The sequence below is a fragment of the Archocentrus centrarchus genome, chromosome 3 (assembly GCF_007364275.1).
Source record: "Archocentrus centrarchus isolate MPI-CPG fArcCen1 chromosome 3, fArcCen1, whole genome shotgun sequence".
NCBI lineage: Eukaryota > Metazoa > Chordata > Actinopteri > Cichliformes > Cichlidae > Archocentrus > Archocentrus centrarchus.
The window spans coordinates 15209334-15353512 of NC_044348.1; the positions used below are offsets into that span (position 1 = coordinate 15209334).

The window sequence follows — 144179 nt, forward strand, 5'->3', positions numbered from 1 at the left end:
AACACTTCCAGAAATGACTGTCTGTGAACAAAGCTCACCCTGCCATCCACAAATACAGGTTAAAGCTCTATGATGCAAAGAAGAAGCCATATGTGAACACGATCTGTTCTGCGGTCAGATGAATCAAAATTTGAAATTCTTTTTGGAAAACATGGACGCCGCATCCTCCAGACTAAAGAGGAGTGAGAGCAGCCAGTTTATTATCAGGGCTCAGTTCAAAAGCCTGCATATCTGATGGCATGGGGGTGCATTTGTGCTGATGGAACTGGCAGCTTGCACATCTGGAAAGACACCATCAATGCTGAAAGGTATATACAGGTTTTTCAGAGAAAGTCTTGCATATTTCAGCAAGGCAGTGTTAAACCACATACTGCTTCTATTACAACAGCGTAGCTTCACTGTCGAAGAGTCCGGTGCTGAACTGGCCTGCCTGCAGCCCACTCCTTTCCCTAACTTAAAACATCTAGAGCATCACGAAATTAAAAATATAACAAAGAAGACCCAGGACTGTTGAGCAGCAACATTCCTCTCCCAAAAGTCTAGCAATTGGCCTCCTTAGTTGCCAAAAGAGACCAACTGAGTAGTAGTGTTGTTAAAAGAAGAGAGGATGCTATACAATGGCAAATGGCAAAAATCCCAACATTTTTATGACATGTTGCCATCAAATTCAAAATGAGCTAATATTTTTCTTTAAATCTCATAAACCCGTAAAATATGGGTTTATGAGATGTGCAAATCACTGCATCCCTTTTTTTAAAATTTCAGCTTTATGCAGCGTTACAGCATCACAAACCATTCTTTGGAATTGGGGATGTAGTTTGCACTCCCAGCCTGTAGTTGTCTTTGATAAAAGCAGCAGACTGAGTAGCAGAGAATAAGAGCAAACAAAAGCTTATAAGTGTTTTACAGGTTCGCCACACTTGGTGATTGATATTGATCTGGTAAATTCATGTCACGGTGTTACACTGTGGCAAATGACACTGAATCGGTGTGTTTACTGCACTTGGCTGCCCTCTATTTTTCTATAACTGCCTTTTCTCATTAAAAGTAAAGCTTTTAGTAAAAACAAAAAAACCCACAATACAATAAGAGGTTACACCCTTGAAATGCAGAGCGCCAAATGTAATTTATTACAATATTGACTAATTATTTCTTAATGAAAGCTCTGAATGCAAAACCTACTAACATTAGTTTATTTGTTTGTTTGTTTTTTCCCCTGAGATAACGCACATCATTTATCAACATTACATTAAATGTTCCGGATGTTAAATCAGCCATTAAAAACAATAAAACATAAAAGAATAACATTTAAAGCCATTACTGGAGAAACCAAGAGAAACGAGGGCAACAAGCTTAAGAGAACAGAGCAAGTAGCGTGCAAAGTACAGTAAAACACATATATAATACAAACAATAAATATTAGACACTTTTGAACACGCAGTTTAAAATGGGCCTTTCAGGGGTGACCGTGCAGGTAAGCGCGACTGGGCTGCCTTACTTCACAGGCGTCCGCATTTTCCTGTTATTTCTGGCCATTTGATAGAAAAAAAATTGTATTTTTAAGCTTGAGTCAATTAAACCACCCATTCTCTTTAGAGGGAAGCACAAGACCTCTTTGGTGGATGCCAAAATGTTTTATGTGCATGAAAAACTCTGCATACAAAGGACTGGCAAGAGTGACTATATTGTGTATTTAATGGAAAGATGCTCCAGATCTGGGAAGCTGGAAGATATTTTCTTCGTTGAAATACAGATGTCTCACCTTATTCCTGACGTTTTCAATCAACCCCCAACGTTTCTCTGAAATATGAATGTAGTAAATAAAGGAGGTGCTATTAGGTTTATACAATGGAACTTGAATGCAACACTTGACCTATCACCTCATCCACCCTTCAGGCCCTCTGTTGTGTATTTTATACCCAAAAGCAGTAGATGGCAGTGTAGGCTCAGGTACAAAGGTATGACATGGGGGAAGACAGGAGATCAGAATCCCAACTGTCAGGTAGTGTATAGTGTAATTATGTTGTTTAACAGATTTGTCTTGCAATTTTGCAGTGACTAAGGAGGATTTATCAAAAGTGAATTTTCTCCCACGAAGGCCATGTGCAGGTTTACCACATTTGCAGCTCAGTGCAGATGGCTCAGTCAGTTTAGTCTGCTCTAACAAGGCATCACTTCACCATTGGGAAGCCTGTGAGGACCGTGTTATGAGAAACCTTACAATAATTGTATTTTATTATAATTTTGTTGGTTACTTCGTTAATAAATTATTTTATTTTGATCTTAATTCCCCACAGTGTGCAACACAAATGAAAAATAAACAAAGAATCATGAGCTGGTTACAGTCTGAACATTAATGACTCACATGACCGTAAACAAAGTGCAAGGAGGCACACAGGCAGTATTCTGCTATACTCCAATAGTGGTGGTGGGGATATTTTTGTCTCAGTGTTTTAGGTTAGAAAGATTATGAATGTAATAAAAACAAAGCTGATCATTAGCAAACAATCAGCTGAATTGAGTTATGAATATTTTACAACAATTTATGGGTTTAAGTTTACAGTGTACTGCTATATTACTGGTTTAGCTCTTTGGGTCACTATAGTAATAAATATTGGGACAGTTTTGATTTGTAGGTTCTGTACTTAAGCACATTTAGTTTACAATAAAGGCTTTAATTAGTATGTTCACAATGATATTTGTGTAAAACACAATGCCTTTTTAATACATGTTGCCCAAAGTAGGGCTTAAAAAGGGCTTTAAAAGTAGCTTCTATGAAGTAACTTCTAGCTCATTTTGTCAAAGGACCGATGAGCTTAAGTCTTGCTGAGGCGTCCTTCTGTCCATCTGTCTGTCTGCAATTCACAGGAACTGCTGCTCGTCCAACAGTATTGGTCAGATTTTATTCAAACACGCACAGTGATCACTCAGTGGGTCATCACCCAATTTGTGCAAAAGGCAAAGATCAAAGTCACGGTCACAGTTGTTGTTTTTAACGGGCACTTTTCCATTTTCACAAGAATCAGTACTCCTTCTGTATCAGATTTTAGTGAAACATGCACACAGTGGTCACCTAATGGGTCTTCACCCATATTATGCTCAAGGTTACATTTGTCATTTTACGGTCAATAACCTGTGAATTGTGATGGATCATGTGCTGGATAAGAGCATAAACTACTGGCCATTAGGGAGCACCTGAACTCTGTGTCCCACAGACATGATCCAACACCGGCATTCACCGAAGCCACCTTCAACTCTATCACGTCATGGAGTCCCTCTGTCTTGTGTCAGATCTTCAACAAGTTGGACCAAGTGGGGATGCCTTGCTGAATTTGGCTCAGTCTGATTCCACAGAATACTCCTGCATACCTCCATCCATATTGTTGCTTCCATAATTAGTTAAAATCATCCATAAACACTTTATCTGCCAGCTCCCACACATGTTCAAGTTATAACAATAACAGCACCGTGCTTGACAAATAACGTGGCATACTTTGGATCATGAGCTGTTCCATATTTTCTCCGGCACCCTTTCTCTTCTACTGCTCAAGTAAAAATAGTGGGACTGGTAAAAAAGGACAAAGCATCAGGGACTCACTGATTGCAAAGGTTTTGCCTAAACAAGATGATTTTGTTTGACTTCCTGTGTGTCTGTACACTTATGTTTCGACCCCTAAACTATGGACTGTGTCCATCACACACACATGAGTCTTGGCACAAATCAAATTAAATTTGCAGAAGACAAGAAAGTGTCTGAAGAAGAACATGCAGCTATCTAAATACTGTGGTGTGAGCTTTATGTTTAGTTGTGAAATTAGTTGATTCAGATTTTTTTTTATTCTTAACATGTTTATTCAGTTTCAATAACCTTTTGTTTTAGAAGATGGAATAACATACAGCTGAAAAACAAGGACAGCAAAGCTGAATGGTGATGGATAAATACAAAACACTATTGTTGTATGCACTGTGTACATACAAGAAAAGGTCTACTTTGTAAAACAGCTAACCTTGTTAATAAGGGTTAAATAGAGAAAGTGCAGTAAAGACACCCCCCTGTAAGATCCATATATAAGTCATACTGTTTATCTTAAGAATCAAATAGCACAAGGCTGCAGAGTGCAAAGAGTGCTGGAATAAATACTGAATGGATGTGCACAAAGGTCAAGTAGTGTAGGTGCGACCTATGGGACTTATTAGCAAAGACCATTGCAGAGATGATCCCACTTCCCATCTTTCAAAGAATACTTAATCAAAAGTTTAAAGTTTTTTTTTTTTTTGAACATTGATCAATGTGTTAAACCCTCCAGAGGTCAGATACATTATTTATGGTATACACTACTGCCCAAAAGTTTGACTCACACAGAAAACTTCACTTTTTTTCATGAAGTCTCAAACTTTTATTCATCAAAGGAGCTGCAAAGTAAATGGGAAATTTAGTCAAAATAATAATTGTATCTGTCAAATGTGTCTGTCCATTTGCATCAATCACAGCCTTGCAGACCTGTAGCCCTCCTGCCATCTGTTGTTTGAGACAATCAGGAGAAATTTCACTCCATTCTTTCTGAAGTACCTCACACAAGTTGGAATGGCTTGATGGGCACTTCTTACATACCATATGGCTCGGCTCTACCTACAACAGCTCAGTAGAATTGAGATCTGGTGAATGCATTGGCCACGCAATCATAGAATACCAGCTGACTGCATCTTCTCTAATTAGCTCTAGTGCATACTTTTGAGATGTGCTTTGGGTCCTGTTGTAGGAGGAATTTGGCTTCCATCAAACACTGTCCACATGGCATAGCATGGCGCTGCAAAACAGAGCAATAGCTGTTCCTTGCTGAAGATCCCTTTTATCCTGTACTAATCTTTATCTTCCACTTCAGCAACACCAAAGCACCCTGAAACCATCACATTTTTCCTCCGTCCTTGAAAGATGGTGTCATGCCCTCCTCCTGCATCTTTTCATTTGTTTTAAGTCTCACCAGTGTTCTTCTTTCTGACCCAAACACCTCAGACTTAGATTAGTCTAGCAATAGCAATAACACTGTTTTTTTTTTTTTTTAGCTTGTCCAGGCGAAGAGCTGATGAGCTTACGCCATGGGGCGTCTGTACACATTTCACAAGAATCACTTCTCCTCCTAGAATATCAGTCAGATTTTAGTGAAACTTGCACAAAATGATCACCTAATGGGTCTTCGCCCAAATTGTGCTCAGTGTCACATTTGTTGTTTTATTGGCAATAACCTGTGAATGATGATGGATCATGACCTGGATGAGCTAGCAGTCTGCCAGTGCCCATTGTTTGTGTTCTTTTGCTTGTCTTAATCTTTTCTCTGATTTATCCTTTGCATCCTGTGGGGTATACTATGAAGCAAATTCAGCATATTTATTCATGATAGTTGGGTTGAGTAAACATAAAATTCTCATCAGAGATGATAGGTATCACATCAGTAGTTATCAGCTTCCTTTGTTAACCCAGATTTTCTGCTTCAGCATCTATGTGCACTCACATAAAGTGAGATGTTTGCCGTGTCATTTGACTTTTCTTCTGCACAAAATGGACCAACACAGTGCTGGAAGAAAAAGTGACAAAACGAGCTAAAGGTAATCGCAAATAAGGCAAGAAAGCAATGCTGCAAAAAATACTTAATTTTGTATATTCATATATTTATTTTACCACTCACTGCACTCTTAATGCTGCTGTTTCCTTCTGAGGTAACAGGTGCACATCAGAGTTTGAAATTTTATACATTTATACGTGATACTCAAGAACTGCATTCAGGTTTGATGCTGAAATCAAGTGTAATTTTTGGCCAAATCAAAGTGAAATTAATTTTCTTGATTGAATATACCAATAAACATTAGTCAGTTTTCTAATCTGTGTTCATTTGCTAAAATGCCAGCAGTGTAAAGCCAGGATCATGCATCAAAACATTTATACATATTCTACATTAATTAAATGAATGTTAATGCCAGGATCAATGTGACCCAGACTGCTTTAACTTTTCTGCATATAAGATTTTAAATAAAAACCCGAGCATAACCTCCCCTGGAGAAACAAAAGTTACCGTCGTGATCTCGACATGACACTGAAAGCTCTGGCTGTAGGTCTGGATATGGTGCTAATCCATTAATGTTGTTATAACCCTCAGGAATCACCTCTTGACTGTTGATGTTGAGACTGTTTTGTTTTTTTTAAATGATAACATTTAATAAAGCCACCAACTGAGGCTCTCCAAGCAACTTTTTCTTAAACTAGAGACTCTCATATACTCTTGCTTAGTTGTGCACCAGAGCTCCCCATGTCCCTTTTGAATTGTCCAGTTTCTGCTGTTTGGTGCAGAAAGCAGTGAACACTACTGTATAAAATTTTTAGTTTTTATGTCAATTTCTAGCATGGAAAAAGGCTTAATTTCTTAGAATTCTGATGAGTTTCAATTTCCTGTCATACTTCATTTATTGCAGATCACTTATTGCAAAATGAAAATAATCTTTTTAGTAAATTTATTCAGAATTTAGTCTTTGCTAAATGGAGAAAAGCAACATGCTGAAAGTAATTTGATTCCGACACAGTTTTTGATCAGATTTGTTGACCTCAGTAATGTATTCTGCACTGTTAATCATGCAATCTTTTTCACTACTGGGGGGACACGTCACTTATTCTGAAACATTTAGGGTCAGGGTGTTGAGGGCATAGGAAGCTTTTCTGTGCCAATTTCAGCTCTCTATCCCAACTTTAGGCCATTGCATAGACTTATTTTCAGTATTTTTATTATGCAGATGATATGCAGCTCCACCTATTATGCAATTCTCAAAATCCACAGGGGTTTGACTGTCATCATAACCATCTCAGAGACATTCAGGAGTGGATGGCTCAATATGGTACTGAAGCAGGGTAAAAATTGCACTGAAACAGAGTATTTGTCATTTATAATAAAAATGGAAATGTGTTACTTACATGTTGATTTACTCCCACACAGTGTGATCATATATTGAGGAAAACATGGCATATTTTTACAAGAAAAGACAAGCCTTTTAAAAAAAACAAAACAAAAAAAAACAATGCCATGTTCAAGATTTAAGCAATATCTTTTCTTAACTGTTGATGCTGCTGTCTCCATTGCATTTTTAATTGTTGAGGTAAACACATAGAAAGCCAACCCTCAAATTCTTGAATCCCTTTACTCAGGATGCAATTGATTAGAATTACAATGAGAATTGATTTTTGTGTGTTATAGATCCATATAGCCAGCACATCTCTTGGGGAGGCTGTGTGAAAGATTGCTACCTCACGTTTGACGAATATGTGGTGGCAATTGTGGCTGGCAAGGAGCCAATTGCTAATTAAAAAGCTATTAAGAGGTGTTTAAAAATGGGTGTCCTGTCTGTTTCTTGGTAACCCAGTGGAATCTGCGCCTCTGAACCTTCAGCTACACTTTTGTGCTGCCATGGCTATTAAGTATGGCCTACAGATTTATTATTTTTCTAGTTGTAAGTGCCGTAGAGATTGAAGCACTGTTTGACCTGTAGGTGGCTCGTGATGCAAGGTTGTCTGTTTTATCTTTGAGATGATGCTCTTCATGTTTAACAAGTTTAATACAGCTCTTAAATATGGCAAGCCACCATCTGATTAGGTAGAAAGAGTGAGCGATTTCATTATTTCATTGTCCTGAAACTGTGATCCAGAACTATGGGTTTCTTATGCAGTCCTGTTCAAAGAAAAATTAACAGTTGTGGACCAGATAACCTCTGTGTACAATATTTCTTTCAGACTGTGCCAGATAAGATTGACATGAGTAGATGATGATAAAATACTGCACCAGCTGTTATTTTCAGCTGTGTAAACATGCTTTGCAATAGTTGCAGTGATGCAATCATTCTTTGCTTCTGCCTGGATGCTGCCTGGTAAACATTTCATTTTTTTTTTCCCTTTAAAATGATAGACTGAGGGAACTTGAGGACTTGTGAAAACATTTTAGTCATGAATATTTTGTTGTATCAAGAGTGGAAATGATTATTTTTGGAAGATTTTTGGCCTAATATAAGTTAGGTTTGACCTAACTGACCCAACGTAACCTAAGAGCACTGACACTTCTTGATAGTGACATTCTGAAAATGTGATGGTACATGCTGCCCATGAGCATAGGAAAAAATGGGTGATTTCAACCATAGACAGTATCAAATTTGGACGTAGCTTCCAGGTTGGACAAATGAGAAAGTGTTTAAGATAGCTGTGGTTGCAAAAAGACTTCCAGTCCTATAAATGTTTATGGGAAAACGACTTCCTGTCTTGACCTCTATTGATACTTCCTGCGGAGTTTATGGGCTAACTACTGAATAAAAAATGAAGTGTATTTTGAAAATCTCTGTCATACCATGAACGGAGGATTATTTCTGGTATGAAACTGAATCCTTATTGGATAGTCATTAACCGATGACTAGCCAATTACAGTCATACCCGCCCATCCTTATCACATTTGTTTTTTTTGAAACCAAGATGGTGACGGCGGAAATGCTCATCTCAAGGCTTCAAAACACCACTTCAGAAACCAATGGCTGACATTATGGCAGCTACATCCATCTTTTATACCATCAATGATGACAAGCAATGCAGCTACTGCAATAGCGCCACCCCAACTCAGTGATAAGAAAAGCAGTAAGAGTCAGGTATGGAAGTATCAAGAATTATGCAGTTCTACTGGGATTGGTAAAGACTACTAAATTTCTGGCATTGCAACATCCCCTATATATTAGATTAATGACTAGCATCACATACTGTATGGAAATATAAACTATTTAACATTGCAGGAAAGGATTTGACGTGAAATTCCTAATAAAAGCCACGAGGAAAAGGTGCCTTTACCATGTGTTAAGGACCACTCAATAAGAGCATCGAGGCCTTCATAGTAGTCTGTAGTACATCACATGGGTAAAGTCCCATTTGAGCCATTGAATTTATTTCAGTGTCAGAGCTGAAACTATAGTTAGTGTTCTCGGTTGGTGAAAAAATGTCTTCTGTGTTCCTGCCAGCATCTTATTTGTTCAGCAGTGAAGTGCGGCTTCATTTCAGTCAAATAATGATCATAGACCTTTTCAATCTTGGACTAAGGCCTGGTGACCTTCATATAGCAGCTTAAATTGGCAGTGACTATTTTTAAAATTCTCAACACGTTTGTCATTAAAAGCAATATTTTCATGACAGAATATTTTACTTTGATGGAAATGCTACATTGTGCATTCTGGTCTCTGTTTAGTGTTCATATATTTCAGATACTACTTGTGACTTAAAAAAAGAACCGCATTATCCACAGTAAAGCTGAAAATTCTGACATAGCTGGCATGGATGAACATTATTGGCCATGCCATACACCCTCCATAAGCTTTTAATCCTAGGAAACAAATATGCATTTGTGTACCCTCTCTGGATGAATGGATTATAGATTATCACTGCCAACCAGCATATGATGCCAACAGAGATTATGGCTGCTGTATATTGAATAAAGCAGATACCACTGTTTGGGAAATTGTGGCACCATAAACTACTTCAAGGTAATATGGCCATGCTTCAGCATTTGACACATTGAGGGTATTAGGGATTCTAGCTGTAAGGATTCTTTCTCATAAACCGGCTGGTATTTTAAAGACAGTTGAGTTTTGATTTGCCATTTTCACCCTTGTTCCCTGTTTCTGTTTTCTATTCCTATTATTCCAGGCAACTCAGCTGTGAACTGACTCAAAATGTATTTCCATATTTCCCCATAATTGCAGCATTGTTGAAATAAGACTTTCATCGTTCTCATGGAAACCCCTGAGTACACATCAAGCTGTGCAATTACTCAAAAAATAAAACCCGCTAATGTCAGAGTGGTGAAAATATCAGAGGGCACTCCCATTCCCAAAATCCAGCTGGGAAGTATTAAATTTTAACTTTGACCATGTGCATATTCACAGCCACAAGCTCTTTAAAGAAATGACATACAGCCTGTTGGCCTATTTTGGGTGGTGCCTTTGATGCTTTGTCTTCTTTTGGTGAAGCTATACTGGAGGTATGTCCGATTCACTTTCCAGTGTACCAGCACTGTTAATACTAGCACTTGTCTTTTATCTGTTTACTGTGCCACTCTCTTATCAAACCTTTAATTACTTAATTATTCTTCATTGGGTTCAATTAAAGCACAATGGACTCTGCTGCTTTAAAAGCCAACTACTTCTGGTCTTGCACAGCAAGATATACAAAGAATGGGAGAGATAGGCTGTTGCAGTTGGCCTTCTATTATGCACTTGGAATAAATGAGATTCTGTTATTCTTTGGATGAAAGTCTGGCCTTTCTGATTATTATGCTAACAGCAAATATAACATTGACTTTTATAAAATGTTCAGGCTCCTCGAGTCGAGTGAGGAATAGATTCACATACATGGCAATCAACACACCTTTCCCAAACAAAATTACTTTTTAGAAATAGAAATCGTTTTCTTTCTCTATTCATGCAAGTGATTTGTTGCGCAATGTCACCTCACTCAATAGTAGCGAGCCAGGTTTACATCAGTTTTTTTTTTCCACTCCTCCCTGGGCCTCTATCTAAATCAGTCAATTTATTTCCAAATTGCATGTCGAGTGTAGGAGCAAGGGCTTATGGCAGTATATTAAATCACAGCACTCCTACAGTATATATTTTGAGAAGGTTTAATTTTTTTCCTCTTTTTTCTGATATTGATGGGGATGCACCTGGCTTTTGAGTGTCATGAAGGACACACTGTTACAAATTTGAATCCTGTATATTCATAGAAGAAAGACAGTTGTGAAAAGTGAATGAAGTGAATTAATGGAGTCGAACCGTGTTTTACAATATGGGCCAGACCTTGACTGTCTTTTAGTTGTGTGGTTGCCAGTCGGCACACCTTAATTTATTAGTATGAGAAGGACAGACAATATCACTAAGGGATGCAATTTAAATTTGTGTTGCTTTTATGGACTGGCATGAAGAAAGCATGCACACTTCTTTCTGTGGAGAATTTGAATATTAGTCCTTCTTAATGAATGCATGCCAGATGAATACGCATGAGTTTGCAGTAATTAATTATTTTGTGTATGTTTACAGTTATATCTACATCATTTAGTTTTTGAGCCTGTAGTGTCATCTGATGTTGCTTTAGATATAATGATGTTGGCATATACAGTATGTTGTCTCATATTACATGGAGACTGATATTTATTCTATAGATAATAGTATAATAATACAGAAGAAGATGCTTCTGGGTCATTTAGAAAATGTTTGTTCAGCAAAGCAGCGCTGAAGCTGTTTGCAATACTTCCATCAGTGTCTGCAGCACATGTAGCAGAGAAGCATTGCAGCTGAGCGGATTCAAGCAGTGTCCTCAGTCATGCCTGTTATATACTTCTTCTGTGGGCTACTCTTGCTGGTGCTGTTGTTGGTCCATCAGCTGGCCACAGAAAAGAATGTAGTTCTAACAAAGTGTCCACTGCAGCCACTGTCTCTACTTTTCATGCTGTATTTTTTTTTTATCTTGGATTTTTTGGTCCTTATCCCATTTCTGGTGAGCTCTGCTCTTGCTCCCTTCTCTATTCTTGCCCATTTGTGAACCAACGAGCATTCGACCGATGCGTAGGTTATTCACGTCCAGCGACATGCAGCTGAGATTTTGGAGGACTGCATGGGAGCATATTTGCAGTGGGTGAAAACCCCCCTCCATTCTCCATCCAAATGGAAATTTATATGCAGGTGGACACATTTGCGGGACCATAAATTACGGTTAAATTATTAACTAGTTTGTGGAATGCATTGCTGAAAGTTAATAAACAACTAATTCATCATTTACTAGTGTATTTATGTCCAAAATTTCAATATCAGAAGTATTTTTACTCATTTTACTGGTGCTCATGCTCTATTCAGTCAGCTTCGTTGCTACTAGAGAAGCACTGATCTGATATTTTGATCGAATAAGGGTCTGATCCTGACCCAAAAAGGTGGATCGGCAGCAGAGCTAACGTAGCACGGAGGAAGCTAACAGCAATGGGCCAGCAGTTTGGAGGTGTTTCGTGCGACTACACCAACAGTTTCTATTTGTATGTTTGCAAAAGTTTTTTAACTAACTGCAAGCTGTGGTCAAAGAGCCAGTGTTTATGAGAGTTTCTCTCCTCTCTCAGTCCCTTGCTCATTTACATTCACTCTCATCATGTTCAGTCAGAGACCTTATTTAAGACGCTAGACGGATGTTGGTTTAGTGTAATTTGTTGGTGAGATTTTATGATACTTATGATAACATAAAGTGTTGTTGTCAGCACGCTTAATTATTATTTCCCTTCAGCTGTCTCCTGTCAGCTCCGCCTATGTGTGAGGGGGAAAAAGGAGAAACTACTGTGACTGTAAACGACGGCTTTTTGCACCCTAATGACTCTCACTTTGATCCAAAAGCAAGACCACTGCAAGTAAGTTAGATGAATAACACCAGTGCATTATTTATTATTTCACTGTATTTAGCCTGGGCCTGTTTTTCCGTATTTTACTAATACATACCAAAAATCAGTAAATGTACGTTACTGGATGTATTTTATAAGTTAGGAATTTCTTTAAGTTGAGTTTGTTGTTTCCTTACACATAAAAGAATAATTCCCAGTCTCATAGTGAGGAATACTGATTATTAATTTAACACTGGTATCGGATCGATACTCAGTATCAGCAGATACATACAGGGTAAGGTATCGTATCAGATTGGAACTGGAAAATGCTGAATCTAACAGTATTCTGTCATTTTTCATGTCAGTTGAAGTACACAATATGTTGAACTGCTGTTTTGCAATGTTTTTTTCCCCCTAAAATTTTTAGCCTTAATTAACAGCTTCTGTACCCAGCAACATGCACAGGAACTTTTAGGTGCCGTTTACACGAGACCGTTTTCATTTTGAAACGGTGTCGTTTTGATGCGTTTCGGCCTTGCGTTTACACGACAACGGTGTCGTTTTGATGCGTTTCGCCCTTCTGTTTACACGACAACAGAGTGAAAACGATGTGTTTCAGAAACGGGGTCCAGAGTGGAGCGTTTCAGAAACGCACCGGCTTGCGTTTTCGTGTAAACACTTGAAACCGGGGTGATTTGAAAACGCTCGACTCGCACATGCGCACTATGGTTGCGACGGCCAGTTTTTCGCGCACGCGCAAATTGATAAACAGTACTCGCGGATTCACGAGTGCTTCTTATGCTTTTCCTGTGTTTTGACCGTTTTGTAATTCAGCGTTGTGTGCAGCAGCGATCCAACCTCATCATCGGTCCACACAAAACCTCTCACATTGGCCGTTTTGTAAGTAATGAACAATTTGCCGCACTACCTACTGTGTCACTCCACGCATGCGCGTCTTGCATAAACAAACTTTGCAAAGAGAAAACCAACGCCAACTTGTGGCCTGGCATGGGAACTACATCGTTTTCATCGTTTCACATGTCCTCGTGTAAACGCGGATCGTTTCTGAAACGCCATCGTGTAAACGAAAGGCTGAAACGCATCAAAACGACACCGTTTCCAGTGAAAACGGCTTCGTGTAAACGGCACCTTAAACAACAGCATCTACATGTAGGGCTGTCCTCGTTAATACATGGTAGGGGTGGGTGAAATAGCCTCACAATGTCACAGTATTTCAAGAAAATTTGTGATAATGAATCTATTGAAACAAAGTGCCAGCAGCAATAGAGCAATAGGAGTGACACAACTTTATATACAGTGACACATAATAACTTTTTTTTTTTTTTTGCATATTTTGCAAAGTACTGTGCTTTGTTTGGAGGACGTTAAAGTCGCTCCCTTTTTAGGTACTAAATTGTCACCAGAAGACTGACCCGCTGCTCTTGCTCTCAGACATGCCCGGCCTTGTCTCCCTGTTGCACGCACTTGAGAACATAAACACATGATGTTGTTATAGCAATGATATCGTGAAAAGACATTTTTATAAAACTTATATAAAACTTTATGCCAACATTATCACAGATGATATGATATGGTACAGCCCTAATGAGTGAATAGCCCTTTCTCAGGGCTATTCACATTTTACTCATCATAACAGGAAAAGCACAAGTGATCATTAGCAATGGTTTAGTTCCTGTCTGAGTAAGCCGTGCCAGTAAGTCATACTTCACAATACAGGACCCCGGAACTGCTCATACAAATGGAATTGTGGTCATTTTTTAATGTTACATCTGCACTTTCCTTCTAAAATGTCTGCTGTGAAAAAGGGCTATTGCTTGGTCTATATAATGGTAAAAAGAAATGGCAAAATGTTCATTAAAAATTTCTAAAGACCAAGGTGCCATCATCAGATGTTTTGTCAAAGCAGCGGGGCAACATCCAAAGAGTAATTAGTTAAAATAAATAGCACGTTTGAAAAGAAAAAACTTAAATAATTAATCAGCTTTCAAAACATTTGCCTGTTAAACATATCACATTTGAGTAATTAGGTAATTGTCTGTTTTTCAGAAGTGTATGATATATTAAATGGACTTGTTATCTTCACATGTCCAGTCTCCAGACTTCAAGACGGGGGTTGAGAGACTTCAGGCACTTTTGATCACATAACACATTGTACAGACTAGCTTTTTCAAAGCTGCTTAGTCTCTAGTTCCTCAGGTTGTGTTTCTGAATTTGGGTGTGGTTATGCATTTATTTATATGATGAGTTATTTCTCTGCCTTTGGCTGTTGTGTGGCGTGGATCAAACAAATGGAGCAAGACAAGGTTTCAGTTTGCTTCCAAGGGGACTTTTGGTTTGTTCGAGGTCAGAAAGCTTGCAGACCATTTAAGCATGATAATAGCAAAACTACAAATGAAATGTGAATAAATTGATTGTAAACTCTTCTGGGACAAAGAAAGGGGGTGATGGGTGGGGCCTGTTCTCTTGACCCCAACAGTGAAGGCATCCTGCGGTTTGGGTTCATTTGTCCCCTTAGAGGAAAGGGTCAGTGCACATCCATACAGTTTATCACCTTTATCCTGTGATGAAGCAACTCTTTATTTTCCATGGTAACAGTGCCCACATCTAGATGGCATGAGGGGTAACTGGTTGTTTTTCTGAGAATACAAAATTATGTGAATTATATTTTATGGCCTTTACAGTCACAGCATCTCAACCCTAGGGAGACTTTGGACCTTTGTGTTAGACGGGGTTTTTCACCACCTTCAACAAAACACCAAATGTGTGAATATCCTATTGTACAGTCATGTTCCATCCAACCAGCAGAGTTCAAGAGACTCTTTTAAAGATGCTCTGGTAGCACAAAGTAGCCCAACACCTTACTAAGACATCTTTACATTATTTTTGTTTTTTTGTCATTCGTCTGTATGTGGGTCAGTAATTAAGTGCCGTGGTTTTACCCTCATCTGGGACCTTTATGATGTTTTGTATACTCTGTATCTCTCTGTAAAACTCACCATTTTCATTTTTTTTTCAAACCATAGAGTTGATCTGCAGACTACTACAATAATGAAGATTGCAATTAATGGGTTAGTCCTTTGTGACTTCGTGTTTACTCCCCTTGCTTAGTGTGAACAAAAAAGTATCACAACTAAAATACAGCAGGCAAGTTTCAACATGTTGCCAAAGGTTATAAATTTCAAGTTACTCCAGTGGTTTAATTTTACTGCTGAAATTTACAAAGTTCATTGTGTCGCATATATATGCACTTCATTTTAAGTATTAAATAGCAGCATGCCTCCCCTGTGTGTTTTAGGCACCTTGAATGCCCTTAACCAGCACTAATAGGAGATAATGATTGGTGCTCAACAAAAAGAGAGATTCATTTTGAATTATTAACAAGTTAACTTTGTAGTGGAGGCGCTTTATCCCTGAGGACAAACAGCCCAAATGTTTGCAAAATATAATTAAGCCGAGGCATCTTTAAATGTCATTGCTGCCTGTGCCATGTTTCAAATTGTTCTGCATCAACAGAATTTAACGAGATGGCTAAGGAATCCATTTCCTGCAAGCATGTGATAAGCCACACATACAGTGGAGCACTTTCATTGATTGCCAAAATAAAGCATTTTGTATGCAAATGGGGGAATGGAGTGGCTAAGCTGATTCAGCCTCATGGACACCAAATAATGGTCTTTACAATTAATACTTTTACATGCTATCCATTGAAAATTTCATCTTCCATTTAATGGCTCTAAAACATTTACACATGCCCAGAAAAGAGGGGAAACTGCACTGTGTTCCAATGGATTAATATGAAAGCCAACAAACAAATAAAGCCATGCATCCACCCCCCCACCCACCCCCAGAGTACTGGTCCCTTTCCTGTCGTCTCATGCTCCTGCACATTTTGGATTAACAGATAATCTTTGAACATGAAAGAAGGTCTGCTAACCCCGAGGGGGTGAGATGTAGTGAGTGAAAGAGAGCACAGGATTGGAGGCAGCGCTGCATTGTTTGAATGTAATGTGCTTGTCTTGTTCTTGTAAACATGAGGCTGTTTTTGTAGTGGCGATAGGGCCTTAAATGCTCCTCCTTTCACTCTTGCAGGTTGTGTTACATTTCGACCCACAGGTCTAAATACAAAAAAGGGCCATACGTGGCTCAGGAGGTAGACCACCATTTGGAAGGTTGGTGGTTCGATCCCTGGCTCCATTCTGCATTTCGCAGTCTCCTTGGGCAAGACACTGTTGACTCACAATCTGATGGATTACCCCCCCCCCCCCCCCCCCCCCAGTGGACACATCTATCAGAGTGTGAGTGTATGTGACAGTTAGAAAGCACTTAAAGACATAGAATAAAGCACTGAATGAATGTGTATGGAGGAAAGCAAATTTAGCTAAAATTTTCTTTGTCTCAGCCAGAAGATGGTTAAACATCCACCCATCCATCCTAATTTAGTCCCTTATCCTTTATAATGAAGATATTGTAGTTTTGTTGCTTCTCTTGAGCTCTCACTTTTATGTCGTGCCCTGGTCAATGTTATTTAACCTGTAGGCCACAGTCCAAAATTTATTGTTAGTTAGCAGTGCAACATTTTGATCCATTCATCTAAACTTCTTCCAGCTGCTCCCTTATTCACAAGGGGTCGCCACAGGGGATGGATCCACATATTTGATCTGGCAGATTTTTACACTGGATGTCCTTCCTGATGCCCTTCTCCTCCTGGTCTCAAACTGGGGATCTTTCATGTGTTATCTGAATGTGTAAACCATTTTGATCTATTCATCTATAAAAGTAATTTTACACAGAGGCAGAGTGCAATGCATTAAACCCTGAAAACCACACCCACTGGAGGGGAAAGCAGTCAGTCCTACATTATGCAGCTGAGAGCACATTATCTTTAGCTGACTAAAAATATTGCACTTCACTAGGTCAGTGCACTTGAGCACCCTATGTTAGAGCTGTTAGAAAACGAATGCTAGCTATGTGTTAGCAAGCTCTTGCAGTTAGCATTAGCATTATTTATACATTTCACAAACAATGTAAACAAAAGAAAAGATGCCATAGCTGCTTTTATTGTGGTGATTACACTGTGTGAAAACTAGGTTGGACCGCTTTTGCCTTCAGAGCTGTCTGAACTCTTCATGGCACAGATTCATCAAGGTGCTGGAAACATTCCTCAGAGATTCTGGTCCATGTTGACACGATAGCAAAACTCAGTTGCTGCAGATTTGGCAGCTGCACATCCATAGTGAGAGTCTCCCATTCCACCAAAGCTGCGCTGTTGCTAGCTATTTATGTTGAGATCTGGTGACTGTATAGGCCAGTTGAGTACAATGATTCATTGTCATGTTCAAGAAACAAGTTCAAGATGGTTTGAGATGATTCGAGCTTTGTGACATGGCATGTTATCCTGGTGGAAGCAGCCACCAGAAGATGGGTACACTGTTATCACAAAGGGAAAGACGTGATCAGCAACAATCCTCAGGTAAGCTGTGGCATTTAAACTATGCTCAGTTGGTACTACAGGGCCCAAAATGTGCCAAGAAAATATCTCCCACACCATTACACCACCAGTAGCAGCCTGAACTGTTGATACAAGGCAGGATGAATCCATGCTTTCATGTATTTTGCACTACCTTCTGACCCTACCATCAGAATGTTGCAGCAGAAATTGAGACTCATCAGCCTACTCACCTGCTACTGTCCAGATTTGGTAAGCTCATGCAAATTATAGCCTTAGTTTCCAGTTCTTAGCAGACAGGAGTGGTCTTCTGCTGCCATAGCTCATCTGCTTCAAGGATTGACATGTGCATTTAGAGATGCTCTTCTGCATACCTTGATTGAGTTACTGCTGCCTTCCTATCAGCTCAAAGCAGTGTGGCCATTCTTCTCTGAAGCGTAGCATCAACAAAGCATGCCTACATGCATTGAGTTGCTACCATGTGATTGGTTGATTAGATATTTATGTTAATGAGCAGTTGAACAGAGATACTAATGAAGTGGCCGGGGAGTATATATTGCTTTCACATTACAAAAATACAGAGATGCAACTATTTCTTTTGTCAGTGTGAGGAGTTGCTGTTCTGCTTGTTAATAATGTATATAAAAGAGAAATAACTTCCATGTTCATTATCCATCCATAATTAATTCCTTTGTATGTATGTGTGCGTATATATGTGTGTGTGTGTGTGTGTGTGTGTGTGTGTGTGTGTGTGTGTGTGTGTGTGTGTGTGTGTGTGTGTGTGTGTGTGTGTGTGTGTGTGTATATTTGCCAGGTTTCTTGAAATTCAATCTTGATTTTTTTTTTCCACCCTTTGAGATTTTTGTGACTAATTTTACTTTTTGTATTTATGGTTAAGTGTTACCTATCAAGGTATATTCCATATTTAACTGTAAGACCTCATCTGCTGTCCCTCTTTATCCTCCCTTTGCTCCCGAAGCATGTCATTCTCAAAATATGAACCCTGTGTCGTTTTAGAGCCAAGGACAGCAGCAAAAACTGTTGACAGCAGTGTTTGAAGTAAATGAGAAAGCTGAGCCCTTCGAGAGTTTCTGAAAGGCGACGAGAGTGCAAGATGGGCAAGAAGGACGATGATGATGGGGCTGACCTTCTGATCAGGTAAGTGTGAGGAGGCCTGCGGACAGAATCCCCTCTCTGCTGCCCAGGCTGGAATTTTGTGCTTGAGAAGTGTTTAACTTTCTCAAATCCCAATTGCACTCAGTGGGGAGTGCTCTCTTTCCCTTTGCCCACAGGTTTAGTGACTGCCCTTATGTGTGGGCCTGAGGAGGAGGGGTTGGGCATTTTGGAGGCTGGGGATCAATAGCAAGGCAGCTTGTCTGTTTAACAGAAGTAAAGTAAAGCTAGAAGAGGAGGAGTGGGGTGAGATAGAGAAGGCTATAGATATCTGAGTGGGAATTATCCATGACACCTGGGCTCTCAAGCTGTAACCTTTAAGCACATGATTTAGGATCACCTCCATTTGTGGGATAGCCCTAGCACACTCAGCACATTCAATCGGAGCCATTGTGCTCAGTTAGCTCTCACAGCTGAAAGCCATTGTCAGTTATTTGTTTAGAAATGCTTTTACTGTGAAACCCTCCTACCTCCATTGTTTTTGTCAGGGAAATTTAACATTATTGCTGCCTTCTTTAGTTTCACTCAGTTGTCAAGAAGATGTGGAAAATCTCTTTTAAGTCATACCAGTCCATCCCATCCTCACTTTTCAGCGCCACTGAATTGATACAAGTTTTTCAAGCAATATATATCTTTTCTAATAACCTCCCTTCACTGTGAAAAAGGTGTCAATAAACTGACATGTTAAAAACAAATGCAATAGCCTTTATCTCTGTAAAATTTCACAACCTTTGCTTCAAACAGAGACAAAAACAAACACTCAGCTTTCATGTTTTGCCTTATTTTTTTTAAAAGGGGACAACCCTGGATGAGACTGAAAATGTTGGCTTTCAAAAGGTTGACATTCAACTACTGTAGATATTATGATGGATACATGAGATGGAGCACGTTAATGGAAAATGACAATGTCACGGTTCATCTTCCAAATTCAGGCACATTAATCCAACAGTGTTATGGAAAACGCTGATAAAAAAAAAATAAATGCACTGAATCTTTGTAACAAGTTGCATCAATTTCCCTTTTGACTGTCAGTGAATGAAGATTTCTTAGCAGATTGCATTATTTACTTTGCTCAGAAAATCACAGAGCTGTAAAATCCTTGCTAGCATATTTCTTGGTATTTTTGATTTCTGGAAGAGATCCCAACAAAGGCATTGTAAATGTCATTGGGCTGAAATGCCCTATAGTGACAACTTAGCTTTCATCATACCTACCTTAATTAAACTTGGCTGTAGCATAGACTTTGACACAGTCATTTGTGTATGCATGAGTGCTTCTGTCTTGGCCTGCTTTCTGATGATAGGTTGATGCCATATGTTGGCGAAAATAGCTTAAAGTAATCTGAATCTTTGACACACTTTATATGTATATATATATATATAATAGAGAGGCAGGGAGAGCAGAGGCAGAGACATAGCAAGTATACTGATCCCCTGTGCCACCAGACAAGATGTCTTGATGAGCAGTATTAGATCGACTGGCTTGATAAAATCAATCATAGAGGCTGTTAGAAAGGATGAAATGCTTTCATGTGTTTAAATTAAGGTCCAACTGATATAGGATTTTTAAGACCGATACCATTATTTGGGGATTTAAAAATCCAATATATTGGTTGATATTTTTTTTCTTTCAGACATGAACAGATTTCCCTAACATTTGTTACGTGTAGCTATTTATGAGTCCTTACTAAGATAATGTGACAGTTTAAAAATAATATTATTTTATTGTCACGTTAGGTTGTGGATTACTCTGCTTATATCAGCCAGTTGTTTTTGTGTATGGCGCTCCAGACGTGTTGCCAAACATGTTCGGGTTGTTACTCAAAAAAAGTAATGCCTTACACATTACTTGTTATTTTTCTTAAAAGTAATGCAGTAAAATACTGAATTACTTGCTGGAGAAAGTAAGTCATTACACTACTTGTTACACCTGGAATGCATTGTCACGTAATTACCAATTAACAATATAACCCTTAGACTACAGTTCCACACACCAACACAAATCTCTATCCTAATGAGGACACACACGCCATCTTTCTTTTAGTGTTTACACACAAAGTTGAAAACCAGACCCAATAGACTTTGAAGCGATCGCCACGGTGATTCTACTCTAGAAACATGCACATGCTTATCATGTGATTTCGTAACCGCAATACACTACAGGAAGATATGGGGCAGTATTGCCTCCACTGTCTGCTAATAACAACAATAATAATGAAGAACAACGTAACGCGAACAACATAACGATGGTGGAACAGAGACGAGGGTGGAGAAAATGAAAGAAAACTGAGACAGACTGTCAAAGGTGTGGGAGCATTTCACAGAAAACAAAACTAAAGCTGAATGCAGACTGTGCAAAGCAGAGCTTTCCTTCCACGGCAGCGTCATTGCAATGCGTTTAAAAGGCCGTGACGTCAGCTCTGGATGGGTACGTTTTAGAGAGTTTTAGTGCTTCGTTGATACCCTGTTAATGTTTATACAGTAATGTTTCTGTTAGTTTATCTGTGGGAAACAAGCTCTCATGGACGATGTTTGCTAAGTGGCACCATTTCAGTTATGTTAGCTAACTAGTGAAAGACAATAGGAGCGACGACATTGTCTCCTATTTTTTTTTCTCGCATTAATATTAGTGTTCATTCTGAATAGTAAACCTCTTCATGAACTGAATCGTCTGTAAACTTTTCAGTTGTTTTTGAACGGAAAAATCTTTTTGATTTAATTTGAAACCTTATTTGAACTTTTGGACAGAGGCCATTTTTATTTACTTATTTGCAAATTATTTTTCATTTAAAAATAAAAATTACATTCATTTTAAAATGCATTGTTTATTAGATATTTATTGCGATGTCACATTAATGTTAAAAATACATTTGATTAGTTTCAAACTCGTATTTTTATGGGTCATTATTTTAATTGTGAGAAGAGACGACAAGGTGATGTTAACAGGTGGGGAGGCTTGAACAGGTGAAATAATCATTGACTAATCGACTAATCGACTAATTGATAAAATAAGTGTCAGATTAGTTGACTACCAAAATAATCTTTAGTTGCAGCCCTACTCTCAGGGCTGCAACTAATTGCTAATTGCTGTGTTGTGGCGTTGCCAACAGGGAAGTTGCAGATTGCCCTCTGGTGGACAAACTATGCAATGTCAACAATTGTAACATGGTTAAAGGGTGTTTTGCCCATTTTTTGGCCACTATAAATGCCAATACAGATATATCAGCTAATAGCAATGTGTGTGTGTGTGTGTGTGTGTGTGTGCACGCGCGCGCATGTGTAGATATAGACATATTGATTGAAGTAAATAGTATCAAGCAGTACAAAAGGATTTGCATATATATTTAAGCTGACAATGAGTACATGAATTTAAAAATGTAATCCAGATTAAAATAATTATTTTTGATGTTGATAGCAACGGTAATATTTCAAAGTACATAAGCTGATATTTACTGTTTTATATGTTTAGATATGGCAAAGATTCCTTGAGATAGCTTTTGAAATTGGAACCAAGATAATGATCTGGCATTTTACAGTTGTAAGACAAAACATATTTTTCAGTACAGCAAATTACATTTGTTTGTGTATGCTAAACAGAAAAGGAACTGGAATGGGAACCTTACAGAGCAGATATACAAAAAGGCTTACTCGGACATCTCTCGATTGCATGTACTTGTTGAATAAAACATCTGTCTCACGCACAAGGTAACGGCAGTGAGATGGCTTGTGTTTGCAGAGATGAAACTCCCCATCCTCTGCTATGCCCAAGAGAGTTTAGCCTTGATGCATTTTACACCAGCCTAAAAACCTGCGTTGACAAGTTATCTGTGACCTGTGGTGAGAGCGGGAGTGGCTGCGGTGAAAATCAATCTTCGCCTCTTCTCTCGCCTTGAATACCAGCAGAGCAAACAAACAGGCCTAAACAATACGATATATACCACATATCAATTACACTAAATGCCTCAGTATCTATACTTCACTGTCCCAGGCACACACCGGTTACAAGGCACACACGCTGCTGTAAGACGATAATGGTGTTGCATTGTTCCTCACCATCTGGGGGACTGATAAGGCCTGCCTGTGCATAGTTGATAATGAGAGCAGGCAGAGGAAAAACTGAGTGTTAAACATTTCCTTGGCCCATGAAAAAGGTTCCATTAAGTCCACTGACCCCAATTGAATATTAATGAGCTAATTAACGGATTTATTGTTATGCGCAATTTCTGGAGGGGCAATTTTTTTCAAGTGCTATTATTTTTTCTAATTATTTTCTGTACTTTTTATAATTGAATCTTTGTAGCTGCCAGCATCCTGTTTGTGCCTTGGCAACAAGGAAAAAAAAAAAAAAAAAAGCAGCTGGCATCTGTCTTGCCTTCTTTTAGCTTGCTGTAACCACGACAAAAACAAAACAATGTCCGAATGTTTTGATGCAAGCGTGTGTTCATCATCATGGCTACTCCCTGAGCTGTCATTAATGCGACACAATTCCCAAAATATTAGTCTTTAAGTGCAGTCTTGCTTCTGTGTTTTAGAAATGCACAGCGTAAGAGTTCAGGTGTTGGATTACAAAAGTGCAATTACTTGGTTTGGTGCAGGCTGCACTGCATGCATGCACTTGACAAAGGTTTAAATAGGGCAGTGACAGCTGTGCTTGATAGATAGCATAATCAGCTGATGTAGAGGATGCACTGAAGCAGTCCTCTGTGGACAGCTAGAGACTATAGCCAGCTACTGAGAGAAATGGTAACCTTGGGAGGAAAGAGTGCTTATAATTTATTTAACAGATGCATGGACTGCAAAAGTAAATTGTTATCTTAATTGTGTGATTGTTATTACATCTGTACATTGATGCTGCATTATTTATTACACTGTAATGATTCTATCCAGCTTGTTTTCACTTTATTTCCTAAAGCTCACCATTCACAAATTCACCTCAACTGTTTAGGATTAAAAATCAATCTTGAGGTTAACAAGCGTCTATAAGATCTCCCTTTGGAGATACCCGAGGACAGACCCATGACACCTGAGAACAGACCTACGATGCACCACGGCTGGCAGCCCGGTGTCATGAAGTAGAACATCATCACCCTCTTAAGATTATGGCCTAAGTCATTTTTTAATGAAAGTTTTATTTTTGCCTAAATCATCATATTTTTAATGTTTGGTTCATTTTTTTTTCTTTACTTAGGCCATTATATTAAGAGGGTGACGATATGAATAACACAGCAGTTTACTTAAATCATTTTGCCTATTATCACAGCTGAATCGGAGCGCTGTGTGTGTGCAGTTCCATATGTCCCGGTGAAGCACAGGGAAGCTGTTGGGAAAAGAAATGAGAGCTATCATGCAGTTAAAAACAGCACCTGTGTTTGAAAGCCGTGAATAAGAAACAGGAGCTATTCTGATAACCTTTTGGATAAGAGTAATGTAATTATTATTATATTTTGCAGTCTGCATGTTTGCCTAATTCTGTTTATGACTTAAACTCAATTCTAGCTTAATAAAACCATCAATTTCTTTTGGTTACTTCACCAATATAACTTAGAGTAATGAACTCATTTTGCTGTTGTATGGAAATTTTGTCTCATTACAATAATTTTGCCTGATCCACTCGGCGGCCAATATTAAGAGTAAGGCCCTACAGTCATAGACTGGGTTATTATGCTATACATCACAAAGTGCATTAGGCTCATAAAACCTGTCAACAATGAGGTTGGAAAGTTTGTATGCAGCCCAGCAGGTTAATATATTTCCTCCAAAGACTGACTAGAAGTGTCCAATCTGTTGCCACTTTACTCTAGATTCATTACCCATCCCCCCCCCTTTTCTCACCATACTTACCCTTCATCGTTTCCCGTCAAGTCAGCTTTTTAGACTTAGCCTTAATTTCTGGGGATTTGATATATATATTTAAAGATTTTTAAAATGTGTTTGGTAAATAGAGAATACTGACACCCTCAATAACTGAAGATTTATTTAAGAATTCCTTTTTTTTTTTTTTTTTTTAATTTTCAGCGATGTTTGGTTCATTCAGCCTCAAAGGGTCCCTGAAAAAAGCCTTGATATCCTGCAGCTGGGTGCTATACTGATGATTAAGCAATCTTTCTGTGAAAGCTTTTCTACATCAAACCTAATGTACATTTTGGAACACTTGTAATCTCTTTATATTTAATGCTCTAAAATGGTGGAGACACACTGTGAGATTTAAATGACTGCACGAACACAAGCGTCCAGAACTTTCACACAGCAATTCATTATCATTTTAACTACATCATTTTCAGTGGTGAAAGCAACTCCTTATTGCATATTTCGAACTTGTGTAGGAAATATGCATTCCATTTTCCTATAACTGACATCCCTTGATGGAAGTCGTGATTGCCCGCATGGTTGGCAAGTGAGTTGTAGTCACACTTATAAAGAACCAAAGTGGGGACAAAGATCAAACAACAGCGCATGGTAATTGTTTTGCAAACTGCATGTCAGCATGAATGTGTTGCACTGAAAGAGCCTTGTTTGCACAGCACTTTGAGGCATCAAATGCAGTTCTGAAAAGCTCGATGTTTTTCTTGAAGAGGGTAATCTTTTGTAACAATCAATTATGATACATTTCCCCCCTTTGTCTAGGCACTAATAGCTCCTGTCTGAGCGCATGGTGAGGCATGTCTAGTAAATATACACTGTTTTCCTTTTAAATGTCTTATAATATGCATGGGGAACACAGAAACACACTATGACAGAGGGATTGAGCATTAAAGCTGTAGAAGCAATTCAGCTGAGTTTCTCAGTCTAAGAAATGAGAATGGAGCAGTTTGTGGCTTTCCTCCCATTAGCCAGATTGAATTACTGTGTTTTACTTTTAAGGGCCATCTGTTCTGGTTTAATTCATATTTCTAAATCTGTCATATGTGTATTTCTGTGTAAGTGTGTGTGTGTTTTAGAGAGAGAGATGGGTGGTAACCATTTTTTTTTTTTTTTTGCTGAAAATCAGATGATGTCTAAAGACTATTGTGGTAATGTTGCAGTTTGCAGGCGTCTCAAGACAGCTTTATTCTAGAGTCGTTGCCATAAGCAGCTGCATGGTAATGTGGCTGTACTGTCAACTACGATATCTGTAGTCAACAAATTACCCTTCTAACAGACGTTAATTAAAAGACAGCCATCACGTTCGCAGTTTAGCTCAGTGCACAAGAAGGTTTGTCCCATTTTCTCTCAAATACCAAAGGATGTAGATACATAGATACTCAAAGATAGCTGGATCAGGATGTCGCTATATAGTCAATAACTTAGAACCCTTCACACTGACTTTTTTTGTGAGCTTTAACTCCAAACCTCCAAAGCAAAAATCCACAAGGAGGGGCAAAAAAATAACAGGAAACATCCACCATCATTTACTTTACATTCAAAGGAAATGTGAGGATTGTTTAAATACTTACAGTCACAGTGTCTTTCTCAAAGTCCCAGGAAAAAATAAGTAAAGTACATGAAAATTGACTTTTTCAATCTTTGAAACAGTGCCTTAAAGGTGATATACTCAAACAAATTGTACATAAAAGTGACTACTAAATTGACATCTTTAGCAATTTAAATAAATATAGTACATCCTTACATAAAATTTGAATCAGGGGTTCTGGATCAAATGCCAAAGACAGCCTTAAAGACTGACAGGCAGAACCTGTCTAAATTTATAACTGAAGTCTAAGGTCTTGTCTTCTCTTTGCTGTTGGAAGTGTGTGGCATCATCAATATATATAAAGCGCGCTCTAAGATAGAGTAGTGTAGTGTAGTGCAACATTACCGTCTTTGGAACAAGAGGTGGGGGGTTTGAATTCCGGCCAGGGCGTGCATCCAGTAAGGCTAGACCCCCCCATGCTCCTCAAGCCTACCTCGGAATATGAGTGAGAGATACATGACTGAAGCCATACTGACTCAGATGTTGCCCGGATTAGCAAGGTCCGCATCAGGTGTTGAGGAACCAGGGTGTACAGTCCAAGATAGTGGCACATGAACGATGCGAGGCTCAGCGTCCCTCCATTTTTTGTAAATTAGTGGTGTTTTACCTGCTCCTTGCTAGACTGTTCATTCAGAACAGCACTGCTTTAACATCCTACAGCATACAGGAGCTCTTTGTCATCAAACACCCAACTTTAACAGTTTTATGGCTGATCTTTGACTCATTCCAGAGATCTCCAGAACACCAGAGGATACCCACTCTTCCTGGCTAGGTGGAAGTGCTCGTAGATGGCATTGAGACCGTAAACAAAGGCGGCGGGTTATGCGTGGAGGAATACGAGCTATGCTAAATCTAACACCACGTCAGCTCCTCTTACCCAGCATTTTGCTCGCTAATGTCCGATCTCTAATGAACAAAATGGACAAATCATGACTCAGCATCACCAACAACAAACGGATTATGGATTCTAACGTCACAATCCTTACAGAGACATGGTTAAACAATAGTCATCCAGACAGTGCTATTGAGTTAGCAGGTCACCACACACATTGTGCAGACAGGACTGCAGCTGAGTCCAGTAAGACCAGAGGCAGAGGTTTGTGCATTTATGTAAACAAAGCTTGGTGCACTAACTCTGTTATCACGAGACACTGCTTGCCTAATGTGGAGTTTAATGTAGACCTTATTATCTTATTATTAGAACTCACATCAGTCATAGTCACTGCTGTATACACACCACCAGATGCTGATGCTAAGCTCGCAATGAAAGAACTACATGCAACCATTAGCAAACAGCAAACAAGACACCCTGCTTTTATTGTTGCTGGGGACTTTAACCACTCCAACTTGAAGACAGTCCTTCCCAGATTTCATCAACATGTTTCCTGCCACACTAAAGGAAACAAAACATTGGATCAGGTCTATTCTAATATAGCTGGAGCTTACAAAGCTACGCCCCTCCCCCACATAGGAAAATCAAACCACCTCTCTCTTTTCCTCACCCCTAAGTATTCACCACTCATCCAACGTGTGAAACCCACAGTGAAGACAATAAATGTTTGGCCTGAGGGGACAGACTCTGAGCTGCAGGACAGGTTCAAACACACAAATTGGGAATTGTTTGCTACTCAGGCAACATGTCACTCTCAAACGGACATTGAGAACTATGCTTTAACAGTACTGGACCATATCTCCACTACCATAAACAATGTCACCACCCAGAAACAAATTGCCATGTACCCAAATCAGAAACCCTGGATTAACAGGGATGTCCATCTCCTGCTGAGGGCCCACAACAATGCCTTCAAATCAGCTGACGCACAAGCCTACAGCACAGCAAGGGCTAACCTGAAGTGGGGCGTCAAGAATGCCAAATACTACTATAAGCTGAAGGTTGAGGAGCACTTCTCCAACTCCAGCCCCCAACGTATGTGGCAAGGCATTCAGGTCCTCAGCGACTATGAGCCCATCAGCCCCTCCCTCCCTTCCTCTGATATCTCCTTCCACAATGACCTTAACAACTTCTACGCTCGCTTGAGAAGGACAACCAAGAACCTCTGATCAAGGGAGAACTGACTGCTGACCACCAACCCCTAACATTCTCCCCCACCAATGTCAAAGCAGTGTTGAGCAGGATCAATGCACACAAAGCTGCAGGACCTGATGGCTGGACTGACAGACAGCACAGAGGCACTAATCATGGCAGCACAGGAACGAGCTCTGAACATAAGATCGATAGAGGCTGGGGTCTACCACACTAGGCAAGACCCCAGGTGCAGGCTGTGCAAAGATGCCCCTGAGACAAACAAGCACATAACACCAGGGTCCAAGATGCTAGCAGGCAGGGCACACATGGACTGCCATAACCAAGTGACTGGCAAAGTATACAGGAACATATGTGCCAAGTATCACCTGGAAGTTCCAAGGTTAAAATGGGAAACGCCCCCAAGAGTGGTTGAGAACGACAGAGCCGAGATCGTGTGGGACTTCCAGATACAGAAGGACATACTTATGATGGCTAACCAACCGGATATAGTAGTGGTGGACAAACAAAGGAAGAAAGTCGTAGTGATAACAGTAACAAGTAATGGCAACATCAAGAAGAAAGAACAGGAGACGCTTGATAAACACCAAGGACTCAAAGAAGAGCTAGAAAGGATGTGGAAGGTGAAGGTAATAATGACCCCTGTGGTAATCGGAACACTGAGGGCAGTGACCCCCAAAACTGGGAGAGTGCCTCCAGCAGATTCCAGGAAAAAACATCCAAATTCTCTGCCCAGAAGAGTCCTGGGAACAGCTAAGATGAAGCACAGTGCAGGACCCTCGAGCTCCCAGGCCTCTGGTAGAGGACCTGAGCTCGGAGGACAAAGACCGCCCGCAGGGTGAGCTGAGATTTAAAAAAAAAAAAAAAGAAAAAAAAAAAAAAAAAAAAAAAAAAAAAAATATATATATATATATATATATATATATATATATATATATATATATATATATATATATTAGGGGTGGGTCTTGATTAAAAAAATTAATCGAAATAATTACAAGCTTTGTAATTAATTAATCGAAATTAATCGCATTTTAATCGCATTTCAATATTTGACATGATAAATATTAATTTAAGTTTAGTTGATGAATGAATCAATATACATAAGCTTAAACTTCAAAATGTTGTTTATTTTCCCACCAGTCTGCTACACAGACCAACGAAAGGTGGAAGTGCTCCTGTGATAAGCAAACTCCTGAAACTAAAGTTAAGCATCATAACTGGATAGTTTTATTCAACATTAATGTCTCACTTAATATAGTTGGAAATTAATCATTCGCTCAGCTGTATTCCTTGATGTTGAAATGTGTTATGCTTGTTTTAACAGCTTATTTTGAATTAAAGACTTAAAATTAAACCACAAAAAGGAGAAAAAGTTCGTTCTCCGTTTAACCAGCTGTTTTTACACAGCTGTGCTTCGCACTCACGGTTGCTAGGCGACATGAGCTACGCAGAGGTGACGGCAGCTGATATGAAGGCTAGCCGCTCACTTCCGGCCTTTGTGGTGTTCGTGGGCTACGAAAGACGTGGGCCGGGTCCTTCGCAGGATGCGGCCCCTAATTTGGACATTGTGCGTCGATATAATCTGTATGTCGGAAACTCGTGCACTGAGAAACGTTCCACGGTGCAAAGTGCGATTAAAATGCGTTAAAATTTTTAACGCGTTAATTTCCCCGTAATTAATTAATCGAAATTAATGCGTTAAAGTCCCACCCCTAATATATATATATATATATACATACTCTAAGAATTACTTTTTTTTTAGTTATATTGCTGAAGATATAAGCAGCAAGCTATCTCTCTATATCTATAAAGCCATTAAATGCCATGTGTATGATCGTGTATGCAACAGAAGCCTAATGTAAATGTAGTCTGAATAAATATTGTTGCTAAGCATTAATATTGAGTTTCAATATTTTATAATGCATTTTGTGATCCATTATTGAATAAATTGATAGAGTTAATGTATATGTTTTTCACGTCAGCTTTGCCAGTCCTGCAACATCTGTTATCTGCATGATAACAGATGTAGTACATGTTCATGTGCACTGTTGTGTATGAACCAGGATCACTGTCTATCCCATCCTTGCTGGCAGATTTGAGTAGGATATTAAGTGCCTTTCTAATTCTTTGTTGACAACTTGTAGACATAACCATAATCCAAAATTCTTGATGTCGCTTTTATGTTCTACATTGCAGTTAAATACTAGACCATGTCCAGAATATTCTGGACCTAATTTGCCACTTCTTACATCATTGACTGGCAAGGAAGCAAACTTTCAAAAAAAATTATGAAGAATTTCCTGTGGCAAATCATTGCCACAGGGATTAAAGGTTTGTTCAACAGCAATTGGCAAAAGGTCAGTTATGAAGGCTTATGCCATGTATAAGCATTAGTAAACATAAAATTATTAGACTGAATATTAGACAAACATATTCAGACCCTGCAATTTATTCCCAGTATGATTCACTTTATAAAAGTTTAATTTGTTTTTATTTAATGTGGTTTACAAAGCAGCAAACACTGAGACTTTTAAAAAGTAAATCCAGTATTAACCATCCATACCTGCAATCCTTGAAATAGCCACTTGCAGCTGGCCAAAAAAGTAAGACTGTACTGTCAATGATTTTTTCTTTTCTTTTTATAAATTCCCACTTTAAGACTTAAAGTTTTGCATTATAAGAGGCATGATTTAGTAGCAGGTGGGTCCTGACTGCTAGGTTGCTAGCTGTTGGTTGGGTGTTAACATCAGCAAAGTCACTGAACTAGACCTTTATCTGGTGTGGTCAGGTGTGGTTTGTGCCTTTTGGAGCATTTATACTAGTTATCTGACAAATAATATTGTTTTTCTGTGTGTTTAACTGTACCAAAAGTTTGTCTGAGAAGTCTACTATTGCATGTTAACAGTAATTAGGAGGAATCTGTGTCTGTGCTATGTACGCATACATTGTATGCACTAAGGTTCTTATCATTAGCACATTTTCATACCCTCTTGTTCAAACAGGGTCAATACTGGCTTCAAAAGCAAGATAGCAATTGCCATAATGCTAAAATTGATGCTTCAAACCAGTGGTTGAAAGTCTCTTTTCATTTATGTACAATGCACAAGTTAGACTGCACCAGCTAACACTCAGGATCTATACAATATTTCTACTGCACAAGAGAAATTTCCCCTCCTCTATGTGCACTTCACTACTGTATGCAGGGGATGCATGTTAATTTAGATTAACACTTAAGAGATCTCTTTTAATTTCATTATTGCTCTCAGGCATTTTCTGCCATGTCATATTCTTCCCTCTTTTTTCCTGAAATGCTGACATGAATTTGGGCCCGGAAGAGCCTCTAAAATGTTAGTGATCCACTGTTCTGTCGCAAAGATGGAGGTGCATGGCTTGAGGGGACAAACCATTTCCCTGCCAGCAGAAAGACTCTCCAGAACAACCTCTTCACAGCCCAGCAGGCCTTGGACTGTCACTGAGTCCTACGATTGAATTGAATGGTCCACAGATTACTCAATTATTTCTATATACCAGCCTTCCATGGCAGACTAAAGGCCTATTATTGGAGGGACTGAGACCATAGGAACTTATTACATGTGTGACCTTTTAAAGCCTTTCACCATGATGGATCTCAGGTGAGAATTTACTGGAATCAATTTTTATCTGAAAGCTCGACGCTTGCTCACCACCCCAGCCTGTGTGAAACATTCACTTTATAAAAAAACAAAAAGAGGCAAAGGGAGAGACGGGCCCTCGACTGCTGGAAATGGGCAACATTTTAAAGCACCCCAAATGCTTGTGTGTCCTTTCCTCCCAAATTAAAGAGACTTTGAAATAGGGGGGCTGGAGGAAGTGCTGAAGTATTGTGCTTAATCAAGGTAGAAATACAAAGACAGAGCCAGTTCCCCAAAGGTTCACATCAAAAGGTGCATCCCACTTTGTGAGCTATTTAATCAGTTAAAACACAGATGGCAGGCTGCCGCAATTAATTAATCATATATGAGGCATCCTGTACCTGCTAGCAGAAAGTATGTCAGTGCTACAGAGATCTCATTTGGATTTCATTGTAACTATGTGCCACCAGAATAATTGCTCTTCATGAATAGGGCTAGTTTTGAAATTTATTCTGGATATAATGTACAAGATTTGAACTTTTTACTTCTGTCATTGTAGCAGAATAAAAGGCAGTTGTTCTTAATGACAGAAATTTTAGGGAACCAAGTCTTTGCTTGTGAAGCTGTTTTTAAATACTATTTAAATAGTAGGTAAATAGCTATTTATTCTAGCTAAATTCATGAAAATGACAACAAGCGTGGGTGAGATTGATGCAAATTTCCTGCAGGTGTGAACTTGATCTTTCTTGTTTCTCTCACTTTCTCAAAAATCTGAGCAAAAAAAGCAAGGAGGGACAGGAAGCCTACACATGCACACTACTGCAGGGTTCCAGGGAGGGAGATGCAACAGATCAGAGTATGTAGAGGCTGGTGGTCTTTGTTTTACAGTGACAGTGCAGAGGAGAGAGAAAGAAAGTTAGAGAACCCTCACTTTATTGAAATCATCAGTGTGTTGTATATTTTCCCTACACCATGTTCAGCACATAAAAAATGTATTAGACCACCACCCAATGAGTAAGGTTTATGCCACATCTGCCATAAATTAACACACACACACACACACACACACACACACACACACACACACACACACACACACACACACACACACACACACGCGTGTGTGTGTAATCAGTAATCTTCAATTGAAATATTTTTTTAATGCTAAAATATAACTATTGTTGTTATCCATGAATATTCAAATTTGCAGTTTTACAAAAAAAAACAAAAAACAGAAAAAATAGTAAAGCATATTATTACTTTTTGATTAAGATGCCAGATGCACAGTTATTTACTTGCGTTCCTGGTTGAATGCTTTATTAATTTCTGTCTTCTAAAAGAAGTCCAGTGTGCCAACTCAAGTTTGTGTAAAAAAACATGAATTCAGTTTGTTATTTGCCTTATGAATAAAAATGTAAATTTTTAGTTTTAAATAAATTATGACAAATTTCTTAAATATTGGCATTTTCTTGTTTTTGTGACAGTGTTAAGCACTATAACTGTAAAAACATACAAAAAAATTATGTTTACTTCTGAAGAATTTCTAAACAAATGGACCTCAATCACAAAAAGGAACAGTCTCAACCTCCTGTGAAACCACTGCTTTTATAGCGATTGCTGCATAAGAAAAACACTGGTATAGTTACTTGTAGGCAATATAGTGTATATCTTCACAATCCAATTTGCTGTCATCCAGTTATTTTGTAGCCTGTCCAGACTGTCATTAAAAACTACAAACCTCTGTTTGCTGATGGGTTAAACATTAATGAAAGTATAGCAAATATTAGTTATTAAAAGCACCATGTATGATGAATCAAAAATGCAGCTTGTAGAACAGAATATTATACTCACTTGTACTAAATGTAAGATCCAAACCAATAAAACCTTTGCAATAAAAGCTTTAATTTGACTGAAATGTTCAAGGCCTTGTATGTATCCCTACAAAGTTTTTGATTATAATGGAATCTGTCAAATTGTAAAGTTGCCTAACGTCACTACTCATTTAATTCAGAATGTGTTTAATAGGCAAGATCTTGGAAACAGAAATACATTTAATGCATTAAGGTCATGGCTTAGCTGCCTGATACATTACAGAGGATATATACTGTGGACTGGTTAAAGGAATAAAATTGATAGCCCTGAAGTAAGCTCATAAAGTTTAGAAAGTGTAGTATTTTTGTTTTCTGTATATTTCTGGCAATCTCAAATACTGGCTCTGTGGGCTTAACAAAATTAGGGATTTTTGGATTGTGAGCATTCCCCAGATTATCTCCCAATGGTCCGTACGTGACACGTCCTCAGATTGTGACACATAAGCGTCCCTCATCTGTGTCTACATAGGACCTTTTCAGGCACAGTATTGATTGTAGGCAGGGGTTAAAGTGGGATTTGGCAGGTGGGGGAACTCAAAGATCAGATGTAGTATTGCAGCTTAGGAAAAGAATTACTTAGAAATAAGTCACATAATAATTAGTTTTGTGAACTCCAGTAGATTTTTCTATGTACAGACTGGTTATCAGCTGACCTGTGCTACTACTCTGATATTCACTGCTCATTGTGGATGTAACCAACTGAATTCGAGGTGATATAAGCAGTGAGCTATATGGTTGAGTTCCAATCCCTATAAGCACTATAAAGCTAGTGTAAAAGGTATAATTCAGTGAGTGAATATAATCAGCATCATCACCTTAAATAAAATTGATGTCTGCTACCTTTGATTTCACAGTACCTAGAGTGCCTATACAGTGCATCATTGCAAACTTGATCACAAGCCTGCTTTGAATAACACAAAATTTGTATACTTCAATTTATTTTGCGAGACATTTCACAAAAACAACTAATCAAAAAAAATCATGTATAGCTCCCATAAATAATTTTAAAAACTTTAAAGTGAATTAGGACATTACACATAACATTTAAATTCCCAAACTATAAAATGTAACTCACAGTGCTTACCTTTGAAAACAACCTCTTAGCTTCTTCTCATTTCTTCCCTTTCCTACATCTTTCTCCATCTATCAGTGTCACATAAATGTTTTTTCTCTCCTTGGTTAATACGGCAGCTGCGCCTTTAGCTAGCGAGCCCATTTTGTGAAAAACTGTGACGAAACAGTTTGTGTGTTTGGTGATATTTGTTAAACTGATTGTAAAATTGCATTTGAAACCGCCTGCTACTTAAAAAAAAAAGGTTACCCAGGTTATGCCTGCTCCTCTTCTGTAGCTAGCTAGCTGTAAAGTAGCACAAGAGCAGCTTTACACATGAACGCATGACAGGGATGAGAAGGAAAAACAAGATGTGTTAAAGCTGTAAGCCGTGGGATGTCATTATTTTCTTATTACTGAGCAAGTATCTCCATGCCGTCACTGGAAGCAACACCAGTTTGCAGCACATGAAAAATTAGCTCATTTCATTGTAACTTGCCTATCAGATTTAATTACTCATTAACTGAAGGTGCCAGAACACCATTCCGGATCATTCCGGCCCACTTTAGCCCCTGATTGCAGGTTGCCCACATTTTGGATGCACTTGGGGCCCAGCAGGCAGTCATTTTGTGTTTAAAGCAGGAGAAAATAGAAGAAAACATATGACTGAAAAATGCATCTGAGATGTTTTCTGCTTAGAGACACTGGGAGAGACTTTGAATGAGCTGCTAAGAAGTTACTTTGTTGTAGTTGTTCTGATTTAGTATTTTATGATTAAAATGGTGCTGTTGGGGGAAACATGCAATAATCCAATGAAGCTGAACATTATTTTGTACCATTACAGCAAGGACTGAAAAATATTGCAAGTATTATAGATTTGTGTTAGGAGCTGGCTGAATTTCTGAGTGTTTTCCATCGTAGCATGCAGTTAAATAAATTCAGAAAGCCAAATATGATGAAGTGAAAACTGAAGCGACTCTGAGGACTGACAGCAAAGATTGAGAAAAAAAAAAAGGGCAGCCGTATACAAGCCTGTGTTAGTATTAAGTTAACTTTGGATGTGTCAGTATTTTGTACTGCATTGTACATAATAATGAAACCATGACAAGGACCACTGAGCGTGTGGTTTGTGAATCTGTGAAGTAGTGTTACACCATAGAACTGATACATTCAGAGCTTAAACACAGTGCAAACTATTCCCCATGATTTTATTTGCTCTCTTTGTCACTCACTATGTAAATACACACCGCAATGTAGCGAGCTTTCAGCTTTTTTGGAGATTTTATACATGAAGTATTTCCATCCAATCCTAAGTGTCTATCCTTGGGGGTGTAAAGAGACAGCATCACATCAGAGATAATAAAAATAATATACTGTATATGCCTTCTCTGGATCATCCATACTCAACAAGGTGATGCACGCTGCCGCTATTCTTTATGAGAGAAGAAAATTGCACATGTAATAAAATCCAATTTTATATTTTATTCGGAGAACTACAATAAACACAAAACAAGCAGTAAATAAGCTTTTCAAAAAGCTGATTACCAAAGCAATTTATTGCCAAGTCCAGGACTGTGTTAAAGCAAAGCAGCACTGGAAAGTGGAGGGGCCCACATTCCAAATCTTCTCTCCCTCAAGCTCTTTGCTTGCCACATTATTAGCTGGGCTGCTTGGTGAGGAGCCAATCTGATCAACTTATTTTACTATACAATGTCCCAGCTCCCGCTGAAAGCAGTTAAAAAATGCTTGTGATTGAGGTCATCCTTGCATCCATCACAGTGGTAAACACTATGTCTTTGACTGAGGCCATTTCCACTCTGAGAGTTGGCTTTTCTACAACAAAGGGACAGAGCTTAGTAGCGAGAACTGTAACAGCATTTCAATGTTTTCAAAGAGCAGATCAATCTATAAAGTGTTCACTCGTGATCAGGACCACATGCTCCTGAGCTGTGGTCTGTTGTCAGGATTTAGATTTTTACTAAACCGCATCAGTGCAGCGCACAGCACAGTTGAAGGTTTGCAGTCTGTCTTCATTTGCAGAGAAATGTGCTGTAAGGATGCAGTGTTCCTGTTGCTAAATACATGTCAGGCATGTTATAAAACTGTCTGCTCAAATTACTGTTTTACCCTTCTGATGTTAGTTATACTTTTTGTTCTGAAACACTGATAAAACATAGTAATAATGTGAAAAATGCTTTAGGATTTTTTTGTCTGCTGCATTGTATTGCAGATATCTGAAATTAGCTCTAAATTTAGGTAGGGATGATTGAGGAATGAGCAAAAAGTAAAAAGTCTGCATAATATTTTTGAATATAAATTGAGGCTGTGATGGCAGGAGAAAAATGCTATGTGGGGATTATTCACAGTTATATAATGTTAGGAAGAAAACCAGGCGCTTCTCATTTTGGTCACTTATCCCTCATTGTAAAGGTCTGTATATTTCATTGCTGGTGCAGCAGCTTAGGGGATACATTTCAAAGCAGCAAATAAAAATTGGCTAAACTTCCAAAATTAGCACTTCAAAGTCAAACATGATTTGCAGCGAGGGAAGGGGTGGAAGCAGTGTGACTGTGAAAGTGTGTTTGTAAAAGCTCACTCAGTGTGTGTGTGTGTGTGTGTGTGTGTGTGTGTGTGCGTGCGTGTGTGTGTGTGTGTGGCAGAGCTGATGTGCAGAGTTCAACATTAGGCCTTAGAACCAATTTCTAGGCAAATTGGTTTCATTTAAGAATGAGATCAGAGTAAGCAAACCTCTTTCAGGGCAAGTTCATGCATCTGTAGCCATTTATTTCAGTTTTTATATGCATTGCTTGGCACAGGCTGTTTGTAGGTAGAATATGCATAATCTTAGCCATGGGCACCATGCTATAGTTAACATGTTCACATTTACCTGTTATTACCATGAATTTAAATAGTTTCTTCCATTTTATTGCATTCTGTCACAAAGAGCTTCAGCAGTAATTTAGCATTCTGTTTTCTATATTCCTTCCAGCACTGTTGTGGAATCAGTGCTAATCAAAGCCACTTGTAACTAATTGCCCTCTTCAGTCTCTTGCATATAGCACAAGCAGGCCCAGTAAGCAGCAATGGAACATATGCTGAAATTTTTGAGTGGCTATGAAAATCTGTTTTATTTGACCACAATTAGCATCTCTATACATATCCTTTTGCGTTAAAGAGTAAGTATACCCCATAGAAATGACACACACACACACACATACACACATTTTATATATATATATATATATATCCATCCATCCATCCATCCATTCTCTCCCGCTTATCCGGGGCCGGGTCGCAGGGGCAGGAGCCTAAGCAAAGAAGCCCAGGTTTCCCTCTCCCCAGCCACCTCCTCCAGCTCAACCGGAGGGACCCCAAGGCGTTCCCAGGCCAGCCGAGAGATATAATCCCTCCAGCGTGTCCTGGGTCTACCACGGGGCCTCCTCCGTGGTAGACCGTATATATATATATATATATATATACACACACACACACACATATATATACATATATGGACAAGAACAGAGTTTAATCCATTTAAAAGTGCTTATACATAAACGTGATCTTCTGAAACATAAAATTTGCACATTTCTGTTATTTCCATAATTTTAATTAATAAAATACATCAGCCACAGGGAAAACTATGCACACCCCTACATTTATCAGCTCTTCACATCAAGAAATTTGATCATGGGGTTCCAAATGAGGTGTCGATAACTAGAGTATGCTTAGGCCTCAGGCACGCAAGCCACACAAGACACCCACTGGGGAAAAATGTGCATTCCTCTGGTTTCCGCCAGTTAGCAGGTGGCTGCTGGCAGTCACTAGCTTGGTCACAAACTGGTCACAAAACTTCCTTGAGATTGCTTTGGTCAGTGGCACATTCACTGCGGTCGCCCGTAGCTTGTATGAAAGACGCCAACTTGTCTGCAAACACTCACAGCTACTCGCCCAGCGGCAGTGAAACTGTAAAAAGTGTGATAGAAAGTGGAAACTGAGACCATAAATTCACTGCAGCACTGGTCACCTTTAATTTTGAAATTAAAGGTGACCAGTGCTACCAAAGCAATCACATGGAAGTTTTTAGTGCAGCACCCTCAACCTACCAGAAACCACGTGCCAACCAGTTGGGAAATACAAATTTTCCCCAGTGGCCGGAGGTTGCCAGGGGGGTCCCTAAACAGTTTCAAGGCTGATGTGAGTGGGGTCTAAGTCAGTGGCAGGTGGAACCCATTTTATTTGAAATGCTGACATCTAGGATATTGTGCTGTCTGTAATATTGAAGTATGTAGTGTCATCAAGCCAAGCCACTATTTGAGCCCTTCCTTCAGGGAATAAAAAAGGCAGTGGATGCCCACGAGTCTGGCAGGGGATTTAAAAAGATCCCCAACTTATTGAAGTAAGTCCCACCTGCCCCCACACTGTCCAGAATAATTAAAAATGATGACATTGTTGTGCATGTTTATTGAATACTCTGTGAGCCATTGTGGGAGATGAATGTGAATACATGTGAAGGATGAACCTTTTCCCTATTCTTATTTGGGGGGGGAGAGAGAGAGAGAAAGAGCAAGAAAGAAAGAAAGAAAGAAGCCCAGTATATCAAGTAATATATGTCCTTAATGGAGAGATTCTAAGGTTGTGATTCAAGTCCAGTGCTGATGTTAAGTACCACTGCAGTAAGTAGTGCATCCTTTACTTTTACTGCTTTTTAAACTATGACATTGATCTTTTCCAGTGTGCTAAGATAGACAAATTTGATCCTGAATGTTACAAAACTTATATTGCTGTATAGTTGTATAGTTAAGTCATAACAATAAAAAAAGCCCTTCTCTAATTAACTATCCTGTTGGAGTCTTTACATGATAGTTATACTGCAGTGCCTTTTGTGTCATGGGTATGATCCTTTGACCTGTAAAGAAGACCTGTTTCAGATGTATGAACTTTCTGTCCCACTAAGAAAGGAGTATTTTGTTAGATGGAAATGAACAGAACTGCTCAGATAATGATTATAATTTCCCATATGGCAGTAATGAGGTTGATTCCTTGCCAAGAGTTGGGCAACACACCAATTTATATAATACACTGGCAAGAGGTTACTTTTAATATACCTGAAATAATCAAAATGCATAGCCTATTATCAGTTCCTTCTTGAAAACTCTCAACCATAAAATTAAATTCAGTGTAATTAGAATTGTTGCTGATGGATCCAAAATAAAACACAGAGTTACTAGTTTCACTTAGATTTTTTGGCAGCTTTTCCACTTATCTGCTCTCCTCGTGGTTTTTCTATTCTATGTGCACCCTTTATGACCACGCTCTGCTGACAGCTGTCCCTATGTCAATATGAATGCCTGTCAAGAGAGATTATACATCACATGAGTCGAGGCAGATAATGAGCAAGAGGGAAGGGCACTTTTTAACACCCCCTCGTGTGCAACATATGACACCAGCCAAGCTAATTAAGCAGATGCCATAATGCAGTAATCAGGAACACAGAGGAGGTTGGAGAATTCACAAAGTTGAGTCATAACAGAGCAACATTTGGTGCTTAAGAACTTCTCCACCAACACAAGCAGATGGGAATGCCAAGCTGCAGTGCATGTGTATTTATGTGTGTGAGTATGCCTGTTTGTGCATCGTGTTTTGCAATTATTGATGTGTATGTTTCTTAATGGTATCTGTGTGCGTGTGTTTTTATTACATGGCTATAGAAATGTGCATAGATGGATAGATAGATTGATAGACAGATACGTGCCTGCATGCATCTGTGTAAGTGTATGCATGACAGCACACATATCTCTATCTGTATGTTCCTGTTACCTTTCAGTTGGGGACAGTGTTACTTGGTGAGGATTTTCTCATTATTTTTCAGGAAAATGAGCAATCAGCCACATTGCAAAGAGCCTGATTGTTTCCCCCTGTAAATCAATCCAAGAATTGCAATTAAAATGTTCTCTTATGTGGTATAATTGATGCCTACCTAATCCTTTATTTGCACACCTGCCGGTGAGTCTGAATTTTTAATGAATTTCTAATTAATGCGCTTTGCACACTTGATTTATGTGTTAGCGAATTATAACGATGTTCTGTGTCCTGCTGGTAGGTGAGTTCTGCACAGACTGTCGAAATCTAAAGTTTGTCGGATACTGCGTTGAATAACAGCTAATACAGACGTGGAGATTAGGTGTATTAACCCTGAGAGCATTCATTCATACGGCATCTGATTCACATTTAGCAAAATATATGTTGTGGCCTGTTTCTTTGGAATTGAATGGCTCTTGATTCAAACTTACGGTACTATAAATGCGGCAACTTGTGTTTTTGTCTAAAACTCAAGCACTCCAGAGTTTATCTTTGTGGTTCGCCTCGCACATGTAAACTGGCGACAGAAATTCTCCCACTAAATCAAAGGCAGCAAAAGCCTTTTAAAAAAAAATTTTCAGGGTCTGCCATGACACAGATGAGGTCTGGTAATGTGAGTGAAATTAAGGCAAACATGCCCTGTCCAGACTGATGTACAACAATACTTCATACTGACCTTGAATGGAAATGAAATGGATGATGCGCCATGAATTTTTAAAAACTGCTTCACACTCTGTAAAAACATGGCTGTGTCAGTTTTGCTAAGAGCAACATGACATGAATGTTGACGTTTTTAAATCATTTGTAATTATCGTGTATAGTATATAGTGTAGTAATTACTGCTAGTAACCGTGTAGTAATAGGAAATTATAATTACAATTTAACTGAACTTTCAGCCTTAATATATTAAAAAAAAGAATCCATGGTAATCAGGGTGCTTGCCTATTAATATAATAGCTTTCTATTATCCTTTGCAGTTAATATATGCCTAACAGTTTTTTTCTTTTTATTTAAAGATTAACGTGTACAACTGCATGTAATAAGCAAAGTCACTGAAGTGGATTATCACTTGATGGAGTGGCTGAAAATTTGACAGCTCTACCAGAGTTGGTATATCAGATATAACCTCATCAGATAAACAGACAGTGTCACACATCTCCATTAACAGTCTTCTGGGAAAAGTACTCTTTAATACAGCTCTGCACTTCTGTAGCTGATGAGTTTGAATGAGCTCAAACTCAATGAGCATTTATTTTCTCTCTAATTTATTTGCTGTTGCATTTCATTTCCAGGCCAATTCACCCTCATAATCAGATGGCAATTAGTGAAGCATGAATCACACAGAGCAGCTCAGCTTATCTCAGCCCCCTTTTCATGACACCTGCACGCTCACAACAACACGGTTTTTGGAGAAGCATTCTTTTATTCCAAATAAAATCTTATTTAGTTCATTTTAAACAGCATTTCTAATTCCATCAGAACTCTGCAAAATGTAATAAAACTTGTTTTGTTGCATCATGTTTTAAAGAGGACTTCAAATATATATTTTTTTTTGCCTGCAGGGCTCTTTTATAGCATTGCAGTTTTTTGATACATGATTACATATCAACATGTGGGCCAACTCCTTCCAACAACTTTGGTTTTGGTAAGAGAAAAAACTCACTATGAACATTTAAGAATCTTTAATTCACACTAGTAATAAAATTGCATTACATTTCATAAAATAAATGTTCCAGTTTATATATACAGAGAAAACAGACTGTACATACCCTCCAGTGAACCTTTTCTTAAAGAAAACAAAAACAAACCTGAAACAAATTTCACAAAAACATACAAGCAATACAGTGCTCAGCTAAGCAGGCACAACTGTACATCAAAATTTGTAACTGCTCAGTGTTGGGGGGTGTGGGAGGGGCAAAAAGTTTAACATTTACAATAGAGTCCTTAGGGACTGATAAAGGGGTTTTTAAAAAGTATTGCAGGCAAGCAGACAGACGCTTGTCTTTTTCCAAGTGCAGCGGAACATCCATCTTGTGTGTAACGTGTGGAGCCGGTTGTTGCCGCCGTCAGGTTCCAACTATTGGACCTGCGTCTCAAAGCTTCCATTCAGCTGACCTTCCTCATAGTCCATTTGACACAAAATCATGTTGTTTTTTAGGAAAAACTTGTCCCCGACACAGAACCTGTTGGCAGACAAAAAAAAACAAAACATTGTTATAAACAAAAAGATAATTAATGCTGGCATCGCGACAAAGTGGTGTGCGTTTGTTGACTGGCGGACTCTGTTCTGCCCTGGCAGTGAAAATGTTGCGTTTAAGATCAGCAGGTACTGATGATTCTGTTTGATCGCACATATTTGGCTTGAGACATTTTACCTCATGCACCGAGACCGCGGCTTGCCAGATTCCAGGTCTGTTTTGATGGCCATCGTAAATGTGTGGCTTCAAATAAAAGTAGATTAAAACCCTAAACAGTTTCGAATCAAACAGACACAGGCACTGGCACCCAATGAAAAGCAGGTCAGCTCTCCTTGGCCTGGCAAAAACGGCGGTGGCGCCTCGAGAGTTTCCAAGGAAACTCTGCCACAGGGTTAGCTTTTCACACACCAGTTTAGTTCCAGTGCTCGAAAACATTTTCCTCTAAAGTCTCACAGTCAGTTGGAGAGGGAAAATAACACATAGTAGCCTGGCCCACTGATGTTCTTCTCTACGCTGCTGTTTGTTTGTGTGACACAGTGGACACAGCTCCATAATGTGACTGAAGGGGAGTGAAGATAAGAATACAGCTGAAAATGGCTTGGCTTTAGTAATGTGCCAGGCTGGTAACACAGTAAATAAAGCTGGTAACGGTCACAGCCATGGCAATACTGTGCCAGATGAGACCTGGCTTTGTGTCTGCCAGCTGAGAAGAGAGGCTGCAGTCATAATTCCCTTACAGCAGGTGTTCACTATGGTAACTGAATCTGGTCTGCAGAAGGTTAATGGGCTTGTGCTGTGTGGAGGAACAGGGTCACAGCACCCCTGACAAGCATGCAAAGGACGTTCTGCTTTCAGAGAGGTGCCATTACTGACAGTATATTAATGGGAAAAAGTAATATTTGGCTATGTCATATTCTGTGTACATCATACCATACAGTAGGCTTTGTGCTTGCTCCAATTCCATAATAGCTCCTATCCCTTAGGAAAACACCATTTCACACCTGTGTCTATTCTCTTTTATGCAACAGCACACTTCTGGACGACGTCATTTTTTGTGGCTCCTTTGCCTCCCTGGACAAATAAGAACAATAGCTAATTTTACATCCCATTGGCTTAAAAGATTTACAGATCTAGCCACAAACAAGGACAAACTGCTGGCAGCGTGACATAATAGAAAATAATTAGCAGGGCATTACAAATGCAATTCAACCTTGATTCTTGCAACACAAGTCAACCACAATTTATTTTTCCCCCTGAATTACAAACTGTGGTCTGCAGTAATGTCATGAAATATAAAATTTGATATCCAACAGAGAGTTCTTTTTTTAAAGAGCCTCTGATATTTAAGCCACTGGCCATTTTTAAACACCCCATTCTTTTTCGTTTTTTTTTAAAGGCAATGTTGTTGTGCAGTTATGACCCCCATTCTTACCTCTGGTTACAAAGCTGACAGGCAAAACAGTCCAAATGGTAAACATTATCTCTGGCTCTCATCACCATTTCAAAGGCTGGGATCAGTTTACTGCAGGCTGCACAGTTCCCCGTTGTACCAAAGAGCCTGAAAGACAGAGTGCATAGACAGAGATTAACCCACCTACTCTTTACCTAGATGCAGCAAAAGAGCAAACATGTAACAAAATGACAGCAAAAATTTAAAAAAGGGAGCTTTAATGGAAAAGGAAACAGGACAAAATTGAATATGCAGAATCTTTCTTGGCATCCAGTTGGTATATTTGTTAATGAGAGTTACAAACATAGATCTTAATTCTTGGCTAATGATCTAATTAAAATGATCACATGGTTTTAATCTCCTTCTTCAAAGAATTTCCCTCTTGCACACTGCAAAAGCAATGAAAACAGGTCTGAGGCAAACCATTTGAACTGCTCAAAGTTTTCTTCTTTCAAAAACAAAACTACCTAATGAGTCTGTCTTCAACCAAATCCAGCTGGATTTTTTACACAAGAGGCTACAATCCATAATGTAGTCATAAGTTCAAAAAGATTTCTGTTACAAGGATTCAGGCTCAAACCCTTCTCTCTTCCTCCGTCTTCCTCTTTCATTCTGAGAAGAACCTGAGACGGTGACGGTGGATGTAACCTTGAGGAGTTAACTAAATGTTTTACAGTGAACAGACTCACTGCTCAAACCTCACTGCGGCTTGTTTGGGCTTATTAGATAGGAGCCAAATGATAAAGGTCACAAACACAGCAAGAAGGCACTGGTGTAGATCTCCTCAAAGCAAAAGGAACCTCAAATGCTTTTCCCAGTCAGATTTACATTTTCATTTTCCAAGCGCCTGCCCCTATGTTTAATTTGGAGATTCGGAAGCACAGATAGATTTATATATTCTGCAGCAGGAAAAGGACCGCTTCACAGCTTTGCAAGAGGGGATAAGGCAACAGCAGATTGTCATTCCAACAGTATGTTAAACACTTTCCCCCAAACTTGTAGAGCTCAGACAGAGGAGTCTCAGTGTTGATATTCTGCCTCGTTTATGCGAATCCCATTCAGTTGCTTTCACCTTGTTAAAGAAAATGTCTATCCAGCAGCTCTGCTTCTAATTAGGGGCCACTGCCCCAGAGGAGCAGGAAAGACAGAAACAGAGGGAGAAAGGTTGTTATGTTCCATGAGAGGGATTCACAGGGTGTTAAACTGAAACATTGTTACAACTGGTTACTGTTTCAGTAAAAAAAAATAAAAATACCGAATGTTCTCATACAGTAGACATCTGCCACCCACGGGGTGCTCTGTAACTCAAAGGATGTTTTTTTTCCCCTCTTCAGAGAGACACAAAGACTTATCCAAACAGCTTAAAAAAAAAACTGCATTCTCACACATTCAGGATCGATCTGGAAACAGACCAAATACCAGTGCTACAGAAACTGACCTTGTTACCATACTATTCCAACATTCATATTACAAGACGCAAGTGAGTTTGTGTGGACAAAGCTCGTGTATTTGCAACAGTCAGTTGTTGAGCTTCTAGCTTATAAATGACCCTTAATTTTATTTTATTTTCACCTGGAAAAAAGAACCCCAGAGCACCCAGAGTCATCATCGCATTCAGAGACTCTTCCATGTTGAGCTCTACTGTAGTGAGCGGGTCACAGTGATGTCCTTTTCTCTCCCTCGGGGAACCCAGGCTATAAAAGAGCCTAGAGAGCCTTGGTCATTTGCAGCAATTGACATGCACACACCTATAACAGCCAGAAGGATTATTCTAACCCATCTCCATTACACCCTGCTGGGCTGCAGACATGGTGCTTAGTTGATACATACAGGTTGTGAAAACGCCTGGTGGGGAAGCCCAGCTTGCCGCTGACACCAAGATCCGCCTTCAGTCAAAGCAGCGCGTCACATCTGTGGCTAGTTTTTACTTTGCAGCTATATCTATATCACAAACCAATAATTCAAATAGTGTGGGTATAAGCTCTTTTCCACTCTATTATGAGGGTTATTTGAGCCCAGTGTTGGAAATGAAACATTTATAACATAAAGCCTGCAGAATCTGGTAAACACCCACGTCTTTCAAACTCCAGAGTGAGAAAGCGAAAGTATTCCTGCTAATAACACAAAAAAAGGTTACAGGCCTTCTATATGGAAAGGGCAGTAAGCCGAATGAAGCTTAAGTACTGTGCCGTGCTCGCTTAACTGGTCTTTTTTTAATCACCTTAATAGTCTTTCATGCCAGCCTGATTTCCTTATCAGCTTTGTGATTTGAAATCACAGACAGAAATTTGGCACAGGGAAGTCGGTGTGCAAAAAAAAAAAAAAAGGGAAAAAAAGTGCTCTCAATAATAGCTGTGTCCCACTCACCGAGTTCTTCAGCCAATAGCTGATGAGTCTGGGTTATAATGCAGCATCAACATATGGCTTAATTGAGCTCCTTGTGCTAAGAGGAGATTACAGGCTGAGAGAACTGTTTAACACACATCATACCCTTTTCTTCCTGCTCCTGTGAAACTACAAGGCAGCCAGAGAGAACCACCACTGCAGTATAGCATAGTAAGTAATGAATTTCACACTAAAAATGTGAGGTTAGCCAACAGAGCCCAACATATTACTGCAAAAAGGAAGACATTAGCAACACAAAATTAGTGAAATTATCGCCTTTACCTTGTACTAAAGTAAAGACAATACTCTTTTACTCCACTGTGATCAAAGATTCTGCAATCATACACAACTTGTATAGTACAATGTATATAGAAACCACAAAAGTGCGTTAATTTTAACTGCCATTTCTCATAAACTTGATATGCTTCACAGCACTCAAACAGTGCATTGCAAGAACATAAGCTGTAAATGGGTTTTGTTCATTAATTCATTTCATTTAAAATAGATTTTCGTTTTGTTTGAATAGACTATTTTCTGAGGAATTTGAATGCATTGTTCTGACAGATGTCGTGTATTGTAGGAGTGCAGCGGCTCATGCACTTCAATTTCCCTGGTCATTTGGATTAAATAAATCAATATTCTCTAAAGAAAAGTGTAAAAAAAAAAAAAGAAAAAAAAAAAAGAAGTCAACATCACAGTTTTTTTTTTCCCAGCATGTATGGCTGGCAAATTTCTCTCTTGTAATGCACCAAATCCTGTGTGCTTTGCTGATCAATCATCAGTATTGTAGCAGGGTTTGCAGCAAGAAAGGCCCTCTTTTAAAATGAGCACTTCGGTGGTTCATATAAATGGATTAAAGGGTTAGAAGTGCTGATTTGGATTGCTCACCACAGCCTGTGAGGCATTCTCATGTGGATTTCTAAATGGCATAATGCAGTGTAAGTAAAAGCAAGCTGGATATGTTTATTAGATGAGTGTTGTGTGTGTTTTTACAAACTTTAAAATGTCATAATGTGTTGGGTGCAGATATTATATGCCCCCCACCCCCCACCCCCACCCCCACACTGGAGGTAACAGTAGAACTCAAATTGAAGTGGTAACCATTATGGCATAAATAGAGGTTCCATTATGATTGAAATGCACTTGCATCCAGCTAAACTTGGCATTGCTGATGTTTTGTGATTGCTGCTGGTAAGTCTTGTGGAAAAGATTAACAATGAACATAACCTATGGAATTCCCCATTAATAAAAATCTCCACATAGTGAGTAGTGGTTTATGTGTGGCACGCTAACACAGTTAGGGTTCAGAGGTCACTGGAGAAGCTGGTGATCAATGCAAATTCGCAGAATAGCCTTACCACCTCGTAATTTTGAAATATGGGACGGTAAGGCAAGAAAATGTTAATGAAATACCGAGTCTCATTGTGTAATTGTTATGTCTTCTGCTACATGTGTTTACACACAACACGCAAACACTATACAATGTGCTGTTTTCAGTGCATTTTTCTGACATGAGAGATTAAAGTAAACAATTTAGAATTAAATGAATCAGATCTCATGAACCGGCTAAGTATATTATAGAGTATGCGCTGTTTTCAAATCCATGCCCAAAGCATTTTGAATAGCACATGCTATAGACAATAGTATACTTAAGCCTGGCTCTAATGAATTAAGATGAGGCACAAGCAGAGAGCAGAGTGAGGGGGAGCACGCTGAGAATCGGGAGATTTATCAGACTGCTCCATATGAGGGTGTGAGAAAGTTGCTATAACAGCCATTTTTGGTTTTTGTAGAGCCGAGTGATTGTCAATTTCATTTACTTCATTTCCACAGAATCTCTCTCTTTATGCCAAACATAAATTTTTACTCTACAGACTGATCGCCGGCCTTGATAAGTGGGTGGGCTTGATAAGTGTTAAGATCAAGACAGCTTAAACCACTCTGCAAGATCTCTCCAGTAAAATAACACAGCAAACTGTGTTATCAATAAAGTCATGTTGTGGTTCATTTAATGACCATAATTTACACCATTCGGATACATGCTGATGGGTGACACCTTAAATCGTACCTGTAGGTGTGTAAAGATGAAAACGTCCCTGTGCGTTTCCCTGTTTAACAATGCTGAAATTCCTCTTATCTCACCATCTCAAGATTACAGGCTTTACTTGGATCTCTTGTCATCATTGCTGTGGCTTAGATCTAATTATGTGCATACTGACTTTGAGTTTTTGAACAGTTAAGTTGCATCTTGAGTTTTTTAACTTTATATAACAAATATACTTGCCTTATCTCCTGTTCTGTAGGTAGTAGAAAGCAGGGAATGACTGAAGCCTCTTCTCTGCTCCTTAAAGAAGCTCTTATTTAGTAGCTAAAAATGTAACTTTGTGTGCTGGTGTGGGATGTTGTGAGCAAAGTTGGACGGCAGGAACATAAAGGAGCTCTCCTTCCTCTGTTATTGAGTTATTACAATGGGTCTTTAGAGAAAAGAGGGCCTTCTTTAGTTCTTTCAACTCGCTGCTTTGCTAACTTCAAACCCTTAAAGCTCCTACAGTGCATCATCTGCCTCTCTGAATTGCTTCTCTCAGATTGGGCTGTGGCTCTTGAAGTTTTCTACCTGTTCTCTGAGCTCTCTGAGACTTCCCTGCCTGCACAGGGTTTGTCAGATTTCATAAAAGGAAAAACTGTTAATGCATGCGTCGCGTGTTCTGACCTTCCCCAACAGTTGTGTCTTTTTGAAAGTGTAAACCTTTCTGTTCAGATCTATGTCGTCTGAAAAAAGAAGAGCAACTGTTAAGGAAGAAGAGCAACTGTTTTGCTTCCTAAAGAAGTAAGTAGAAGAGTGATCTGAAAAACAGTCACATCCACATGGAGCTATCCTCTAGCGTGTGCTATTCCATTGGTTTTAGGATAACTTATAATGTCCATTATCTTGAAAATGCTTTCCTCTTACAGTTAATTACACCACATTTTGATAAGTGGCTGACTATTATGTCCACTCTAATATATGAAACAGAATATTGAATTATTTCTGGCTTCATGTCCTGATGATCATATCATCACTATATTGTCAGCCTTTTGGTGAAATTGTACAACCTTTGACTTTCCATATAAAGAAAACGCCTAATAAATCTGCTATTCTTGTGAAGAGGTAGAGAGGCTGTCTGTTGGGAGACAGACAGCCTCTCTACTTTTAAGATTAGGCTAAAACCATTCCCTTTTGATAAAGCTATAGTTGGGGCTGGATCAGGTGACCCTGAACCCTCCATTAGTTATGCTGCAATAGGCCTAGGCTGCTGGGGGCTTCCCATGATGCACTGCAGTGTTTCTTCTTCACTCTCCTCTATCAACTCTGTGTTTATACACCACTTTGCATTTAATTATTAGTTATTATTAATCTCTGGCTCTCTTCCACGGTGTGGATTTTGTCCTGTCTCCCTCCCCTGACCGCCAACTGGTCATGGTAGATGGCTGCCCCTCCCTGAGCCTGGTTCTCCTGGAGGTTTCTTCCTGTTAAAAGGGAGTTTTTCCTTCCTGCTGTCACCAAGTACTTGCTCATAGGGGGTCGCCTGATTGTTGGGTCTTTATGTTACAATATAAAGCACCTTGAGGTCACTGTTATTGTGATTTGATGCTATACAAATGGAATTGAAGAGAAGTTGCTAAAAAATCAAAATAAAATGAAAAAAAAAATAAATACACACTCCAGATACAGGGATTAAAACTAAACTTTTTGATGGTGCATGGTTTTGAAGGGCATGGGAGGACATTGGCTGAGATGTGCATTTTTAGTGTGTGTGTGTGCGTGCACTGAAGTGTAATAGTCAGTAAAGTGTGGGTGCATTCAATAAGTTGCTAATGCCACTGAAGGACAATCACAGATGGAGCTCCTATAATAATTAATGTGAGCATGGCAGGGTTCCAAACCCTGGGAAATAACCAAAGTGTGTTTGATCCACTGCTCGTATTTAATGAAGTGCGGGAGGCTAATTCAGTGTACAGATTTAACTTCATTACTGCAGGTGAGCAGAGCCTTCGTCTTACTACTGAGAAAAGAAGGAATGAAAAGGAAACTGGTGCTGCATGGAGACTGCATCACCTACTTTCAAATACTCTGGTCTCTAAAACTGCCTCTTCTCTATATATACGCAAGGCAAGGGTTTTAATTTGTTCCATAATAGAATTCATCTCAAGCATCTCAGCCATTAAGTGTTCTGCATTTGTCGCAGGCTGAAGAGCAGGCGAGTGGGATGGATTTCATTAGACAATCTGGGGCAGCAGAGGAGCACAGGAAGCTCTCTACTTCTGTCCTTTTTATTCTTATTTTAGTATTCCTAACTCTTGATTCCATATGTCATTCTCTTCATTTCATCCCTTCCATGACCTCTACATCTTAGTGGTCTAATGTGCAAGAAAGCTTTTCCTTCTCCCTTCACTGTGCCGGTAGGCACTTATGGCTTCAGGGTTGAGGTTGCTGTCCTTTCAGCTGATGTATTTTACCAAGTGAAACTCTGAGCTTCATCATTTTTGTGTTCTCTCGGTCATTTGCCCATTTATTATTACCTCATCTGCACCATCTGCCCCTTTTGGGGGCAACATCAGGTCTTAGTGAACCTCTCACTGCATCTTAAAAGCATTAACTGTGGGTGGGGACTGATGGATGGTAATGGCCTATCTCAACGTAACATCCCTAAGCGCCTCTCAAGTGGGCTGTAGGCTTCTTCCAGGTCGGAGGAAGAGCTGAAATAAAAGTGAAATGTCATTACAAGGCATCTGTGAGGTAGAAAAAAAAACAAGTTGATTAAGGCCCTCTATGCTGGATTTTAGTAGCTATTTAAGTGATGCTGCCCTTTTTAAATTTACCATCTAAAATTGGAATAAACTAGTCAAAACTTAGCTGGGTAGCAGTAAGTCAGAGATAACAGTGACCATGCTGTGAGACAAGGAGGCAGAAGGAAAATGGAAAAAGGGAAAGTGGGAGGATGGTGCAGGACAGGGTCTTTTGGGAGGAGGGGCCTAGGGCACCGGCATCTTTAAGTCGGCCCCAGGGGGATTCCCTCTCAAATAAATGGTAGGGAATGTGACCTAACGCCCAGGAAATGGTCATGTTTAATTTAACAAGCAGATGGCAGGGGTATCTGAAAGAGCTGGGGAGGGGGGGGGGCAGCATTGGGGAAGCAACAAGCCTGCCTGGAGGTTTCTCACAGCCTACAGTGCTGGTACAACCAAGAACACGTCTGCTTCATGACAGCAGCTCTTGTTCATGTAAACACATTAGAAAAATATGAAAACATCACTTTAGATTTTTTTTTATTTATTGCACATAGACATCAAAACGCAAGCGTTTTAATGTGCACATGCTTTTTTGATGATGATGATTTGTATTGTAGATGCTGGGAACTGCATGATTCATGTCTGTGGAGGATTAAAAAGATATGGAAAAAAAAGGTGTTCCAGAAATTGCCTAAGCAAAACACATTAGCCTTCACCTATATGCATGTTGTAAAAGAATAAGGCATCAACCTTATCTGATCCTGAGAAACTACAACAAACCCTATCAGAAGATTTAAAAGAGAAAACAAATTGGAAATAAAACAATCAAACAACAACTTTGGGATCCTTTTGAGTCACAATTTTTGGAATGAGATGGCTTTTGTGCTTGTTGTGAGGGGAGAAAGGTGATTGTGTGTCTTTCTTGCCTCAGGTAGTCCCTGCGACAGAGGATGAGGTTGGCTTTCGTATAGAGGGTGGAGCCCACCTCCCCCAGGCGGCAGTCGCAGCAGGCACATTTGAGACAGTCCTCATGCCAGTATTTGTCCAGGGCCTTGAGCAGGTAGCGGTCTTTAATCTTGCGATTGCAGCCAGCACACCCCTTCTGTTTCCCTTTGGGCTGGACGGAGAGCATCGGCACACCTGTAGTGATAAGGAGACAAACAGCCACGCGTGATTTACGGCCCGGGAACACGAGTGACTTTTCATGTTCTCTTTTTGATAAGCTGGCTGCTTCTCGAGGCGTCTAAGCCTGGCCTCGCACACGGCCACAGCACACTGCCTACCTGCTTCATATGCATTAAAGAAAACATTCTTCCATGTAGATAGGCACACAGGTCACATTGGGCTACAAAGCCTTGACTTGCTTGTTCCACTAAAAACATGCTGTAATACAAAAGTTACATGATCGCTGGCGGAGGAAGGAGCGTGTCTCAGGTGTTTCTCAGAATAAGAGACAGCGTTTATTTTGCTTACTGAGGTATTTACAACAAGCTGTGTAGTATGTTAGTTACCTACCATTTCATCAAAGCCCATTTCACTCAACTGTCCACAGCTGTAAAAGCTCCTCGTGGGCTTTGTTTGGTATAGATTAACATTAACCTTTTAAAAAGCCTCTGACCACAAAAACGCTGCTACCAGACCCCAGTGAGATATGTTATGGCCTAAGTGCCTTTTAGCATACACACACACACACACACACACACACACACACACACACACACACACACACACATGGACTTGCATACACACGTGTGTGCACACAAATCACCAACACACACAGTGCTCCCTTCTCAGAGCATTACAGCCTTTCCTCCTTTTACACTTATCTGTACTCATGTGTCTGCAATGAGCGAGCCTAAGTTACCAAACTCGCAAATTGCCCTGCTGTCACGCAGGTCCCCTTTAAGTGCGCCTTTTAGCCTCCTAAAGGACAAATAAAGTCCATTTAATAACTGCACTAAACACTAATAGTCTATGTGTGGTTGACATTTGTGTTTGGACTAAAAGCCCCCCTCAGGCCACTGCTGGTACAGAGGCAGGGGTGCGCAGCTCCCCTCTGTAGCACTAACAGGTCTGCCACAGCTGAAAGCACAAGACAACAGCTCTTAAGACACTCTCTCACACACTGAGCTATTGATCCATCTAAAAGAACACACAGTGGACGCCACTTGCCACTCTACTTTCAAAAACACATTTCTCTCCCTAAAAAAAAAAAAAAAAAACACTGGACAGTCTGCATCATGGGGGGGGGTGTCAGGCCAACATTTTGTATGTGTGGGTATCTGTAAAGGGCCCCATTTTAAAGACAGGTTATGCAGAGTTTTATATGTCACTGTTGCACTTTAGAGGTGTGCAAGTGACCTGCTACATTTTTTATATATACGCACATTTCTCTAGCATGAAAATGTGGCAGTATATTGTGTAGTGGTGTTATGTTAAGTGTGAATAAGGTCATTCTGTAGTTAGATCCATTTTAGCTTCCGCAGTTTACTGAGTGATACAACTTCAGCTGGTAACAAGGGACTGCTTCACTCGGCGCTGTTTTTCTCAGCTCAATCTGTCAGGTTTGCTCTCCTTCACAGAAATCTTACACCGCTTTTCAGAAGAACTTCTTCGGAACAGAAAATCATTATCATTCTCTCTCCTTTTTTCCCCTCTTTCTTTCACATGCTCTCACACACACAAGTGGACCCACAAAGTACCTTATTGGATCCAGATTTTCTCTGCAATTTATTTTTTTTTTGGCCATCCACACATCAACAATGCTATGACTGTAATACAATTAGCATTTCCAATTTTTTTTTATTTTTTATTTTTTTAAAGAAGGAGGTGAAGGGAATAGGAGGGCTTGTTAGTCAAATTTATGACTTTGGTTTATATGTCAGTAAGTGCTCTGGTGGTGTTGAGCCGTCTTATTTCTTTATCAGAAGTAGAAAGGAGAGGCTAATTGGTCCAGTGCTGGTGATGTGAGCCATCAATTAGTGTTCTGCCTGCCCTCCAGCTCCCTCGCCTCCCTCCTTCCCAAAACAGACCCCTTGAAGCTGCCGCATTAGGATCACAAAACCTGCTATAAATACCAATGTTCAGTGTAAATGAAGCTAAAAAGCTTCAAATTCAAGCCACACTGGATAAGGGCGGACTCTTCTACCTGTATTTCATGGCTTGTTAGGGGAGCTCTCTGCAGGTATGCCAACAGTGCTCGCCTGACAGGCTTCTACAGAACTAAAAACAGTCTTAATGAGGAGAGTGAAAATGCCTGTGTGTGTGTGTGTGTGTGTGTGTTTCAGAGCTTGTGCAAAGAAAAATATAGAAGTTGCTGCACTTCCCTCAGGGATCTCAAAAATCTTTAATTTGCCTTTTATGACACCTAATTAGTTATTCTACTCAAAATCTTTGCTTTAAATAAGAGAACTAATTATACAAAAAGGTCATTCTTCCACCTCCAGAAGACTACTCGTAATTGGTTGAGACCACCACCCACAACACTTGCCTAAAACACATCGTGTGTGTGTTTTACATCACATTTGAAAAAGGCCAAAGCTTAACCTATCATGGAGTTACTGTGTGCTGCTCAACACGTTTTTATAAAACACTGCTCAGCATCATTACACAGTCAGTCTCTTCCCGTGACCACGGTTTCTCTGTTTCTTTATGCATGTGTCCTGGTCCTTTAGGCCTAACTCTAAGAAAGACACCTCAACAGAGGAACACCAAATATCTGCCAAGAAACCAATACGCCTCCAACTATGAGGGGGGAACAAACAAAAAACAAAAAACATGAGTTTGATGTCTTCCACCAAAGCAGCCTCTGGAAAACGGCTTTAATAGTAGTGTAGCAAGCAGTAGGTAAAACCTACAAAACAAAGAACAGTGACAGGAAAAAAAAATGATTGTGTAAAGTAAATGTCTTTTCAATTCCCTTAATGCCATGAGACATTTTCTTGCACCTGTCACCACTCCCGGCGCTCTGTGAAACGGTGGAGTAGAACAGACCCTCCAAAGCTTGCCACCTCCCAGAAAGAAAAGCTGCATTATGAAAGGAAGCAGCAGACTAGGAAGGCAGCCTCCACTTAATCCAATCCATTTAACAGATACAAGTGCCACTGACCTTCCAGTGTCATTTGATGTTACCAAAAGCATGCCTCTCCACATCACGATTCATTCTCCAACAAGGGATGCATTTTACCCCTCAAAGTGGAGAGACAGCACTCGGCCTGCCAAATATCCTTCCTGAGAAGAAATTTAATTTGCCATTAGCACTGTGTGAAAATGCCTGTCATCTCCTCCTTTTTCTTTAAGATTGTATCTTTCAGGAATATGTACAGTTAGTTTTACTCAAGCCAAGCAGTCTGTCAAAGCATGTATTTCCCATTATAGATAGCATCCGATTTCTGTTACCCCATTTACACTTCCATCTGTACAGCTATCAAAAAAATCACATCAGTCCACTAACCTTTCTGATATATTTAAGGTTTTAAAAGAAAATACGCTGGATGGAGCACTCAAGGAAATACAGGGGAAGAAAATAGAAAAATACAATTATCACACAGACATGGCAAGAGCAGTAAAAAACAAAAAAAAAAAAACACTTACAATTTGCCCCAAACCCTTTTGTTTTCCCCCCTTATCAGTACCATTAAAGTGTTGGTTGCTATTTTATAACAAGTAAGCAGGTGTTTGAATGGTATTCTGCATACACTAATTTATACGAATCCCGGGGCCATCATCAGCTAGTGCCATTTCATACAGGCTAAAAGGAAGAAGGTTATTGTCTTGGTATCAGCTGCTGTGGGTGTAAAAGTGTGGGAATGATAATAATAATAATAATAATCACCTAAAATCAGCACTGTTTCTTACATTTCTGCTTCAGTTTACAATGGAAATGCTGAGAAACTTAAAACAGTAAATGTTTACTCAGTAAAAAGGACTAAACTGATTTATTATCAGATGTAGTTGCAAAATAATTTTAATGTTGATCAGCTAATTGGTTCATCTGATAGAGAAATTCACTTACAAATTCATCCTTCACTGGTCTGCTGCTGCTGCACACACACACACACACACACATACATAATCCCAGTGGAACAGCTGCTCTCACAGGCACTCAACCTTAATGGCAGAAAGGACAGTTACATCTGCTTCTCTGTTTGTTAAATGTCTTTTGATCAATTAAAAGCTCTGACGCCATGGTGCGATGCAGACTTTGCTGGTTCATGGGGAGGTAAAGGATCTTGCTCAGCCTTCCTGACACATGGGGAGGGAGGTGGTCTTTCAAGGAAGTGGAAGCTGGCCCTGGGTGGGCCTCTTCTCGGGGGCCCCTATAATTCCAACTCCCAGCTGCACTAAATAAGAAAGCGTTCGCCACCAGCGTGGTGAATACACAGAGCGGGCTGCTCAGGGAAATTAGATACTGTATTACCAAGTGATTGCATTTATCTGGAACAAGTGCATGTGTCATTATCCCCACCACCATCATCCTCTACTTTATTCAAACCACTCCTGCACATCGGCCCAGACATTAATTGAGTCAGTAAACTGCTGCGTGAAGTTGCCAGCGATACATGACTGAGCTTAAATAACTCTTAAGATCAATGTTAAAAGTGAAGAATAGTAGAAAATCAAAACTTACTGTGTCGATTTTGGTCTAGCTCTTTATCCAAGTACTTTGTGTTTCAGCCATGTTGTGGCCATGGCATTCGAAAATAAAATCTGTCCCAGGGCCAAGGTGTCTGCCACTGAGGTTAATAGGGATCTCGTGCAGATGTCTTGCTATTGTGTGCATAAATCAGCCCCTTTTCATTCAGCTTCCATCACTGCTGTAATTGAGTCCGTAGACGTGTTTTTATATCTCCAAGACAAAATACAAGACATCTGGTAATAATAACAGCTGGAATAGACATGTCAGTTGAAAGCAGACTGATGAGCGTATTCTGAACGATAAACAAAATAAAGAACACTGAATCATGTTTCTATCATTAGTTTGGCACGTATGCAAGAAGCAAAGGAAAAGATATGCATGAACACATGCATACGCTCTCTCGAATTAGGTAGTTTTTGACACAGCCCAAGTCAATATTACATTTCATACTGGTTGGTTTTTTTTTTTTCCTTCTTATAATTTGCTCTAAGAGCCTTCTATGTTACTATGCGGCATGCTACTTTTCCAGATGGTTGTGTATGAATGCTAGGGTCTGTGAGGTGATTTCTGGGACTGTATGCATGCTATGATTATGACATAATTAACACCCACAGTAAGTGGGAGAGAGCAGACAGGGCTGGTGCAGTTGAGGAGGGGACTGTTCATTAACAAGATGCACTCTCTCAAACTTTGCAGCTTGCTGTGGCTAATAAGCCCCGCTGAAACGGAGCCCAGCCGTCCCTTGCATTGACCCTGGCACTGCCCAGGATAAGGGAGGGTTTTGTCTCCTGGAATAATTGCTCTTTTCACATGTTACAAGTGTCCTGACCCCCACGGTCGGCAGCCACTTTCCCTACCATAATTACTCCTGATCCGCTCCAAATGAGTCAGGCACATTAGGGCTGCAATAACACTGGCCCAGCTTCAAGCGCGGCATGGGGAGTCTCAGCAGAGCAGCCTGGAACAGGACTGCCTTTTCTCCCAGCCCACGGTCATTTCCATCACGTCAGAGGTGCATTTCTTACACTTGAAGTCAGCACGAAGGCCCTGGGCCCTTTTTCTAAAGGCTTACAGAAGGTATTGTTAGCTCCTGGTGCTCACTACTCACTGTGGTTTGGCTGCAGACTCCATCCCAATTAACGGAAAACTTCATTAGGGTGCTTTTTTTTTTTTTTCCTCCTCACTTTTCAGCCCCCTATTATTTTTAATTTATTCACATGGGGTTAATTAAAAGAAATGTATCACAGAGATATGCAACAGCTTTCTAATTAAATTCATTGCTGCGTTTTTTTTTTTTAAGACATGAAACTGGCAGAGTTTCCAAATTATTACAGAAGGCGACTTGTTCCAACACTTGGTTGCTCAGTAGTAGGTTGAGATTAGAGCTCTGCAAGGTAAGCTGTCAACAGCAGAAACAGAGTGAGGGAAAAGAATAGGGGGAAAAGAAAATGAGAGTGGGGGGATTAGGATGAATGAGGAGGAGGAGAAAAGACACCAAAACATTCATGGTTTGATTGTGCAGTTTTACTCCAAATAAACCCCAAGAGAGGTCTTAAAGAAGGAAGACTGTCAGTGTTGACAGATCAAGGGGAGTATTTGATATTTCATCTAGCCAATCAAATGTGGGCTCACTGTTGAGCTTTGTCTGCTGTTGGTCTAAGGTGTTTAGTTCTTGAAACCTGCCATTTTACAGCTTTTCATTTAAGCGCAAGCTGTCAATAACCGGGAAGGTGAATGCATCTTCATCTCAGTGGAGTACAGTAGGCACAGGATCAACTGACATTTCCCCCAGAGAGTCTGCATTTAAGATCGAATGAAGAAAAAAAAGAAAATCCATATATTGTCAAACTAGATACTTTTAAACCTTTATAGAAGAGGCAATCTTATCTGCCACTTTATGATTCCTGTCAAGAAAAAAAAGAAAGAAATCAAACCATTAGACCCGTCACAGCCACTTTCCGCCATCCGGAACAGAATGCACAAACACTTTTTAGTCCACATTAAAAATGCATTTGGAGAGGAAAAATGTAGCCCTCTAAAGTTTGTGTCACTCACGAGGTTAGGAAGTGATGTACGAAATCCTTCCCACTCCCCAGCAATTACTGCACACTTATTATTTCAAAGGATATGCCAGGAGACAGGTGTGCCATTCAGGGTCCTCGGTGTGTTGAAAATGGAAGGGAAGAAGGAACACCATACTGTGGTGCACTATGTGAGGTTCTTTAATCTTGAATAATGCAAATTCCCCACAGGGGGCAGTTATTTGGCAGCACGGGCCTCTAATGTCATTCAAGCACCTACTCCCACACCTGATGGGGTAAATAATGAGGGAGGTTGGGTGCACAATTAGAGAGAGGTCTTCATGAAGAAGGGATGGTAAGAGAAGCCGTCTCATGAAGTCAGACCCGTCCTAAAAATCTCAAAAGGGAAACGCTATAGATGATACTTGATGTTTCATTATGAAAATGGCCTTAATGAAAACATTTGAACACTATTTCATTACCTCATAATATTAAAAGACGTATGCCATTTCCTCTGGGAGTAATTCCTGTTACTGGCTAAAATCAAATAGCTGGTCAAATGAAATGTAATAAAATGAAATGAAAGGTAATGTGATTGAAATGGGGGCCAGAAGTGTCTGAGGAACAGGTTTAACTTTAAGTTCTTTGGGAATATATACAGATGGCAGCTGTCATTTGCCTCGGATTCTGTAGTTATAAATATTCAGATATTCAATCTGTTAGCTTTAAGGGGTGACGAAAAACCCATCTTAATCACAGGCTTTAATTAGCTATTTAAGATTTTATTAACTAAAAGGTCAGCCAATGAGAGGTTAGCTCTCAGCAAGTTAGCTCTTATTTAAGCACAGGGACCCCAGGCTCTTCTATTTACCAACAAGATAATTGTAAGATCTTAAGAAATTGTGGAGACTCCTCCCTTATTTTCTTTGATTCCTCTATTTCATGCCGTAAATCAGCTGTAAGGCAGGCTTTTATTGTTGATATTTGGGCATAAATAAATATTAAGCTGTATTAGAAATACATACTGCATGTAAATATTCATCAAAACAGAAAAACAGTAAGTTATAGGGCAACAAAATGAAGTTGCCCAGAAAGAATAAAACTAATTTTGTGTTTGTATTATTACACTGAGAGGTGTCTTCATTTGAATCTGAAGGCAGGTCAGGAAGAGACAAAAATACTGATATATGTGGGTCAGAGATTAACAGCAGTAAGTCTCAGTTAAGGTCAAAAGTACTTTTTAAAAACACTCAGTCTGCAGTTCCGAGTGATGTTACTCCCAAAGTTTAAAAGCCTCGCTAGCAGCCCCTAGAGGCTGTGTTGCTCCTTACACTTAAAGGAGCAAAATCTCTTTCACTGACCAGTGAACACTACCACCCTCAGAAACACTCACACAGGGAGGGACAAAGACAAATGAAAATGTTTAGTGACAAAAGTTGTGGCTTGTGCAAATGGGAAATATGACAATGGAAAAAACTCCTATTGGCACTGTGAGATGAGCACTATAGAGAGAGCCTGCAATGTGCGTCAGCACTGGCATCGCCTTGTTGACTGCCAAGCACCTATTGGCCAGTTTTAATGACATTTACTGAGGGCAGGGGCAGAGGTTTATCGCTGCTGTCCTATCTAGGTCCCTACCTGAGACCCAGTTTAATGAATTTGTAAGACTGAATTTGTACTCAAAGACAGTGAAATGAAGGGCTGAAAGCTTTAAAAACAAAACAAAAATAAAAATTACACACACAGTACCAGTCAAACATTTGGACACTGGGTGTGTCCAAACTTCTGACTGGTACTATATATATATTATACATATAGATGCGGTCATAATTTTACACACTGTGCATCCCTTGCAACATAACCATTACTTATTCTCAAGATTTAGTACTCTAAAAAGCAATCACTGTCTACATGTTTTCTAGCAGTTTCCACAAGAATCTCATGAAATATGGCGCTTCCATAAATCCCGGCACAGTTTACCTAAGGCTTCATTTGACAACATTGTGTCAGCACAAGCATACACACTGGAGGAGTAAGCAGTAATCAATATGTTATATCGACATAGTTGATAGAGTCTTTAAAATCTCAGAATAGAGTATTGCCTTTGTAATCCAGTATTAACCAAGATAGAAACACATAGGCTATGTGCACCTTTAAAAATATGCATCAATAATTTTTTTCAGGAGGTTTAAACAAGACGAAGGTTAGCTTGATTTATGACAAGAAAGCGCTGAGACTGATAAGACTTAGGATTCAGTTCAAACATGAGCTCAAAAATGCACTACGCTAATCAAATAAACATAAACATCCATTTTTATTCCAATTTAAAATCATTCCAAATGTCATTTACGGTTTTTCTCCCCATTGTAACAAAGCTTCTGAAGAACAATAGTTGGTGGCTTTGTAGTTTTGACATCTGCTCATCTCAAGAACTTTGCTGCATGTCATTCCTCTTTCCCATGTCTCCTGTCTTCCTTTTCTAAGCCTATGATGACAGAATAAAGGAGAAATGATTTTTTTTTTTCCCCAGCGAGCAAAGAATGAACTTGACAGAGTGCAGAATGACACAAGTCAGAGCAGTGAGCATGCAACTGGTAAACAGGTGAATAAATAACTTCATGTAAAAAAAAAAAAAAAAAAAAAAAAAAGGATGAGATGTTGCAGGAGGTGTGTGTGCATGTATGTTTGCAGAGGCATCAGCGTATATTTCTTTTCCCCCTCCACATAAACATGAGTGTAGTCAATAACTGCTTGAGGGAGTCGGCTTCACAGTGAGACTCTCCTTCAACAGGTTCAAACAGATGAACAGCATAGTATATGCAGCATATATGCATGAATAGTCTTAGTTATTCAATCAGTGTTGACACCAGTAAAGTGACTCATCCAATATTTTTGATGTATGCATTTGCCTCAGAACTTGAATTATGTTTCACTGGTCCTGCTCATTTTATATTGTCTGAATTTCATCAGTCTCACATAGTGGAATATCCTGTTGATGTTAAAAATATCGTTTTGAAGTCAACAACAACAACAAAAAAAAAAGAGGCACAAACAAAAAAGGGGGTCAGACTTGGGACAACACAACAGGGATGGTCTGTTCTCTGTGATGCATGTGGTGGCAGCAGATCTTGTTGTGAGAATTTGTATGATAACATAGCTAGCATGTGGCCTCTGGCAATAATAAAAGGGATGCTCTTACAGCTCAAGAGTGCATAATTGAGTTTGTGTGCTACACTGATGAGTGCAGCAATTTACATCGGAGGCAGGTGGGCGCGCTCGCTAACACGCATCTCTTAAGTCTCAGTTCAGTCTCTTTGAATTCCACTTAGATCATGGAAAGTGATACAAATCTCCCGCACTCGTAAAATATGAAACGATCAGGACTGATAGGGATCTAGAGGTTTTAGTGGTGACAGACGAAATTGTCTCTTGTGAGGCTTCTGCATTTGTAAGATCAGACTCAGATTAGATGGAATTAAACACTCGCAGCTGAAAATTGTATTAATGTGATTTTGTGTTCATTTTCTTTTTTTCTGAGCTCAGCTAAAATGAATAAAGCAAAAAGCTTTGCACGGACAGCCAAAACAGTGAGAGTGTAAGACTGTTGCTTCTCAATGCTGGGTATATTATGTTATTTCCACATGTGTAGTTTTTTTTTTTTTTTTAAAGGAGTGAAATCTTTGCATGTTACACTTGTAACTGTTTCAACCACTCAACTGTCTCCTGACAAACTGTGTGAAAGGGGGGGGGAGAAAAAAAAAGGGAAAAGTTCAATAGAGGAACTGCAGGTGCCCATAATAAAGCTTCATAAAAAAAATGTACTGACTTAAGAAATATCAAACGAAGCAATGTGTTTGTAATATTATTCAAGGCCTAGAGCCCCAAAACCAGATGTAATTTCAATATTGGAAATGGCCAAGTTTAATTTTGAAGTAAGAGCAAACCAATAAGCTGAGAAAATAGCAAATACGAGAGAGCAAATTGCATTCCTTTGTAAAAGTGAAAAGACTTAAGGAACATATAAAAGTAATCTCCAACTGGAAATTAGAAATCAACCCTCAGAAAGCAAATAACAGAAAAGAAATATTACTGTCCACTTTCTAAATCAATATAACATCGCTACAAGACAGTATTACCATGGTAACACTGGTAAAGAATGAAGCAATTCTTATTATTTCAAAATAAAAATCGGAGCCCGAAGCCCAAGTTTTATTACAGCAGCTGACAGAAAGATCGTCAGTCTATATTCATCTGCAGCACCTCTTTTCAATCATAGCTTTATGAATGTACACGTTTTTACTGGACAGGTTGATAACAGGATCTTAAATTAACAAGCACAGGTAACCTGAAATCTAACAGTAGCTGGAGGTTTTTTCTCCCCCTCTTTGCTTAAGGTCTGTAAAGAGTATACTGTAGTTATGGTAATGTTCAGCAGAAATATGCCTTCAGCGTGGACTCACTTTCTCCTCCTGCACTTGGTACAAAGAAAGAGAGAAAACGGCTGAGCCCCCCCCCCCCCCCCCCCGCCCCCCCAAATTATACGCAAATTGGAACCTCATATCACACAGTAAAATAAGTGAATATTTTGGTACATGTTGCTATTCATCGCTAACTATAACCTGCATATTAGGTCATTTCACAGAGCAGTGCCTATATTCTTATTGCAGTCCTCCTCTGCACTCTCAGACTCAGGGCTCTACTAGATAATGTATATGCAAGTTAATGATCTAATCATCTGAGAATAAGGCACTTAGTTGACACTCAGTATGTGACAGTGTCTGCATCCAACAAGAAGCGATGAAGAGTAAATATTTAAAATGACAGCTGACAGGAGCATGTCTGCAATTTTTTTTTATTTACATTTTCGACTCGTGATAAACTTATGCAGTGGGAAAAGACTGGTATCAGGCACAGAGGCTCATTTCTGGTAATTGCTTTTGCAGCACAAAATTGTTGCAGACTTTTCTAAGAGGAGTGAGAGTTCAAAAACGGTCTGCCAAACAAGCAGCATCATTACTTTGTTGCCAACTTGGATCGCTGGCTTTGAACACGAGAACAGACACGCTGATGATCTGTTTTATAGGCCGCATAAGGACTGAAATATGAACACTTAAGCGACTCGCACAAACACACGCGGGCATAATAGTAAATCAATCAAGAAAAACAGAGTAATCATACATATACACCCATGTGGCCACCCAGACCCACACCTCGACTGCCACATACACACGCATTTGTTTGCGCTGGCACTAAGTGGATACATTAGGCGTGAAGGTTGAACGGACAAGCCTATAACTTTGGAGCCAATAAACGCTAAGAGGCATCATAGAGAAAGAGACCAGATCCGAGCTGCTCTGCTGACAACCTGGCCAAAATGCTGGAGCTGCTGGTTGGACCCAGCAAATAAAGGGTGAAGCTTTTAGGCAATGAGCAGCAGGTGATCTCAGCTTTTCTGCAAGTCCTAATGCTCCTAAAAGCCTCTCTCCCTGGTTCTGTAATTGGGCATCAGTAGTTAATGTAGTATTGACTGCATTACATGCTCCTGTGCATCCTTTCCCACTAATGCCATTTGCATCACCTTGTACATTTACCATATTGCTTAGCCAATAACTGTTAAAAGCAATCTGAATCATGAATCATATAGGGAACTTTTAGCAAGAGACATCCAAAGGAGACAATTTACAGTTGAGTTAATTTGAGTACATTAGCAACACAACATGGATTCAGCCAGACAGACCAATTTATGTCTCTACCGCAGTGCTTTTATTGGTTTTTGGATGTGTAAGTGAAAGGATGCTCCTCTAAGATGAATGAAATATCCATTTTCAAACATAAATAACGGGTTACAGATGCATCCATTACTTTTGGGGGAGGAGGAGCTGTGGATAAACTCGATTGTACAACAGAAAGATCCTGTACTTTGAGAAATAACACACACGCACACAAAAATGTGTTTTATGGTTGTGGAGGCTGTCACTGTGCATGCCAGCAGGTGGTCTACACTGTCAGCAAATCAACCTCAAAATACTCTTAAAGAAGTGACAGAATAAAGAAATGCATCGCGCAGTTACTTCATTTTACTTCATTTCTGTCAGGTTGCATAAATGCATTCAGAGCACATGCACTAAAAGACCTGAATGTGATGTGATGAATGCGCTGCACATCTCAACATCGGTTTAATCCAAAATGGGTCGTCATTAGAGGCGAATTTGATTTAAATTAAAATTAATTAGATTGCCTCACCCATTAACCTAAATACATTGAAATAGATAAGTAATGCAAGTAGGCCTATTTGGATGGAAAGTGAGTGAACGTTGCACAGGCGCTATCCATAATTTGCAATCAAGTTAAAAGCACTCTGCTGTCATCTCCCATCCCGTGGTGATGTCAAAGGCTGCCTCGCCAACTTCACAGACGCAAAAAGCACTTAGGAGGAAAGAAAAGAGGAGCCACATGCATTGCAGTCTGTGTGGAGTATCACCAAACTCTGGCTCACACGTCAAAAACGCTGCAAACAAATCTCGTCTAAAATAAACTCTTCCAAAACTAAACTGCAGTTTAGCATTGATGGGGTATTTGTGGAAGAGCGCCTCAACTTCATGGTACAGAAAGCAGCCACAATAGTCTTAGTTAAAAAAAAAAAAAAAATCCCCGGACCCCGTCGTGACTAAATGGGGTTGAAAAAGCCAGCGTTAAGCGGAGGCTGCGGGTGCACAGGGTCCGGGGCGACGGGAAACACTTAGCGTGTAAAATGTCAGTAGTTTGCTGTGTTACTCCCTAGGTTATAGCATCCTACGGTGGTGGATGTTACTCACCCTCTTCCTTGTCCAACACCATCGTCCTGAGGAACGAGGAGTCCTTCCTCGGGCGATCCGTCCTCGGCTCCAGCAGGCTTGCACCGCTCGGTGTGCTCACAGCTTCTCCTGGAAATGGCTTTGAAACGCGCGGTTGACTAGACTACGCCTCGATAAACCAAAACCCTGGAAAGATGAATTGCCGTCTGCGCGTTTTCTCCCTCCTATCAATAATAATTCATACACGGAATACGGCGATAAACACGACGAGAAACCCCTATCCGGACTGAAGTGCAGCGCAAACAAATAGCGATCAAACAGCGTCGGTTGCTCTTGATAAATTCCATGCGAATAAAAAAAAACGGGACAAAACAATGAAAAGCGATACAAATCTAATGTCGCCTATCTGTAACTGTGCACACACGGTCGGATCAGACGCTCAGACTGAACGGCCGAGCTCTCCTCGCTCTTAATATTCTCTCTTTCCCGTTCTCATTTGCTCCGAAACAGCAACTATATTCAAACAAATCCAATTGCAAATCTGACAACTGCTAAAAGCAAACTCGCGCCGCCTCTCTCCCAGTTTATGTGCCGCGCTCGCCTCTGCTGCTACTGAATAAATGCGCGCAGTTTCCAGAGACCCTCGGATTCCCCTGTTAATTAAATCAATTCATTATGCTCAGATCTGATTAGCAGCCCTTCCCCCCTCTTTGAATCAATTATTCAATACACAAACATAATTGCTTGTGCCAGAGGTGTCTAAGTATTAGCTTATTTAACTCCAAGGACACTAATTACCCCTAGGGCAAGGGAACTTTTCTCATTAATTCTGACAAAACACAAAAGCACAGCTAAGGGAAAGTGTGTGTGTGTGTGTGTGTGTGTGTGAGGGGGTGCTCGCGCGCGCGCGACTGGTCCGCCTTGAAAGTCTGAATGTGCGCGACCGAGAGGGAGAAAGAAGGAGAACGCGCATGCACCTAAGTTCGTATCGATGCACGTGCGCACGCACGCGGGTGCGCGTTTCAGAGAGCAAGCGCGAGAGAGAGGGAGAGAGAGACATTGAGGGAGAATAACGGAGCTCCATTGGTACAGTTTGAGTAAACATAAAATGCGCTCATTGTTTTTTTTTTCCCTCCTTCTCTTTACTTTTTCTCTGCAGAATTTAATAGAAATAACATCTAATTGTGGTCTGTTTAGCAGTTAATTAGTGTCCAGACACAGTTATCATACAGGCTGCAGATAAACAGTCGTTTCAAAAGACAGCACAACAGATGGGTTGCGTTTTTGATTAGTGGGTAGATAGAAGGTTCAGTTTCGAATCTGGTAATATAATTGTTGGCTGTTATTGCCAAGATGAAAGTGTTGCTGTTTCATGGTGAAGCCTTAAATAGCACCACTTTCACTTGCCCTGCGGAGACTGTTAACCAATTAAGGGTGAGATCCAACAAAGATTAGCCATTTAGGAGAGTAGAGTGGAGTATAGCTACAATAATGTAGGTTCGTCAGCAGCCAGCAGGCTGTCTGTGGTGTGAGCTTGCTCAGCCTGTCCTTGCCTTCTGTTACATTTTGCACACATATTACAAACCTCCTCTAGGCACACCATCATCATTAGCTCCTATATAAGCAAACTATTGCAATAAACAATTGTGATACTAATACACTTTCCAGTTTTAGTAACTTTATCATGGAGAAACCTTATCTATGACTGTTTATTTTATATAATATTGATACAACTTTAATGATGAAGCGCTAGCTAAGTTAAGTATAAATTCCCATTGAAGTGCATTGGTTTTGAGGTGATTATAGGTTCTTAACAGTAGGCTGCAGTGTATGAACTATACATGCTTTCCTGATGCATAATTATCCTGTTCTGCATTTGAAATAAACATTTTATAGGCCTTTCTAATGTGATCATGCACTACAAATCTTAGGTATAAAGCTGACTGAACATGGCCCGTAGGGATAATTTCAGTTTTCAGCACAGCAGGCTGTGGTGAGATTGGGTTGGCCCTCAAATCAATGGGCTGAGCCTTTTCTGTATAGCGTTCTGGCTGACATGCTTGACTTTTCATCTCCACGGTCACATAGATTGATGACTTATGATCGAGAATGTATGTTTGCTGACCTCTAGCAAAGTGAGTGACACATAATTAATCCAATCACACAGAAAACTGGAAAGGAAATGGGAAGAATGGTTCAGTATCATCAGGGCTTGACTTCAGAGAGCCATTTGACTTTTGAATGCAAAGACCATTCTGTGGATAACTGTGGATTTACCACAGTTACCTTGCTAGAGCCTGCTTGTTATAAAAAATATCTTGTAAATGAAGAAATTTCATGTATATTTAAGTGACCAGCATTATATCCTGAGCTGGTTAGTTACTGTAACTGACATATAGCACATAGTCTCACTCATAACTTGTCACATAGTGACGCTTGGTCTTCATATTTTAGCTTAATATTTGAACACACCGGGACACCCCTTTTGAGTGCATTTTACTATCATTTTTTATTTTTCTGGTGCTGTTTAGTTAGGATTAGACAATAAATCTGTGATTATGTTATAGTAACAAAACTATTTGGTTAAACGTAGTGCAAAACATCATGGTTTGCATTAAAATATGCACTTTCACACATTAAAGCGCATGTTAAAACACAACACAGGGTACCCTGTGTGTTATGGTATGAAGCCTTCTTTTCCTGAACAACCGTCAGTCTGTGATGATTTGGGAGTTATAAGGTGTTGGCAGGACCATGTATAAACTCCTGTTTTAACATATGTGAAGACACAGACAGGTTGCACAGTGGTTCTCACTAAAGGTAGTTCTCATTAATATAAATCTAAAACGATCAATTATAAATTACCCATATTACCTGTGATACATGATCCAGGTAGGCCGTGATGTACTGCTCAGCCTCTCAGAACCCTGTCTTGGGTGCAGACCCTTTCCTACTTCACATCCAGCGGCTAGGTCAGTAAATACTAGAAACAGGCCCCTGAGTGGGCCTCTCTGATACACAGTTAATTAAAATTCATTTCTGAGCATGCATTAGCCATGCCCATCTATTTATGGGCGGCTCTCAAATGCAACCACTACAAAACAGTGCTCTGTAATTAACCCCACCTAATCAGATAGCACACTAGTGTTGTGTTCCTATTCGTCCTCAGGCACACAGCCATTGGACAGGGGTTTCAGAAAGAGGATGAGCCCATTCTATAGTTCAGAATGGCTAAGCAGATTAAAACCTCATATCAAACATGATATTTACAGGCAAGGCTCAGTGGAGAGTGCTCCTTTTATGTGGGATGGGGAGAGGCTTCAGGGCTGGGCTTTTAAAGCCATGTCCCTTAATTGTATTCTGGCTAAGTGGGATGAATGGTGCTTTTTAATCAGACCACTGACGGGGCTCTGTGTTGTAAAAGTATAGAGATAGTGCCTGATAGTTAAGATGCTGAACGATATGCTTTTAGTCCAGGCTTTCCAGCTTCCACCGATATTTAAATGCATTTTGGCATCCTGCTGACACCTGTAAACATCAGTGTGATTTCCCTTGTGTTTCTGCTACTGTAGGAAAAACTGGTCAATGCAGAGCAATAGACTATAGTCACTATATGACTTGAGATTTTTAAGTCTGTGACTTAAAGTCTTAGAGATATTTGTGTACTGTTTGTAAACACACAGTGCTTATTATACAATTTTATATTCAGAAAAAACCTGTAAAAACTACACAAATGAAGTTTCATTCAAGAGTGAGGCCTGCTTTACTTTGTTACCCTGAGAATTAAGGTTCTGCTCCTCCTAGTGGCTGATCTCGGCTATGTTTCCCCTCAGACGTGCACTCAAATGGCTTTGATAGCTGATTTTAACACATCACATGATAAATTGTTAACACTTTTTCTTCTCCTTTTTTCCCTCAAATGCTGGGTGGAAAATAGTAATTACTGAAATCTTTTTTGATGTAACCTGGCATGTTCATCATATAGAAACAGTATAAACCCTGCTGTTCACCTAGTCGATTTGAATTTCATGACCAATCACATGTAGACAAGGTGTCAGTTGGTGGGTAGGGAAGAGGGGAGAGTGAATCCCTTTCCCAAACAGTTAATCCAACTTTAATCCTAGTCATTAGGAATTAGACATGCCGAGCTGTCCGGCCGTGCCTCTAAATTACAATCAAACGGTTACCAATTACACAAATTATTGATGGTAGATTCTCTTTTCAACTGCAAATTAAGGCTATTAAGGAAGGCTCCTTTTTAATGCAAAAGTGACTAATTAACCAGCGGATAGGAAATCTGCTGCCCAGATATCAAAAAAGTTCTCAGCACACATTGCAGAAACACAAGGGAACCAATTAGTTTAATTATCAAAACAGCTAATTAAAATTGCACAGTTCCTAATTAGTTCTTTGCTTTTGCCTCTAATTGACAGCATGGAGATAAATGGGCTGCCGATGAAAATGGGGAGAGGAGAAAAACAGGAGAAACTTCGGCAGAATATTTATGCTGACTTTATCTCCGTCTGTGTGGCAGCCCTTGAAAGTGGAAAATTAATGACCTTAATTCCCAAACTGTTTTTCCTCTAACGGTGCTCCCCTCTGTGCTCCTGGTGCATGCTCCTTTGTATGGGCCTGCCACCCTGCCAACTGCTGGAATGGGAAAAAAGGGATACTTGGGGGTGGGAAGGAGCCACGATTCTCCTCCTAATGTGACAGCTCCCACCTAACAATGGAGAAAGATGAAAGAATGGAGCAGATGTAACCACTGGGAGCGTTGCATCATGGGACTGCAACTCTGTTGCACTTTTTTTCTAAAGCACTTCTATCATCTATGAGGGCACTAATTTGTTCAATGAAAAAGAGGAAACTCTGCTGTGATAATATGCATTTGGCAGTCTCGCAGTACTTTAAATAAGTTTCTCGATTTGAATTTTAGATTGATTAATACAAGCAGACTGCCTTTGAAAGTTTGCATAATCATACATTTGTTGGTGTTAACGTAACCAAAAACCTTTTGTTGTATCCTCTCGATTTATTGTCACGGTTCTCCTTCTTTATTGGTGTGATCTGTTTGAAGGTCCTTGAAAACAAAGAAGAAAGATGGATCCAGTTACTAAGAAATGCTACACTAGCAAACCTGAACGACAGCCATTTACCTCACAAGATTTTGTGCTAGACTTTGTGTGTGTGCCTGTGTATGTGTGTGTGGTACCGCACTCTGTTGTCTGTCCTTCTGGCAGGCATTGTCTCTTTGTGTTCCTGCAAGGCCAACCTTGTCATGTGTAATCCTGTCCCTGTCTGGATGCAAGTGACGTGTGGGTCCTCTTGGCACATTAGGAGATAACTATCGACTAATCAGTTTACTTTTGGGACTGTGTGAAAATGTAAATTACATTAATGCTCAAATTATGCATCAAACTACGTAGATAGGCCAGACCAGAGGCCACATAATGCTGGGATCATTCAGTTAGTGCCTTCTACATGCAGTGTTAATGCACTCTGATTTCCCTGCTCTGGTTCAAATCAAGTGTGCTACGTCAGCCAGTTGGTGTCTGGGAAACTGGAAGGGGCTTTGTATGAAGTGGAGCTCTTCTTTGCAGAACTCCAATAAAAGCAGAGAGATGACAGCTGCCCTTTGGATTTCTTTTGTCTAATTCAGTGGAAAGAACTTTCTGTTCCACATACATTCTAACATTTTACTCCCCTCTTAGTTGAAACTGTAGATTTTAATTTGCTTCTAATCTGTTTGAGAAGATTGCCTAAGGTGAATTCACTAACATTCAAAAAAGTGATTTATCTAAACTAGTCTATCTATCTATTTCAATATTAAACAGTGAAGATGCAGGTCTGTTGGAAAGCCTTGGCCTGGAGGAACTTGCTGCCCATGACTAACAAACACACGTCTACCACTAATTGATTGTCTTGTGTTTTATTTATGGTGCAGTAGTAATTAGTGGACAGCATAATGTAAGCCATTCATTAGCACCTGGCTACCGCTATGGATTTCACTGCTTTGTCTCAGATGCACACATCATTAGGGAGAAACAAAGACTGGAATTTATTAGCGTGGCTTCTTATAAATATTCTTAAAGTCAGTGTGCCTTTAAGGAAGAACACAGGCCTGTAAAACTTTTGTCAGCATTTGCTCACTGATTCCATTTTCTGCAGAATATGTTAAGGAAGAGCAGTATAAATTTAATTTTAATTGTTTTGTACACACGCCAGTGAAAAGGAACTGATTGGATACAGTTCAGAGACAGTATATTAATACGTTATTTTCATATGTTAATTGGTTTGCATAATCTCTCCCTTTGCTTAGTTTGGAAGTACCTGGCATTGAGAAGGGGACTGAAGAGAATAGAAGACTCCAATTTACATAAAGCCAGCTCCTCTGAACATTAAATAATAATGCATATGCAAGCTGAAGGTGTGTTCAGTTAGCAGAAAGCACATCTTTATAATTTATAGTCCAGCTGTTTCAGTGCTTTCGAGTCCATTTTCCTCCCTGCCTGCTTTTAATGAAATCTTGTTACTGGAGAATTGACTGGAATGAATTGAGATTTTAATCCCATTGACGTTCTACTATGGAAATGCACACTAGTAGGAACTTTTAATGGCTGGGCCTGTAATCAGAAGACACTTGTATTCAGCTCTCTATAATAATGAATCTCATCAAATGTTAAAGCTTGGGTCGTGTGCAAGGGGCTCAAATTTCAAGGTTTTTGACCATCCCCATTTGAGAAATTCCTCAGGGAGTGTGTGATTACTCAAGTTTAGCAGTTTATTGCCTCATCTTTCAATAGCCACTGAAGCACAAAATTCTCATCTAGGTTGCTCTTTTTTTCTCCACTTGAGGAACAGGCCAATATAGACTGCAGAACAGCTGCTCAGATCCCGGGGAACTGCTGTTGGCACTGCAGTGTTATTAGCTGCCACCATCATTGTCCATTCACTGAGTCATTTAAGGAAAACTAAATTCCATGACAAAGATCATTGGTGTTATTTTAATTGTTAGAATTGCACTGGCTACAGCAGCATTTGTGTCTTTGTGCAGTAGTAATATACCAGCACATATGTTCACATACTCACACATGAATTTAATATGTGCACAGAAATTGTTATATGGCTGTGCGCAGAAAATTACTGTGCAAGAATAGAATAGAATGCCTTTATTGTCATTATACAGGATGTACAATGAGATTGGAGGGTAAGAGAGTAAGAGTAAGAGAAGCGACAAATAGAAATAAAAGGAACATAGAAAGATATGCATGAATATATATAGTTCCAAGATTGCATCTCAAATTTACTCTCTACTTGCCTTACTTAACCCTAAACAGCAACATCAGGGGCTAAAAAGTGCCATAAAAGTGCCAAACACTGTAGTTCCCCTAATGGCCACTTGAGGCCTTTAAAATGCTCGGCTTTATAGCTGAAATGAGGTTGTTTTCAGCTTGGTCTGAAAATCTTTTGGGGTTTTGTTTATGGTAATGGTGCCTTATCAAGTATTTTAAATATAGCGTCAGTTTGTGTACTATAGATTTTGTGAGTCAAACTTACACATTCATTTGTATGGTACTTAGCACTAAATAGCAAGCTAACTGTGTCCATCCAGTCTATGGATGTACTATGCTAACCAAGCTTGCGCACGTTAGCTGAAAACTTAGCACTATACCCACTTGTTCAAATATGGTCACTTCTGAGTCCCCAAAGAGATGTCTGTGGCCAAAATGCTCAAATTAAGGCTTTAAAACAGAAGTTCACGAACCAATGGCCAATGCCACTGTGGCTCACACCATCTTTTATATACAGTCTATGTTTAACCCCTGATATCAGGGCATTACTGTAAGCCTGTAGTTTTACAGAATACAAATTTGTCATCAAGTACAGTTCAGGTCCTTTATAATAACACCACCCAGGGCCAGCACCTCATCCAGGAAGTCCTATAACTGGAATCACAGTTATATTCACTATTATAAAGTATTTAGTATAATTATGGGAACTTTAGAGGTTACTTATTGCATTTCTAAAAACTGCATGCATGCACTAAGTTTTAAATTCCTTATAGAATGGTTTTTGTGTGTTTGTCTTTGAACCTCTTCTCTGAGAAGACTAGCAGGTTGCATGTGTGTGAGTGATGTGATGCTGTTTTATATTTGAATGACTAAATGTGACCTTTGAGATTAGAGGAGGAGTTGCTTCTCGGGGGGCTGAAGAGAGTCCCCGCTGCTATGAAGCTCATGTCCCTTTGATCCGTCTGTAATGAGACTAACACCAGGCGTTGTGGTCACTGAACACATTGACACACCACTGGAGAGCCGACAGCTCTGCTGCCTGGTACTAAAGGTGGCTGTGTGTCTATGTGTGCATCCTCAGATACAATAGGGCCTTGGGACATGCAATATATCTGTGGGGATTTACTATTTGACACTGAATACACTTCCTCATGCAGTAATTTGAAGTTAATATACCACATGAATGATATACGCAAATGCCCAAATTTGTCATGCCAGTTAAGTGACAATGCAGTCATAATCACACGTACCAAGATGTCTCATCTTCTCCACACAAGGAAAGCTAAATCCATAAAAAAAAAAGTTTCAGGTTATTTGTTGATCTAACCAAAGTTTTCAGTTGATGTGATGCCACACACTCAAGTCTGAGGGCATTCACTCTGACCTGAACACGACTGTGTTGAAACCCTGTCCTCTTAGACATCTTCAGAGATCCACTGAAGATCAATCATGACCGGGCCCATCCCCACGAGACCCTTAGTAACAGCCACTGATTGCTTTCTGCTGTGCAGGCCGTTAAGTGGAGTCTGGCAATAGGCTCCTGGACAACACTTAACAATCAATCAGAGGGCACAACCACTTCTCATTGCATTCCAGTTCTTCCCCCGCATTACAGACAAACAATAATTCAGGTGGACACAAGTGACTCTTAAGAATCACGGCCCGAGCATGCCCCATGATTTAGCTGGAGAGGGATACATCGGACTGTGGACACAAACTTGAGTTGCCAGATTTACATAAACCAAGTGATTGAGGATCCTGCTGACTTTTCACCCATTGTCATTTGGACCATACCGACAGCATGAGTTTGATGGTTATCATGTGTGTTTGACTATCCAAGATTACCAGTTGTTTGACTTTGAGAATGGAACAATAAATCACTGTTATGATTATCCCTAAACCTCATCTCAGCACCAAGGTTGTGAAACATATTTGTAAAACCTTTCTTGCAAGACTGCATTTCACAGTTTTCCAAATACTTCACAGAAGTATCCTGTTACAAATAGCTTGAACATTTTATGAGGCTAGCTGTTTACCAAGGACAAAATACACAAAAGTTAGGAAATAAAATACAGGAATATAAACATCATGAAAATGATAGCTGTTTAGTGCCTCAGTGCCATGCCAGTGTAACTACATGTGCAACTGAAAGTCTTCCATAAAAGCCTGGACTTAAAGTTTGCTTATTGATTAAGGATTCCATTGACTTAATGAACCTTCAACCCTCCATCAGTTGACTAGCCAATATATGCACTAATCTCTAAAACGGATGTCTGGCTGTGGTTCCTTTTAAATGAATTGATCTACTCAGCTCACCCCAAATGGGGAAATGGGCAAGTATTGATATGATTCTTGACTTAATGATGGATTTGGGAGATGGTAAAACACAAGTTACATGCGCCTGCTTGCTGTAGAGTAAGCGGAAATTCAGTGAAAAGTCTTACCGGCGCTCTTCTAAGAGAAAAGCAATATCATTTGTGCCAGGGCCAAACACTCAGCCTGTGTGAAAATTATAAAGCATTAATATACAAAATAAAAACCTCTTTACATTGCTTTGAATATTTTACATTGATAAGTATCTACATTGGTTCATATGTTTGTGGATTATTGTGTCTTTATTTTCCATTGATTGTTGAATTGATTTTAATTCCTCTTTATCTGTGTAGCAAATGTCACCTCTGGCTCTGAAAGGTAAAACTAATGTGGAAGCGCCTTAAACCTGCATTCTTTCTAATGGCCAACAGGGGGCAACTCCTCTGGTTGCATAAAGAAATGCAATTGTATAGAAGAATGTTGGAAAATGAGCCTTCTGCTCACCTTATCTATGAGCTCCGCAAAATCTTTCCTTGTGAGTTTATGGTCCTAACCACTAGTTTCATGTGTCATTTAATACAAAAGATATTCATTTTTATCAACTGTGGTCTCAGTTGGAGTGAAAAAAGGGCAATAAAACATGGCCACAGTATGAGTATGCACTGTCCCTAGGTTTTTGGTCAGTTGCACACCTTGCTTGCTATGCCTGGTTTCAAAACACCAAGATAGCAGTCATTAGTTTGAGGCTCTGAGATGGGGCCTCACTACCCAGTATCTGACATCATGGTGTTTATAAGTGAAACTCTAAAATCCATCTTTGCTATGAAATACAACAATCGCAGCTACCTTCAGAGAAGCATCACAATGATTTTGCGTGACGTTCAGACTGCATGGCAAATATTTATTTGAAGTCAGATTACACCCGAGGGAGACTGAGATTTTTGCGCCCCTCCACACTGTGTTGCTTCACTGCGGAGAGAAATACACAGGACAGTTGCTTTGGCAGAGGTTAGAACTTCTAACTGTTCACTTCCCGCAACAGAAAACCATTGTTCAGTCTCTCCACAATAATAAGCGTGAGTGCCATGAATAATCACCAGCGTGTCAGCTAGCTGTATTGTGATCCTTAGCACTGGTGAGCCTCAGATGGCATCAAATAATTTTGTCTGTCTTCCCTCTGAGAGCTACGCAGCTGAGAATGTTTGATGTCCCTTCAGTTCATTTCAATTGCAGAAAGGCATTTTGAGAAAATTGAAACAACCCATTTCTTCCTCTGATCTTCTTCTGCTGTACATGGTTGTCAAAAATGTTCAGCTTTTCTTTGACATGTAATAATGAGCTGGCTATCCAGGTCAAAGGCCCTTAAAATTTGATCTCTTATTTTATGAATGAATGTGTTATTTCTGATGAAGAAATAATAACTCAACATATTTTCTTCAAAGGCATTTTCAGAGATTTGCAGATTTTAAATCCCAGTCAGGAAGGGAATTGTAATTAGGGAGGGGAAATTGTTTCATTGAGGCACTATAATTTTAAAATTAAGCAAAATTAATTGCTTTTTTTTATGTGAACATTTAATTACAGACCTTCTGTTGTTTGTCTCTTTTCCTGATCCTCGTTCTCTAGTTGTCACCAGACCTATTCAAGAGTTTAGGTTGAAAAAAGCAGTGAAAAAGGTCACTGAAAACCATTTTACATGGGATTTTTCTCTTTTAATGGTAATGCAACAAATTTTAATGTACAAGTACACATGCTGCACCATTTATCTCACCATCACAGGGTTGGATTAATTTCTGTAAGCCTGGTGCTGTTGTCACAGGCAGCACACCACATGGTTCTCCCATGGTCTTTCACACAGACATTGATTTGTTGCTGCTGCAGCTCAGATCCTTGATCGAACCATGTCTAAACTATGTATGCAGCAGACTGAAATTGTTACTATGTGATGCATGTGACGTAGGCTATTACCCAAGAGGCACAAAACACACCTGCTCCTGCATATACAGCCAAACAAAAAGGAAAAAAAAGAGGAATGAAACAAAAACACTGAGTCAGCTGTTGCCCATAAACCTTAAAGATGCATTAAAGTCAAGGTTGCACCTGGACTCCGAGGGTCTTCTACTTAGTGTGGCAGAACTTAGTTACCTCCCAGGATAGCGTCGGCATGATAAGCCATTTTAAACTTTCCTTCACTTTCTTACCTGGTGAGGTGCAGTATCACCTACACTGCAGGGAACACTCTGGAGACCAGGCCAAAAATAATTTCAAGCTCATTTAGGCAGAAGAAGGCTCTTTGCACCCAGCAAAAAGCTCAAAAGCAGCATGCTGTACAGTGTTTGTAAGCCACTGCAGAAAGGTACACAGAGAAACTTATCATTGCACCGCTGTAACATAAAAGTAAACATCTTTGAAGTTCATATAGTGGTGAGGCACCTGGCTGAGCTAGCTCTAGTAGCCTTTTAATGAGGGTAGGCAGAAAGGAGCTCTGCAAGCAGATCCAGAAAGGGTCTGGTGCCCTGTTTTATGGGAACTAGCCTGATGTGCTCTCTCTGCCCCCACCTCACTGGAACAGTTGCATTACCTGTTGGAGCAGCAGTTCTTAAATTTGACCAAAAAAAAAAACCCCAAACATTAATTTCTTCCTGATAAACTTCCTTACAACATTGGCATGATATGGGATCAATTAAAACAAGTGTGAGCAGCCATGTTGTTGCAGTTCATCATATTAGTATGTAGCAACTCCTGGCAAAACTGTGATGTAAGAGAGAGGAATTACTAAATCATCATTCAAAATAATACTAGGTAAGGTCAGCTATGAGTAAACTGTGATTTCAGTTACCAATAATTGCTTGCAGATAGTCAAATTATTCACATTAATGCCCAATTTATTTGTTTGTAGCCTTGAGCTCTGGCAGTGGTGCAGTGGTTTCTACAGAAAAGCTTCCCGAGTGGTATAAAAATAAGAAACTGTTTGATCTAGGAGAGTATGATGCTACTTATGCACAAGAACCAAGAACCGATGCAACAAACACAGCCCAGCAAGCCTACTGCTTCCCTGCAGAGAATAATGTTTAATGTGTTTGTGTATCCTTAAATAATACTTTTGGTTTGAGTGATTAACATACATGGAGCATGTAAAGTGCTGCACTATATACTCATTGTAAGGGTATTTGAAACAGCTGTGAGTATGTGCGCATTTCCGTGTGTGTGTGTGTGTGCGTGTGTGTGTGTTTTCCAGTGAGGGTATGGTGATGTACAAGCCCTGTTCACAGTGATGTCACGCAGACTCTCCGCAGACTGGCTGAGTAAGAGGAACAACAGAATTTCAGCTGGAGAGATCAATTATAGATAGAAGAAAATGAATGGGAAAAGTAATTTAATAAATTATTGACTTGATGTCTTATATCATGTACAAAAGCAAATGAAAAATTAGATTGTGCATTTGGATGAAGTTGGATTTAAAGAGCTTCAAAATTATATTTAATTAGACTATGAAAAAAATGTGTCATGGGTATATGAAGTTTCACTGGGAAGGGTAAATTAATGATCGCATTTGCGGCAATAGCAAATGATGTGCCAACTAAGAGTGGGGCTGTCTGGAAAGTCAAGGATTGGGTGGGGGTGGGGATTTGAAAGAGTCAACACCACAGTGGTCTTCTGTCTTCCTTTTCTTGAGGTAAATGAACCGATTGGAGGAAGTGTTTCTCTGCTCTGTGGTCTCTTTACTGTTAAGAGCTTGCTAGCTGCTAATAACAAAAACACATCTTTTGGTTTGGAGAGAGTCCTGCATCTGGCTTTGGAGGGTTGTCAGTTCAGCAGGTAGTCTCTGTAACTGTTTAAATGAATGGAGGAAGATCCAATTTGTCTCCAGTCTGTATACTGTTACTGCAGTTTCTCTGTCTTCAGGTGGCATTGTTCACCTATCTTCTCCCCTCACTCTCTTTTTTCTTTAAAACTGCATTTCCTCCGTGTCCCATGTACTACCAAGCCTCAGTTTTAATTTTTGTGGTTCTGATGGCTTCCACACTTTGTGTGATTGGTCTGAAAGGACAAACCATTCACAACTAACACTTAAACTGTGAAGCAATCTGTAGTTCAGTTTGATCCAGACCGAGACCACCTCTTTGGGTTCGGCTTTTTGGTCCACACTGTGGTCAGTGGGAGGTTTCACATTGTTGGTTTGGATTCGGATCAAATGGAAAAGTCTAATAATCCAGACCAACATAAAAAATGCAAGCTGAAAGTCTAAACTGTTGCATTAATTAAAGGAGCATGTGATTCCGAAACATGGCTGATATGCTTTGTAAACAAATGATACATGTTGTCTAACACACGTCCGTGATTCAGCTTTATGGGTTTGAATTTAGTGTGAAATTTAATTTGCCGTGCCGTTTCATTATTCCAAAGGACACATTCAACACTGAATTAATCATTGGGTTCAAGACTTAAAAAAAAGCGCCTATGCTGGGTCACAGCAGCCAGCCTGAGGAAAGTAAATACAGATTGCAATTAGGTGGAGAAACTCTAAAGTTGGATTTCACTTTCTCCTTTGCATGAACTGTGATGTGAAGAAGCCATGGGACAAATAAGGAGGAGAGGGGAGGAGCGGTAACGGGAGAAGCAAGGGAGGAGAGATGGGGGAACAAAGACTAATTTATGTGTGAGCTTCCAATGGTATCTCTGGGATGTTGTATCCCCTCAGATTGTGTCGCCTGGTGCCTGGAGAGGCAGAATGCAAATGGAGCAGGTTTCTAGGTGAAGTTGGGCGCAGTCACAGGCCCGTGTTGGGACCTGGTTATGCAGTTGCTAAACAAGTGTTCTTTGTCATGCTGGGCCCCTGGGGCTGAGCCAAACGAATCCTATCATCTACAGTGTTGTGTTACTTAAGCAAAAATACTCAAGTTTGCAGCCAGTATTTATAAGATGAAAGAACCTCTTCAGGGAATGTCAGAATTAGTTATTTTTCCCCCCAATTAATTTGTGTTGAGAGTATGGTTTCGTGGTCCATGTATGGGCTCCCTGGTGGATTGGTTTGGTCTACTGGGGTGTTATTTGCACAATAGTCAATGTGTCAAAATTCATGGAATAAGGAATTGTTTATCATCTTTTTACTTTTGCTGATATGAAACCAGTTCAGGAAGATCATTATCTAATAACAGACAAGCATCTTTATGAGAACGCGGACTGCTCTTTTACCAGTTGATTTAATTTAACAACAACAACAAAAGCATCCAGAATGTCTCCCGATTTGTTTCTCTTTTCTTCCCTTGCTTTTGCTAATCTAATGAATGCTTACACACCGACTAATACTTGGCCAGAGTCCTTGATGAATTAAGAAACACTGTGTTGACTAATTGACAAAATCATTGAAAAGTAAAGATAAAATCCTCACTGTAATTGAATGTGAAGCATCATTTATCTATAGATTTGTACCAGACTACTTTATTGGATTGCTTTCCTGCGCCTGAAGTATGCTTTAGCAAATTGACCTAAATTCTTATGGGGAATATAAAAATCAGCTAAATTTACTTTCAAGTCCATGAGTTTTACAATCCCTCTAATCATGGAAGTTCAGTGCTTGAATTCCTCTTCATTGTTTGGAAGGAGAAGGCTGCATGTCAGCAGGCAGTGCTGCAGCCCTGGAACAGAATAAGGTGCTAATAAAAAATGTGTGACTCTACTAATGAATCCGATTCTGCAATTCTGCAACTCAAGCACTTAATTATCATAAGACATTCACTAATGTGCTCATTCAAATGGGCAACACTTTGCTTGGAATAAACTGTATGGCTTAATGACTTGAGAAAAAGAGCCTGATGACATCCTGCTCTCTTATCAACACTTCCCCGAGACTGGCACGAGAGATGATGGGTGGATATGATCAAACTGGCCTGTAAATGAAGCCACTGCAATCACGGGTGTCTTAAGAGTTACTGAGATGCGCCATTTATCTGTCCGTGCTTTATATTTTTATACATTGATTGGGGGTTGAGTACAGACAAAGACAGACAGATATTTAAATGGTATGTCACTCGAGATCTAAGTGTAAGGAAGTGACGCCACTGCTTTTAGTTCTAACATCTGCTCGTGAAAAGAGATTAAAAAAACACAATAGCGGCCGCCTTTGCTCTGAGTTTGAAATAGGTCTACTTTGACAACCAACATCAAAGTAAGTCATTATGTCAGTATATGATCCATCCATTAGCTGCACACTCAACTTTTGTGGCATTAATTGCTCTACATGTGCATACACCTGCTTGCGCATGTGCGTGTGTGCACACGTGCCGATGTGTATGTGAGCGGTGTATGTGTGTACGCCCACACGCATTCACACAGGCTTTTCAGACAAGTAGAGGTGTAAAATTAAATCCCTCAGTGCAGTGGCATGCAGATGATGTGCTTCAATGGCCTAGCTGCTCTTTGCACCAATGTAATTGAATAACCTACAGAAAAGTCATCACATTCCCACTTTGCTATTCCCTCTCTATGTAACATGTAAAAAGTCCTCTTGTAACTACCTGGGAGAGCAACCCATCAACAGCTGTTAGAGCTGACTTGAAGGTTAAATATTAGGAAGGAATCCAATTTCTCTTGTCTATTCAGCTCAGCGGTGTGTTAGATTGCAGCTGGACTGTGCTTACGGAGTGTGGGATATGAAGTGGGCTAATCAATCCCCTCTGCTTCATTCTCAAATTCCTCTCATATCAGGTCCCTGCCCCCCGGGCAGGCCTTCTGCTTTCCGAAAGCCAATTCCACACGAAATAAGAACTGTGACCTGCAGCTAGAGGGTGAAGTTGAGTTTTCCCTTCATGATTAATCTCTTCTTGGGTGGTTTTCAGAAAAAAAAAAGGAGAGGGGGAGGATAGAGAGAGAGGGTGAAAAAAAAATAAGAAAACATGCAAGTCGCTGCCTTGTGACCTGCAAGTTTTTTTCCTCTGAATGAGCCCGGTGCACTGGAGCCTGCTTATCTCCCGAGAGAAAGACAGAATTCATTTTTTGACAAGGTTTCATGTTGACATTGAGAAAATGAACTACCCGATTCTATGATTAAACCTGGGCTGTCATAATTGTCATCTGTACTGTGGCAACAATGAAAATTTGAGTATTTTTTTCCCCCATTGCTTCTTGTTTGTATGAGTAGCAGCTCAAGAAATGGAGCTTTGATTCAAAGCTTAATAAACTACACTGCTCTCAAATCAGGGTCATATTGGTTTCATTTTGTCATGAGAGGATATTGACCTCAAACTGTATATGTTTAAAAAAAAAGAAAAATCATTTACAGACTTTCTATAAACATTCCCTACCATTTGACTTTAAAAGAAATGCAGTTAGTGTTGTGAAGAAATGGATGTTGACTGACCTAAAACAAAGTGGCGTGCCCTTATTTTTGAGCAGATGGGTTGCCAGAGTTGAAGGGTAAAATGATATAACCTTAAAGTGCCAGTATCACATTTTACAGGTTTTAATGGCATCTGTCACAAAGAGTGGACCTGTCAGACACTACTTTCATGCAGCTGAATTGCCCCTAATGGCTGTTTCTTCTGGTTCAGACCCACTTTTAGATGCAGAGTTTATGTCTGTCTAAGGAACGGGCACGTTAAAAGCATTCAGCCGGAATGAGACGGACCGTCTTTTTGGAACATTTTTTGCTCCGCTATTGTCCTTTGTTCAGCCTTTCTGTGCTAGCGTATCATCTTTGTTAAGGAAAAGCTCCCTTGAGGACAGCTATGACTTCAGTGTTAAATGGTCAACACTGAAAGCACCAGGGTAGAAGAAATGGTCTCACACTGGGACCCTAAAAAGGCCTCTAGAAATGTTTACATTTTTAATGGCATAATGATGACACCACATTCAATGTACATGTACATTTACTCACCCATCCTGTAAATTTTTTAAGTGTGTAAACAGTACATTTGGAAAAAAAAAAAAAGAACAGCCCATTTGCCCACATACCACCTACCAAACAAATTGGTTGAAAACAACAAAGTTCAATCTGTGTCTGAATATTTCTTTGTTTGTGTGTTTTCCCTCACCAGCAGGGCACTTATGAAAGTGTTTTTTTGCATCAGAGATAAGGTATGCTGGCCCACTGGGAAGTGACTGAAAGTGGGTTTTAAAATATGTGGGAGACCAAATTCCTACAGCTAGAAGTACCTCTGCGCCAGGCTAAACAGTGGGCACAGGCCTCAACACACACACTAATGGAAGAGTGAAGTAGCATATGGTGTAGGAGTGCAGATTTGGGCCCAGGTAAACAAGGCTCTACCCACTGTTGGTCTAAGGGCCTGTAAGTTATTCATTAAATATATGTCAGCGCTTTCTACCAATTCCCACAGTAACAGCTGTATTGTGTTTATTTAAGGTGGCCTGCTTTCCAATTAGACGAATTAAAGATTGGTGGTGACAGATTGAGCTTTTCAAAGTTCAAGATTTACCTAATCAGCTTTCACCTGCACTTTGCAATGGCCTCGTGGGATGATTTTTAAAAAACATTAACATATAACATATAACATACAAGTACAGTTTTGAAAAACATTCATTAAAGTCAACTTTTTCTGTCTTTGTGGCGTTAACACGGTGCACTGCTGAGGGGCAGTCTGACCCGACTGCTGAAATGCCACCCAAAGGCGCACATATTCCTGCAGTCACCAAAAGGAACTCGAACTTTAAGTGCAAAATAGTTATTTATAATTTAAAGGCAAATTAAACATAAATATGATGTTTGAGTTTTGAAAGTAGGCCTATTTTTAAGATGTCCCACTCTTTTTGCATCCTCTAAAGTGGAACAGCAAGTTTTACATTAGGTAGGGAGCTTTGCAATGGAGGAAAAAAAAATCCAATTTATTTTAAGTCTCCGCGTGTACATGAGCAAGACAAGTCTGTAGCTCTTGTTGTGTTGTTATAAATCAGGTTAGAAGAAGAAATGGAAATAGTTGTGTTGAAGAAATTGCTCAGAGTAATGTGTGAATAATTATTTATTTCTATCCAGTTTCTGTTAGGACAGATTATTCAGGTTTTACTGCTTTTTTTTAAGGTCTAAATTCCTTACCTGTCTCATATGCCTAACCTACAAACAGTCTTGGCTTTATTATAATGCATTGTTGTACAGTACCGTGCAAAGACTTGAGCCACCCTTCATTTTGTTCCATTTCGCTAAGAAATGGGAAATAGGTGCAGCAATTTATTGACATGTGCAAACATACATGGAAACATAGTATAGAAGTCAAAAGCAGAGTTTGTACAATTCTAACAAGCTTGAAAGTTAATAGTTGGTACAGTATGACCACATTTATTCTCCCACACAGCCTAATTCTCCTAGGCAGCTTTCTTGTAATTTCTTTAAGAAGTCTTCAGGAATAGTTCTCCAGGCTTCATGAAGAACATTCAAAGCTCTTTTTTTGTATGTTCGCTGCCTTTTGCACCATTCTCTGTCAAGATGATCCCACACTGCTTCAATAATTCTGAGGCTCTGGGGAGGCCAATCCATGACTGAGAGTGTTCCATAGTGTGCTTTTCTATCCAGGTATTATTTTACTGCATTGGCAGTATTTTGGGGATTGTCATGCTGAAAAATGAAGGCTTTCCCAAGGATGCTTTCCAGATATGGCATGGTGGCTCAAAATCTGATGTTACTTTTCTACATTCATAATTCCATCAAGATTTGACAAGATTCCCAACACCGCTGGCTGAAATTCAATTCAATTCAATTCAATTTTATTTATATAGCGCCAAATCACAACAAACTGTCGCCTCAAGGCGCTTTGTATTGTGGGTAAAGACCCTACAATAGTACAGAGAAAACCCAACAGTCAAAACGACCCCCTATGATCAAGCACTTGGCGACAGTGGAAAGGAAAAACTCCCTTTTAACAGGAAGAAACCTCCAGCAGAACCAGGCTCAGGGAGGGGCAGTCATCTGCCGCGACCGGTTGGGCTGAGGGGAGAAAAAGACATGCTGTGGAAGAGAGCCAGAGATTAATATCAATTAATGATTAAATGCAGAGTGGAGTATAAACAAAGTAAATAAGGTGAATGAGAAACAGTGCATTATGTGAACCCCCCAGCAGACTAGGCCTATAGCAGCATAACTAAGGGATGGTTCAGGGTCACCTGATCCAGCCCTAACTATAAGCTTTATCATAAAGGAAAGTTTTAAGCCTAATCTTAAAAATAGAGAGGGTGTCTGTCTCCCGAATCCAAGCTGGAAGCTGGTTCCACAGAAGAGGCGCCTGAAAGCTGAAGGCTCTGCCTGCCATTCTACTCTTAAGTATCCTAGGAACCACAAGTAAGCCAGCAGTCTGAGAGCGAAGTGCTCTGTTGGGGTGATATGGTACTATGAGGTCTTTGAGATAAGATGGGGCCTGATTATTCAAGACCTTGTATGTGAGGAAATTCAGCCCCAAACCATGACTGAGCCTCCACTGTGTTTTATGGATGGCTGTAGACACTCACTGTTATACCTCTCTCCTGACTTCCTTACATAATGACACAGATTTAAACCAAAAAACTCAAATTTGGATTCATCACTCCATAAAGCTGTTGCCACTGATTTTCATTCGCGTTCTTGTGTAATTTGACATACCTCAGCCTTTTTGTTTTGTTTCCCTTCTTTAAGAATGGCTTCTTGACAGTCACCCTTCCAAAGAGATCATTTCTGGTGGGGCTTCAGTGAACAGTAGATGGATCAACTGAAGAGCCATATTTCTTAAAGACGTGACATTCAGTGACTGTTCCCCTGAACACTTCTTCTTCTTTTGTCCTCCATTTGTCCAGTTCCCTCAAATCTTTTAAGGACACAATGCACATTATATGAGATATGCCAAGTTTTCAGCTCTTTGGGAATTACCTTGCTCGTGGAAACAGTATTTTATGCCTGTCAAACTGTGTTAGCTTTGAGATTTTTCGTAGACTCAACTGAAGAAATGGCAACAAATTTTGTGTTTTTGCGACAGGTAACAAAGTGCCTAAAGATAGTTTATCATGCCTTGAGGTACTTTTTAGGTTCCATTTTTAAGCTTGAGTCATAGGTCAGTGTTACGTGGCTTAACACACAAAGGGTACAAGGACTGGACAGCAGCCAGTGTCTAAAGAAAAACTTTGGAAGACATTCATAAAGCCTGGAGAACTACTGCTCAAGACCACTTTAAAAGAACTACAAGACAGCTTGGAAGCAAAACATAAAGAAATGAGGGGTGACTTAAGACTTTTGCACAGTACTATATAGCTCTTTTAAAGAAAGGCCATTAGCAAAAGTCACGCATGAGTTATTAGTGTATATCTGTGAAGCTCAATATAGTATCATGTCAGTATTAATATGATGTCTCAATGAGCTTAAAGGGGATGTAACAGCAACAGAGTAAAACAAGACAAACCACAAAACAAAGAGAAACAATGGAAGAATGCTGTAATATTGACCAATGTACTGATGGGGGTGAGCTGTAAAGTGATGAATGACAGATTAATTAAACACAGATGAAAATGTTAAATCTGAAGCTCAGAACGCTGTAAACACATTGTCAATCACTTCTGTATACTCTAATCTGTATTGCACGTTGTTTATAGCCACTGAAATTGTTGCAACCTATTAAAAAAATTAATAATTTGTGCAGAGATTTGTTTGTCCTCTAACAACAATGGTTGGCATTCCCGGTTATTATGGTAAAATGGAGTCTTAATGTAGCTCTTCATTTTAGTAAGTGTGCTTCAGAGTGTGGGCACATATTCATAACCTTTCTGCACAAGCAGCATAAAACTTTAGCTCCACTCCTTAATGATGCGATGATGATGTGGAAGACTGACACTTTGTCAGATGGTTTTACTGCAATGGTGAGGGTGCAGAGTGTGAGACGCAGCCAGAGTCCCTCTCACCTCATTGTCCTTTTGCAGGATGGAGGATGGAGTGCCGATGCCCTCTCTTTGCACCAGCTCCAACTGTCATCTCAGGCTCATTCAGAGCTCCGCAGCACTTAGGCCCCATTTGCTTTTAAGGATGTCTGACAGGACAGCAGCCACGTATGATCAAACTTTACTTTCACTGTGCACTTGTGACAGTTCATTGAAAGAGGCTCTAATGTGCTGTCAGCAGTGCTCTTCACTCAGCTGCCTTGATTTACCTTCCCCATCTGTCTCAGTCAAACAGCACTAAGTTGAGAACGATTGGAAGAAAGGTGGCCTGTTAATTCCACACCCTTGAATTTAATAATAAACTCACTTCACATGAACCAAAATGATATTTCTTCATTTAATACTCACTCTAATTACATTCTTTGTGAAATTGTGTTCTTGGATTCCAACCTTGGTCTGTTCCTGTTTAAATATGTAGGAAAGGAGGAATCTGTGACCACTTCACATTCTTCCAGGAACCCCTTTAACAGTAGCTTTGATTATAGATGTGTTCTGCATCTTCAATATTTTATTAGTTTAGCTACTAACAGCAAATAGAATGGCTTGGAATTGTGAACCGAATGCTGCACAAATCAATATTTATGCATAAATATTATTTAAGGTGAAGGGGGGGGGTCACTTGTGGCGATGGACCCGCAGAGATTTGTCACCCGACTCCGTAGCTACTCTCAAATCTGTGGAGCACTTTAGCGTCTTTCAGCTCATTGTTTTGAATTTGTGACCTGCATCTTTACTGTTTCGGTTGACTCTCACAGCCCTCGTCAACATTAACTTTCGCAGGCAACTATTTTTAGATAAAAGCTCTAAAAGCCTGCTGTATGCTATCTGCTCGGCACTAAGCACCAGACTGACAAAGTTCCCAGCTGGTGAACACACTGGAGTGTTTACCAGCTTAAGACCCAAATATTCAGGAGACAAAACAAAGTGAATATTGGACCTCCATTTGCCAAGTGGTTAGGAATTCATCCTAATGTTGCTCTGTAATAGCTGAATGTATAAATTAGCAATCGTTTGCTGGCAAGCTTTCAAGATCAGCTTCAGAGGTAGATGCTATATATCTGTATGGTGTTTGCAATTTGTCCGTGCTTCCCCCAGACGGGCTAAAAACCCCCACAAGTTAATACAAGTTTAAGTGAGAATTAATATTAGTATTCCTTTCCCTGCATTATTTAAGCAGTAACTGGAAATCAGTCAAAAGTATAAAATGGCCAAAAAATGCGATGCAAACATGAGGAATCACACGGTTATGTATAAATGTATCAAATGATGTGCTGTGGCATAAAGTGCTGTTTTAACCTTTTTTGGTTGCCATCAATGAACAAAAAAAATGAGCACCAACATATCAATTTGGCCTCAAAAGGCTTTAAGTCATAATGTAAAATTTCTTCTATTGAAACTGTGTTAAAAGTATGCACATGTCCTACCTGCTTCTGCATCAACACATGCAGGCTGTGGATACCTTATTTATAAGTGTCCAACTGTCTGTATAGTAATTAGCCTTATTAATGAGATGGACAACTACTTACAAGTACTATGTTCCTTCCTATGAGTTGAAGCATTGGTAAACTCATTTTACCCTAAATGTTTTATAGCTGTTATGCGTGTTAGTTGCTGAGTAGCTATTGAAACATTACAATAAATGTGTCCAATTTCATCCTACGATATCACCCCATTGCTTTTTATTCAGTTTAAATTACAGGATGTGAACAAAGCAACTCCACCCCACTCTGCCATTATTCCAGTGATTACTATGTCCAGAGCCATTCAGTGTAAAACACAGACACTAGCAGTAAGTATAGCCCCTTTTAAATGTTTCTCACGTAATGATTTACTGCACTTGATGAACTGCACCAAAGAGAAGGGAGAGAGGGATCACTCTGTGTTTGTAGGCTTCAAGACCTCTCTGTCACTTTAGCTTGCTGTAGTGCTCATCAAAAGATGATAATGTTTCTGTTCATTTCATTCTAAGGTCTTCATTCTGGTCTTTTATGATTTAAGCTGCATTTTTGCAGAAGTGGCTGCTTTTACAAGCTGAAATACAAGACTCATGAAAGCCTAATAAATGTGAAAATGAATGACATTTCTTTCTCTCTGTGTTCTTCTTTCAGCTTTGATCATACCATCCCATGACATATCCATCGCCGGCATTTCAGCTCCTCCAGGAGTGGGCATAGCCTAATTGGTGCTACGAGGAATAAATCAAAGCAGGAAACAGGACTTGTTCCAAACAGAGCTCATAATGTACTGAAAACCTCTCGTGTTTCCTGCAACTGTCCACTGAGTTTACGTGTCACCTCATGTAACATTTTTCCAACGCTGCTGCAGCTGATGTATGGCTGTTAAAGAGTGCCTGTGATTCAACATTACACAGCCATCCTGTGGGTACCTGTGCTGCTCTCTTGGTCCTTATTCTAATCTTATTTAACAGTCTCTGCCTGACATGCAATTCAATGCAGGCCCCCAGATTGGAGAGTTTCCAAACAATCCTGAGCTCACCCAAGCTTGGAATTGGTTTTCCGTGGAACATCTCCCTCCTCCCTTTGGGCACTTTACCAATTTGACCAAATTTGTTCCATCACTGGTTCTAAGTACCAGAAGTGTTTTCTGCCCACACTTGGACTCGTTTCTGTAATTTGCACATTCTTTGCAGAACATTAACAGCTTTGTCAGGGGCTGAGCTAACGGCTGTTGTGGCATGGGGGCCCATGTTTCAGAGGACACTCAGCAAAGAATTTTTATAAAACATTAGGAAGAAATCTGTTCCTATTCAATGTACGTCTTTAATATGCAAGGCAGGCCCCTCTTATTTAGCATCCATAAGCAGCAATCAATTACGCTGCATTACAATGCAGTTACAAGCAGCCATGAGGACATTTTTAATAAAATACATTTAAAATCATATGACTCTCTTTTTGGAGATATATTTAACTGGTGTTAGCAATAGTTTCTCTTGCGCCCAAATTCAATTCAGGTTTATTTATATAGCACCAATTCACAAAAACGGTGGCCTCGTGGTGCTTTATACTGTAAAGACCCTACAGCATTGGAGAAAACCCACAAAAGCACACGGCTCCTATGAACAAGCACTTTGTGATGGCAGGAAGGACAAACTCCCTTTTAACAGGAAGAAACCGCCATCAGAACCAGGCTCAAATGGTGACGTGTAGATGATTGCTAATGTTACATTTAAATGCATGGAGTAACTGTCATTTTTGTGCAGGCTTAAAGTTATGAAGATTTACTTTACCTAAACCACATTAACTGCTTAGCCTTTCCCAGTTTTAATAGGGTGAGAGATGCTGTACACCCTGGACAGGTCTGTCGCAGGGCTAACACAGAGAAACAGACAACTATAAAAGGTCAAATTCACTCCTGAAGCCAATTTAGAATCATCAGTGAACCTAACAAGCATGTCTCCAGACTGCGGGAGGAATTGAATTCAAACCCGGAACCTTCTTGCCGTGGACGACAACACTAGCTACCAAAACTGCAATCTTTTCCTAAACCTTACAAAGTAGTTTTTTAGTGCTTATACCTAACAAGTGAGTGAAAGCAAAAGAAAAACTGACTGAGAATAAAATCAGAATTTGAAGGCAAAGTGAAACAAACTGCAAACAGGATACAAAGTACAGTCTTCTGACTGACAGACTTGCCAGTTATGCCACCACCACCCGTCCAACTTACCATGCAAATGCAGATTTTTGTGCGCTTTGAAAGACGATCATTATCTCCTGGCGTAAAATATTGTAACCAATGTGTGAAGGCGCAAACACAGTAGGACACCTTGTGCCGTAACAACAATATGCTGGGAAACACACGTTGGCAAACCATGCACAAATTATGATTTTAAACACATTTGTTTATATGCATCTAACTTTGTTTTATAGGCAGATTTGAAATCTTTTTATAAAGGAGTTTAAAATTAGGAGAGATTAAATCACACTTGTTACATCATGTTATCAAATATTACTTATCTTTTTATCCACAATTATGAATGTTTTAGACAATGAGTTACTGTTACACTCTATCTGCCACTATGTCTGCTTACAGTGCAACTTTATAGTATGCCATAAACCATATATTAAGTGATCTTCATCTAAATTGTTTTAATTTCAATCAAATCCAGTCTTTAAATGCCTGCTTTTATGTGGGGTTTCTATTACCATGCTAATATTATTAGTGTTATTAATCTGCTGAACTTTGTGTTTATATGCAAATGTGACCCTTGAGTCACAGATGGAGGCTAAAACCTGGGTGTCACTTTTTGACAGTAAGGCCATCCTCATGCTGCTCTGGCCCACCTGTTAAATGACTGAACCAAAAGAGAGTCTGCTCCACAGCAACATTATCTGAACTGGTGTATTTTTATTCTAAGTTGAGATAAATGTGCTATGCCACAGAGGCATCTGTCCGGTTGACGCATACTGGGAATACAATGGACCACTAAAAGTTGATATACTGTAATGGGCTAAGATAATTAGAGTTATAAAATCCACCATAAATGCCCCATTGAGATCAAGAGTATTAGATTATGCCCACAGAAATGCACGCCCACTGCTTTTTTTAATTTAAGGGATGAGTGTTAGCAGAAATATCATTTAGCCATGTGATCACATTGGAGGTGTACATACAGATAAAGACCGGGATGCTTCATAAAGCACTACTTTAGAGTTGGGTGATAAGTGCTTGAATTATAAGTCAGCTAATTTGACCGAGTGATTCTAAACTTTCCGGCAATTCAGAGGCACGAGCTGCTTCAGGCTCCAAAAGTAATTAACAAAAACTTAAAATAATTTGAGCTAATTCTTCTCTAGCTATCTGGTAGAAAAATGATGCATTACTGTATATTTTGATTATGAGTGGAAAGAACGCCTTTATCTGCAAACTGAATACCTAATGCTGAGCCCGCTTCTTTAAAGGCGCTGCTCCGGGGGATATTTGCAGTGTGCTTTTTCCTTCCCTCATTTCATTTGCGACTATCCTCTTTACATACACAATTCAAATGAAAACACTTTGTCATTACATGTCAGTCTTCACCTGCAGCTAACAGCATCTCCACTTTCTCTTTGTGGATATACCCCACACTGATAAAGACTAAATAAACTGTGCTGGAGTTGATTTTATAGCGCACTGCTTTACTACTGGTTTTAATTTAAAGCAAAACTAAAAAGTGATTCTTGAAATGAAAAAGGCCCGGTAGATGTTATAAGATGCACAGCAATTTAAATGTCAAGTTTTGTTCATGTGGTAATTGTTTTGTTTTAATTTCCAGAAAATGATTCATCTTTGCCCAGACTTTGTTTATGTTTGATTTGAGCTCAGTTGTATAATGTACACAGCAGCATATGAGTTTGGTAGCAATTTATTTGTGTAATTCTGCAGGACTTGTGTGATCCCGGCCTGCTGCACTGTAGCAGCCCCACCTCCTCTGCATTGCTGGTTCCCTGTGAAAGCACAGGGAGGAGAGACTGAGAGCTGGCCCTATTTAATGTCCTCTGATGGGCTCAGCCTGTTCTTTATCTTTCTCTGCATCATACTGCTCTGAGTGGCTGTAATAGCATAATAGACTCATCTGTATTTGTTTTTAGACCATTGACTTGAAACCTTGTTGATACATGTATTTCAACAAATGCAGGTAAAGCATGTGTTCCACTGCCACATAAGAAACACAGTTCTTTCAAAAATCTATCTATCTATCTATCTATCTATCTATCTATCTATCTATCTATCTATCTATCTATCTATCTATCTATCTATCTATCTATCTATCTATCTATCTATCTATCTATCTATCTATCTATCTATCTCTTAAATACAGCAGCTCCTTTCATCTTATCCTGTGTCGTTTAATGTAATTATCTAGAAATAATGAATTTAAGACTGATGGCCTAATTTACAGCTTTCATTAATCTGGTAACTGGCTGTTAATCAGTTAAGTGTAGTTGGGATGTTGCAGATCCAACGAGCAAGTGCTGCTACCTGCTGTATCATGCAGGAGACAAGCGGTTACAGTAGATGGCATATGATTAGTTCTTATAGTATGTAACTGTAATATACTGTAGTAATATTACTACAGTAGTATCTTTATTGCCCAAAGCTATACATCTGCACTGTTGCAAACTAGAGATTAACAAAGAAATATTTCAGGATTCAACATCTTGAAGAAAAAGTTTACACTTAGGATATTTGCCTTCTTGCCTAAAGTTAGACGGAAGATCAATACCATGCTTCTATACTGCATGTTTGTTCAGGCTCTGGCTATGAATTGGCTATCTTAGTTTAGCATAGCCTAGTTCCTGGTTTGTTGAAATTTGTAATGAGGCTTTAGTTTCATGAGAGGTTATGTAAAAGGAGTCAGTTCATTACATGTTATCCTGTTGTGTCAACATTGTTGAAGTTTCATAAAGGTTTTTATAGATTTATTGGAACTGTACCTTCAGTCTATCAAATATTGTAACTGCAATGCAGATATAGGCCCTAATTCACTAAGGCATCCTTTATAAGGAAAACTAGAAGGGCACGCAGTAGAGTGCATACTGTGCCCACCCCAGATTTTCTATGTGCTGATACTACGCTGCAATAGATACCACCCAGTGTTGTCATACTCCATCAGGTTCAGCTATATTTTGGTATTAGTTGCATGTCACTGGATTTATTTCTTACTCTACGGGAGTGAATTATTTTTGACCCTATCATTTTCAGCATTCTGGGTCATTAGATCTGGAATACTCCTTTGATCAAGAACAAACTTTGCTATATGACAGAACTTATGGTCATATTGCACCGTAATTATTTTTAAAGGATTCTAACTTATCCTCATAAGTTTAGATGCAAATACTGTATATGAATATTGTCCCTGTCTTACAATGGCAATGATTCCTTTTAAAAATCCCTGGATCCACATTGCCATTCGGATCACCACCAAAATGTAATCAATTCTTCCTTATGCCACTTCCAAGAACTCCAGAAATTTTCACCAAAAAACAAATTTTACCAAATCACCTATGTTTTATTCCATTGCTAACAAAGCTAACACTGGTTAGCAAGCATTTTGCTGTTGGGATTCATTCACCTGTATTTTAATAAATTTCACTTGCTGACTCCAAATAAGAAAACCGTTTTTATATAGCACGTCTTGTTTTTTTAGTGGTGATGTTCCATGTACTGGACTGGACAGAAATGGTGATGTGTTTCAGCATTTAAGAAATAAGTTTGGTTTCAAGAAAAGTGAAGCCAAAATTAAGGAAGGCATGTTTGTTGGTCCTAAAATCTATGAACTGATGCTTGACGATGAGTTCAAAAGAAAACTGAAGCCAGCTGAATCTGCAGCATGGAAGGCATTTGTGCAGGTTTATCCAGATTTTTCTTGGCAATCACAGAGCAAAGAATTATGCTGAGTTTGTGGAAAACATGCTGAAAGCATATCAGCTAACGAGCACCAGAATGTCACTGAAGATGCACTTTTTCCCCACCAAATCTGGGCAATGTCAGCGATGAGCGTGGGGAAAGATTTCACCAAGATATAAGAGTGACGAAAAACCGATATCAGGGAAATTTTAATTCGAGCATGATGGGTGACTACTGTTGGTTCTTGCAAAGAGAGAGGGATGTGCAGCTAATATGACAGAAATATGATTTAATACGTCTCTGGTATCATCTTCTGGTTTGTTTTCAGAAAAAACACATTCAAACAATTATGGTGGAAATAATTAAAGTTCCAGACATTGCATTGATATATTATATTGATATTCAAAAGTGTCAAAACATCAATGATCTCAAAAACCTGACATGCAAGCTTAAATTGACTTGCATACCTGAAATCAGTATAAAAGAATTAGATTAGAGCTGGGCTGAAGTTCCCAATAGCATACATTTTTTTTTTTTTTTTTTTTTGTAGACCAGTGAAATCTATATTGGTCCCACATATTTGACCTCTACATTGGATCTCATATCATGTGAAGTTATAATTGATATCTAATGTGTCATCTTTGTTTGTTGACATCTGTATGATAAAGTAGGTAATGTAAGGAACAAATGAAAGGGGTTTTGTTGCTCTCTTATTGATTCCAATGTTGTGCAGATTCCATACAGAGACTTTTTTGGTATTTTGCATCTAGGTTCATTGACAATGTAGGATTACCACATCATAGGATGGTGAGTGGCCACAGAGGGTTAGTTGGACTTCTTTTTTTTTTCTTTAGAGTTTAACCACAGTGTAATTTCAGATAATATTTCAGAAAAACATGCAGACAAATAATGGCAAAAAGCACTTGTGGATTTCAAGTACTCATTTTATAAATTTAGTAAGTTGCAAGTTAGTGGAATTAAAAAAAAAAATTGCATAATCTATTTTTTTTTCTCACAAGCAACTTAAAAATGCCACTGTGCTTTTCTAGCTAATGCAATATTCTATCCAGCTGGACAGGGCTGTGTAAATGCAATGCATATGCAGGTAACTTGTACCACCCAGCCCAGTGTCCCAGTAGCCTTTTAGTGAGGATGTCATGTTTGCTTCCTTGGGATATAGATGCCCAAGTTAACACAGCAAACCCTACTTAAAATTTGAGCATATTCAGGCCAGTGGAAGATAACAGGACTGCACATGAGACCTGTGTTAATGTCTTCTGAAGGGCACTGGGATAAACAGGCACTTGTCTGTGCAGTGGAGGGAGGGGGTGTCAGATGGAGGAAAAGTAGGGGCTGGGGATGGGAGATAGCCAGACTCTTCCAGGCAACTACAATGCAGTTCAGTCCCCCTCCCCACTTCCCCTGCCTCTTTCTCCACCCAACTTTAGGCCCCAGTCACTCTTATATTGTTTTGTATGAAGGCCAATGTCCTTATTTATGATTTTTTTTTTTTTCTTTTCAGTTCATTGTGTACGCTTAGAGACTCTAGTGCTGGTGAAGTTGCCATGACTTTCATTAAAGCCGAGACTGAATGAAATATGGATGTGAAGGGAGTGAATTAGAGTGATGGAATGGGCCAAATATTGCCTTCGTGGTGTCTGTGCAATATTGTCTTGAGGGGATAGATACTCAGGCCTGAGGAAGGTAAAACCCCTTTCTAAGTTGAGTGAATTCATCAGCAGGCCAGGGAAGTTTGCCCCCATGCAATGTTGATGACTGTTGTGCTTCAAAGTGTCTTGTAGAAGAATAAAAACAGGAACGGTGAAAATATCCCTTCTCTTTTACCTGTAATGAGGGCTGGACCTTAAGGAGCAGACTTGGAACAGCTTCAACATTACTTCAGCAAATCTATTATGTTTCTGGCATTTAAATACCACTAATGTTTAAATTAAAAAATATTTTTGTTAATTTAAATATGTGAGTCTGAACAAAAAAAAGTACAGCAATTCATACACTTTGACACATTTTTAAGCAGAATACCTCAGTGTAATGCAAAATATGAAACAGAACAAATGCTTTAACTTACCCAAGATTAAATCTTGGCAACAGAGCAACAAAAAAACACAATACAGTGGAGCATACTGAATGTAATACTAAACATTAAATTCAAGTATAAGCTGCATATGTCAGTATCCAGATCAAACACAATCCATCCAACCTGAAAAAGAGCATGTTTTTGCAAATGCCAAACAGATGGAAGCACAAAAGTACAATTTCAGCACACTGAATAATTGGCTGTTGACACCAAGTTGTTAAAAACCACCACATTGGATCCACTTGGTCCTAGCTTGTTGCTATGCAAAATAAGCGAAATGCAGCAGAATCAACAATATGAGTTCAGTTCATACAGCTTAAAATGATCCTGAATAGGCCTTCGTGTGGACAAATCTGCAGCGTGATGTGAGTTCACCTCATGAGTTTATTCAACAGCACAGCACATGTCTGATTCTTCAAGTTTTTTTTTTTTGTTTTTGTTTGTTAGTTGTTTTTTTTTTTAACCCTAGAATCTAAAATGAATAGCCTCCCTCTCAGATTTATTATGATTACCCTATAATTTGGGTCACACACAAACTGATAGAGTTGCTACAGGCTTCAACCTTCTGCTGTGGTGCATACATGGGAAATCTACTTAAGCAAACTTTTGCAGTACCAAAAAGTGTATTCTCACCGCAGTGGTGATGTGGGAAGGGTGTGCTGAAGTGGGAAAAGAAAGCTTAATTGAACAAACTAATGAGTAGTTCTTATTTCCACTGGGAATGTGCCAGTGAGATTGTTTGACAGTTTATCTGTGATAAATAAATTCTTTAGGAGCTAATTCGCTTATAGGGCCTCGGGGGAGGGGGGTGTTGAGTGTCCGCGCGTGTGCGTGAGTGTGTTTCTTTATATTTCCATATCTTCAACTCGACACTAGTCCTTTTCCTTTCACGCCACCCCCTCACTCATACACACAGGCACACACTCCAAACCATTCACAAACTTAAAAGCATCACTCATGGAGCTGCTAAAGGAGCTAAAATTACATTTACTAATTACAAAAAAAAGAGAGAAAACATTTAATCTTTTCTTTAAGTGAACTCAATTTGTAAGATAATGCACAGTCATCCTTCTTCCGTGACGTTATATTATAAATAGCAAGAAATTGCAGCGTTTTGCTCCAGCTGGAAAGTAAATTTTGATCATTTGGAAAATTATTGTCAAGGGTTATGCAAGAGGACATAGACCACTCTCATGTTTGAACTATGAATATGGTAAATGGTCTGGTACTCATAGAACTTTTCAATTCTAAATGAACACTCAAAGCACTCAATATGGAGCTATTGTGCTAACTGATTAGCTTAGGTTATCATAAAGAAGAAAGGTTTCTCACGTGATGTCAGGCACATGTTGCTCGAGAGTAGTCTGCCATATTGGATGCCATAGATTCATTGGTCGCGATGGGAAAATGTGGGTTGGCAAGTGGAGGTTACTGACTATCTTTAGGTGAAATCGGTTGCAAAGAGGGTGCTGCAGCAAAACCCTCCTTATGATTGCTTTGGTTCCCAGCTGATTCCGGCAGTCGCTTGTAGTTTCCTAGGAAGATGATCACGTGTCTAGGCCTTTGTCAGTTGATTTCACATTGACTCCAGCAACTGCTTGCCAACCCATTGAGGAATACACATTTTTCCCTTACAACCAGTGGCCTCTGTGACAGGGGCCTTATTTACATGAGCCTACAGTCTCAACATTACTCAAAATCCAAAATGGCGGACAAGTTAAAGTCACACAGTTAGGAGTCACACATCTATAAAATTTCAATAGCTCACTTTTCTCTGAAGGAAAAATCTGCCTACTAGAGACCCTTGAGAACCTCACTAATTAGCACACTATATTGCTGTTGATTATTGTTTATGGGGGGGCCACAGTCCCTCTACCAACGTATGCTAAACCACACGACTGCTGGCTGTAACCTTAAACTGAACAGACAGAGCTGAATTGGTCATCTCATTTAAAAATAATCCTGTAGCCCCTTAACTGGCAAGGGCCCGGTGACGGGCCGTTTGTAGTCCCTTTTATATGGCAGGCTAGACCCTCCCATTTTTATTGACACGTCATTCGGCCAATCATGTAACTGGCTGCACCAAATCACCTGACAAAGCTACGTGACGCCCTCTGAGTATTATTGGCTCTGGGAAACCCATTTCTTAACATGATTGGCCGAATGAGGTGTCAGTCAAAATGGGCGGGTCTAGCCTGCCATATAAATGCACTTCATTCGGCCCGCGGACCAGACGCAGCCGATTAATAGGCTATGAAATGGGTTGTTCAGAGCCAATAATAACCAGAGGGTGTTATGTAGTTGTTTCAGGTGATTTTATTTGCTGCCAGTTAAGGGGTTAATGTTACATCATGCAAAGATTGAATTAATATGGACAGTAAGCAATAGCAGTAAGTCACATAAATTTTAATCAGCCACTTAATTCCAAATATCAGCCTACTTCTGTATTTTTATTTTTTTTTCTTTTCTTTTTTTAGTCCACAGTACTCTGATCTGGACTGCACTTCAGTGGATCATACACATCAGTCACCTTTGCTAAGAATTTCACCTATCACACTAGGGCTTCTATTCTATATCTGTGTTTGGTTGTTGGAAGATGTATGCTACGGCCTGTCCTGATAAGGGCATATCTGCAGTGGGACCACATTGAGGAGCCAGAGGTTGGCCCTATCTCAGTCTCTGGGCAGGGAGTGCATCTGGGCGTCAGGGTCTGGGTTCCCCATGCAATGCAGAGTCAGTCTCTGAGGCAAGAATCAGCCATCACTTACTAGCTGACTATTACCTCCTTGAATTCCTTTAGTCGCCTTTTCCCCACTACAGTACATGTTGCGATTATGATGGTTTTCACCATTGGTGAGTTGTTTTAAATGCACATAAACTGTACCATGGAAAAGGTTACCTTGAGAATGAATGACAATAATTTGAGTTCTGCCTTGAGAAAACTACTATTGCTACTTACTGAAGAGTCGTTTTGTCAACTTTCCTCCTACACAAGTTGAATTGTCAAATTTTCAGTGTTTTCTTTACTGTACACAACAACACCCTCTGCAGAATGAAATGGAAAATGAAAAGTTGTTTCACATATGCTGACGCACTTTGTAATAGCTTAAGGACCAAAAGCCAGAATGAATCTCTTAAGTGAAAGCTGAAAGCTGCCTTACTCTTTACATACAGTATATATCCATCTACAACGAAGAATGTTTTGAACAGTTTCTGAATGCTAAGATATAAACTGAGAAAGTTTGAAGTCTTCAGCGAAGACAAATGAAATAAAAACTTTTCAGGTGTACTGTAAGACATTCTTGGTATTGTCAAGGAATCTTCCTTTGTTAATCCATTAAGTGAAAGATTCCCTATGTGTGCCATGGTCAAACATTCAAGAGGGGGACTATGAATTTCTATGCAATCAGAGTGAATTGAAGTGAGAATTTGAAGAATAGAAAGTGGAATACAATATGTGCCGGTAGAATAGAAAGAACATGATAATTATGCTAAATTATAAAGTGTTGCTGACATCTGGCACCCCAGAATTTCTTTCAACAAATGAAGAGAAATAAACACAGAATAGTCGTCTGTACTGAAGGAATGTAATCCTCTTGCCTCCCTGTGCTCTTTTCTTTTCTACTGACAATGATAATTACAGTTTTTGTTGAACGGCTTTCAAGGATTTATCTCCTTTTTGTATTAATGGCTTTCTGAAGCTTTTAAATCCCAAAAGTTTAATTTGTTGGTTCTGTGTGGCCATTGTGAGTTTTCAATTTTCCATACTTTTGTTTGAAATACCTTTAAGTTGTGATGTGACATTCTTCTTAATGTTCTGTCATAAAAATATTTCCACAGTTCAGCTGCTCCACTAAATATATAGACACTGTGTTCAATTTTTCATCCAAAATGTGAAGCACACTTTCGGTTTGTCCTGGGGTCACTCTGTTTGTGCAGCTAAATGGGTTCGATTCAATACCTGCTCACACTCAACAAGTCCAAAATACATAGATTGTAATTGCCTTCCAGCAAAACACATAAAAGTGCTTTCTGAATGGTCACCCCTATCGGTAGGAGGACAGCATTTGTCAATGCCTTCCAAAACCATTTTCTGATCTGACACCATTAATGTAAAGGTTTGACTTAGCAAGATTTGGGTATTAACTCTGGAGAAAAGGAAAGCAAAGAGTCTTTTCTTGTGTCGAAATCTGTCCCCACTCATGCTTATCCCGCAGTTTGTGGATTCCAAACTATGTTGGAATATCATCCCCTCTTTGCTCCTCTTGTGCCCATTCCTACGAGCAGGAGGAGTTTGTCACCTAGCATGAAAAAGTACCCAAACATACAAGCTGGGCTGCCTGCTCTGCAGTAAAACAGACTCTAAATTTCGTGTCTGTAGCCACTTCTAACAAGCCATCTCGGTTTAAATCAAAGAAAACTCCCTACCAGCAAACACTCGTTAGGGCCAGCTTTTCAAAACGTCCTCCATGTTGCAGTTTCAGGACAATGACTGACATACCGCAGAGCGTATCCCCCTCATTCAAAGCCTAGCACTTATAATCAAGGCAGGTTTTAATCTGACTGAGCCACCTGTGAGGCTTGTCAGAACTTGAGCCCACAGGGGCAGAGCTGGGCTTCATTACTGTGTTGCTGGTTCTGGCCCAGTCCTCCCCTTGCTTTACCTTTCTGCTTTTCTATTCTACAGCACCTTGCAGGCATGGTACAGAAATGAGAGTCGGCTGCTTGGTCCTCCACATCACTCCATGGCCGCAATTTGTCATTTTTCACACGAGATGAAGCCTTTTATGAAACGAAATGAGTTTCCCTAAAATGAAGCACCACAAAAGCTCCGTGATTAATTTGCTTGTTAGGCTATTGCAGCTGTCACCTGTGGAAGACATCTGGACAGCAGATTGACTAATGCCAGCAGTAGGGCTGAAACACAGCTCTCTCTCTCGCTTTCTCTCTTTCTCTCTCTCTCATAACCTACCCTACAGTCAGCCTTTCAGTGGGCTTTTAAAGGCACTTCTCACTGTTTGATATAGCCCCTTTCTGAGGGGCAATTAATAAGCATTACTTGTGATTGACATGGTAATTAGTTGCATTAATGTGGTCATAAGAGGCTTTGTACAGTGTGAGGGGGTGCAGTGAACTGATGTTAGGACACGAGGAATGAGCACTACGACCTCACTTAAAAAGTAATTGTCCCTTTGATTACCGCCACTTTTTTGACAGTAATTTTGTCAAAAATTGGCATTGCCAGAGCAAAAAAGTCAGATTATCCACTTCCTAATTGTGCAATTCATTTAAGTAATGCAGTCTATATAAAAACTGGTTTCAGCTGTGATGTGTTGCCATAGTTATAACACTGCTAATTCACATTGTGTTGTGCATGTGTGCACTGCAGCAGGTCTGGTGTAGGTTACATGAGAAAATCACACCGTTCAAACATATTTGATAAAATGTGGTAACATACATGTTACAAATGCTTATGCAGTGACACAGTTTTTATAATTACACCGCAGTAGATTTGAAATGAAACAATCAAGTGTAGACTTTAATCCAAGGAGTGCAACAAAAGCTTGCATTAATTGTTGAGGAATTACAGCCATTTTTATACACACTCTTCTGTTTTCAGGGTCTCAATTGTTTAAGCTCAAAACCTTGAGCTTTTCCTAACTAAGTAGTTTGTGTACCTAAGTGGTCCCAAAGGAAGCTCGAACTCCAGTCTCCCAGTCCGACAGTCAAGTGTGTTTGTGCCGTCTCCGCCCTTATGCTTCCTAATGTGGACTTTCTTTCCTTTATTAGGAGCCCCATTACCACCAGCCGCAGACTTGGCAATTCTTCCTGGGTTTCTTCACACATTCAAACATATACATAGAGTCTGCATACATGCAGGTTAATGTCAGTCTAACAGTAATCACGCCCAAGCTTCCCCGTGTAGAATTTACATTGGTTCCATAAGAGCAGTGCAGTGCACACCACACAGCCTCATTATAGCAAATAATAACTTGTTTACATCCTTTGCTGAAACACTGTACAGACTGCATAACAGTAATCAAGCTTTGACAGAACTACTGTATTTAGAACATACTTTACTTCAGTTTCATTCAACCTTTCAACTGACAGTTTAGTTGCATAGATCAATGAATCATCAGTAAACAGAGCAAGCGGAGCTGTTTTTTAATACAAGTAGTTTAATTTAATACTAACAAAAGTTCATTAATAAAGACTGACAAAAATAGTTGCCTTGAGATACTCCTCATCTACTGTGTCCTTTAAAGAAAACTGCCTGCCTACTGTTTGTCAAATAGCAGTTTAATCATTTTATTGAAATACTGGATAAACCACTGTTTTCAGACCGGTTTAATTATTAGAAATTATCAATAACATCAAAGCCCAGGTAAAGTCATGTAATACTACTCTCACTGATGTCACTTTTTTATAGACTGTGCAAGACTCAAAGGTAGAATAACTCGCTCTGCGGGCATCTTGATAATCTGAATTTAGGTTTAAAGTATATTCGTCAATGTAAGTTGGTGTGTTCTCAAAAACTGCTTTTCCATACTGACTTTGTTGGTCCCTAAACTGGGAAGACTGGCGGTAGGTTGAATTGGATGGAGGGTTGCTCTATTCTGTTGTGATTGTTTCAAACCATGAAATTTCTTAATATTGTTTAATGCAATTAAATAAAAGAATTATAATTTTAAGTTTAAGTCAGCACAGTCTGTTCTCTGAGGGCATTTTTAATAAACTTTAAGTCACGTGAAGTGAAGGATTCCACATTATCTATGTTTTGCTGAAAGCTCTTTTTGATGGGACTTGTCCTCTTTGAGCAATCACTGTTCTTTTGAGGCTGTTTACCTATTCTGCCCCTGGCTGATGGTCAGGTAAATGTCACATACAGCTAGCAAAATAATCACAGCTGGGCAGCTGATTCAGTCTATCACCAACCCAGTGGAAAAGCTCATATATTGTATGTTGTTTCAGGATTGCTTACATGGGTCGTATCTATGATAGGAGTAAACAATTGATTCCTTAGTGGCCACAATGAAATTTTTTTTTAAAAGCATAAAAAAAAGAATACATTTTCTATTCTCTGGAAAGCCAAGTGGAGCTTCAAATTTGGGTTATAATTTTTTAATAGTTAGGACAGTATAAAAATATATCTGATTGCATTCAAAGATTGGTTTTCATAGCTACTAAATACAAGTTTTTAAAAAATACACTACAAACTCAAAATTTCACATTTTCTTTCTTCTGTGTGAGCTCTTAGAGATCCTAGAATACACTGCTGAACACAAAATGATGCAATAGTAAGCACAGGCTTATTTTTTAATTATTGAGGAATTAGAGGGCAGCATTGGTTTATTTTTGTATCCTGCATAATAAGGAAACATTTATTAGAAACAAGGCTTTGTTGGCATAACTGCTTTTCAGTAAATTCAAAAACACATTCTCTGAGATTCACAGACCCAGGATTTGATTAGGCTGTTTTGAATGGCACTGGGTGAATATTATGTTATTACTGTGACCAGTTCTTTTCTTCATATAACTGTAAAATTCCAGAGGGAGGGAGAAAGAGGGCGCATAAAGAGGGCCTTGCTACTCTAACAATAAACACAATAGCAAGATTGCTAAAGGACCTAAGGAAAGGCTGAACACACACAGAGTTGCACTTAGTTCATATCACAGTCACGCTGTGTGTCCTTTAGCCAGTTAGGTAAGATATTTAAAGTACTGTGGATGCGTCTGACTAAAAATATATACACCATATCGTCAAAAGTATTCACTGGAAATCACTGAATTCAGGTGTTCCGATCAGTTCCATGGCCACAGATGTATAAAATCAAGCACCTAAGCATGCACCCTGCTTCTATAAACATTTGTGAAAGAATTGGGTTGCTCTCAGGAGCTCAGTGAATTCCAACATGGTACCATGATAGAAATGCCACCTGTGCAGCAAATCCATCCATCCATCCATCCATGGGTCGTGGGGGCAGTAGCCTATTCAGAGAAACCCAGACCTCCTTCTCCTCAGCCACCTCACCCAAGAGGCGCCCAGGAGGCATCCTAGTCAGATGCCTGAACCACCTCAACTGGCTTCTTTCATTGTGGAGGAGTAATGGCTCTACTCTGAGCCCCTCCTGGATGGCTGCACTCCTCACCCTCTCTCTAAGGGAGAGGCCAGCCACCCTTCGGAGGAAGGTCGTTTCCACTGCTTTGACCCACGATCTTGTTCTTTCAGTCACTACCCGAAGCTCGTGACCAGGAGGTGAGGGTGGAGATGTAGATTGACTGGTAAATCAACAGCTTCACTTTTATGCTCAGCTCTCTCTTATCACACCCGAGTTCTTGCTTCAGCCACCACCTGAGCTGCATTCTTCTTGGCCTGCTGGTACCCGTCAGCTGCCTCCCAGATTCCCACAGGCCCAATGGGACTCCTTCTTCAGCTTGATGGCTCACTTAACCTCCACTGTCCACCATCTGGTTAGGGGATTACCACCACGACAGGTACCAACCACCTTGCAGCTGCAGCACCGTGCAGCAGCCTCAGCAATGGAGGTGCGGAACGTGGTCCATTCGGACTCAGTGCCCTTAGCCTCCCTCAGAATGTTGTTGCAGTTCTGCTGGAGGTGGGAGTTGAAGATCTCACGGAGTGGGGCCACTGCTGGGCATTCCTAACACACACTCACTATATATTTAGGTGCACCAGGTCTGTCCAGCATACTCCCCCTCCACCTGATCCAACTCACCACCAGGTGGTAATCAGTTGACAAGCTCACCTCCTCTCTTCACTTCTGTCCAGAACATATAGCTGCAGATGATAATACAATTACAAAATTGATCATCGAGCTACAGAGTGTCCTGGTGCCACATGCACTTGTGGACATCCTTATGTTCGAACGTGGTGTTCTTTATGGACAAACTGTGGTTTGCACAGAAGTCCAATAACAGAACATCACTCAGGTTCAGATAAGGCAGGCTGTGCCTCCCAATCACGTCTCTTCAGGTTTCACTGTCATTGCCCAGGTGAGCATTGAAGTCTCCCGGTAGGATGATGGAGTCACCGGATGGAGCACCATCAAGCACTCCACCCAGCAACTCCAAGAAGGCTGGGTACTCTGACCTGTCATTTGGTGCATAAGTGCAAACAACAGTCAGGACCAATTCCCTGACCTGAATGCGCATAGAAATGGCCCTCTCACCCACCAGTGAAAACTCTGACATACAAGCAACAAGCTTGTTACTAAATATCCCACAGTCAACTGTGGTATTATAACAAAGTGGAAGTGATTGGGAATTACAGCAGCTCAGCCACAAAGTGGTAGGCCATGTAAAACAATACAGTGGGTCAGCGGATGCTGAGGCGCATAGAGGTTGCCAACTTTCTATAGAGCCAATCGCCATAGACCTCCAATCTTCATGTGGCCTTCAGATTAGCTCAGGAACAGTGCATAAAGAGCTCATTGAATGTGTTTCATGGCCAAGCAGCTGCGAGCTTTACATCATGAAGCACACTGGATGCAGTGGTGTAAAGCATGCCACCACTGGACTCTAGAGCAGTGGAGACGTGTTCTCTGAGGTAATGAATCACGCTTCTCCACCTGGCAATCTGATGCTCAAGTCTGGGTTTGATGGCTGCCCAGAGAACGGTACTTGTATGACTGCATTGTGCCAAGTGTAAAGTTTGGTGGAGGGGGATTATGGTGTGGGGTTGTTTTTCAGAAGATGGGCTCAGCCCCTTAGTTCCAATGAAAGGAACTCTTAATGCTTCAGCATACAAAGACATTTTGGACAATTTCATGCTTCCAACTTTGTGGGAACCATTTGGGGATGGCCCCTTCCTGTTCCAACATGACTGCACACCAGTGCGTAATACTTTTGGTGAATACTTTTGGTAATATAGCGTATTATTCTGGTTTAGGCCATGGTTGTGGAAAGAAATTTGGTCAGTGCTTCACAAACAGAGGTCTGCTGTACAGTGCAAATAAAAACACCTTGACTGATACCTAAAACAAACATATATGCTAGATTTCTGTGTTTTTGTTTGTTTAAGGCTCTGGTTTATGATACCTCACAAGAGAACTAATGATAGCAGCTGTTATTTTTTAGACAAACTTCTAATGTTTGCAAGGCAATGAGTGTGTATAAATTTAGATTTTCTTTTGCAGGTTCTCTGGAAATTATTTTACAATTGCTGCTTACTTTCTACATCTATCTTACATTTGTTTGTTTAATTTGTTGCTATTTGTCAAATCAGTAAGCTGGTTTTTAGAGTATGTAGTATTCACTGAGAAAGTGATAAAAATTTGGTGTACTTTAAACAGTCAGCATTTAGGTTAAAAAGAGCACTTCTGCTGACAGACATTATTCTTCTACACTACAAAGCACAAAGAAGGAAGGAAGCTACTGTTAAAAGATGCATGTATTGCATTATTAGAATGAAACAATGCTGATTTCTAGAGCATAAAAAAGTAGAATGTACAGTTATTATGTAGTATGGGACTGTCAGAGTGGTCACTATAATGAAGTGATCTTTGCAAGCAGATCAGATTGTTTTCTAATGAAATTTTAACCCTTACATCGTAACGTGTAAAAGTACTTTTCTATAGTGGGGGCAGAGTTGTGCGGTGTTTAGCACTGCTGCCTCACAGCAAGAAGTCTGGAGCCTTTCTGTGTGGAGTTGTGCATCTTCTCCCCATGTCTGCATCGGTTCTTTCTGGGTACTCCGGCCCCCAGTCCAAACACATGCCTTGGGTTAGGTTAACTGGAGATTATAAATTGATCGTAGGTGTGAATGGTTATCTGACTCTCTGTGTTAGATTGGCGACCTGTCCAGGGTGTACCCTGCCTCTTGGTCTGTGACAGCTGGGATAGGATCCAACCCCCTAATGACCCTGAATTGGATACAAAATGGGTGGACTTTTCTATAGATCTAAATAACAGGTTATCACACTGACATGTTTCAGATCACCAAACAAATTTTGAGTAGACAAAGATAACCTGAATAAACACAAAATGCAGTTTTTAAATGATGATTTCATTTATTAGGGGAAAAAAGCTATCCAAACCTACCTGGCCCTGTGTGAAAAGTAATTGCCCCCCAAGAATTGATGTAGGATTTGCAATAACTGGCAATGAGTCTTTCACATCGCTGTGGAAGAATTCTGACCCACTCTTCTTTGTAGTATTGTTTTAATTCAGCCACATTGGAGGGTTTTCGAGCATGAAAGGCTTGTTTAGGTCATGCCAAAGCATCTCAATCGGATTAAATACAGACTTTGACTAGGTCACTCAAAAATCTTCATTTTGTTTTGTTTTTTAGCCATTCAGAGGTGGACTTGCTGGAGTGTTTCAGAACATTGTCCTGCTGCATAACCCAACTGCACTTGAGCTTCAGGGTATGAACTGATTCTGTACTAAAACATTTTCCTTTGAGATTTTCTGATAGCAGAATTTATGGCTCCATCAATTACGGCAAGTTGTCCAGATGCTGTAGCAGCAAAGCAGCCCCAGACCATCAAACTGCCACCACCATGTTTGACTATTGGTACGATTTTCTTTTTATGAAATGCTGTGTTAGTTTTACACCAGATGTAACGGCACTCAAACCTTCCAGTAAGTTCAGCTTTTGTCTCGTCAGTCCACAGAGTATTCTCCCAAAAGTCTTGGGTATCATCAGGATGTTTTTTGGCAAATGTGAGATGAGCTTTTGTGTTCTTTTTGGTCAGCAGTGATTTTCTTCTTGGAACTCTCCCATGGATGCCATGTTTGCCCAGCCTCCTTCTTATTGTTGAATCATGAACTCTGACCTTAACTGAGACAAGTGAGGCCTGTAGCTCTTCAGATGTTGTTCTGGGTTCTTTTGTTATCTCCTGGATGAGTTGTGGATGCACTCTTAGAGTAATGTTGGTTGGCTGACCACTCCTGGGAAGTGCGCCACTGTTCCAAGTTTTCTCCATTTGTAGATAATGGCTCTCACTGTGGTTCACTGGAGTCTCAAAGCCTTAAAAATGGCTTTGTCAGTGACTTTGTTTCTCATCTATTCTTGAGTTTCTTTAGATCATGGGATCTTTTTTCACTTTGTCAGACATGCTACACTTAAGTGATTTTTTTGATTCAACAGGTCTGGCAGCAATCAGGCCTGAGTGTGGCTAATGAATGGGGGAAGTCATTACTTTTTCACATAAGGCCAAGTAGGCTTGAATAGCTTTGTTCCCTTAAAACATGAAACCATCATTTAAAAACTGGATTTTGTATTTACTCAAGTTATCTTGGTATAATGTTAAGATTTATCCAAAAAACTAAGAAATCATGAAGGGGGCAAATACTTTTTCACAACACTGTACATCAGTTCTTAACTCTGGTGACTGGAGGGGATGTGGCACTTCTTTTGAGATCAGCTATTTGTTTTGCTCAGACTAAAATGTGGCGCGCTTGTTTAAATGTAAACCAGTTGGTTTTTCTTGTGCTTATTAAAGTGGGCTTGCAAAGGCAGAGCTGCTATACTTTAAGTTTGCTGCTACAGCAGCATACTAGGTACAAGATGAAAAAAAAAGCTCTCAAGTCATAAAATCAGTCTACATCTTACCACGGCAGTCCTCGCAAACACTAGACCACAAGGGGAAAGAAGGTCAGTGTTCAGTGTAAATGCACTTAACTCCTTGGCTAAACTTCTGCTGCATCCCCATGGCTATAGCCTCAAAGTCATTTTAGATACAACTAAGACAAACTAATCTTGCCCCTTCTGGGCACTCAGCGAAATGACGCCTCCTCCTAAGACTTTTCAGATCCCAGCCTTTGCTGTCTCTCTGTCCTAATATCTCTGCTCTCATAATAGCACGAGCAGAAATACAAACACGCCGTGGCATATTGCCATGACGCCGGTGTTTTTAAGATCAAATGGCCAGCCACATAAAAGCCGCATATCCAGCCAAAACACACGCCTGCCAAACACACGCGTGCAAGCGCATACACAGCCACAATGACATAAGCACACCCACACTACACTACAATGGCTGTCGCAGGGCTATTTCAATAATCCCCAGCATGTATGTTTAATGGTGAGGGCCCAACAGGAAATGATCGGCAAATGAAACGAAGCAGCGGGTTATTACGTACCACTCTGGTGTCAGCACAGGCCTCCTCACCATTAATTTTATTGTAACTCATTTCTGCGGCCAGAGTGGAGCAAGATTTAATGTTTCCATTCCCCACTCCTGTTCTGCATGACAAATTGTTTTAATAAACATATACTGGGTCATAATAAAGTAATAATAATCCTACCAGTCACCTTATATCACTTCAGTTAAATTTTCCCACAAGCCAACACTGGTTACAGTGACAATTACATGGTAGCCAATCCTCAGCAAAGCAAACACAATGGGCAGATTTAATATAGTTTGTAAATATGATTAGTGTGCTGTCGCATTATTGGAGTCTAGTATTTACATTTCTCTTCGGGCCTTTTTACTGTACAGGATCAGTATTAAATAAAGCTTTTGCTCTTTTTCCTTCCTGCTTTCATTCTTCTACCAGAATGCCTCCCCTCGCTCCCCTTCACAACTTAATGAAAAACGTTGTTGACCGTTAATATTCCACGGATCAATCACCATTTTTAATTTTGCGGATAAATGTGCTATTGTGAAACCCTCAAAGATCTCTCCCGTGTGTGTGTGTGTGTGTGTGTGCGTGTGCGTGTGTGTGTGTGTGTGTGTGTGTGTTGAAGCCTGTGTACTGTTTTTGTGTGTCTCCGGGTTGGTTTCTCAGTGAAAGGGAGAGAATGTGTTCATGTAATGGCTCATGGTTATTTGCAGGGGCAATTTTATGCTACATTTCAATTATTGCCTAAATTTGTTTTTAGCTCCTGAAGTCATTGCGTCTACCTGCAATTTATTCAAGACACAAATATTTACTCTGCAGAAACAAAATCAGCATGTTTTTGTGTGTGTGTGTGTGTGTGTGTGTGTGTGTGTGTGTGTGTGTGTGTGTGTGTGTGTGTGTGTGTGTGTGTGTGTGTGTGTGTGTGTGTGTATTTTTTTAAATACAGGAGGGTTGCAGCAACCTTGTCAACCTGTACAAATAAGAGAAATAAATTCAGGCCATTATGTGCTGCAGAAAGACAATTTTGATTGAATTGCCTGTTGGTTCTGTCAAGCTTTGTGATACATTAATTCAAACAGTAACTGCTTTTGCATATTAATGTACACTATGTGACCAAGGATAGGCCTCCTAGCCTCTCAGATCCTATTAAGGGAACTCTTAATGGTACAGTACACAGTGATATTTATAGATGCACTTGTAAATCGGTTAATCAGCCAATCCCTGCTGCAACTATCCAAAATATTGTGGCAAGGCTTCCCAGAGGAATGGCATTTTAGCAGCAAATTATTGCCCATTGACCACTAATCAGCACCCACTTAAGCACTCTGAACAACAAGGACAAACCAGAGTCCACACACAAAACATAAAGTAAGCAATACAAGTGCTGGTGCTGCTGCTCGAGACTGTCTTCCCAAGAAAAAAAAAAAAAAAACAGAATTAAATGACAAAATAAGTCTAAATTGACAAAAAGAACATAAGAAATTGTTTTTAACCTTCCAGAACTTAAGGGCTGGTTATGTTTAGAGACAAAAACAGCAAGGTGTATTTAGTGAAACATTTTGATTTTGTTTAAAACATCTAATATGTCAGGGCCTGTTTCATAGCTTTGTTCAAAGTTATGAAACAGCTGTGGTCACACTTAATAAAAAGACAACTTTGGCTTCCTGCTGTGCTAACATGATGCTGGCCCACCCATCCACTCTGACCTACATAAACTTATACCCCCTTAAAATAATGGAATTGTTATTTCCTCAAATAAATCCAGGAGTTAGGGGCATGGTGGACATGAACAAATAAGGTTGGGGAGAAAACATCCCTCCTTTGCCCTGCTGTACACTTTGTGTTCATATTTTCTTATAAATAAGGGTTTTAAATGGCATAGTGGTAGCATTTGATTAATTTATTCTGATTCTTGTATCTTTGTTGTGCTTAATTCTGTCTGGTTGCTGGTGTGTACCCCCTTCTGCTTTCAGAACTGCCTTAATTCTTCATAGCATAGATTCAACAAGGTACTGGAAACATTCCTCAGATATTTTGGTCCATACTGACATGATGGCATCAAACAGTTTCTGCAGAGTTGACAGCTTCACATCCACGAGTGAATCTCCTGTTCCACCACATCCCAAACTGTGGATTCGAGTGGATTTGAATACAGTGAATTTGCTGTCATGTTCAAGAAACCAGTTTGAAATAATCTAAACTTTGCAACATGGTGTGTTATCCTGCTAGAAGCAGCCATTAGAAGGATGGACATGCTCAGCAAGGTGTGCCTGGAAAATATCCCCCACACCATTCCATGCTTTCATGTTGTTTATGTCAAATTCTGTCCCTACCATCTGAATATCACAGAAAAACTGACACCAGCCAACATTTTTCCAATCTTCTATTGTCCAATTTTGGTGAGCCTGTGTGAACTGTTGCCTCAGTTTCCTGTTCTTAGCTGACAGGAGTGACACCCAGTGTGCTCCTCTGTTCCAAGGTTCAATATTTTTCGTGTTCAGAAATGCTCTTCTGCATACCTTGGTTGTAACAAGCAGTTATTGAGTTACTGTTGCCTTCCTTTCAGCTCAAAGCATTCTTCTCTGACCTCTGGCATCAACAAGGCATTTTCACCCAAAGAACTGCCGCTCACTGCATATTTTCTCTTTTTTGGACTGTTCTCTGTAAACCATAGAGATGGTTGTGTGGGAAAATTTCAGCAGATCAGCAGTTTCTGAAATACTTGGACCAGACAGTCTGGCATCAACAACCATGCCAGTTTCAGAGTCACTTAAATCACTTTTCTTCTCTATTCTGATGCTCACTTTGAACTTCAGCAGGTCGTCTTGAGCGTGTCTACATGCCTAAATGCATTGATTTGCTGCCATGTGATTGGCTAAATAGAGTTTTGCATTAAAAAAACCTGCTGAAAGGTTGTACCTAATGAAGTGGCCAGTGACTGCATATAAAGTGAGGACTAAAGAGCATTTTGGCTGTCGTTATCTTGTTTATAAGTTCATTTGTTTTTTTAAACTAGACCTAATTATCGAGAGGTGAATCTGAGAACCCAGCGATTATTGCCGCAAATACAGTAAATCCACGAGGTAGTCAGGTGGTCTAAGGCGTACCCTTTATCAGCATTTACAAAATGAACATCACGCTATTGAAGAAGTCTTGAAACTAGCAGTTACAAAAACATTAAAGTCATAACTTAAGCAGTTTTCCTGCAAGACTTTGGGTACTTTTAACTGCTCCCTTATTTCCCAAAGGGATCACCACAGCAAATGGATCCACATGTTTGATTTGGCACACATTTTATGACAGATGCCTTTCCTGATGAAACCCTCCCATTTATCCAGGCTGGGACACTAGGAGTACACTAGCTTGTAACTTCACGAGACTGGGTTTGTGTTTCCTCCCAGAATCAAACCAGGGAGCTTTTGTGTTAAAGGAAAATTTGTTAACCCCTACACCACAGAGTCACAGACTTCTTTTTTTGCCCTCTGCTGGCCATTAGACTGTGGGTTTACACTTTTTCACTTTTCAGACCCAGAGCTTACGTTGGCCATTATGGCTATTATGAAATAAAGGCCTGTCAAACTGTTCTTTTTCAGGGATGTAATGATTGTACAGCACACATCTTTAATGACTTTTAAAAACAATCCTCTAATCCACACAGAATCAAAAGCATACATACAGGCTCAAATATATACATACACCTGCACTAATATTTGGTTAAATGTTCCTTAGCAAGTTGCACCTCGACCAGACACTTTTTGTAGTCATCAACAAGATTCTGGTGTATAATTCTGGCTGGATATTTGACCACTCTTCTTTTAAATTGGTCAGTTTCCTGGCACTAATCCAGCTTTTAAAGTTACAGTGTGTAAAATTTTCACAGCTGGATGTCAGCTCTGTTTTCTTACCCCTCCCAATTCTAGTGCATAATCCTAGCTACAGTGGCTGCTATAGGACAAACATGTTTTAGTCAGCCAAGAAAGCTCAAAAACAAGGTTTGAGGTCGGAGCTTTGGGAAGGCCATTCTAGAAGCATAATGTTAGCCTGCTTTATCCATTCCAAAACCAGCTTTTATGTGCGTTTGGGATCATTGTCCTGTGAGAACACCCAGTTGAGTCCAAGTTTCAACCATCCAGCTGTTGATTTCAAGTGAAGTTGAAGAATTTGCAGGTAGTCTTCCTTCTTCATTATTCCATCCATGCGCAATGTACCAGTGCAGGCAGCAAAGCAGCCTCAGAGCATGATGCTGCCACCACCATGCCTGACAGTTTGTACAGTGTTCTTAGATTTTGAAAGCCTCACTTTTACTCCTCCAAACATACCTCTTGCCATTGTTGCCAAATGTCTCAATCTTTGTCTTTTTTTTCCAGAAGGCATTTGGCTTGTCCATGCAGGCAGCTGCAAATTTCAGTCAATCTTTAGGATGTCAGTTTTGGAACAGGGATTTCTCTGCACTTATTTGAACTGATAATCTTGGAATTTGCAGTTGTTTAGAAATGGCTCAAAAAGACCTTCCCAACTTGTTTAAATCTACAGCTCTCCTTCTTAAATCTTCACTGAGTTCCTTGGACTTTCCCCATTGTTCTAGGTATTTGTCAATCCAGTGAGTGCTGTCAAACAAATCCTTTTTATGCCAGCAAAGAGAAACTAGCAGTTGTAATTAATAATGATCATTAATGAGATGTTTACAGGCCTTGGCCTTGTCAAGTTAAAAGATAATGTAGAACCTTCAGCACCACTTATTAAGATTTTTAAGTGAGTGTGTGTATACATTTGAGCCCATATATATACTTTTTGCTCTGTGTCGTTTAGAGAAAATCCAAAATAAATTCAAACTTGCGCACCCAATGTTGTCCTGCCATACTTCGTCCTTATGTTCAGAATTGTTGTTTTTCAGTATGATATTTCAGCAGGATGGGCATGTATATGTAATGTAAGTCTGCTATTTTGATGTTTCTTATTGGATCTGAATACGTGTATTCTTGACTCATAAAATAAATACTGCCTTTCAGTGTCACTACTGTCTGGAGCTGTGATGGGCCTGTTATGTGTGGAGGTCTGATCCTCTGTGAAGTCGAGGGCCAGAGTCTGCTTTGAGTTGTATATACGCCTGCCTGTCACAGCTCACAGCAGTACCACTAATTGTTGTCAAACACCGCTCCAATTTCGCTGGACAGGAGAGGGGAAAAAAAACACACAGTTCAACTCTTTGCCTATCATTCAAATAGGAGTCTTTTCTGGCTGACTCCTGCTGGTAGCCTTTAGTAGCCTCAATTTTCCCTCACACATACCACCGACCCATCCAAAAACCAGAGTGACATGAAAGGGTTCTCTTCCACCACATCCATACCATTGACAGTTGAATGAAATATTTATTTATGAAATCTAAAAACATGTATTCACCCTTGACTCTAGATTCTGGGAACATTGACTTCTGAAGCACCTCACTGCCACCAGAGCCTGGCCCTCCAGTGAGTCAATTATGATGGCTTAAAGGAATGTCTGACTCTCTCTTCAAGTGTCTACTTGGCCCTAATTTTTCATCTCAGACTCTTTTCATCTGATTTTGTGCTCAAAACATGAAAACAGTCAAGGCCAGTTCTTTTTAACCTGCACATAAAACTGAAGTCAAGATTGACATATTGGGACGTTTCACATATTCACTGCAGGGCCGATTCCCCCATCAGCGTTTCTGAGAAAGGCTTATGTTTGTGTCATCTACAGTATAGTGAGGTGTTTGTTAATCTCATCCAGATGCAAACTCTTTCACTCTCTCTATAGGGTCCTGATTATTTCAGGTCTCAAAAAAGTATTGCTTGGATTCTTTATCCCACAGGTCTGATCCAATTTTTACTAACTGTGATAATATTTGAGTTGGCACAGGAGGTTTGTGCTTTCATTGGTTTTTGCTCTCATCACCAAGACCTTCAAAAGGGATGCACAACCTTTACAAATGAATTCATACTTCTGTAATTGTGTTTCATGCTGGCTGCCCAGTGCTGTGTTGCCCTACATTTTACTGCCTTATTTTTACTTTGCAGTTTTTGAAGAAGGGGGGGGGGCGTTACTTGTGGAAGCATGATTACCATCTGAAGCTGCTCGTATTTTTCATCAGTTTGTCTTGTGATATACAATGTGTGTAAATATGCAGAGGCAGGCCATGTTGTTTTGCAGAGTGCAGACTTCAGGGGGCACTTGTCAGAGACTTTATATGTGATTTCAACTTTTGAGATATTGGTTTTCTGACAGAAACTAATGTTGGGTTTGTGAAATCCCTGAAAAGTTATGTGGGTGTTTTTCTTTCCTCGAATCCGTCGTCTTTTTCAGTAATAAACCATTTGGCCAACTGTTTTGACGTGGTTATTGGCAATGACTTCTAGCATTTGGTGACTGACTTGATAAATGACAGAGAAGTTGGATCAGATCAGATTTAACCATTCAGAGTTTTCAGTAACTCATGGGCAGTTTTGACTCAGGTGGTAGGGCAGGCCATCTACCACTGTCACAACTCCAGTTTTGCAATGTTAAAGAACATATGAATCCTTCCTTTACACACTGCTGGCAGGATAAAAATTTACAAATGAGGAGCTGAAGGACATGAGAGTCTTCATTGTCAAAGTAAAGGTTTATTAACTAATGTTAGATATCTACCTAATGGGTAGTCAATATCATGGTAACTGTATTTAGTGTTCTAGACAGTAACTTTTGGTTAACACAATATCTTATGACATAAATGTAGTAAAAATGTACTTTTAATGTCAGTTTAAATCAAATCAAATAGTTCCATATGGCCACTGAACATATATTTTGTTGTTAAGAGAATGGAAATTAGTTGCCATTTATACGGTCTTATTGAATACCCAAAGAATTATCCTAAAATTCATGTCTTTGGACCATTGGAGCCTCACACAAGATTTATACTTCTGTGTTACATCATACATCATAGGTACATTGTAACTGCAAACTTTACAGTGCAACCTGATGTGCACTTCCCTGGAAATGTAACAAAATGTTGAAACCCACAACAACTGTGATTGGCCAGCTCAGTCTTGTCAATTCCTTATGTGCACTTCTGACTACTATTTTTTGCTGTAGCTCTTGCAGTTTTTTAATTATAAGGACTCACGGATGTCAGCAGGTTCCTGGAGGGTGATTGCCAAAACTATCGGAATGGACATGAAGGAATGTATAAAGAAGCGGAAAAACCTCAGGGACAAATATGTTGGTCTCCAAAAATCCCTGACCACAACAAAGAGTAGGGATGCAGACGGGGGGAAAAAAGTCCCACCATATTTGTTTTTATTGTGGCTGGCATTGCATATAAAAGAGCTGGACATGACAAAGGTAATTAACACATAATACACCATGCACGAGTACGGATGCTGGCAACAGCATCAATCACTTGCATAGGTTACATCGTAGGGTCTATAAAGATTCACTGCAGAAGTCTAAATCAGCCATGAGTATGCAGAGGAAACCTATGCAGACACCGGGAGGACATGAAGCTCCACACAGAGAGGCCGCATCTAACCACAAAACTCAAACCAGGAACCACTGCACCACTGTGCCACCCCAAAGCGTAACTATTTGCTGTGCCATTCTCTACAATTTGCTAGTAGCTGTGATCACACTGAGAGTCTAGTCATTAATTTGATAAACAGTGGAAGAATGCATTTGTTTTACCCTCCAGGGGGTGTTCCTATAATGATGTAACATCACTGTGAATAGCTGTGAAATCCTGTTGCTAAGTCTACTACTGTATCTCTTCATTACCTGGATGATGCTGTAGTAATGGAAAATGATGAACCAGTTGATGTATTCACAGGGATAAGAAATAGCAGGACTCTTTTCTGGAAGTTGGCAAGCATTTGTGACATTGAGATCCTCTGCATGAAATTACTAAGTTACCTAGGCCATTAGATGCAGAATAAACTGAACGTGTCCCATTTAATCTACCAGACTTTAAACTCAGCATCTTGACATTCATGAAAAGAAGTAGAGAAGAGAGGCTTTAGAGACCTCCCTGAAGGGCAGGCATGAAGAGTGGCAACCAGAGACGATAATGTAGCTGTGTGTATGTGTGTGTGTGTGTGTGTGTGTGTGTGTGTGTGTGTGAGAGAGAGAGAGAGAGAGAGAGAGAGAGAGAGAGTGGGGTGGGGGGTAGGGGTACTTGAGGCAGTTGAGAACTCATTTCAGTCCCAATCTTAACCCTCTCAGTCACTCAGTCATCTCCCCTTACAACTCAATACTGAGGACCTGTGTGTCTCTCTCTCTGACACTCTGTAACTCTTCATTATCCTCCAACCAAATTCAAAACAGCCCCTCCTCCCCCCACCTCACAGAAGTGCAGCAGTGGGGGGCCTTTTTGTCAGCCCAGACTCAAACAAGCTGCCCCCACCCTACTCTTTCCAACATGGCTGGAATGTTTTCCTGTTAGTTTAAGTCTCATCTCAACTAATTAATATTTTTGCTTATAGCTGCTGTAGTTCCCATGAGAGGCCCCTTAATTAATCATTTATAAATCTACACAGCCTCCCAGTTTATTAGTCTCTGCCTTTGGCGTTGGCTGACTGCATTGGGAAACCGCAAATGATTAGTTACAGGAATGAAAGCTTTTTTTTTTCCCCCCTTCTCTCACTCCCTTGTTTGCAGCTGATTAGGCCCTCACACAGAGGTATTTCCACAGCCCTGCACTGCACTTTAATTCATTCAGAGCACCTGACACATTATTCACTCTCCCACCTCTCTGATCCTCTGCCTATTGTTTGAACCAATGTTTTTCCTCAGCTGCAGTGAGGCATGGCGATCAGTTAAGGATCACTCTCAGCCCAGTCAAAACAAAAGCCACAGCACCAAACATGGAAGAAGGGAATTATAACACTGACTGGACCGGCCTGCCATGGAGACCGTGTGATTTCCGGACGCCCTTTTGGGATCAGGTTGAGGGCAGGACTGGTGACGGGAGCAAAACACATTCACAATTAATCCCTTAGAGCCGAGGACTTCAAGCCATGTCACAGCGCTAAAGCTGTCAGGCGTTTATTGGAAAAGAGGCAATATTTCCATCAGTTTAACAGAAAAATAAATTAATTGAATCAGCTGAAAGCAGTGTGGGAGGTTTTCATAATGTCTTTGCACTCTCGGGGAAGAACGCCTCATGCAACAGGGTTCCTTCATCCAATTAGACCTCCGCTGGCTGGCTCACACCAGCCTCTCTCTGCTCAACATTCCGCCTTATCGCTGCCTTTTTATCCCTTTTATCATCAAAGTGACTGCTCTTTACTTTGGCATATAGGTAAAGCTAGCAAAACCCTCCTAGAGAGATGGACTAATTATGTTATAAGAGTCACACTGTGCAGCTCTGGATAGCCTGCTACACATGCAGCAGTGGTGGTTGATCCTAATGTTGAAATGATGTGAGGGTGGATGTTCGGCATTAAACTATACTGCAAAGGAAACATGGCATAAAATGTAAAATATAATAGCAAAACCTAGACCTCTTGCTGTAAAAATATATATGCCTTGATTACTAGCGTTTCTGTTCCCAGAAGACCCCAGCTCTCTGCACAAAGACAGCATATCAAACTGGCCCTAACTGGACATTTTGAGGTTCATCACAGTTATTTGTTAATCGGCACAGCAGCACACTTTTCTCGTAGATAACACGGGCAGAAAAACGTAATCATCCGAGAGTGCAGGAGGGAGAGAGGGAGTTCGGCTGCACAAGCAAGGTAATTACATTCACGTTCGTATACATAGTGACAGCAAATGTGTGGCTGTTTTTGTCTGCATAAGGACCAATTACTTTTATTGAAATGTGTAATAATTTCCCTTTTTTTCCATAGTGATGGGTCTATTAATGGCTCGGAGGCTAACTAGATGAAAGAAAAGCTCTGTAGAAAGTGGAGCTCCATCTGCGCTGTCTTTTGCACTGAATGTTGACGTAAGCTGCATTACTAATATTTGTGCTTCTTTTGGCATCATCGCACTATATTACACCATAAATAAATTTCATAAGGAATCATCTGCAATTAAAATGACTAACAAGAAAACTTTTTAATTGGAACTTTTTTCTTCTTCTTTCTACATATATATATATATTTTTTTTTTTAGATGGATCAATGATGGCATCAGAACTAAACCATCATTCTGATGAAAAATATACTTACTAATCAGAATCTCGGTGTTTTATGACAGGTTGCATAATGTCACCATTCATCCGACCAGTACAGTGAGCAAGGCACATATGGACAGGTTGCCTGTTTATCAAAGGTCTCCACATAGACTAACACCGCTTGGACAGTTCACAGTTCAGTTTAATAAACCTGCATGTCTTTTGGTGACTGGAGAATAGTGTTGCAAATGCTGACACAGGAAGAACATCCAAACCCTGCAAACAAAGGCCGTGCCAGCCAGCAGACTTTACATTCAAACACTGATCTGATGCTTTAGGGCACAATAAGCCATTTTCAGCCAGTTTCCACAAATGAAACAGCAGTAAATGCATTTTCAGAGCTACCACTAAACACCAAATCAGTGTATTATTTTATACTTTCATGTATATATAGCATTAGCTCAATGATTGTGCTCCTAGGGCCTTAAAAAACAGGAGTTTGAATTGTTTTTCTCACACCTCTGTCTTCTACTAATTTGTTTTTTTTCATGTACAGTTTGTACTAAATTAAAGAGTCAGGTTTAGACAGCAAAAGCTCCTCTTTCTTCTTTTTTAATTAAACCAAGACTGCGCTCTCTCTGTACTTAAACCTGCACATAGTGTGATCACTACACTGACATATCATCGCCTTATAATTATTATTTCGTAGCAAACTTAATAACTTTTTTTTTTTTTGCTTTTTAGCTCTAATTTTGTTCTCCATCAACTCCTTGTTGAATTCTCTGGGTATTTAGCTGATAAATACTCCACAATAAAATACAATAAAATCAGATCCACTCATTCTAAAACTCCCTAAAGTTGAGTTGAGCTGCAGATTGAGGTGATAATTCTCTTTAGGTTCATCACTACTAGGAAGCCCTTTCATTTCATCTATTATCACCAAAATATCAATTGTAGCACTTTTGAATGTATGCTTTAACTGTAACATTAATAATTTTAGTAATATTGGTAAATAGCATTAGTAACTTAATTGTAATACTACTCACCAGCCAGTCTATTAGCTACACAAGTTCAGCTGTTCATTAATGGAGGTATGTAAGCAGCCAATCATATTGCAGCAGCTCTCTGCATTTAAACACATTGAAGACGACCTGCTGACGTTCAAACGAGCATCAGAATGGGGAAAGAAAAGTGATTTAAGCGACTTTGAACGTGACACGGTTGTTGGTGCCAGACGGGCTGATCTGAGTATTTCAGAAACTACTGATCTGCTGGGATTTTCCCCACACAGCCATCTCTAGGGTTTATGGGGAATGGGCCACAAAAAGCAACAGAAGACTAATGCTGGTGCTGATTGAAATGAGGAAGGAAAAGAGAGGTACCAAGATGCTGTCCGCTAACCTCCATGGCTCCACCTTCTTTTCTCTTTATGCATGTGCCAGTAAGCCTTCTGAAGTCAATCAGCACTAGGAATAAATCAGAGGAGAGAGCAGGTTAATAAGGATGACAGAAAGATAGTAGGAGGATAATAGATGTGCTGTGGCATAGATAACAATGTCAGAGGTCAAAGAAGAATGGCCAGACTGCTTCAAGATGATAGAAAGGCAACGGTAATTCAAATAACCACTTGTTACAAGCAAGGCATGTAGAAGAACATCTCTGAATGCACAATACATCCAACCTTGAGACAGACTGGCTACAGCTGCAGAAGACCACTCTGGGTGCCACTCCTATCAGCTAAGAAAGGGAAACTGAGGCTGCAATTCACATGGGCTCACCAAATCTGGACAACAGAAGATTGGAAAAGTGTTGCCTGGTCTGATGATTCCCAATTTCTGCTGTGACATTTGGATGGTAAGGTCAGAATTTGGTGTAAACAACATAAAAGCATGGATCCATCCTGCCTTGTATCAACAGCTCAGGATGGTGGTGGTGTTTGTGTAATGGTGTGAGGGATGTTTTCTTCTGATGGCTGCTTCCAGTAGGATAACACGCCGTGCCATAAAGTTCAGATCATCTCAAACTGGTTTCTTCAACATGACAATGAGTTTGCTGCACTCAAATGGAATCCACAGTTGCCAGATCCCAATCTAATAGAACATTTTTGGGATGTAGTGAAATGGGAGCTTCACATCATGGATGTGCAGCTGACTGCAGCATCTGTGTGATGCTGTCATGTCAATATGGACCAAAAACTGTGAGGAATGTTTCCAGTACCTTGTTGAATCTGTGCCATGAAGAATTAAAGAGGTTCTGCAAAATGGACTCCAATCTGATACTAGCAAGGTATACCTAATACAGTGGCCAGGGACTGTGTGTGTGTGTGTGTGTGTGTGTGTGTGTGTGTGTGTGTGTGTGTGTGTGTGTGTGTGTGTGTGTGTGTGTGTGTGTGTGTGTGTGTGTGTACACGAGTACACAAGGTACCATCTTGGAATATTACATCTACTTTACTTAACATTCGAAACCGGACCTTCTTGTTGTGAGCTACTCTGCGCTGCCCTTGACATGAAACAATGATCTTTTTTTTGTGTGTGATGATACCGGAGGCAGTTTTCCTCAATCCCTTATTTTCATCTATTAAACTCCATCAGTGCAGACTCTCTTGGCAGTTCTTGGCTCTTTGTGTCTTTTGTGTCCCACACAAGGCTGGATGATGAGTGGAAAAAGAGCAGGCACACAGCGAAAATAAAATTTGGTTGTTTTGGCCTTGTTACATCAGATGATTATGTGTGTTCAAGGCCATGGCTTAATAGGTAACTGAAACACACAGCAGCTGTTGTTGTGGACAGCCATTATACAGCACAAGGGTTTGACAGTAATAACACGCCTGTGCAATATTGTGCACTTTGGCTCAACAACAGAACAAATTTTAAAATAAACATTCAGTTGAATCAGTGCCTCTTGTTGACACAGCGTTAACCAAAACATTACATTATGAGCTTAAAACATAAACTGGAGCTGTTTATATTCCCCTAAACTACAGGTGCTGCTTTTTCTTTTTTTTTTTTACGTCCACCCCATGCATATGCTCTAATGCTGATTTTGTCAGGTTGTTAAATTAACCAGAAATAACGTAATAGTGTCTGGTGAGTTGGAATAACACCAAAAAAATAAGCAACGCTCCTTTATTCTCTTCGCTCTTCTGAAGCCTTGAAAAGTGCCAAGAGTTAACTTTAGATATGAATTTAGTTTAGGCCACTGTGGTTGGCTTCAAAGCTAAAATTACTTAGAAATATATTGTTTTCAGCTGAAGTGTAAGACTGAGCCTTAGGGCAGCTCTTTTATTCTTGCATTGTTGTTTTGATTAGATTTTATTTTTCAAAATTGCACGAAACAGAGTGCAGGCTTTAGCACACAACTAGAATAACTAAAAGCAATATCCTTTGGAGTGCTGCTGTCTTTGTGTACTTATACCCACCTTCTCCATTATTTCTTGCTCTGTCTTCCATCTCTGTTGCTTTGTTGAACACCTAAATTAAAACAGGTGAAATATTGAAATCTGTTTTATGAATGAGGCTGCTTGTTTCCTTTGATTTGTTCGCGCAGTAATGAAACTCTTATCTCTCCTGCGAGCTATTTGGTTGTGAAATTGCTGCACCACAAACCTGACACATTAGAAGCTATGATGTGGTTTGGAGGAGATATACTGTAGCATGTGCGGCTGTGCTGTCATTCTAACATTGCTTCTTTGAGCACTGATTAACTGGATTAATACTAGCTTTCTCATCCAATCATGAGCAACATCAGCAGAGGGGAAGAAGCATATATAAAGTGAGACCGGCTGATACTGTTGATATAAACTGGCATTGGTGCAGAAATAACATTATTAACCGGGGTAAGGTATATTGACTTTAAATATAAAACTGGAATATGCAATGTAGGTATAGAAATATTACAAAATGATAAAAAAAAAAAATTTTTTTTTAAAAAGCTTCCATTTGCAAATTTCTTTTGGAAAGGCTGATTACTGGAAATTTTTATATTATTTTACAAATTAAGTCTAATAAGTGTTGTAACTATATATGTGTGAAACTAAGGGTCTGCCTGATAGGAAATAGTGAGAGTTGCAATATGTAGTAATTATTCTGCTCATTGCTCATCAGTTAAACTTGTAATAAGTGATTCTTGTCTATTAAGGGTGGACCGATTACAGGTGTTGGCCTTTGTTTGGACTGTTGGTTCTTATTTGCATCTTACTTACTAGAACTTCCAAAGTTCAATCTTTACTGTCCATTTAGCCACATTTTGGTCTCCACCAATGCCAGTGGGAGATATTTAGGTAGTAAATGTTTGATTCAGCAGCTTATTGCTAACTTTAGACTGCATACTGTCATGTGAAAAACAAAGATTTGACAGGACTTTATGTAGTCATAAGAAAAAGTAAGTACAGTAAGTTGTAGAACCACCTTTAGCAGCAGTAACTTGACTTAATCATTTTCGGCATGACTTTATCAGACACTTACATCACTGAGGAGGAATTTTGGCCCACTCTTCTTTTTAATGTTGCTTCAGTGCATTGAGGTTTGTGGGCATCAATTTATGCAGAGCTCTCTTAACCCTTTATAGGGCACGCATTGAAATACTTTGAAATTCAAAATTTCAACCAGAGTGTTACTGGAGGACATAAGACTTTATTACTTTTGTGACATTTTTCAAAATGTTTCATTTTCATGTAGAACATCAAGGTTAATGAAGTTACCATATTTGGTTCTTTGCCTGTAATCGGTAAAAAAAGAAAACTTCCAAGAAGTGTATATATAAAAAAAATGAAATAAAAAAACATATATGGTGAAAGGAACATGTATTTTATAACAGATTCATTACAACATCACTTTTTCTTCAAGACCACATGCTTCTTAACCTCACCGAGGCACTGGATGGGCGTCATATGTAAAATGTGGAAAATTACCAAAAACAGTCACTTAAAGGGTTAAGGTCTTGCCACAGAATTCAATCAGGCTGAGGTCTGAATTTTGACTAGATCACTGCAGCACCTTGATTGTTTTCTTTTTCAGCCATTCTGTTGTAGATTTGCTGCTGTGCTTTGGATCATTGTCCTATTTCATTACCCAATTTGGGTCAAACTTTGGCTGTCAGACAGATGGCCCCAAATTTGACTCTAGAATACTTTAGCATACAGAGGAGCTCATGGTCAACTCATTGACTGCAAGGTGCCCAGGTCCTGTGGCTGTAAAACAAGCCCAAATCATCACCCCTCCACCACCGTGCTTGACAGCTGGTATGAGGTGTCTGTGCTCATGTGCTTTGTTTGGCTTCCACTAAACATGGTGCTGTACATTATAACCAAACACCTCCACTTTGTTCTCATCTGTCCAAAGGACACTGTTCCAGATGTCTTGTGGGTTGTTCAGATGCAACTTTGAAAACCTAAGCTGTGCTGCCATGTTCTTTTTATAGAGAAGAGGCTTTCTCTTGCCAGCCCTTCCAAACAAGTCATGCTTGTTCAGTCTTTTTTCTAATTGTACTGTCATGAAATTTAACATTTAACGTGCTAACTGAAGCCTGCAGAGTCTGAGATGTAGCTCTTGCTTTTTGGGGGTTTTTTTGTGTTTTTTTGCAGTTTCTCTGAGGATTGCACAGTCTGACCTTGGGGTGAATTTGCTGGGAGGTCCACTGCTGGGAAGATTGTGGTATTGTGTTAACACACACCTGTATGCTCCAGACTGGCTGCTGCTTACCCTCTTTAATTCCTGTGGAAGCAGTAAGGGTGTTTTTCACAGGACTGCATTGAATTTTGTAGATTATGATCTCATTTAGAATAAATAGATTATAATACAGATTATCCTTAGGGTGTTGCTACTTTGTGTGGTTCAAAAGTCACTAACATATGAGCATACAGTGTCCTCAGTTTCACAGTCAGATCCAGCCCCCACTTGTGACCTCTGGTTTCAAATCTGAGGCTTCAAAATTGGAGTGTAAAAAACAAAAGGCTGACATCATAGTGGCTGCTCTACCTTTTTATTAAGTATATGTTGTTAGTTGGCCGTTTCATGTGGAGTTTGCATGCTCTCCCTGTGCATGCATGGATTTCTTCTAGGTACTCCAGCTCCCTCCCATGATCCAATATAGAATAAAAGACTGTATGAATGTATAGTTAAAAGGTTGCTTGTAGTTTAAACCACTTTGAGTGGTCAGTCGGACTAGAAAGTGCTCGAGTACATTACTAACTGTACCTTTCTGGTGCTGCACAGTTGGGCTGCATGTAGGGTAGAGTGGGAGAATTTTTCTTTAAAAACAAATGCCTGCTGCAGCTTGAAGCAATGTTAATGACTACACAAGTGTACATAAGTATATACAACATAAATATAAAAAGAGCTGTGGATATGTGTATGATAACATGATTGGCAATTTTCTGCAGGTTTATCTTATTTTTTCAAATATTTGGAATACAGCAGCTTAAAATTTGCATTGCATGAGTTTGTCCATCTGTTCAGATGGTGACTCCCTTTTTTTTTCCAACAAGTTTTATCACTCTAAAATTAACCCACCTAAAAGCAGGTTAAATATGTATTGTCTGTTACCATGGTGAGCCAGCCTGGGTAAAGTGATATCTAAACACCTCATTGATCATTGATGCAGTAAACCCACTGTGCTCAAAAGCAAATAGTTAATTATTATAACTGTAATATGCAATTTGCTGCAAAGCGAAAAAAAAAAAAAAGTGCAGGAGTTGTTTCTTCACATATTGTCTTTGAAATCATTTTCAAATTTACATAATCAACAATGAAGATGAAATGCAAACCCTGTTATTTCCTTCCTATTTCATTTCATGGTCTCTCATTCAAACATCAGCTTCTCTCAATCCGCTGTGAGAGATTTATAAAGTTATTGTTGCATTTCAGATTTTTTTTTTTTTTGTAGCATTGTATCTATTTATGAAGTTGTGAGGAGCATCTAAAACAAAGTGTAATACTATAATCTCAAACAGGTTGTCGTCAGCATGCAGATATAAGGCTGTGAAAAAGTATTTGCCCCCTTCCCAATTTCTTATTTTTTTGCATATTTGTCATACATAAAGATAATCAAACACATTTTAATATCAGTCTAATATAACCTGAGTAAATACAAAATGCAGTTTTTAAATGATGCTTTCAATTATTAAAGGGAAAAGATATCCAAACTAACTGGCCCTGTATGAAAAAGAACTGCTGGCCAGAAAGAACACAAAGGCTCATCTCACATTTGTCAAAAACATCTTGATGATCCCCGAGACTTTGGAGAAAATATTCTGTGGACTGAAGAGACAAAGTTGAACTTTTTGGAAGGTTTGTATCCTGTGATATCTGGTATAAAAGTAACACAGCATTTCATAAAAATAATTTTATACCAGCAGTCAAGCATGGAGGTGGTAGTGTGATGGTCTGGGACTGCTTTGCTGCTTCAGAACCTGAATGATTTGCTGTAATTGATGAAATCATAAATTCTGCTCTTTGCCAGAAAATCCTGAAGGAGAATGTCCGGCCATTTGTGCCCTGAAGCCAAAGAGCACTTGGGCTATTCACCTCTGAATGGCTCAAAATTTAAAAAAAAAAAGAAAAAAAAAAGAGGTTTTGGAGTGGCCTAGTCAGAGTCCGGACTTAAATCAGATTGAGATGCTTTGTCATGACCTTAAACAGGCTGTTCATGCTGGAAAACCCTCCAATGTAGCTGAATTAAAACAACTCTGCAAAGAAGAGTGAGCCAAAATTGCTCCATAGTGATGTGGCCCCAACTCATTGCCAGTTGTCACAAAGGCTTGGTGGCAGTTCTTGCTGGCAAGGGTGGCAGAACCAGTTATTAGGTTTAGAGGACAATTACTAGGGCCAGCTAGGTTTGGATAGCTTTTCCCCCTAATAAATGAAATCATCATTTAAAAACTGCATTTTGTATTTATTTGGTCTATTTTTGTCTAAAATTAAAAATTGTTTGATGATCTGAGACAGGAAATCTAAGAAATCAGGATGGAGGAAAACACTTTTTAACAGCCCTGCATATGAAGATATACAGTGAAAAAGATAAAGGAAGAGACATACGAGTGTTGGGTGAGTCAGTGTTGATGGCTGATGGTTACATGGAGAAAAAAAAACAACGACACTTTAAAGCCTGGGTTTTGTGACATGATGTCCAGTCCGCTTGTCCTAATCTGCTCTAACAGAATCCTGATTTCTTTCACTTAGAGATGAGAGTCGCTGTGCTCAGTGCTCAGGCACCATCTGCAGTTATGGCCATCATAAAAGGGCAAAAAAGTATCTGACAGGTTCAAAGAAGAAATTGTTACGAAAAGACTGCAGTCGAACATTAAGAGGGGGCAGTTGAAAATAAAATTGCGTGCACATTTCAGTTTTTGTGCATCAGAGCAATTAATCAATTACCTGATAGGTTTATGAACAGCAGTAATTTTGATAATCAATTAAATCATTTCGGGCTCTTTTTCATCTTCTCAGATGCGACACTTTAATGCCTCATGTGGTCATAGTTGACAGTAATTAAATTATCTTCAGGTTTTATACTGGACCAATTTGAACACATCACCTCAGGCTCTGAGAAAGGATAATAGGCATTTGTCTGCATTTTGTGACATCTTATAGAATAAACACTGAATTTATTAGTGGAAACAAGACGTTGCAATCACACTATGCATTTATACAAGCTGACTGCATAAAGTATAAGATAACAATACCAGATAATAAAATGCATCTATCCCACAGCTCAATATCTAGACAGTTGATGTCATGTAAAATTAAATCCTGCTTTGTGTATCTCTCTGCACTGTAGAAGAAAATGTAATCTGCTGAGTTGTTGAACACTGTAGCCGCAAATGGCTAAACACCCCTTTATTTTATATATGTCTATACTTCTTTCACCATTGTACAGTATACAGGGATGAGAGATGAATCAATATTTGAGATAGCTACTAAATTATGCATTTAAAAAGGATGGTAAGCCATTTTGCACTGAGAGCTTCTACATGTAAAGCAGGGCCCTTTCATAGGACCTTTAATGGTTTTGTGGTGTCATTGTGGACCATTACACTGAAATCAGACCAATTTGATAATGGCTTTCTATTAGTGACCTTGGATGAAAGAATCACAGATAATCTACATCTAAACTAATGCATTTTGTCCTTGCAAGGACAAAGAATTTGGTTTAGAAATTGGCACCTCACCAAATAGAGGCATCCATTCATCAGTGACGTTCACAGACAAACACACACACATGCAGTTTATACAAGTACACACTGCAATGTCAGTGAACAGTAAGGGGGCAGCAAATCACCCTCTGACACCAGAGGAAGAGAGGCAGCCTGGTAACCTTGTAAAAGACAATCGCTGAGGCCAAATTTAATGAAATGGCTAATAAAATTATTCGGCATATGGTCCCCTGTAATAAGAAACAGGCATGTCCCAACTTTAATGCTATTTACCCACCTGACTAAAGTATAACACTGATTTGGCACCTATGTCCAGATTGAACTGGAAAATGACTTGCTAATCTGTTTAGGTATTTGGAGTAATTGGGTCTGGTGCCAGTGAGGGGGATTTCCTTGACTGTTGAAAGTCTCTGCTAGTAGTCCATTCCCAGCTCCTTGGTATAATTACTCTGACAGAGCTGTGGCCACAGGGCCTGTGAGCAGGGCTGCTTTTTAAACTGTAAATTATGAAGGATTAGCATTTATGAATTTTAAATCAGGACTGTGGTAGGAGACACTAAAGCTGCTTAGTGATTGCAAACGGCAGCGTCTAAGCAGGCAGCTCTACACCCCTCACTCTCCAAGCTGTTCAGTGTGTGTGTGTGTGTGTGTGTGTGTGTGTGTGTGTGTGTGTGTGTGTGTGGGGCTGTTTATTCAAATGTAGCTCTGCATAAACACAAAATGCTCAGACTGGACTCCCACTATTCGCTTAAAGCAAATAAGGATCTGACATCTTAACATCAGCCCCGTCCCAGGCTATACTGTGTGTGTGTGTGTGTATACATGTGTGTGTGTGTGTGCGCGCAAGCATGTGTGTGTTAGAATGGGTGAAAGTAAAGGAAAGTGAGGATGTGTTTGCCAACTCATGCGGGGTGTATCTCCCCTGTCACTCCTTCTCAGGCTGGGGTTCTGCTCCTCACTACTGTGTGTCACACTATGCAGAATATCCAATGGGTGATTATGTTAATGGGGGACTTGATCCATGTTAAATTATGCATAATGGATTGATGTGGCACAAAGTCATCAATTAGACGGATATCAGCACTAAAAAGTGTGACACAGCATAATATTCTTTTTTTCAGCTGTTTTCGGTTATCAGAATAGCAATACGTGACAACTGTAAGACCTTGCGTGCATCCACACAGCAGACTCACAGCATGTTTAGTTATCCAGTTTAAGTGTATATGTGCTTGTTATTGTGTTTCCAGCTACAGTTGACCTTGCTTTGTTTCTGAATTTACAGTCATCATGCTCTTCAACTGAGGTGTGAGTCCATGACTGGCCTGTATGTATGTAGTATTTAGCAGTAGGTGAGGCTGGGGGACAGACACCACCAGAGGCCTCATGTCACACCTCATGTCACACCTCTAGGTGCCTGCCTGCACCAGGGTCACTGAGCCATGACCTCAAGTCTGCAGTGTTAACTGGTTTAGCCAGGTGGCAATAGCAGGGGGTAGGGGATTTGTTGGGCTGAGCATTAAAAACACCCATGAGCTGATGAACCCCAGAGAGCAACACTTTCTCCTTGCCCGGCTTTCACACTCATACTTGTCCGGAAATGCTTAATACATATCAATCAAAACAATACGATCAAAATGAACACAATGTGCACATGTTTATTCACTTTTTTAATGAACCATTTTTGTCTTCCTTTTTTCTCCTTCCCCCCTCCAAGTTTCTTGATGCTTTTTAAACTGGCCAAATGGGCAACAAATCAAAGCAAAAGCCTGAACCCTTGAACCCAAAAGTGAGGGGATCCAGTTGGTGTGTTATCCTGTGGGGGAAATTTTTCTGGCACAAGTTAGGTCCACTTATCACTTGAAATCAATGCAAAGGGTCACTGAACAGCTTGATGAGCATGAAAATGATGTAAATCATATGAAAATAACCTTTGCAGTCACCAGATCTCTATCCAATTGAACATCTATTTCTGAGTCAGGCATTAGAAAGCCCTCTAACTACCTTCATCAAACCATCAAATGAGGACATATCTTTTGAAAGAACAGTGTTCAACCATCCAGTAAAGTTCCAGACATTTTAAAATCAGTGCCAAGGTATGCTGAAGCTGGCAGCTCTTAAGTGGCCAAACACACAAATACCACATTGGATTTTCTTTTAATTTAACCCTCTCTGCAGAACTGCTGTAGTCCTATGACCAAACAGAAATACCAAACTCTGAGTCTTGTGTATTGGCTGAAGCCAGATTGATATTTAAATGACTGTAGATGACCACTTTTTTTTTCTGGTGAATGTCTAAGCTGACAGCATGTTTAATGGCAATATGGAGATCTCAGATGCTGCATTTCTCAACAATCTAAAATCTAAACACAAGAAAAGCAAAAGACATAAGGGAGAAAACTTTTGGTGAACAGTTCCTTCTATCTTTGCCATCAGTTGTTCCCAGTGTCCATTTTTGACACAAAATTTGATATGATCCTGATTATTCTTCATCTGTGGGCAACAAAATTGGCCACAAAGGGACCCTACTGATAAGTAAATGCTAAAAGTAGATATGTATAGACATCACCAGGTTGTCAGGGAGCAAGATGGAGGTGGGAGCAGTTGAGTTAGTATGTCCTATTTCACCAGCCTTTGTGTCCTACAGGGACTATTTCACTAGAAATCGTGTTTTCAGTAAATGGTGAACTGGACATGGCAAAGTGAACAGATGTACTAGATGTACTATAAACGAGGCAGTGAGGACTCGGACAAAGCAACTACCATCAGTATTAAGTCCTCCTAAACATTTAAGAGTTTTATGAATGAAATCAGTGTGGATCCAACAGAAAGCAATTAACATTTCAGACAGCTCATCAGCTGTATTGGCAATGAATTTGCGTTAAAGCATGAGTCCAGGCTCAGGAAATATGAAAGTAAATGATGATAACAAGAACCCATTACCAAACCAGTGCAGCAAACACCCAAAAAAGCTTCTGCAGAGTTATATTTTGTTTGTAAATTGATCTGTTTTCTGTTGTCCTGCTTTATGACTCATTTTTATGTCATACATTCTCTGTGGTTTGTCTTTATAAAGTAATCTGTGATTATCTGTGATTCCACAGATAATCACAGATTACAGTACTACATTAAGTTGAGACATGGCAATGACCGGGGCCTTTGGGATGGTAGGAAAAGGTTCTGCTGAAAAACCAACAATAACTGAACTTAAAACATAGATCAAAATTCTAATTGTGACCCATGACAGTGAGCAACTTAGTTTTAATGTGTGTGAAATGTACTTTGAGGTCACTCTGGTGAAGTGTGAATTTGCATAACAGTGGCAGAGGTCCCCTCTTGTGAAGTAATTGTTTTCCTGTGAGATGTGCGCTTTTAATAATAATGGTAAAAGAAAAAAATTGGAGTCACCACAAGGACAACTCAAAGAACATTTGAAATCTCAAGCATTGGTTTGTCCCAGCTAAGGATCTTCTCCGAACACTCTGGAGCGTAAGTGGACACATCTTATTGATTTTCTTTCAAGCCAAATTGCATTGATTGCTGTGAATATGGCAGACAAATCCATCTGGTTGTGCGCCTACTGTGACAAAGTGGGGAGGTAGACGGGGAGCTGCGGCTGGGCGTGCCACAGCAGGGGAACAGGCTTCATTACACCAACTGAGAGTCCACATACCTAACACAACCCCAGCCTAACCCCCACCCTACACTCTCCATCCGCTACTTACCCCCAAATTAAACAGAGAGCTTTTTAATTATTTATCAATACCATGCACTCATCGTGGATCAATCAGTGTGAATGGTTTTTAAACATAATGAAGGAGCCTGCTCCAATGGACTTGTGAAAATTGATTGTGATCTTCGCCATAATGCCTCAAGTAAAGATGAGCTGTGCTGACAGCACTGTTGGTAATTTGAGGTTTGGGCAAAGATGAAGTGGAGCACCCCGGGAGCTCTCCCCCTGCCTAAACACAAGTGTGCTTCAGAAAAGCCAAACAGTATCTGATGCTTAGAGGCCATCTCATGCCGCATCATTAATCAAGCTCTTAAACAGGACACCTCATCTTATCATCACATCACACCGTACTCACGGAAGAGGCCGGGCCTCTTCCTGGGGCCACAAGCACCACACACACCTCCTCTGAGAACACTTCTCACAGCAAATTACACTGGTCCTCACCACTCCCAAGGTTTAGTAAAGCTTGATTCATTGTGCTTCCAAGGCCTCCGAATGAACCTAAGCAACCTTAACTTTCCCTCTCTGCTTCCATATTTCTTTCTGGGTGCATCATGTCAAGCAGAGTGAGGAGCTATTCCATCTGGAATTATTAGCCAGAGACACACAATGCAATCTAATTTCATACCACCACATTCAATCACTATGAATTCAGTTTCATAGGGGCAGTAAATAAGACATGGGGTGCAGGTATTTCAAAATGAATTAATGCTTGGAGATGAATTTCTGTACCTGAATCTTATGAAATTAGAAAAATATCACCTGTCGTTCACTTACATTGGTGTCCATTCAAGAGCTGCAAGCAAACACATTGATATTGAATTCAGAAGATTGTTTGTGAGGGAACAAGCCAACATAAAGCAGGACAGTATAATGAGATTCATATTTCATCTTTTTTTCTTTTTTTTTCGGGTGGGGGTGGAATTGGATTATAGGGGACTTATTTGTATGTGATATTGAGCACTGCAAAATAAATTCACACCTATTCAAATTGAAATCAGACCTAGGTGCATCAGATAATCCTTTTTAAGATAGTATGAACTGACAGTCCAAGCCCACACACTGGAAAGAAATAATCTACCCCTAACAAAACAGATATATAGCCTACCTTGCCAAAAGCATTTCAAGATTTTTTTTTTTTTTTTTTTTTTTTTTAAAAATATTTACCAGTCAAGTACGTGCTTGATTTTTTTTCTCCTAGAGGCATAAACAGTTGCATCCATATTCATAGGGAATTTGAGCCTGTCTCCCAATCATCATGTCACAAAGAGTCTTAGCAAAAGCGCCTTCCCAATAGCTCAGTTTGTCGCTGGATCAGGAAACCTGATTTTGTTTTGAATCCCAGAGCCTTTTGAGACGTCAGGCTGTATCAGCGAAGAAGCCTGTGATGGCTGCAGTTATACAGCATGGCGGCTCCAGCTGCTCATGAATCTTTTTGAAATGGCTTATTTCTGAGGGAGTGTTGAGACGTAAGCCTGAAAGAAGGACAAGGTTTAGTGTGAAGATGAGCAGTGGGTAGCTGCTGCTAGGATGTGATGTGTTGGTGGTGGTGTCAGTAGTTGTGGTGAGACTGTGAGAGGCTCTAATGTGAGAAGGGATGAAGCAGAGAGAGAAAGAGAGGGTGGTGCTGGTGTTGGTGGTGGGCGGGTGGGTGTAATGCAACCTTGACATGAACCCAAACTAGATGTGAGCTTCAGACACATTTCTCCTGATGCTGCTGGCATCCATATGAGCAGCTTAGTGATTTATCTCCCCACTGGCTGGAAGCAAGTGGGCTTGCATGATGTCCACTCCGTGCCTGTGTGCACTGTAAGCCTGTGGGTCAGGTGGTGTGAGGCCATGTCTCTTGCACTGATCTCTGAGCTAATGAAGACTGTCGTAGTGTGTAGTTCTTTTTTCATCTCAAACCCTGATGGAACATTTGGCCCATACAGATGTGACAACAGAGTGGTAAAAAAAAAAAAAAAAAAAAAAAGCAAGTGTGGACATATTGTGAAGGCCAAGCCCTTGATGATAGAGTCACCTATTTATTTTGCTTCTGTGCCAGCCCTTTGTGCATTATACAGAGCACTGAATTTTTTAGACCAACCCAACAGCTATTTGTCCACAAAAAGAAAGCCTGCAAACACATGCAGGAGGATGTTGTCCAGAAGTTTAAACATCACAGCCCTCACCCTTATTAATATTTCAGTCTCTTTGTGTCTATTACAGATTCTCCCAGTTCTCAAACCAACACTGTCCTGCTTTTTCATTTTTTTAGTCTTATTTCTGTACATCTGTCCATTCAGATATATTTTTATCAAGACCTCACAAAAGCAGCATTCATTGCCAAGGACATGCTGTTTTTATGCCAACTTTTACAGCCACAAAAATAAGCAAAAAACCAAAAAAAAAAATCAACAAATACTGAGGATACCACACCAGATACAGTAATCCATCTTGGAGGAAAGATTATTTTCTTTACACATATTTCAAAATCTTGATCCAAAATGGCAAAAAAAGCAATGTATTTCCTTTTATTATTGGTCAGGCCATTTACGGCAATCTCAGGTTAATATTAGGGGAAGACCATCACCTTTGTGAAAGGAAGGTAACCCTCTCTTTTGGGAAATATGTTTATTTGCTTCTTTACAAAGAGTGAGATCAAAAGATCAAAACCATACTCATGACTAAGTTAGGACCCTGAGCCAGCATTTGGTTAGCCTATTTTACATGAAGTCTTGAAGCAAGCTGTAGTTTGCCTAAACTACACAAGTGGGGCATGGGGTGGCACCAGCCCCCACCAAAAATGGGGAGGGGGGAGGGGGAGCCATTGGATGACAGTACTGTTAATCTTACAATCTCCAGCACCATTAGATGAAATCATGGGTAGAGGCAGGAATGCAACTGAGTACATTTACTCAAGTATTTTACTGTAGTTTAATGTACTTAATTTATTTCATTTTTATGAAAGTAGGTAGTCTTTTTTTTTAACCTTTTAACAAAACCAGACTTTACCAAGAGACAAAAGAAGAAGCTGCAATTCCTCACATAGCCACTTGAGGTTGACTCCACAAGTGCATCATTACCCTTATACTTCCAAATTAAAATTAAAATGCCAAACTTTACAGCAGAATCATATCTTTACAGCCTGGTAGGACATTTTGCAGGGTTTTAACAAGCTGAAAAATAGCCAAATATGAACATTTCTGCCTTAAAAATAAATAAATAAAAATGCAACTCCATTAACCAATGGCTATGTGCATCTTTTATGTACAGTCTATGGTCCAGCTAACCTGTGTGCTCTAGCTGTAGCTTCATATTTGATAGAGTCGGTTGAGAATGCTAACCATCTTCTCATTTAACTCCCCGCAAGAAAGAAAAAGTGGGTTTTCCCAAAATGCTGAAATATCCTTTTAAATAAGAAAATGAAATGAAGTGGCTTTTTTTAATTTTTTTTAAAAAAAAAAAAACCCACAAGAGACAAAGAGAGAATAAGTTCATCACATCATGTAGAGGAGCAACATCTGGAAGCCTCTGGAGCTTTCTCTAAAACCTTGCTCCAGCTCCCATTGTAAAGTAGCCAGCAAACACCGACAGAGAAAAAGTTATTTGGGTTGTAATGAGTGACCTTTCCATGAAGCAGCAAACATGCATTTTTATGCCAGGGCATAAATAGCTGAGCTACATAACAATTAAGGTAACCTTTCTGTTTGAATAAGAGGCAATTGCTCAGAGAACTGAAATAACATGAATGATAAATTATTTTTGTAACCCAGTGCACAGACGGTGAAGAATAACGAACAATGAAGTGGGGGAGGGAGAAGCAGTGCCTTGTCTCAATTGTAAATCCCAGTTATAATGCCTCGTTAAAAAGATTTGGGAAGGCGAAACAGAAGCAGACACAGTCTCTCTTTCTTAAAGGTAGACAGGTCTCTGTGGGATTCATTAATGTGTGTCCCGGTGGTAGTCTTCCTCTTACAGCACAATCGCCTGGGTTAGCACCAATACTGAAATTACACCTAATTGGACAATTACTCAAACTCAGAAACCTCCTGCAATAAGCCAACAAGGCTCCTAATAAACACCTTGTCTTCTAATAAAAACAAGGAAGTCATTTGCGTCACCCATGAGGCCCAATTTTTTTATGTTTTTTTATCTGTGCTAAATTTATTTTTTAAAATAATTGCATGTGCTGTGAATGAGAATATTAAAAAGGTTGTTGAGAAAAGGGAAAGAAGATGTGTATGAGAGGGAGAGAAAGAAGGGCAGCGATGCAACCCTACCTTAGGCTCAGTGTTGCAGTCTGCTTTCCTAGGGGAGAGCTCATTTGTTCCACAGATAAGCGTGCTGCACACTGCACAACTCTAATATTATTTCTGTAATGCCGTGGCGTAATGAAATAATTACTGTTTTGTCTCTCTTTCAACCAACCAAGCCCACCCTGCTCTCCTCTCCTTTGACCCCTCCCCCCACCTGCATCGGCCACGGACACATTTCCTCCACATGTGAAACATTAATTTAACAACGACAGTCGTAATAGATTTCTGTCAGCTCTGCACCGTTTCCATTAAGGTTGCTTAGAACAGCTGGTGGACAGTTAGGAATTTAAAGGTATAGTGCAAAATTTTGACAGCACCTACTCACCATTCACCTGTGGAACCTATTTTAAATTGAAGTTTCATGTTTGGATATGCAGTATCAAACATATGCAAAATTTACCATAGTCAAGTGTGACCTTTAAACTTGGAAAAAAAATCCTCCTTGACGTGACTCAAAGGCTCTTTACTCACAATGGATTTTGAACCCATCTATCCTCACTCTGACCTTTTTATGGTGCGCACCACTCTGGAAAGTTAGCAGCCATTTTCACATCATGCTACTAACGTTAAACAAACAGGCAGATGAATAAATAATCATAACTGACCTCACACAAGTAGGGACAGCAGTCTAACACCTCCGCTGGCAAGGGTTCACCGAAATGCCACTCTCCTGCCATAGCACATGAAGCAGGGGGAAAGAAAGAGGAAAACGACAGGAAGCAGGGATGAGAACCCACAAGAGGTGGACAGTGACAAATGGTGTGGAAAAAACAACACAGGCAGCCATCTGAAGGGAAGACAAGAGTAATACTCACAAATAATTAACTGGGTAAATATTGGAGAGCAGACTGACTAATTACTTCACACGTCTCACTGCGCTCTCATTATTGTTGCTGCTGCAGTTAACCCTTTCCTGCAAGGCGTGGCTGTGCAAAGGCCTAAATTCTTTACAGGGCAGTAGATGATTTACCGTTTAGACTCGTTACATATTCATGGAGTCGGAAAACAGAGATGAACAAACAGGTAAAGACACACACGAGGACAAAATTATTTTAAGGGCCACATTGCTGGTTTTGTACTGTGTTTTAGCCTCTTAATAACAAATTCTGTGCGGGTTACTAACAGTTATTTGAGTAAAGATCATACATCCAAAATATACTAAGAAGATAAGAAAAAACCCCATAAAGCAGTTAATGGGCCGTGCCATTCAAGGGACAAGTGTGCCAGGAAAATGTTTCAACACAGTCAGAGAAGCATGTTGGGGCAGGCTGGTGTTCAGTGATTGGTGGACCTGAATAAGAACTTGCCTATTTGAATTAAAATACTCTTGGTTACCAGTTATAGGTTCAGCTGCATCTTCTTCTAGCTATAATGATCGTAGCATGTGCATGCACTGTATGTCGGCACCCTAACTCCTCTGAGATACCATAATCAATCTGCATGAAACTTACTCTGTAAACTGCCGAGGGTACCAGGGTTATCAACATCTATATAGCTTTTGGGAATTATTTTCATAATACTCAAATCCCCACAAATTATATGTATTATCTGTAGCAGCTGATCTCAAAATGAACAACATTATGTGTGCGTTTTTGACATCTGAGTATATGCAGTGATATAATGAAGGCAAAAAGAATAACATGAGAAATTAACATACATGTCTGTGTTTTAATACACGAGCAAAGCGAACAAGCGCAGCAGGCCTGGCAAATACCGCACATAGGGCGGGTTTTTGCTAGTGAAGCTAATGCAGTACAACAATCCTGCTATCTTTATGAAGGTTCAGTTTTGGTTGAAACTGTTTTAGAGAGCTGCTGGTTCAAATCTGTGCTCATTTTGGGATCTATAAAGGCCTCTCTTTATCTCCTGGGGTTAAGTTGGGCCCCAGGGCTGTCCAGGGATCTTCAAAGTCATCGCTACATCAATCTTCAGCAGAGAGCTAATGTTCAGTCTTAATAATTCCATCAATGATTAAAATATGCTTTTCCCGCTACAATGAATTCGAAATGTACCAACTTGCAAATACTGAATGCAGTTTAACCACTAAACTGCAGATGAGCTCAACCACTCTGTTGTCAGTTAGATGGTGCATATAGTGCAGTAGATGTAAGGCAAGGTAAGAGGACAGAAATGACACAAAGACATAGCTATGTTTAAAAGCTGAAGGTAAATATAACAATCATAGAAGGAGAGACCACAGTGCCTACCCTATTGCAAACCCAAATAGAAAACCTGATTATTTAACATATTTCTTTGTTCATTAATTTTTAATTCATCACATGTTGCAAAGCAGGAAATGTGTCAAATGTTTTCACACTACTGGTTTTCATTGAACTACTGGCCCCACTAATCACACACTGGTGCAATCCAACATTACACAGACTTTGTGCAAGGGAGCTGGCAACTAAACACAGTTTATAGTCCAATCCAATTGCCTTTGTGGTTTCATATACACTCCTGTCAGGTGATGCATAGAAAAGTTGATTGTATGTATGAAATTTGCTTGAATGACAAAACTGAGCAGATTTTACGGACACTGGGTGTAATAAATGTCTTTAAGACCAAAAGGGTGGAGATATGAGATGTGTGTCTCGGTGTTGTTTCATCGTACAATGAAGTTTCAACTAACAGTCCTCAGGTAAACTGGTGAATCGCCTCACACAAGGACGTTTCTCCAATAATCTGCAAGGCAGTGGTTAATGACAGCAGCTGTGAGGCAGGCATGCACCACTTCCAAGCTGATTTAAGTTTAACGAGGCACTCCAGAGTGCTATTGATTCAAATCTATATTTGACAGGATACACTGTGAGCATATATTAAATGGATAAGAACACTTCTTGGACACTCAGAGAGCCTCGCCAAATGGAAGAGAAAGCATTAAGCAAAGATAGGGTGTCTTTTGTTGAGTGATCAGTGTGGAGCATGTGTGCGTGAAGCTCTGTGTTGTTTTAGACAGTTGGTTTTCGAAAAACGAGTTTAACAAGCATCATAAATAACAGTGGAGCTTCCAACCTGCTCTCTAAGTGTTTTTTCAATGATTTTGGAGGGATTTTGTTTTAATAAATGTCAATGTTAAAAGACGATGATGAGTTTTAAGATGAATCTACAGTCATAACCTAAATTACTCGTTTGAAAATGTCTGAAAAATACATTATACATTATGTCAGTATATCACTACACCTTTTTGATAGAATCCTTGTTGTGGGAGAAGCTAAATGTGCCAGCTGCCCATGAATATGAGCTTCACTGCATGCTGATTACAACTTTTCTGTTAACTACCAACCAACATGTTAATTACCTAAGAGAAGTTTTTTTTAATGCAAACAAAATGTGCTTTTAAACACAAAAAGGGTGTCCATTTATGAATTTACTATAATATACTTATTTACACTTATATACTACACTTATTTACCATACTTTAGCAATTTGCTGAATTTTATTTTTTAAATTTATTTCCAAACAAAAGACTTCAGATATTTGATGTTTAGCTGCTAAAACTATATTTGACAGAACCATCGCAGACGTAGATTTTGATTTAATTTATTTATTTGTAAAATAATATAATGCCCAAATAATATTAATGCATGGCATAAGAATGATAAAACAGGAGAACGAAAGGTTTTCATTGAGTAGCAGAATTTCTAAACCGTTTAGAACAGCAGAAGCTTAAAGATCCCTGATGTGGTTCAATATTTCAGCAGTGACACCGTCTGTGTGAAACTTAGCTTTTGACTTATTGTGATAGCCATGCCTGGTGCAAGCTTTGAGAGTATTTGCCATATGTTTCAAATTGTTTAATTAAGAACTTGACAAGTGTGTCACAATTGCTGATTGGCTGATTGGTGAGAAAAATATGAAAACTTAATTTAACGACTAAAGTGCACTGTGGGTGATGTGAATGTTTTCTGATCACTATGTTTGCACAAACAGTAGATTTTCCGGAATGGTTCAGTACCAGCTTTGGCAACGAAGATAATGAAGTAGGCAAACACCTATAGCACCTTTTATTGTACAGTAATTCATTTGAGTTGATGAGGTGTGCGATTGTTAGTTTCATGCCTGGAAGGATGATGTGGCCAACAGGAAACACAATTACTCATTAAGAGACTGCTTGACTGCTAAGGGTCAACATAATTTCACAATGTGATTGGTTTAAGCACATTTCCTCAGTTTTCTTATTCAGTCGTGCATACCAGTGGAGGATGCTAATCAGTTGTGAAATTGTTGTGTTTCCCGGTTCACTATTAGCATGCCTCAATTAACAATGTTTTGGGACTTTATTCTATTAAAGTAAATGCTGCCCCCACCCACCCAAAAAAAATAAATAAATAAATAAATCACAAAAAACAAAAAAGTTGATTGAAAATATTTTTATGAATTGAGCCAAGTTAGATTAATCTCTTTTAATGGCTTAATGTAAATATGTAAAATAAAATAATAAAAGTGATATTTGAGAAACAGCTCCATCAAATCAACATTCCTTTAAGTGCTTTCCTGTAGCTAGCAGCAGCTACAAGAAATACTGCTTTTAATTAGCGCTTAGAGAAATTTCATAGATGGGTCAATAATGTAAGGATTACAAAATTCATGCTCTGAACAGCACCTGAATCATAACCCTACTGAAACAAGAGATACTCGCAACCTGCTGTATTTCTCTTTGACAACAGTTCGACAATCCCCATGACTGAGCGGGGCAGCAGAGGGTTTGAGAGAGGAGCTGTTCGCCTCGCTTTTATGATCTTTAAACTTTTTTTCTTCATGGTGAGCTTTCTAAAATGAAATATTTAAAAAAAAATGCCTGCTTGATTATATGCATTTTTGAAGTGAGGATAACAAATGTTTTGAAAATCCACAATGAATTGGGATCTGTTTTCTCCACCAACCCAACTGACAGCTTCCTAATGCTGCCACATTAAAGTGGTTTTCCAGCGCGTGTGATGCAGCTTTAACTAGGTCCCGGGGGCATTGTTAGTTATCATTGCCTACTGCTGGAGTGAGCCCCGGTGAAAGCAATTTTAGCTTTCCTCCCAATCAGTGGTGCAACATGAGAGATGGCCAACGAGAACAAACGGCCCAGCTCACCACTTCCCACCGCCGATCTTATCTGAAATGCTGCTCCCGTCCCGAAAGAGGCTGCTAACGCAACAGCCCACCCCCTCCCTTAAGAAGACATGAGATGGTTGGCCCCAGGCCCTCCCAATTCATGCAGATATCCGTAAATTAGACTCATAGAGACAGGCCAAAACGTCCTCTGAGGGTATTAGACATGAGCACTTATGCCGCAGAACATGTGAGAGGCTTTCTGGGAGTGCAGAGGGTATGATCAAAATACATGAAAATGCCATCATGAAATCCCACCACAGCCAAGGGTTTACATGTTTCTATTTTGGCCTGTTGTGCATGTTCTGCTACGGCATCAATACACTCATACCTACGGGCAAGGTAAATTCAAATCAAAAATAATGATTCTTTTTTACCTTCTGCCTGTGATGTATTTATTTCTTGCAATGGGAAAATCGTTTTGCAGATAGACAGCACTGCTGGTAGCATGGCATAAGCGATATGAGGAGCGCAAGAGACGTTTGTGTAAGGTCCTGAAAATGAGTGTATTTTTAGATGGATGGTCTCATAATCATTAGGTCTGTGATGATTAACTCTGCTAATGCTAATGTACCAAAACAGCAGAACTTTTTCTATAAAAAACTGTGTACCCTAGATATGCAAGTACTGTGTGTATTTTGACCATGAGTGAGTGGCTGAGTCAGTGAAAGCCACGTCAGTGTCAAAACAACCAATTTCTCTGGTTCTCTGAACTGAATCCAAATGTGAAGGAATCAATTAATCTTAGTGGGTCCTTTATGTGTTTTATCCAACAGCAGGCAGCAAACAGACTACAGCTGATATCACAAAAGCACACATTGAAGGGCCACGTCCTTGTTCTTTACAGCCCTTTATCACAAATGGTAGTTGTTTGACATTACATATGACTATTTTAGAAAACCATAGCATAAGTGTTTGGATGGATATCAGGTCCAAACAGCCATTTGCGTTATAATTTAGCAGTGTTACAGCTGCAAGCAAATTCCTGAGTTGGTGCTGTCAACTGCTGGTGGGAGACATCAGAGCTTCCTGATTTTACCTTCACAACACAGTAGATTTTGAATGCTGCTCATATTTTGTCTTCTACATAGAAAACAATAAAATAGAAAACATTCCAAAAAATGCAGTAAACTCTAAATATATAAAGAAGAAAAAAAATCCCTCAAGAAAACAAATAAGAGACTGAGTGTGGAAAAAAAAAAACAGATGAAAAATGAAAAGCAGTGGAGGCTACACAGCTCGTAAGGTCCATAAGGCATTGCCCACTCATATGAATGGTTGGTGGTTTACTGCCCAGCTTCTCTGGTCTGCATGCCAAAGTGTCCTTGGGCAAGATTCAGAACCCCCAAATTGCCCCTGATGCATCCATCGGTGAGTGAGTGTGTTTGTGTTAGATAAAGTGCTAAAAAGTCTGTAAAATAGAAACACTATGTGAATAGCTGAATGTGGCCTATAGTTTAAAACCCCCTTTGAGGGTCAATAAAATAAGAAAAGTGCTCTATAAATGCCAGTTTGTTTTCCATTACATTAGAAGTGAAAAAAA

The 144179-nt window shown here is 39.7% G+C and overlaps 1 protein-coding gene across 1 annotated transcript; it reads right to left on the minus strand.

The window, feature by feature from the left end:
* Window positions 1-42462: 42462 nt before the first annotated feature.
* lmo1 (LIM domain only 1) lies at window positions 42463-66915 on the minus strand. The gene is made up of 4 exons (XM_030722018.1): window positions 66225-66915; window positions 52677-52890; window positions 44578-44703; window positions 42463-43130 (listed from the first exon to the last, which is right to left on the minus strand). Exons 1-4 carry the CDS (start codon window positions 66244-66246, stop codon window positions 43025-43027), a joined length of 468 nt encoding a protein of 155 aa, XP_030577878.1. The 5' UTR covers window positions 66247-66915; the 3' UTR covers window positions 42463-43024.
* Between the last annotated feature and the right edge of the window lie 77264 nt (window positions 66916-144179).

Excerpts from the sequence above, each read along its gene's own strand:
- lmo1 (XM_030722018.1), bottom strand. The coding sequence starts at position 66,246 with ATGGTGTTGGACAAGGAAGAGG. Across the intron at positions 44,704-52,676 it reads TGTCGCAGGGACTACCTGAG|GCTCTTTGGTACAACGGGGA; the intron begins GCAAGAAAGACA and ends TCTGTCTTTCAG. Across the intron at positions 43,131-44,577 it reads TGTCAGCTTTGTAACCAGAG|GTTCTGTGTCGGGGACAAGT; the intron begins GTAAGAATGGGG and ends GTCTGCCAACAG.